This window comes from Myotis lucifugus, unplaced genomic scaffold (genome assembly GCF_000147115.1).
Source record: "Myotis lucifugus unplaced genomic scaffold, Myoluc2.0 scaffold_39, whole genome shotgun sequence".
NCBI lineage: Eukaryota > Metazoa > Chordata > Mammalia > Chiroptera > Vespertilionidae > Myotis > Myotis lucifugus.
Window position 1 is genome coordinate 7,024,214 of NW_005871087.1, and position 144,179 is coordinate 7,168,392.

Sequence of the window (144,179 nt, forward strand, 5' to 3'; positions counted from 1 at the left end):
GCATGACACTTTAGAGGTAATATGCTTCTGTCTATGCTACATTCTTTGGAGTTTAGTATACCACCCAGGATTAATAAACGCTAAATAATAATCATTTTTCATTTCACCGCCATACCCTTTATGGTGCCTCCTTTGGCACCCCCGGAGGTGTTAACCTGTAGCTTTGACAATGTTCCATTACACGCTGGCAGCAGCACCTTGCTGATTAAATCACACTCGAGAGAGAGAGTTAACTGCGAGGCTGTAAGTATTCCTGACAGGTTGTTCTTGCACGGGTTTGGTTTCTCTCGTATAAAGATTAAAAATCTTGTCACGGCTGGTAAAAAATGAAGTTACAGGAAAAACCACCAAGCATCCACAGCTCACAAAAGGCACTTCCCTAAAAATCAGAATTCACATGAGGGCACAGAATATATGATGTGCCGGCTCTTCCACAAAATACTGACTTCTGCGCATGGGCCACGAAGTTTCAATCACACTGTATGAATGCGCCCGCACGTGGTATTTTGTGGAAGAGACACACTAAAGGGGCCAAAGAGCCGCATGTGGCTCGCGAGCCGCGGTTTGCCGACCACTGCCCTAGCTGGTTTGGCTCAGTGGATAGAGCATCAGGATGCGAACTAAAGGGTTTAATTCCAGTCAAGGGCATGTGCCCGGGTTGCAGGCTTGATCCCCAGTTGGGGGGAGGCGGGGCTGATCAATGATTCTCTCTCATTGATGTTTCTATCTCTGTCTCCCTCTCCCTTCCTCTCTGAAATCAATAAAAAGACATAAAAAAAAAAGAAGAATATATGAAGATGCAACTGTGCAATGATGATCAGGTATTTCCTAGCAGTAACGGGTGGAATGATGGCAAATCCTTTTGTGGGTGTTTGTGCAGGGGGAGTGGCAGCTAATACGTGTAAACCTTTCTTTCATGATCAAAGAATTTCATGTTTATAACTTCACTGAGACAGATCCCACCTAGTAGTCCTATTTTTTCTATTTGCTCTGAAGATGATCTTTTTCCACCATGAAATCTATTTCTCTCTTTCCCATTGTCCTTAGTGCAACGGTTCTAAAATTATCTTTTTGCTCTCCTTTCAGATTCTTTGCTTAAACTGGACTTGTGCCCAAAGCAGCGGGAGATGCTGTCCTATACAGCCAGAACACTTTATAAGTACTGGCAGCGAAAGTTTATTACTTCATTCCCAAAACAGCACAGAGAGCCACTGCGGAGGTCTAGGGGGGAGGGCAGCCCGCACTGTACATCTGGGAGAAGGGCTGAGTCAGTCCCAGGCTGCCTTGCCGTTGTGGCTTCGAGCTGTGGGTGCTGATGAGCAGCATGGGCAGAGGGGATTTGGTTCTGTAAGTCAGGAGGAGAGATACCTGTCAATCAGGCAGACTGGGGCCAATCAGGAAGACTCCATGATTTGAACTCAGCGAGGTGATTTTGACATCTTGATAAACAATAGTCAATCAGTGTGACTGGTAAAACCATTTAACTTTAATCTATGTAAAGGTATATACGTCCTGGAAGCATATGTGGCCTTGCTTCTGTCACCCAGAAATAGCCATTATTATTAAGAGTTTGTTGGGTTTGCTTCAAGTCCTTCTATAAATGAAAGAGAGATAACATTTCAGATCAAGTTGAAGTTTTCTATTTCTCGTCCCTCATTCCTTTTCCCTTTCTCACCCCGAAGGTAATCACTATAATTTAGTGGGTATGTTTGGCTGAGTCCCAGGAGGAAACAAAATTTGTGGGGTATTCAATAGGAGTCACAGGTGTGGGCAGACTGTAGGGAAATCACAGTGAACACCAGTGTGCTAACACCTCTAGGCCTGAAGGGGAGACGGAAGGAAGCAGTTACCAATGGAGAGAATTGTGTAGATCAGGAGCTGTGCCCTTTGGTTGAGGGGTAAAACCTCCTTAAGGCAGTGCTGCAAGGAGGGGCAGGCAAGTAAACACCCCAACTTCATTTTCCTCCAGCCCTCTCATTACTTGTTAGTGTTTCTACGGGCCACACCCAACCAGGAGTAGGAGAACCCTGAAATGGTTCATACAGATCAGCCTCCCTGGGCAAGGAGAGAGTTTGGAGGTGGACCCAGAGGAGGCAAATGTTAAGACATCTGGGACAGTGTGTATCCTGAAACTATTATTTATACTTGTCCCTCTACATAGAGGAATAACAAATAGTATACAGCAAGGGTAAGCAAACTTTTTCTTTTTTTTTCTTTTTTAAATATATTTTTATTGATTTTTTACAGAGAGGGAGAGAGATAGAGAGTTAGAAACATCGATGAGAGAGAAACATCGACCAGCTGCCTCCTGCACATCTCCCACTGGGGATGTGTCCGCAACCCAGGTACATGCCCTTGTCCGGAATTGAACCTGGGACTTTTCAGTCCGCAGGCCGACGCTCTATCCACTGAGCCAAACCAGTTTCGGCGCAAACTTTTTCTATGAAGGGCTAGATAGTGAACATTTTAGATTTTGTGGGTCACATACAGTCTGTCATATATACATATAAATTAAATTTTACAAACTTTTAAAAATGTAAAAACCATTTTTAGCTCAAGGGATATATAAAAACAGGTCATGGGCTTGATTTAGCTGACCCCCTACCATATATTATCAGTTTTAAGTGTTTTACATTTTTTTTGCACGATTTATATCATACTCTAGTTCTTTTTAATGCTGTATAACAAATTACCACAAACTTACTGACCTACAAGACCACCCACTTTTGATTACTTAGGTATGAGCAATCCATATCTTAGTTAGTGTTACTGCCTTGGCTTTAATGGTAGAAATCTAGTTGTGTGTGTGTTTTTTTTAATATATTTTATTGATTTTTTACAGAGAGGGAGGGAGAGGGATAGAGAGTTAGAAACATTGATGAGAGAGAAACATCGACCAGCTGCCTCCTGCACACCTCCTACTGGGGATGTGCCTGCAACCAAGGTACATGCCCTTGACTGGAATCGAACCTGGGACCCTTCAGTCTGCAGGCCGATGCTCTATCCACTGAGCCAAACCGGTTTGGCTGTTTTGTTTTTTTTTGTCCATGGGACTTTCCAGTGGTCCTCAGATTATATCCAATAGGCAACAATTTACTGAACCCAGCCACAGACTGAATTTAGCTATTGTCCTGAATGAATGGGTTACATCATAAGAGGAAGAATATCTTCTATTCAAATGGGTAGCACTAACTGACTTGGAACAATATAATATGATCCTTGCCCTGGGGTGACTTACCGTCAGTGATGGGAAAGGCATTTTGTCATGCTCTGAATATGAATACAACAAATGATACCGGAGAAGCAGGAAGTGGAATGTCTTCTCTTTGGTTAGGATGACAGGGTACCTATAAGTCAGTGAGGACACACTGACTGAGACTGGATTACACACAGAAGGCATTTCTATCTGGTATAGCAGGAAGTTCAGAGGTAGGGTGTCTTCAGGGTAGGTTCATGTAACAGCTTGACTGGGTTACCAAGGACCCAGGTACTTTCTCTTTCTCCATTCTGCCATCCTCAATGTTGGTTTTTCCTCAAGTTTCAGCAAAATGGCTGGAGTAGTTCCAGGTATCATGTTCAGACAGAAAAAGTTCAGACATAAGGGACTGCTTCTCTTTTAGGAGAAAAGAAACTCTCTCCAAAACACACCTCGCCCCCAGTTGCATTCTTTTTATATCTTACTGGTCAGAATTGAATTGTATGCCAATTTCTGAACCAACCACTGCCAGAGGGAGTGATATCACCATTAGACCAATCAGGTTTATTTCTGGAACTGGGATGTCTCCTCCCCGCTCCTCCAGGCACTTGCCTGCTTGGGGAAGGGGTGGGTATCTGAACAAAATCAACTTTGTTAGGGAAAAAAAAGGGGTGGGGGGAATGAAGACTGGAGACCAAATAACAGTTTCCATTGCATCCTGACAGTCCACAGCCTTTCAAATAATCTTAAAAGGTATTCCCAGGAACATTAAATGTCATTTCTCTAAAACGATGTAAAGTTGAGGTACAATCATAAGGTTAGTGTAACTCTATGTTTTCAAGGCATTTCATTAACCAGTTTTTCACTTCCATGTTGTAGGTTTCTTTTCATGTTTTGGGAATCAATAAACCTTTCATCAGCTCTCAAATATTTCAAAGGCCCTGGACCCCAACACTGCGGGGCTGGAAGTAGAATAATGAAGCCACGACTCTTGTCATCTGGAGGTAAACATATATGGTCATTATCTACCCCTGGCATGACTTCAAGTCCATGAAGTAGGGCTGTTTTCTTGTCCAGGGGACTGAACCTTTTATTGTACATTTCATGATAAAGCTCAACATACTAAGTTCTTGAGATAACACTTCAAGTTTCACTGCAACCATATTGACAGCTTTGAAAAGTGGGAAGATGAGAACAAGAGAAGTAGATACCACAGAAGTAGGTGAGGAGAGCCTGGGGTAGAACATCCAAACCCAAATTCTCTTGGGTAGTTATTCTGTAGTGGGAGGCTTCATGTCAACATGCCTGAAAGGACATAGTGTGGCAAGGGGGAGTTTAAAAACATGTAATTAAAGGTCCTTTTATCTAAGGAGGCTGCCATCTTTCAAAGGAAGGATGGAGGTGGCGTTATGGTCTTGAATTTAAAACATCAGAGTATGATTTGGACCATTTAATGTCCAAATAGATTAAATTAAAGCTTTCTATATAGGCCTGTATGTAGCCAATAGGCTTGTTTCTGCTCTTAGAACCTTGTACAATAATGACTTAAAAAATACATTTTTATAGATTTCAGAGAGGAAGGAAGAGGGACAGAGATAGAAACATCAATGATAAGAGAGAAACATTGGTTGGCTGCCTCCTGCATGCCCCCCACTGGGGACCGAGCCCACAACCCGGGCATGTGCCCTGACTGGAAATTGAACCATGACCTCCTGGTTCATAGGTAGATGCTCAACCACTGAGCCATGCCGGCCAGGCTACTTTTTAACAATTAATAAGTTGTTTTTTTACTATTAACTAATCTTCAGACTTTTATCAAATTTCATCAATTGTCCTACTAATATTCCTTTTCTGGGCCAGGATCCAATCTAGGCTTACACATTGCATTTAACTGTTGTCTCTCTTTAATCTGGATAGTTCCTCAGTTATTGTCTTTCATCTTCAGTGTTTACCTTTTATGACCTGGAAACTTTTTGAAGAGTACTGGCCAGTTGTTTTATAGATATACTTAATTTGGGTTTGTTTAATATTTCTCCTGATTAAATTCAACTTACGCATTTTGGCAAGAATACTACAGAAGTGATGTTGTATTCTTCTCACTTCATCTTATCTGAAGGTACATAATGTCAATATGTCTCAATATGTCTCAATCACTGTTCATCAGGTGGTATTTGCTGGATTTCTCCACCGTAAAATTATTTTCTTTCTCTTTGTAATGAAAAATAGTATCTTGTGAAAAAGAGTATTCTTCGAGACTATGTAAATATCTTGCTTCTCATAATACTTTCTTGTCTGCAACAATTATTATTTTTTTTAAATAATATATTTTAAATAATATATTTTTTAAATTTATATATTTTATTGATTTTCCACAGAGAAGAAGGGAGAGGGATAGAGAGTTAGAAACATCGATGAGAGAGAAACATCAATCAGCTGCCTCCTGCACGCCCCCCCCATTGGGGATGTGCCCGCAACCAGGGTACATGCCCTTGACCGGAATCGAACCCGGGACCCTTGAGTCCGCAGGCTGACGCTCTATCCACTGAGCCAAACCAGTTCAGCTGCAACAATTATTGATATAGTATTTATCAAATAGTGGTTTTCTACATTTATTAATTGGAATTTTCTAAGAAAAAGCCTTTTCTCTTCTTCCATTATCCATTCATTCAATTGATTTATTCAGTTATTTATTTTTATCAGTATGGGCTCATGGATATTTGTTTTCTTTAGGTTATAATCCATTGCTATCATTATTTTGTTGCTCATATTGCCCCCAATGTAGCCATAGTCTCTTTAAGTAATCTCTCTAATTAAGAGTTAGCTTGAATCATTTTAGATGTTTAAATATGTATACATCTTTCTTGTGTATTGTCTGTTTATGTCTTTTTTCATTTTTTTTTCCTATTGGATTTTCACTCAATTTTTAAGAGTTCTTTATGTATAGGAATATCAGAGTTATTTGTGGTGTATGTCACAAACTTTTCTCCTAGTTTGTCAATTGTCTTTTGATTTTGTTTATGGTATTTTAATATACTTGTTAAATGTAAAATTTAATCTTTATTGCCTTTGGATTTTTGAGTCATGGAAAACTTTTACTACACTGAGGTTAAAGAGGAGTTCATTCATGTTTTCTTCCAGTAGTTGTATAGTTTCATATTTTACATTGAAATTCTTGTTACATTTGGAGTTTATTCTTATGTGTGGTGTGAAGTATGGATCTCATTTTACCTTTTTCCAAATGGCTACCCAGTTGTGCCGGCACCATTTATTAAAAATCCCATCTTTGCCCCAGTGATGTAACTAAGATGCCATCTTTGTCATATACTAAATCTCCTTATTCACTTGAATATATTTCTGAATTTTCTATTCTATTCCCCTGGTCTGTTAGTCTACCATGCACCAATACCATACTGTTTTAAGTATAAAGGCTTTTAAGTTTTAATGTCTGATGAGGCAACTTCTCTTCCTACATATTGTTATATGTATATTTTTTAAGTGAGCCTCATTACTTAATAGCCACAATCAATTTTATGAAAAAATAATACCTTTTTTTTATGGACTTCATGACAAAGGAAAACAGCAAGCCTCCTATTTCTCTCATTATCATCATCATGATAACATCTCCACCATCATAATGATATCTGTGTACCATCTATAATGTCTATATGCTAACCATTTTATCTGTGTTTTCTCATTTAATAAAGCATCAGTACTCAGGCAGACCTTGGGCGAAGTTGAAGACATGAATATACTGTATAAAGCATCTTTTCTCTCCTCAAGCTCAACTTCTCAGTCTTGGCACACAAGGAGTTTTTGGTTGTTGTTGTTGTTATTATTATTATTATTATTTGGTTTTGGTTATTTGAGGCTAACTCTCCTCTTTAGATCTGTGTTAGTGGGAGTTTAGAAGAGAATCCTTCATGAACAGAGAAATTAGAAATAGATGGTATCTCCAGTCCCATCATTAAATGCAGAAGTGGTGATTAAGGAGGGGATCACACCAATAGAGATGGAAACAAGTTTAGAAGTAATCTAGTCCAATTTCTTGGTTTTACAGAGGTAGAAATTGAGGGATCCTAATACCTTTGGATCCTCACCATGTTCAGAGCACTGTGCTAAGGATTCGATATAGTTTATCTCACTTAATACAACAACCTACAGAATAGTCAATAGCATTGCCTCCGTTCTATAGATAAGGAAACTGTGGCTCAGAGTGGTAGAATAACTTGTCCAAGGTGAGTAAGACAGCTGGCACAAGGCAGTTAGATTGATTGATTGATCGATTGATTTAAAAGTATGTTTTTATTGATTTCAGAGAGAGAAAGGGGAGGGGGGGGAGAGAGAGAGAGAGAGAGAGAGAGAGAGAGAGAGAGAGAGAATGTTTGATCAGCTGCCTCCTGCATGCCCCCTATTGGGGATGGAGCTGGCAACCCTGGTATGTGCACTGACCTGGAATAGAAGGGTGACCTCCTGGTTCATGGGTCAATGCTCAATCACTGAGCCATGAGCAGATTAACACTCCTCACCCTAGGTAGTAGTTACTTTTAGACACACCTGTCTCTCCCTCCCTAATCTGTAAACTCTTTGAGGGGAAGGATTATGCCTCCCATAGCCTTTATTTCTGTGGCCGCTAGACTAGTACCCTTCACAGAGATATCATCAAGTGCAAATAAACTGATCTGATACCTGGCTCCGAAAACAAACAAACAAACCCAAACAAAACAATGAAAAAGAAACCTGCTTTTTATTGCTCCCTCTGTACACATTTCTTAGGAACCTGAACTGACATGAAAGAGCACTTGGCTTTATATTTAACTCGCTAGCTGTTACAGCTTGAACATGTTGGTTTTTCTCTCCCAGAGCAGAGCGTTTCGGATCCATATGGTGAAATCTGCTGAGTGTAAAGGACAACACTGTGTCACAAAGTGAGTTCAAGTGGAAGAACATCTCCTCGCCCCGAGCCGTGGCTCCAGGCGGTTCCCCCTTCCCTTCTCGGGGCTTTGTATGTAAAAACTGATGCAGCAGTTTGTTTCCAAGCTGAGCTAGAATCAATTTAAAGCAGATTTTACATATTTATTTAAAAATGGCTTGTAATGTATTTTAGAGTCGGTATTGATTTCACTTGTCTTTGCGATTACATCTCTGACTGGTGTTTTTGTTATATTGCAATTGCACAGTAAAGTAATAGGTTCTGAGATTCTATCAGTGCCTACTCTTTTTATGTTGCAATTGCTTGGTAATAATATGATTGTATCTCGGCCCGATGTTTTAATACTCCTGCCTTCCAGATTGCTCTTACTGGGGAGGTATTTACCCCAGTGGTTTGCTGCGCCCTAATAAAAATAAACGAAGCAGGAAAACATGTGGTTGCGCACACTTCTTTGTGTCACACATGTCTGGGCTGACACTGTGGCTCAGATACCCTATATTCCAGTTATCTTTTGCTGCATAACAAACCACACCAAAATGTAATGGCATAAAACAACAGCTATTTTATTATGCTCGTGGATTTTATGGATCAGGGATTTACGCAGGGCAGAGTGAGGATTGCTCATGTCTATCCCCTCCGTGAGGTCTGGGGCCTCTGCTAGGAAGATTCAGATAACTGCGGGTGACGTTATTAGGTGGTTGCTGGAATTATCTGGAGGCTTCTTCAATCACATGTTTGGCTCCTGACCTGGGATGAACTAAAAACTGGGCTTTGCTGGGTCTGTCTGTTGGTGTGCCTGCCAGGTGGCCTCTTCATGTGGCTTGGGCTTCCTCACAGCATGGTTTCCTTAGGGTGGTTGCACCCATGGGCCTCCATGAATGAGTGTTGCAGTAAACAAGATAGGAGCTGCTTAACTTTTTCTGACCTAGCCTCAGAAGTCATGTAGTTATCTTGGTTACAAATGAGCGACTAAGACTGGTCCAGACTTAACTGGAGGGAAATTAAATCCCACTTCTCGATGGGAAGAGTATCAAAGAATTTGTTGCCATCTTTAAAATCTTTACAATGAATATTTTATCCTTTTGTCAAATCTGGTTTCTCATTTTTGAATTAAAAATAAATGGATTCATTGGTTAAAGGGCAAGTTTATTAAGCATCTATTAAAACACGCTGAGGCACGATAAGGAGTAAGGTAAAAGAAAAAAAAAGTTCTTTCTTACAAAGAAGCTTGCAATTTAATCAGAAAGGTGGTATGCAAATATATAAAAACCTGAATAACACATTTACAAAGTTAAGTATCAGAGAGTGCAAATCAATATGCCATGGAACTTGGCAGTACTAGTTGTGGAATTTTTATAATATGCAAATATTTTAGATCACATCCAAGGGAATATGTCTAATATATCTAGGCACAGTAGCAAATATCACCCAAGCAACCCTTACAAAACTCAAGAGTCTCTGAAAGGAGGAGTCAAATGAACACAGAATGTTAGAGTTGAAACTTTAGAGATTATTTATTCCAGTTCTTTCAATATGTAGATGGAAAACCCAAGGTCCAAATGTAAAATCACAGTCAGTTCAGGAAGAGGGAAAGAACGCTAGTTTTCTTTTAGCTGAGTCACCTTAAATATGTGAAACATAACTTCTATGGGTTTCAAGTGAAAGCTTAAGTTGTCAGTCTGGTTGTATCAGCCAGCTTAGGCTGTTATGCTTTAGTAACAAATCACCCCCAAATCTCAGTGATTTACAGCCACGGTTTATTTCTTGCTTATGCTACAGGTCCATGGTGGGTCCGGTGTGGCTCTCCTTGATGATGATCTGGGACCAGGCCCACAGAGCAGCCCCTATTTAGAACACTGGTGGTTGATTCAGAGGTAAAGACTTCATGGTGAAGTGAATACTGGCTCTTACAGCTTCAGCTTGGAAATCACAGGCTATGACTAACATCAAAGGAACAAAAAGTATGTTCTTTCCTGGGGGGTGGGCTTGCCTGCAGGAAGGGGCAGCAGGTATTTTGAAAGAGAATTCAGTTCATCACAGTGATGGGGCAAAAGCCTTCAGTGAACTGCAGAACTCCAGGGAATGCCACCTGCTCTTGATCTGCTCAAGGTCTACCCGCCAATCAATTGAGGCTGCAATTCAGGTGACTCAACACCCAGCCCACTGTTCTCTTTTCTGGAATGATTCCTCCCTTGAGACCTTTCCTTTTTACTACTCAACAAAACATTGACTTCAAAATTGTCAATCAGGAGAGTCCTTTCCCAGACAGAAGGGCTATTTTTCTAAGGAGGAACTCCCATTTTTTAAAGGTTGTTCTACACAGCTCTCGCAGCTTTCAGTTTGATTGATCTTTTTGCACTGCATGCTCCAAAGCCTGGCCACGTGTGTCTTAAATCAGCCATGTCAATCTTACGTGTTTTATCTGGGAAGAGGAGACTTTCATCCTGAACGTTTTTGTTTTGTTTTTCCTGACAGAATTTGTCCTTAGAAATATGTAAATTCCATTACTAGCTATATAACTTTCCCATAATCTCCTTATTCATCTCTAAATTATGCTTAGGGGAGGCAAGATGGATGATATATGCTTTTCAATGGTCTATGGAAGAGTTAGATGCAAATGTTTTAGAAACTGTTACTCTCAAGCTCTCCCTTTTCAACTAAGAAGGTCATCAAAACTTAAGCATGCCCACTCGCTGTAGAAGCTGATCTGCAGAATCAACGGGCTTGTTTGCCAGACTAAAAGAGCTGGGATGCTTTCATCCCCAGAGTTTTTTGTGTTTTTATTTTTGTAACCTTTCATGTAGTGTAACTGGATGCTCCCAGGTTTAATGTACTTTCACCAATGGATTTTTGAAGCCCGCCTCCACTTTGTTCTTTATGTAGAATTGCAGGGATGGCATTGACAAGCGCTTTCAGAGGGAAGGTAAATTGAGTTCTGTCTTTAGCTATGGATTGCTGAACAGGTTGCAATATAGTTGTTGTGCCACTAGACTGGTGGTGACCTTCGTGTAGGGATTTTTGTATATTTTACAAAGCAAACATAAATCCAATGAGCCTTAGTCATGGCTGAAAGCCAAACTGAGAAAAACCTTTGAAATCTAGATTAAAAAACCATTGCAGCATTCATTTCATATAGGTCAATGATTTATAAAAGTGAGGGGTATTAACTTCAAATAGCCCAGCTCTGTCCACCCCTGACACAGAAAAAAGGCAAGTTCTTGGGAAAATGCCACTGCTGTCTCAAGGTAAAAAGCGAAGAGTAAAGTAACAGAATATTTTCTGGTTGAAAAATAATAACAAGGTCCTTACTGACCCATTCAATCATTAGCTTCTATCTCAGTTCACACATTGAAATGCCTTCTCAAATGGTTATGCATTTGACTTGTGGGGAAGTAATAGCTTAAACTTTTAGAGTAAGCAAAATCCACCCACAGCAGCAAATTAACATACAATAACGTTAATAAGAGATGTTAACTGGCTAATTAACCATGCACCACAATAGTCTAAGTTCTCACACACCCAGAGGAATAGTCTGTAGGAGCCCAAGAAACCATTACTATAGCCATTTTCCTAAATACTTGCAGGAAAAGAAAGACCAAAATGTGCCACTGGTACTATCTAGAGTTCATATTTTAAAAAATCCTAGGAGACAAATATAAAATAAATGTTTGAATATTATAGCAAACATTAATTTGATTGTAAATTTGTGGGCATTATTCGAATATCACTGGCATCTTTGAGAATAAATTTTATATTTGATCTAAGTTCTCTAGGGTTATTTAGAATCTGTTTTATATTGCCTAGGAGACAAGGAACAAAAATGATGACAACTTCAATTCTTCCTGTAGTGCTTGTGAATGAGTGGTTGGTCTCCTGGCATGGAGACCATTGTCTTTCTGTTTTGTATATTCTTCACTCAGTCTATACTCAGCATATATTTCTAAGCTTATACTAGTGATGGGAAATTAGAAGACTACCTCTAAATTCTCTGCTTCTGGATCTAATTTATGTTATGCCCAGATTTCAGGATCCCCAAGAGACCACACCAGGGAGCCAGCCATGTCCGATGCAAAAGCAAAGAGTCTTTTATTCAAGCCCGGGCTTGGCTCCCCTACCCTCCTTACCGAGCAGCGGCAAGTGGCAGAGAGAGAGAGCTTTGTGGGTAGAGGGGTTTTATAGGGGGGTTGGAGTAAGGGGAGGAGAGAGGACTGTGGGCCCTGCCGATTGGCCAGGCGCAAGTCGGTGTCTTGTTACACAGGATGTGGTCGCATCTATGGCACGCACTTCCCTTGATTATCATTGGTTAGTTTAAAGAAATCCTAGGTGTGGCTAGCAGAGGCTTGGACTTCCGGGAAGAAGCTTCTTGCTGAGCACATGGCTGCTGCCCAAAAATGGAGGATTCGGGGCAAGATGGAGGGCATAGCCCTCGCCCTTTCAATTTACATAACACCCATCAAGAGAGCACTTTACCTTTACCTGCACATAAAATTATGCATGTATATACATTTATTTATGTATGCTTATGTATATATAATTTCTAACAACTGGACACTGCTGAAAGCATGAGAGTAAAACCTCAGGAGCTTCCCCAAATTCTGAAACCATGGAATGGGCTAAGGGCTATCTATGTAGAGCTGTTTTTCTAATGTGCTATTTCATCAGAATGCATCATAGTGTATAGGAGCAGGGCTTCCTGGAAATGAAATGGGACAAAATCCTGAGAAGCAGAATTTAAAATAAAGGATATAAAAAGAAGAGGCATAGTATGAACTGTTAGCTTTTGCTGTGGAACAAACACAAAATTCAGTGGCACAGTGATTGTTAGGGTTGCTCTGCGGAGCTCGGATGGGCTGGCCTGGTCTTGGCCCCGGGCTTCAGGTTCCATCCAGGTCTGTGTCCTGTGGTGCCCAATCTCCCGGGGCCAGCAGGCTGCCCAGGACTTGTTCTTCTCGTGGTGATAGCAGAAGCTTAAGGGCATAGCCCAGCTGCACCAGCCTCTGCTTACATCATGTTTGCTAACATCCCATTGGCCAAAGCAAGTCACGTGGCCACCTGCAAAGTCAGGACCAGGATCATATGAATATTTTGGCCACAAGTCATACATTTTGACTAAAACATCTCCCCCATTGCCACCCAAAACAAATAGAACCAGCCACTGAGCGGGCTGGGTTCTGCTGTTAACAAACTGCTGACTTTGCTGGAATCGTGAATGCTGCGGGGTAAACACAATCTGAGTCACCCAAGAACTCAGTCTGTCCACTTGAAGAATGGGCACGCCCTCATGCCTCTTCTGCAAGTTCTAACCTGATGGCATGAAGCCTTGGGCAAAGGTCATGGTTTATTCTTCATGAAGGCAGTGACCTTCCCTAAATCTAGACCAAAGCTTTTCAAATAAAATCACTCCAGCCAAGAGAAACACTGAGCCAAAGGAACAGCATCTTCTTTATCTCATTTCTCTAAAAACTTTGGCAACAGCTTTCCTCAAGCAAAGGCGGCATAGCTGTTGTCTGGGGTGGAGCATTGCTCTGCCGCTGAACAACGGGCGGCTCACCACCCTAGCAACTCGGGGTGGGGGTGGGGGTTGGGGGCTAACAAGACCAAGACATTTAGCAACTAATCATGGATCTCCAGGAAGGAGACAAAGCTACCTAGCAACTCTCCAAACAGAATTGCCTTCCACTCTGTGAAAGGAGCTTGATTAATGGATTCAGAGAGTTTGGTGGTAACCATTGACATCCAAGCCTAGAATACATGTGTAGGAATGTGAGGCTAGCAAAGTTATTTCAGGCTGGGCCTGGGGTTGAGCCACGGAGGAGGACACTCAAATCACAGTGACTGGTGTCTTACGTCTTTAAATGTGGATTCCCAGTGACTTCTAATTCAGCTGTGGTGAGACTCAATGAGAGGGCAGCAAACTGTAATGCAAGTGGTCATGTACAATTTTGGACATCTAGGCCATTAAAACCAGGGTGTTTGTGTTTGCTGGTTAATGCATCTCATTCTTAGTGATAAGATTTTTGGGAAAATTTAATCAAGTCTGAGGAATACAAAATCCATGTAAGTGAAATCGAGTCTTTCTGAAGACATATTTTCATTGAATTGTGTAGGACTACTGAGTCATCCTTTTCCATTGTAGGGTTATACATATGTTAGAGATCAGAGGCTTCTAGTGGACTTGCCCAGTTTATTTGGCTAGAGTAAAGATTTGTCTCTGATTTTATACCTGGTTTAGCAGAAAGAATGCCTCAGGAGATATTTAGCATTCACATTGACTTAGCTTCTGAGGCATTCCATTTTGTCTGCTTGTTCCAAGCACTGCTTCTGGACTTCCTAGACCTTATTATTTTGGGGCTACAATCTGGACTAATCGGCCACTATCCACTTTGATGCATTGGTTGGCTTTCTCGTTAGTGTCAAATATCTACCTCAGTCTTTGACTTACTGTTTTCTCCCATAAACAACCCCAAAGCACTCATAGCAGCTCTCCTGTTTGATTGCCCATAACTGGGCTTTCAACAATAAGGCCTATTTGGGGATGATTTGGGCTTGAAGATGGGTCTCAGAAACCTGTTTGCATTTTCCCCCTCTCTCAGGGCTGCAGGCAAATTAATAAATAGAGGGAAACTAACATTTCTCAAACATGTACTGGGGGCTCCGAGGCAACTGACTGAAACAACAAGTTGGTTAAAAACAAATATTCCTAATTATAGAAGTTTATCACATGTTGGTGATTTTTGTGCATTATGGTGGTAGTGTTGCCAACTTTAAAGTGACCTTAAATATTTGTATCTATTTATCAGAGATTTTAAGAGGTTTTAAACTATTTTTTTGAGGTTTTATTTATTTTTATTTTTTTAATCTTTAATTTCTTTATTGGTTAAGGTATTACAATGTGTCCTTATCCCCCCATTAACCCCCAACCTCCCTCCCCCCCCCACACACACTCATGTTCTCATCCCCCTGTTGTCCATGTCCATTGGTTTGGCTTATATGCATGCTTACAAGTCCTTTGGTTGATCTCTTCCCCTTACCCCCACCCTCCCCTACTTTCCCTCTGGGGATTGATAGTCTGATCGCTGTTTCTCTGTCTTTGGATCTGTCCCTGTTCATCAGTCTATGTTGTTCTCTATATTCCACAAATGAGTGAGATCATGCGGTATTTATCTTTCTCTGACTGGCTAATTTCACTTAGCATAATGCTCTCCAGTTCCATCCATGCTGTTGCAAATGTCAAGAGTTCCTTCTTTTTTTTACCGCAGCGTAGTATTCCATTGTGTAGATGTACCACAGTTTTTTAATCCACTCATCTGCTGATGGGCACTTAGGCTGTTTCCAAATCTTAGCTATGGTGAATTGTGCTGCTATGAACATAGGGGTGCATATATACTTTCTGATTGGTGTTTCTGGTCTCTTGGGATATATTCCTAGAAGTGGGATCACTGGGTCAAATGGGAGTTCCATTTTTAGTTTTTTGAGGAAACTCCATACTGTTCTCCACAGTGGCTGCACGAGTCTGCATTCCCACCAGCAGTGCAGAAGGGTTCCTTTTTCTCCACATCCTCTCTAACACTTGGTGTTTGTTGATTTGTTGATGATAGCCATTCTGGCAGGTGTGAGATGATACCGCATTGTTGTTTTGATTTGCATCTCTCGTATAATTAGTGACTGTGAGCATGTTTTCATATGTCTTTCGGCCTTCTGTATGTCCTCTTTCGGGTTTTAAACTATTTTTATGAACCCTTGGATGCTTACAAGAATGTCCAGTGTTTCTGTTCAGTTTTCACGTATTTGGAGTCAGTTTATTTATTTCTGGCCTATTAGGCCTGCTTTCCTTGTTTGCCAATCTTTCGTAAATTTAAGTTTTGTTCCAGCTCTGAGTTCTCCAGAAGCAAACTCTTCCAAATGGGTGCTTCCAACCACTAGTTCATGTATTGATACATTTTGGGTGTGCTAGTGCAGTTTTACAATTTAAAATCACAATTTTGGAGACCTATTCCTGCATCTTCTCTGTTATTTTGCCTTGTAAAATCCAAAGTGCATTTTTACCTATTGATGCCAACTTATTTAGATACATTTTTACCATTTTGGTTGTATATTTCTCTTACATAAAAGATCTTGAATAAAGAAAGCTCTATAGAAAAAGCAGGTTTTAAGGAATAACAAAGTTTGGTTGGATATGCCTGGAAACATTAGGTTTTTAATGTTATTTTATCATTGGAATCTGAAGAAATGCTTGTCTATGTAAGTCTTCCAATACTGATAGGCATTGTTAAGTGTTTAACCCTAAGTATAGTATGTTAGTCCATTTGTGCTGCTGTAACAGAATGCCACAGACCAGGTGGCTTCTAAAGAACAGAAATTTATTTCTCAGAGTTCTGGATGCTAGGAAGTCCAAGATCAAGGTGCTGGCAGATTTGGTGTCTGTGGAGGACCCACTTCCTGGTTCAGACATAACTGTCTTCTTGCTGTGTCCTCACATGGTGGGAAGGACAAGGGAACACGCTGGGGTCTCTTGCATGAGGGCTCCACCCTCATGACCTAACTCCCTTCCAAAGTCCCAACATCCAAAATACTATCATCACATTGGGCATTCGGACTTAACATATGGATTTTAGGGGGGGACACACAAACATTCTGTCTGTAGCATGCACTAATAGTGTCTTTTATAGTAAGTGACATTACTAATTTTATTTGAGCAATCCTTTGTATAAGCAAAGTTGCCATCACCAAATTATCATTGCAAATAGAAACTTAAAGACAAACACCCACCCACCCTGATTATCACTAGACTGTTTTACATCTTTTATCTCACAGCACCAACTATAGAAGGAACTATTGTGTCCATTTTACAGGTAAGAAAACTAAGGCTCAGAGAAGCTAAGTAACTTTTCAAATTCTCTGACTCAAATCAAGACTTAAAACAAGAGTAAGATTGAGTTCATTTGAATTCAAACACTATTTTTCAAATCTTTTGCACATCATAACAGCCTTCTTCATTTCAACAGGTTTTCACAACAGATTATGGGATCATCCCGCAAGACTGCCCCCAACTTCAAATGCCAATAGCAGGCAGTAGGTCCTGAGGTAACCCACAACTTCTGTCTGATTTGGCTGCAAATCAGAGGTTCCCACAATCGCCTCCTCAGATTCAATCATTCTCTAGAATAGCTCCCAGAACTCAGGGAAACACTTCCTTATGTTTATCAGTTCATTGTATAATAAAGGATATGATAAAGGATACAGATGGATGGCCAGATGAAGAGATAAATAAGGGGAAGCCCAGAAGGGTGCCAACTGCAGGAGCTTGTGTCCCTGTGGAGCTGGGGTGCACTGCCCTCCTGGCAGGCAGCCCAGAAGCTCTCTGAACCCAGTACTTTGGGAGTTTTTATGGAGGACTCATTATGTAAGCACGATCAATTATAAACTCAATTTCCAGCCCTTCTACCCTCTCTGGAGAATGGACAACAAAGGTCTATTGGGTATGTGAGGCACCTCCATGGTCTGCTACATGTACCTATGTCTGTAGGTTGCTCTGTGCATTAAAGAAAATACACACATATAACATCCTGTGTTATGCCCAGATTTCAGGATCCCCAAGAAACCACACCAGGGAGCCAGCCAGGTCCGATGCAAAAGCATAAGAGTCTTTATTCGAGCTAGCTCAGCTCCCCCACCTTGCCGACGCAGCGGCAGGAAGCATAGAGAGAGAACTCTGTGTGGGAGAGGTTTTATAGGGGGGTTGGAGTAAGGGGAGGAGAAAGGACTGTGGGCCCTGCCGATTGGCCAGGCGCAAGTCGGTGTCTTGTTACACAGGATATGGTCATATCTATGGCGACTTCCCTTGATTGTCATTGGTTAGTTTAAAGAAGTCCTGGGTGTGGCTAGCAGAGGCTTGGGCTTCTGGGAAGCCCGAGCACATGGCCAAGGTAAGTGGAGGGCATAGCCCTTACCCTGGGGCAAGATGGAGGGCGTAGCCCTCGCCCTTTCATCCTGAATTTTATAATTTCCTAGAGCTAGCATTAATAGGGGCTTTATTAGTTACTAACAGGTTTGATTCCTGAGAGAGGCAATAAGTTCGGGAAGACCAATACTGGGTAGATTTAAAAGACTGTATTAGAAGTTTAGCCATCATTTAAAATATATGGGCTCCTCACTCTAGCCAGTGTTTGGCTTAGAGGTTGGAGAGTCGACCCACAGACTGAAGGGTACCTGCAGATTCAATTCTAGTCAAGGTCGCCTTGTTTGCAGGCTCCATCCTGTACCCATGTGCGGGAGGCAACCAATCCATGTGTCTCTTTCACATCGATGTTCCTCTCTCTCTTGTCTCCCCCCCTCCCTTCCACTCACTCTCTCTAAATAAAAAAAAAAAAATGATTAATGGAAAAAATATCCTCAGGGGAGGATTAAACAAAAAAGTCTGATCTAAAATATGTGGGTTCCTTGACCTAATTTATATGGACTCTCCTCTCCTCAACTTCAACAGACATTTAGCAATCCTGATATCAAATCCAAGAATAAAGCAAATATTGGTAAGTTTACTTAAAGGGGAGAATGAGCCAGTTGTATTTATGTGCCTATAATGAGGAAAGAGAGGCAGCTGTATTCTAACTGAGGGTGTTATAAATTGAGAACTTGGGTGAGAAAGATACACACAGAGTAACTTATAGAATCCTGTCAGCAATGCTACTTTTGAAATAGCACTTACAAGCTCTCTGGCAAAACAAAAGTGAAACAACTGGAATCGCTCCAGCCTTAGGCTTGCAAAACCCCCAGTAAGTGAAGCCAATAAACAGATGCACATTCCTACCTTGAACCACACCCCCTCCCCCACACTCTTTCATGAATCCTACGCATCAGCACTCACAAAAATATTCAAACTTGGTTTACAAAATCAAGGCCTCAACCCACACTCACCACAGCCACGATCGCCTATCTCCTCTCCCTTGGCCATATCCCAGTACTGTACACTGACTCTCCTGCCCGCTTTGCATGCTTCGGGTGTCAGACCAGGACTCTCAGCAGAGTCATTCAAAAAGGATATCAAGCCCTAACCGGTTTGGCTCAGTGGAGAGAGCGTTGGCCTGCGGACTCAAGGGTCCCAGGTTCAATTCCGGTCAAGGGCATGTACCTTGGTTGCGGGCACATCCCCAGTGGGAAGTGTGCAGGAGGCAGCTGATCGATGTTTCTAACTCTCTATCCCTCTCCCTTCCTCTCTGTACAAAATCAATGAAATATATTAAAAAATAAAATAAAAATCATCATTCTCCCCTTTAAAAAAAAAAGGATATAAAATAGATGGAGCCTTGTGTCTCAGCATTAGTGACCTTTGTCTGCGTCTAGCTTTCTGTAGGAGTGTGGTTCAACCAGCTACGATGCCTATGGTGGAGTCATTTGTTCATTCCGTAAATATTTTGAATTCTAGTTTTTGCTAAGCACTGCACTAGGCACCAAGGATACTGTAGGGCACAGGGCCCAGTTCTTTCCCTTCAGGGTAGTCTGGAGAGAGATAAACAGGTAGACAGGAGTGTAGGGCACCATGGAAACACATAGGCGAGGGAGGGGGCAGGGCAGGGTCATGAAAGGCTCTTTGAGGAAGAGTGAATTAGCAGGGTGAAGGTGGAGAAGGTAGATGTGAAAGGAGTCGAGGAGAGAGCATGTGCAAAGTCCTGGGATTACAATTCCATATTAATTTGCCAAAAGGTGATTATAAGAGATTAACGAGAGTACTATATATCCATTGTATCCTGAATTCTTGTCCACAAACGGTCCATCAAGCTGCAGGAGTTGGAAAGAAGTCCTGCCTTGTTCGCGGGATGCTGAGACCAGGGTGAGTTCTATTGGGTCAGCAGAATATATTTGAAATTTGAATTTGACTGTCTGTAGGATGTATACATGGTTTGTAGTTTGCCCCAAACCCTGCCACTTTCTGGTGTTGTGAAGCAGTGTTCTCTTTGTGGAGAGGAGGGTGACAGGGATGCACGAGAGGGCATTTCTACCAGGAAGACCAAATAAGGCCATTCATCTGGTTTCCAGGCAGAACAATGCCTGGGGAAGCAAAGAGTTAGCATCACTGCAAGGCAATGAAGGGAAGAGGCACGTAGAACAAGCCCAGCCTCGGGCTGATGGGCCCTGGCAGACACTGCCCTCCAGCACCATGGGAAAGAGAAAAGAAAAAACAAAACAAAAGAAAACTACGAATAGTGCAGAAACCCAGTCACCAGAACTGGGTCCTTTGATCAGAAGGGAGACAAGGCAAGGCTCTCTGGATGTTGTGTTACTGGTCTGGTGGCCTTTAGATTCCTTTTATATAGAAGTTAACTTTGAGGAGTGACCAGGGCAAAGCTTGCTTTGGAGGAAGGAGTTAAGCTCCATCAGATTGATGATTAGAAGGATAATGCAGAGATCCAGGTGAGTCAACATGATCTGCCTATCTGCTGTCTTAAACAGCAGAGTCTGAATTTCGTTGGACGTGACTGGGTCTGGGTGCACCAGTGGCGACTCTTAGTCATTTCTACATTCCTTTCTTAGTTGCATCAGGCATCCTCTCTACATTCCTGTCCCTGGGCCCTTGGCCATTTGTTTTCCCCTGCTGCTATGGCAACTAGCTTCACTTAGGCACACCCCAGCAATGCCCTGCTTCCTGCCCCAGCTGTGCATACTTGCTTGCTGTTCTGGGCTTTCCCATGGCCCCTGAGATATGAATTGCTGTGGGATCTGAACTGGCAACATGCTACATGCCACCTAAACGTGTGGGGGCAGTTAATACTCTGTGAAATGAGTTTTAGTCAAGGTGAGATGGACACTAGCTGATAAATTCTTCTTCCTTCTTCCTTCTGAGACGTAATAGCTCATATGTCTCAGAAGATGGCTGTAGGAGATGGAACAAATAATTGCCCTTATTTGCAAGCAGTGGCCAATGCAGTGGCCTTCCTTCCCTGCCTCACTCAGCCTTTGCCTCAGGCTTCGCCCAGATTCAATCAATTTTAGAATTGTGCTGATGTCAGTAGCCTACAGGTCAGTAGCTGCACAGCCCAATATTAGCCAAGAACCACATGTGTCTGCAGAGCACTTGAAACATGGCTGGTTCTAATGAAAATGTTGTATAAAATATAAAATACACATTAGACTTTGAAGATGTGCTACAAAAAAGATGAAAATGCCTCATTAATTTTTTATACTTATTACATGAAGCAATGATAATATTTTGAGTTAAATAAAATGTACTATTCAAATTAATGTCACCTGGTTCATTTAAAAGTGTGGCTATTACATTTCCATTGGATATCATCTGTGTATAATTTGTGGAATCCATTTCTTTGCCCATTGAAAAGTTGAGAGCCACATCTGGCAGTCTCCCATTTTCTTTTGTTCTTTTGGAATAGCTCTTATTTTCTAGAATTTCTGAAAGGGTATCAATCAGTGATGTTTCAATAAGTGATAGTTCTAAACTAAGGGAGTGTTTTCATAGGGGTCAAAAGAAGCAATAGCTTGTATAATTTGTTTTATGTGAATATTAATATAACTATCAATATTTGTTAATACCTAATTTTATAGTATGTTAGATTTGTAATTTGAATTCTAAATGAAAAGGGCCTCTATTCAATGCCTTACTAGGCATAGTAGGATACTAGTAAGTGCAATAGGTGTTTAAAATACTAACAGTTTTATAGACGTTATCTTCTGGTATATTTTATTATTTGTATTTTCTATGCTATAATGGAATATAATGAGCTTAGTGCCTAAGGTTTGGATTTTGTGCTTTTTTTCCTTTTTGTTGCCCACTGCTATTATCAATTACATGTTGTGATTTGGAGGGCTAAATTAAATTTGCTGCAGGATTTGGCCCTGCTCCTTTTTCTGGAATTTCCTTGTGGCTTTCTTGCCCAGGGTATTTCATCATCAAACTGATTAAACTCTCATGCACATAATCTTACGTTTCATAATCTGACATTGGCTATGCACTCTATACAGTATGAGTCAAATAGCTGTGGATTCTATTCTGTTCTATAAAAAGAAAGGGTTTTGGCTTGGAGTCACATTCTTTCTTTTGGAATTTGGTTCTGGCTGGATTGAAATATTGTTAAAAAATAATTCGGTGAGAAATTGCTTGAGGGATAAGGATTGAGTGAATTCATACTTAAAAGAAATGTGACTTAAGAATGAGGGAATGGGGAGGGCAAGAAGTCAGCAGGGAATAGAGGGAACATATTTATCTGTCTATCTATCTATCTATCTATCTATCTATCTATCTATCTATCTATCTATTTGTTTTTACTTAATTCTTCATTGTTGAAAGTATTACATAAATCCCCTCCCCACCTCCCCTTTGACCCCTTTTGTTCCCCCGCCCCCCCCCCCCCCCACAGCTCCCTGCCCCCTGTCCCAGGCCTTCACCACCCTATTGTCTGTGTCCATGGGTTATACATACATGCATACAAGTTCTTTGGTTGATTTCTTCCCACCCACCCACCCACCCACCCCCACCTTCCCTCTGAAATTCCACAATCTGGAAGGAACAGATTTTAAACATTCAAAAGGAACAGTGTTTTAAAAACAACAAATCAAAATTATTTGCCATAACAACACTCTATCTAAATATAAGCTTTTTGGTTTTAGTTGTAAGTCACCATAATAGCAGAATATGTTACTTTGATTTTTGGTAATCAATTTATTGTTAAAGACCAGAAAACATACTATCCAGGATTTTGAAATATTGAAGGAGGACTATTTATTCCAAGATGATTGTAAAAATGACCTACACTATTCTCTCAACAGACACACTATTTGAGTGGGTCCCAGTAGCTAGATTATGAGGTGAATTTTACATGCCACCGATTTACTAATTTTCCTTCATGTCTAGCCTCTAAATTCTGTTTCTTTGAAATTTTGTGGGTTTTTTCTCCTCAAGTAAAAGAAACTAAATGTAGAGAAACAATTTCATCAAAAGCTTTATTTTGATGAGAAAATGAATGAAAAGTTAATTACATACATACTTTTTATCTGAATTGCTATGTTAGCATTAACTTCGTTCAAAAGCACAAGTAAGCAGAATGCTGGGACAGTCATAGTAAATCAGGTATTTCAAACCGAAGTCCCTAAACTGTTTAGCAGCCTTTCGGGACAGTTAGAGTTACAGGCAGAGGTTTACCTCTTGTTGCATTCATACCCCACAAGAATTTTTATCTATGCCAGAGAGGTTCACTTGCAAAGCTGATCTAAGCTCATTGAACCATTAGTGGCAATGGAGACAGCATTCCAAGGTTTGCGCCAACCTCCCACTGGACCAAGGCCCACTCCCACAGTCATGTCCAGTCTGGTTTTATGTTAAATAAACATCTTTTAAACATTACTGTTAACAGCTTTCACTGCTCATAAAATTAAGCTTATGTTACTCTGTTAACATTTTATGACCCAGAGAGGTAGGTTATCACAGGCAGACAAGTGTGAAAGAAAATGAACCGTAGCTTAGATTTTTTTTGGGGGGGCAACCAACTTCAAGTATAATTTTAACAGTAAATATCATTGTGGTAGTCACTTTTGGAAATTATAAGAAAATGACAGGGATGATATTCATGCTAAGCCTGGAAGGCAGGACTTGGCTGACCTGGGACTGATAAGTACCCACAAGGTTGGCTGTAGCCTGTGGCCAGCAAGGGCTGTATTTTATTCATTGTTATTCTTCCAGTCCGAGGATAGCCCTGACACGTGGCAAGTCCTTGGAAAATGTCTGTAGAATGAGAAGGGTGGAAGGCTAGAAGTTGTTTTAGTGGCACTGTCAGCCCAACCAAGAAAGTACTGGATGTATTATCCGGATGTGAGTCACGAAAGGAAGCAGGTGAACGCTGATGGGGTAATAATGGGAGATGGGAGCACAGGAGGTTTGCTGAGGTTTTCTAGTGCATTCTGCACCTTCAGGATTGCACGTGTGCTTTTCTGAGAAGCACAATAGAGGTGATTCATGGAAGAGGCAAATCAGATACAGGCATATCAGAACCCAGCAGGTTAAGGAAAACTTGGAGTCATACCTGTGTTCATGGTAAGCAGAAATCACATTTTTGAAGACTGCAAAAGGGACTAAGTAAGAAGAGCTAAGTAAGTAGAAAGCCATTGAAAACACTGGGAAAAAATGCTAAGTTCATTTATGAAGAAAATATTTAATACCAATTCTTAATAAGGGAATGAGAATTAAAGTAATAATTGCATTTGCAGTATTTATGATAATGTTTTCCTTTTTAATATTTTATTTATTTATTTACTTATTTATTTATTTTTTAATCCTCACCCAAGGACATGTTCATTGATTTTTTTTTGCAAAGAGGGTGAGGTGCTGGAGGCTAAGACCAGCAGGTCATAATTATGCAAGAAGTCCTTCAGAAGGCTGATGGACCTTGGGCTTTTAGCAAGGGCTAAAGGCTATGCACCGATTGTTCTGTTGAGACAATGGTGGCTGAAGGCAATTCCCCTAACCTGATAATCTTTTACTGTTTACCAAACTTTACCTTTGATATGTTTGTTTGCTTTGCTAAAGGGCAAATGTATGTTCTAGTAAATAAAAGCAAAGGGGACGGAAAAGTCAGAGAGCTTCTCCACTAGAGGGAAGTGATCCGCCTGGCTTTCCCCCATACCTTCCAAATTTATATTTCTTGTCTAGTCTCTTCATTTATGTCTCAGCCCCCTCTCCAGATTCCTGAGCCCTTGCTGTGAAAGACTGCGGCAGTAAGGGAGCAAGAGAGAGAGAGAGAGAAACATTGATGTGAAAGAAAAACATTGATTAGTTGCCTCCGGTGAACAGATTTATATCAGGGAAGATGGTTAAAGTATCATTATGCCCCTTGTAAGGGAGGCTTGCTTCCCATTTAGCACTGGTGGGAAGTGGTAGGCATTTGTCATATTTAGGTGCCTCTTTAGTCAAGGATGCCATCCGTTCTCATTTTTGATGGGGTACACCTTTGTTCCCTGCATTCCCAGACTATAATGGTTCTAAGAAGAGTTCTTCCAAGCTCCATTTCTTGCCAAAACTATTTCGAGGGCTGGCAGACACATGTGGGATCCCATCTTCCATGTCTGTCAGAAATTAAGAACTTGAGAGGATGGGGACAGTTCTGATTTTCTTTCTACCTGTTACCTCCCCTCCCCCACTTGCCGTCTCTGTCCAATTTTCTTCTCCTATGTCAGTACCACGGAGCAGATCATCAGCTTTGCTGGCCAACCAGCCATCCAGATAGGAAATAAAATGCCAATCTGTTTTTGTAGTTACCCCAATCTTTTTTTTTTTAAATTCTTACCTGAGGATATGTTTTTATTGATTTTTAGGGAGAGGGGGAGAGAGAGAGAGAGAGAGAGAGAGAGAGAGAGAGAGAGAGAGAGATGGAGAGAGAGATGTGAGAGAGAAATATTAATCGGTTGCCTCCTATATATGCCCCGACTGAGGATCAAACCTGCAACCTAGGTATGTTCCCTGACTGGTAATCAAAAATACAACCTTTTGGTGTATGGGACAACACTCCAACCAACTTAGCCACCCAGCCAGGTTAGTCACCCTAATCGTTACAAGTAATTACTCTTGGAGCCTCATTAGAGATGGTCAAGCTTGTCTTGGGAAGGGGAAGTGATCTTCTCTCTCTCTTTCTCTCTCTCTCTCCTGCACGGGAGCAGGGGGATAGACTCTTACCATGAATTGCTATTCTAAGGCTGGTGACCTTCTCCCCTCTCAGTTCTCTTTTATAGAGACTAGAGGCAGATCATGTGGTGGAGGTGGGTGGTGGTAAGACCCGTTCTATATTTTTGCTTCTCTCTGTAAGGTCTGTGGGAAGGAAGGTAGCCCCCATGTTGACTGCTTTGTGTACATAAAACATGGAGTACTTAGTACCTTCTGTCTTTAGCCCTGACTCTTAGCTGAAATATTACACCATGAGAAAAAATCCAAGTTGACATCTTGTTCCATATCCTTAGGCACCAGAACTTGCTCCTTGTGCTGGTTGTTCTCTGCCCAAGAGCTTCTTCCTCACCCTTCTCTGTTTGAATAGGCCCTGGGAAGCTGATTTCTGTGGACCCTGCCATCTTGGCTCCCTTGTCCTCTTGCTTCTGGTTAGCTTTGGCTAATGGAAGATACTGGTAGAAGATTGGAGAGTGGTAAAGAAGGAAGTTGGAACCCTGACCCCCTCCCCTCCGAACCCATGATCTTTTGTGGACAAAGTACCTACCTGGTGGCCCCTCTTCCTTAGCTCCAGCTATAACCATTCCCTCCACTTGCTCCTTCAGTTTAAGGCTGGTACAGCTTCCCACTCTTGCTAATGTCAGGGTACATTCCCATCCCATGCTGGGTCTCTAACCCCTTAAACCCCGTTTGCAACTCTGAAAAGAGTCCATTCACTAAAATAATTTTAGTTAAATTCTTTAAGTGGGCCATCTGTTTCCTGACAAATATGCTCCCTTTTTTCCATTAGCAAAATATCCTGAGGTCTTCCATGTCATTACATATATATTTCCTTAGATGAAGATGGATCATAATCTGATTAGGAGGAAACCTCAGACCTACCCAACTTGAGGGGCATTCTACAAAATAACTGGCTTGTACTCTTCAAAAATATCAAGGTCATGATATTTGAAGACAAAGGAAAACCAAGGAATTATTCCAGGTTAAAGAAAAATTTCAGAGACATAACTAGTAAATTCAAATCCTGGTCCTGGACCAGAAAGAAAAAGGGGTTTTACTTTATTTTTTAATTTAAATTTTATTACATTTATTGGGGGTGATATTGATTTTAAGATTATATAGGTTTAAAACATACAATTCTATAACACATCATCTGTATATGGTATTGTGTGTTCACCACCCAAAGTTAAGTCTCCTTCCATCACCATATATTTGACCCAGTTTACCCTTGTCTATCTCCTCTTCCCCCCTTTTCCCTCTGGCAATCACCATGCTGTTGTCTGTGTGCATGAGTTTTATATGTTTATTATGTTTTTTGTCTGTTGCTTTCAGTTTTATATCCCATGTAAAAGTGAAATCACATGGTTCTTGATGTTTTCTGTCTGACTTATTTCACTTAGCATGATATTCCCAAGATCCACCATGTAATTGCAAATAGCAGTATTTCATCTTTCTTATGGCTGAGCAGTATTCCATTGTGTATATATACCATATTTTCTTTATCCAATCATCATCGAAGGACACATAGGTTGTCTCCATGTCCTGGCCACTATGAATAATGCTGCAATGAACATAGGGGTTCATATATCTTTACAAATAAATATTTTCAAATATTTGGGGTAAGTCCCTAGAAGTGAATTGGGGTCATATAGTAGCTCTATTCTTAATTTTTTGAGGAAACTCCATACTGTTTTCTATAGGGGCTATACCAATTTATATTCCCACCAGCAGTGTATGAGAGTTCTTTTTCTCCCTAACCTTTTCAACACTTATTATTTCTTGTCTTGTTGAAAATAGCAATATAACAGGTGTGGTGTGGTACCTCATTATGGTTTTGATTTGCATTTCTTTAATAGCTAGTGAAGTCGAACATCTTTTCATATAGTGTATCTGTTATCCATTTGTATGTCTTTTTGGGTAAAGTGTCTATTCAGGTTCTCTGTCTGTTTTTAAGTTGGATTGTTTGGTTTTTTGTTGTTGAGTTGTATGAGTTCTTTATATATTTTGGATATTGGCCTCTTATCGAAGGTATTGTTTGTAAATATATTCCCCAATTTGGTTTAGTTGATGGTTTCTTTTGCGGTACAGAAGCTTTCTAGTTTGATATGGTCCCATTCATTTATTTTTTGCTTTTGTGTTATTTCCCTTCTTTGGGGTCAAATTCATAAAATAATATCTAAGATCAAGGTCCATAAGTTTAGTACCTATGTTTTCTTCTATGTATTTTATTGTTTTAGATCTTATTTTTAGGTCTTTAATCCACTTTGGGGTAATTTTTCTCTATGGTGACAAAGAGCAATCTAGTTTCATTCTTTCGCATGGGGCTTTCCAATTTTCCTAGTACCATTTTTTGAAGAGGTTTTCTTTTCTCCAGTATATGTTTTTGGCTCCTTTGTTGAAAATTATTTGCCCATATAATGTGGGTTTATTTCTGGCCTCTCAATTCTGTTCCATTGGTCTGTTTGTCTTTTTTTGGTCAATACCATGCTGTTTTGATTATCGTTGCTCTGTATTGAAAGTTGAAGTCAGGGAGTGTGATACCTCCAGCTTTGTTCTTTTTTCTCATTATTGCTTTGGCTGCTTGAAGCCTTTTGTGGTTCCACACAAATCTGATAATTTTTTGTTCTATTTCTTTAGAAAATGCCATTGGGATTTTGATGGGGATTGCATTAAATGTGTATATTGCATTGGGTAATATGGCCATTTTAACTAAGTAGATTCTTTTAATCTATGAATATGGAGTATCTTTCCATTTCTTTGTGAATTCTTCAAAGAAAGAGTGGTTTACAATTTTGTTCTAAATTTTATGGGCTTGTGTGTGTGCATCTGTGTATGAGAGAGAGAGAGAGAGAGAGAGAGAGAGAGAGAGAGAGAGAGAGGAAGCAGGTAAGAAGGAGGGAGGGAGGGAGGGAGAGAGAAAAAAAGAGAGAGGAAGTGAGAGAGAGAGAGGAGAAGAAGAAAGCAATTGTGATAAAATGTTGACATTTGGGGAATGTTGGAAAAAGGAACATAGGGATTTTTTTGTACTATTTTCATAAGTCAAATTATTTCCAAATAAAATGACTGTACAGCGTACATGACCTCTGCCTTGCTGCAGCTCTTTTATTTAGGTTGTGTCCCATTTATTTCCTAGCACAATAATCCTGCAGTAAATACTCTCGTAAATATATTTTTCTGCCAATATTTTTGTTGACTAGAGTTGAGGAAATAGAACTGTTGAATCTAAGGTCACACACATTTTACCTTTTGGTAGATTTTGCCAAGTTGCCAAGACTGTTTAGTAAACATCTACAATCTGTTATATATTATTGCAAAAATGTGAGAAAGTTTTTATTAAAATGTTAGACTGTAACCTGTACAAATGCAGTCTTTCGTTCGGATCAAATTTAAGTCATGTATGTTAACTGTTTCTCCTCAACCCCAAAGCCCCTTTGTCTCTAACAATTTCAAGGCCCTGCCTCTCTGTATCCTTCCTTTGCTGGGAATTTGTGACTCATCTTCTTTAATACTGTCTTTCTGAATTCCAGTTAGTCATAAAAGCTAGCTAATTTTAGTCAGGAGGGTAAAAGAGTGAAAATACTACTTTCAGAAATTAATTATACCTGATTTTTATATCAAGAATGACATCGCTTCCTTCCATGATTACATATAACCAAGAATGGACAGTTATACATTCTTTGAAAGATCAAGTGATCTGATATCAAGGTTGAATTTGGAAATATTATAAAAATGCTGTACAGTTTAAAGAATACATTTACACATTTGCTCTTTGGATACAATCACAATATTTAAAGCTGGAAAGAAAGGCCTGGGGTGGGGGGTGGGGGCAGGCTAGAAAAGGTCAATGGGGGAAAAAAGAGACATATGTAATACTTTCAACAATAAAGATTATATATAACGGGAAAAAAGAATGTACAAATAGGATATGGAAAAACCCCCCACAAATAACAAAACTTAATTGTCTCCAAACTTTTCAGTTTGCTTTATTTTTGCATTATAGCTTCTAATATATTTTGCATTATATACTTTTCATGAAAGTGAAAAATAAGATTGCCAAAAAAAAAAAAGTTATAGACTATTTGGTCCTCTCTCCTTTGGTAGTTGAAACTGCAATTGGCAGAATTTGATACATTGACTGAAATCACAGAGCTGTTAACTGGCAAAACAATGGCTAAGCACTGGATTTCTGACATTTTAAAGTGCTCTTTCCTGCTTCATATCTGTACTATCCTATATAATAAAAGCCTAATATGCAAATTGTCCCCTGGGGCGGTCGTTTGACTGGAGTTCAACTGCTTGCTATGATGTGCGCTGACCACCAGGGGCGGCGCAGAACATGGTAGACATCAATGACATGCTGCGACCTCTCGCCCACTACCTGGGGGCGGCGGTAATGGAGACAGAGGTGCGATGAGAATGTGGGGTGTCCACCGAGCTTGCTCTCACTCCACCTGCTACCCTCCCCCGGGACACCAGGGCTGGCATACCAGGGAATCCCCCACCCCCCTCTGTGCTCAGGTGCCAGGCGCCCACGAGGAACCTGCCCTGCACTCGTGTGGTGTCTTTTGGGTGAGCCAGGCTGCGGCCGCCGGGACCACAGGGGCTGGTGGGGCTCCCTGTGGGTTCGCATAGGAGCCAGTCTGTGAGGCTGCGCGCTGCCTGCCTGGTTTCTGTGTGGTGCCACTGGGTGGCCCAGAGGCCCACACTGTGCCCTGGCCTGCACCATCCGGCCATGCTCACTGCATCTCTGTGTGGGGACTTAGGTGGGCGGGGGCCTCAGGGGCCCAGGTGCTGCCCAGGGCCTAGAGGTCAGCTGGGACCTGCCCTTCCATGCCAGATACTCGTGCTTTGATTGCCAGCCAGGCCTAGGAACCACACCTGTGCACGAAGTTCGTGCACTGGGCCTCTAGTCTTAAATAAAGGTCTACAGAACAAGTCATACTATTAGTTAAGCTACAAGTTTGGATGTGGTGATTTAAGGTAGGATGCTTAGTATGAAAAAATTTATTTCAAATACACGTTGAAGAAAAATTTGCATAATATGTTCAGTGTAAATGATTTACACCAAGCTCCTAATCAGGAACTTTAACTGGTACATTGGGTTCTTCCTTTTGATTGCTGGGAACTGCATCAAAAGTACAATAATGCTGTATTGCAAATATATTAATCTCTAAGCTTTAAAAAGTTTTGCCCAAGTGATAATTTTAGCATGCTTCATATACACAATGTCATATATGACTATACTTGGAAATTACTAGAGTTTCCTGGATAATTTGTGAAGCTGGAGAGCTCGATGAATCAGTTTCTAATTCTTTTTATAGGGGCATAATTCAAACTAAGATGACATCATTTAGCTTTTATAATTGAAATAAATAATTCTTTGAGTGTTTATGCCATAATGAGGGAAGATAACGCATAATTCAAGTTTTAGCACTAACCCGTCTCACCCCTGCCAAGTCATTCACTTTTGCTTTAGAAATGTATTATTGCCCTAACTGGTTTGGCTCAGTGGATAGAGCGTCAGCCTGAAGACTGAAAGGTCCCAGGTTTGATTCTGGTCAAGGGCATGTACGTACCTTGGTTGTGAGCACATCCCCAGTAGGGGGTGTGCAGGAGGCAGCTGATTGATGTTTCTCTCTCATCAATGTTTCTAACTCTCTATCCCTCTCCCTTCCTTTCTGTAAAAAAAATCAATAAAATATATTAAGAGAGAGAAGTGTATTACTGTGCTCAGTTGGATGTGGATGTTTGCAACATTCTGGAGGCTCAGAAAGTTTCAAGTAGAATCTTCAAGTTTCAATGCCATTGGATCATAGCTGTGGCTTTTTTTATGACTCTGGTAGGATAACTTGCTGAGCATATAGAGATTTTAAAAAGTTTACATGGACATGGGAAGAAAATTTTGTAATAGGGCGGGGCTCACTGGGCCATGGGTCTGGTCATCAAGAGAAAGAAGATGGCCAGTTCCTATCTCAAAGAACCCTGGGATTTGGCCATGATTTGGATTCATTTGATTATCCAAGGGGATCCATCTGGTTAGTGGGTGGCAGCAGCAGGCGCTTTGATCAATTTGCATGGCTCCAAGTCTTCAGCTAGTGGTTGTGATCTACACAGAGTTGATAATCAATGACTGGGCAGATGGTCAGGCCCCAACTAAGTGGCTCTCAACCCCAACATACTCAGTTTCCTCTATTGAAGACAAATATTTTTGTTACACTCACTTGCTTGACATTCATTGATAAAATAATCTATTTTTAAAAAATTAGTATGCCCTTACTATTAATTAGAAAAGAAGTTTAAGAATAACAAATAAGATTTATTTTAATATATAATGCTGTGTACAGCAGCACTGAACAGTGCTTCTGGAAGTCGACTGTGCATACAAGCCTCCTGGGACTGGTAAAAAGCAGACTCAGGTGGGCCATGAGCGTTTGTATTTCTGACAAGGACACTTGGAGTAGCTTGGCCCGGGAAGTCAGAATGAAGAAACCAGAGGATTGCACTGAGAAAGAGAAAGCAACAAGTGTAGCCTGACACAGGTGTGTTAATTAGCAACTGAATTGCCAGGTGTTGCCACAGTAGTGTGATCTGTCAGGAAATTCATGAATAATGCTTGGTAAAATTCCATAAAAAACCAAGTCCACTTTTCCCTGGATTTGCACGGGAGTTGCATTCTTACAAAAAATACTGTGTTCTGGTGTAAAACGAAGTTCAGTTCTGGGCTCAGGTTAATTACGGGCAAATGTTCCACCTACAGGAACACCCAGTGAGAAACTTCAAGGAAGATGGGGCCACTCTGTCTGCAGAACTGCTGCAAGGATTGCAGGACACTTACTATCCTGACCACTACATAGCAATAGCACACCTGATCATTGTGACAACTCCACATTGCCTCCCCCTGACCGCCAAGTTCTCAAGCACTCTGGGGCATGGAGGGGATTCATGTAGAATCAAGACAGAGTGCTCATCTCAGCCTGCTAATTAGTAACCGTGCATGAAACCCATTGTAAGTAAGGGTTGGGGCTGCTTGGAGACAGATAAGCCTGGGCTCACTGATGTGTTGCCCTTTGTTTAGGTTAGAAATACTACTCCACACTGTGTTGGGGAAGGGGTGGGCTGGAATGGAGCATGCCTCTCAAATGTTAATGCGTCTACAAATCACCTAGAAAGTTTGTTAAAGTGAGCAGCTCTGGAGTTTGGCCTGAGACACTGCATTTCCAATAAACTCCTAGGGTGATGCTGCTGCTGCTGCTGCTGTGGACAGTTCGCTCCACAAACTCCAGAGACAGAGTACCTAACCCCCTAGGACTGGGCTGTAGGTTGAGAGCATCGCGCCTAATGCTGAGAGGCGCTGAGGGCAGCCAGGGGTGGTCACCGGTCACCCCGTGTTTCGTTAGCCTCCGTAAGAATGATTTTTTTCTGACTCCTTCTTACCTCTCAGATGGATGAAAACCAGCTGCTAAAGTAGAGCTAGCTTGTCTGCAGTGCGCTCGCTGGTCCTTATCTTCTCTAGAATGGGGAAGTAATAGGCAAACTTTTGTTTAAAGGTCATGTTAGGTCTTAATGGTACAGAATAAACGGTACAGACATTCTATTTATGTCATCAAAGGATTTAATTAGGCATAATGTGACATATTGTTAACAGATACTGGAAATCCAGTTTACTGACGATAACATCTACTTAAAAGAATTACTTACTGATGATTGAGAATTTTCTGTACAAATTTATTAAGGGGAAAATTGTTATTTGGTTCTACATTCAAGAAGGCAGATATATAACCCACATGCTATAAATTCTCTACTCGTGTCCAGAGTGTAGCAAGCAGGTATCTAGGGCACAGAATTTAAGGAAGTATCTGCTCTCAGGGTCAGGCCAGTGTATGGTTGGCCCCTGAGAGTGAGTACCCCCTTAAATTTTGTACCCCAGGCACCTTTCTTGCCTCACTCTAGTTCGGACCCTGCGAGTACCTGTGACAGACGTTGCTAGAAGATGATGCCTATGCCGAAAATTGGGTGATGGATTAGCACTTGCCTGAGTGAAGATTTCTTCCACATATCGTTGGTTGATTACCTGTTGTTGAGAACGCTGTTCCTATTTGTAAGTTTTGTGGTTTGCCACAATGAACTCCCTATAAAGCCATGCCAGGTCGTTTCTTAAAGACAGAGGGAAAAATCTCAGTAATTTCCTAATTAGATTTCTCATTCTCTGCTTCTAACATTTCTTCTTGGTCTTCTGACAAATATCAAAGAATTATAACGCTTGTATGTTTATTATTTTGAAAGCCTACCTGAGGGTGAGAATCTCTAGGTTTAGTGGAGATGGGCAAAACAAACTAGAAACAAAAAGTCAAAACCACACACACACACACACACACACACACCCCAACACCACTCCCCCACACGGCTTACAGTCATGATTAAGTCATGAAAATTTTGTTATTTTTGAAAGAGAAGAAGATCCCAAAGGCCAAAACCAACACTTGAAGTCTTTCTATTGGAAAAGGCAGTTTGGAATGCCACATAGCTAGGTTTCAATGGTTTTGTTTCAGCCCCACTGAATCAGCAGGATTGAGACCCAGAGTCCTAGGATGTGTCTGTTTCCAGGGCGTCTGAGAAGGCTCACATTGTCAAAACAAAGTTCCCCCTCCACACACACTATATGTTAACCTAAATATGTGTTACCAATTTTTCAAAATGTATTTATGAAAAATGATATTATAATGGCAATAACAAAAATAATACAAACATATCCCATGACCTTTATAAATAACTCACTTGTTTTCATTTTCCCTCTTTCGAGCTGGTCCCTCCCCAGGCTTCATGGGCGTGTGATCGTTGCAATGGCCCAGGATTCCACACTCAGAAAGGCCCCACAATTATGTAGCTGGATAGGTACACATTGGTGCATAATGTTACACTTCTGGCCGAAACCGGTTTGGCTCAGTGGATAGAGCGTTGGCCTGCGGACTGAAAGGTCCCAGGTTCGATTCCGGTCAAGGGCATGTACATTGGTTGCGGGCACACCCCCAGTAGGAGATGTGCAGGAGGCAGCTGGTCGATGTTTCTCTCTCATCGATGTTTCTAACTCTCTATCCCTCTCTCTTCCTCTCTGTAAAAAATCAATAAAATACATTTAAAAAAAAATGTTACACTTCTGAGTCCATTGCTGATTTGAAGTTGTGTCTTTTGGACTGAAAATTATAAGTGCCCTGGCCAGTGTGGCTCAGCTGATTGGAGCTTGTCCTGTACACTGAAAGGTGCAGGGTTCGATTCCCCGTCAGGGCACATACACAGGTTGTGGGTATGATCCCCTGTTGGGGTGGGTGTGGGAGGCAACTGACTGATGTTTCTCTCTAACATCTCTCTCTCTCTAAAACAATTAATTCTACTATAAGTTTATTTTTGTGCCACTTTGTGCTATTATAACATCTTCATGATGATTATGTAATATTTAATCAAGTATATCTATAATTAAACTAAAATTCCCATACATTATTTTTTTATATCTTTTAAAAAATATATTTTTTATTGTTGATAAAAAATCACATCTCTCCCATTCCCCCCCACCCCCTGCCTTTACCTCCTCCCAGCCCCTAACCAACCCTCCCAGGTCTTTACTACCCTATTTCCTGTGTCCATGGGCAATGTGTATAAGTATATAAGTTCTTTGGTTTATCTCTTCTCATTCCCCAAACCCCACACATACATTAATTTTTCACATTAGTTCTCATGTTTTTAGGAATATGTATTCTATAGCAATGAGAATCTTTCAAAAAGATTATCCAACTAGGTTTAAATTTTCCAAACAATCACATAATTAAGAAAAACAGAATTAATTAAATGAGCAATAATAACTTAAAGCACTATTTAAAGCAAATATATGGCTATTAATGCTCCATGGTGGTAGGAAACACCACTTATAAATTAAGATGTTAACTTTATTTTTAGGATCCACAGATAATTCAGGTATTGTATTAAAATTTCATGAATCCTGATATGACCAATGTAAAATTTGTGATACTTCAGAAAGGACATCAACAAAGGTTTCTCTTTGCTCTAGCCAAGAAAAAAAAATATTGCTAGGTAAGGAATTGTATAAGTAAGAGTGTAGGAAGAGATATTTATGCTTTTTTAATTACTTAAAAAAACTTCATAATTGTGTTTAAATGTAGCTTCTTGGATTGATTCCCTGATTTGCTAATTCAAATAATTCTGATCTATTCCTTAAAGTAGAGTCTTCTCCCCAGTACGATTGGTATGTCCAGTTTCGGTCAGTATATGGACATGACCAGGGCAAAGCCTCATTTCCTTGACAATAATGCACCATCATTACATTATTTCTCCCCATTCCAGCCAGGATTGCCCCTTGACTTTGTTCCAAATTTATGGCATTTTGCTTTTCCCTTGAAACCAGAGGCCATATTTTCAGGATAAATGAAAAAACTCAAGTGCTACTGAGACACGCTGAATGTGACCTTTATGAAACAAAAGTGTAGCCCAGGATTTAAAGGGCATGAAGGTTTTGACTGAGTGTTTCCTCCCGCGGGGAGGAAGGGGCGTGTGGAGGTCAGGGGTGTAGGCCTGGACTCTGTAATTGCCTGGGTTGTGAAGGTGGGGCTGCTGGGAGATCAGGGAACCTGCTCTAGGAAGATTTAAAAATTATGAAGTTTTGATGGAGATCCCAGGTATTTGACCTTCTGGACTGATCCTCTATGTCTAATTATTTTTTTCTTTTATATTCTCTGATGCCTTCTCTGGGGATATCTTTCAATTTTAGTTTTCAACCATTCTATTGAATTTTAAATTTTGGCAATCATATTTAAATTTCAAAGAACTTTACTTGTTTTACATCATTCTGGTTTTTTTCTTAATAAATAGATTCAATATTTTGTGAATTTTCTCTAATGCCATCAATTAGAGATTTTGAAGTTCTCTTATTTCCAACAGTTTCTTCTCTCTCTCTATTTTTTATTTTGAAAATGAACTTCTCTTTGTTCGTACTAGCCTTTCTTTTTCATGTGGCAAACTTTTACAAATATCTGGTGATTCCTGATTGTCTCTTTATATTTTGAAATGAGGTGCTGAGAGTCGATGGGGAGTTCTGTTGTAAGGTTGGGGACTGTTGATTGGTATCTTTAAGGACAGAGTGATTGCACAAGGAGCCAACCTGCACTGGGCCTCTAGGGGACGCCCAAATGTGAGAATGTGGAGGTCCTTTATCTTGGCCAAAGGAGAAGTTTCGGAGGATAGCGGATCCCTGTGAGAAACCTTCTGTGTGAAGTTTTGGTTTCTGACTCCTCCATATATTGACTGTTCTGGCTATTATGTATGCAAATAAATTTCCTCAAAATTTGGTGGCTTAACACAACAATAATCATCCGTGGTAGTGGCTCCGACTGGTGGTTTGGATTTAGGATTGGGCATAAACCGGGACTACAGAAGGCTTGACTGGAACTGGAGGGTCCACTTCCAAGGTGACTCGCTCACATGCCTAGAATATTGGTGCTGCTGATACTGTCCTCTCCACATGGGTCTCTCCAGAGGGTTGCTTGAGCATCCTCACAGCATGGCAGCTGGCTCTTCCAAGACAGCACAGTGGAAGCAGCTGCAAAGCCTTTTAAGACCTAGCCTTAGAAACCCACTTTTTGCCACTTCTACTTATTCTATTGGTCACATAGGGCCATCCTTTACTTAGTATGGGAGGTGACTACACAAATGAATTCCAGGAGGCAGGAATCATCGGAGGTCAAGTTGGAAGATGACTACCATACTGACCTCCAATTCATCTTCCTGCTTTCAGTTTTACATCTTACTCTCATTTCCTGTTGTAACTTAATTTCCACTTCTAGGCCCCTCTGGGGTTCTGTCAAGAAGTCTGGCAAATTTATGTCCTTGTTTTCATATCTGCCTCCAGGTCTACATTATACTATGCCTTGTTCTTAGGAGGAAGAAGAGAGAAATGTATTTGATCAATTTGTTATTTTTAACTTGAAGCTAAAAATTGCATTTTTAAAAAATGTAGCTCCCAGAATAAGGCATAATTTTATTTTATGGACCAACGAGGGGCCTGGTGCACGAATTCATGCACCAGTGGGGTCCCTCAGCCTGGCCTGAGGGATTGGGCCGAAATCGGCTCTCCGACATCCCCCGAGGGGTTCTGGATTGCGAGAAGGCGCAGGCCAGGCTGAGGGACCCCACTGGTGCACGATTGGGGCCGGGGAGGGACGCAGGAGGTTGGTCAGCCAGGGAGGAACCACAGGAGGGCTCCAGGGTGTGTCTGGCCCATCTCACTCAGTCCCGATCAGTCAGACCCCAGCAGCAAGCTAACCTACCTGTTGGAGCATCTGCCCCCTGGTGGTCAGTGCATGTCATTGCTACTGGTCGACCGGTTGACTATCTGCCCCCGTGGTCAGTGCACGTCATAGCGAGCAGTTGAATGGCCTTACCATATCATTAGCATATTACACTTTGATTGGTTGAACAGACAACTGGATGACTGAACACTTAGTTTATTAGGCTTTTATTAAATAGGATTTTATAATTATTTCTAAGAATGAATTGCTTTCCACTAATAACCAAGAACAACTAGTTAATCTAACTGATATGGAGAGATTTAAAAACAACAACCTTCAGCTCAGGCAGTGTGGCTTGAAGTTGAGGATCGACCTATAAACCAAGAAGTCATGGTTTGATTCCTGGTCAGAGCAAATGCCCAGGTTGCAGGTTTGATCCCCAGTGTGGGGCATGCAAGAGGCAGCTGATCAATGATTCTCTCTCATCATTGATATTTCTATCTCTCTATCCCTCTCCCTTCTCTGAAATCAATAAAAATATATTTTAAAAAATAAAAATAAATTTTAAAACCTTCTGTTTATCTGTAAAATGTAAGTAATACTATGTGCAGTATGCTGCTTGACACTTAAATTTTGTTAGTCTTCTTTTGGTATTAATGCAAAATTAGTTCTTTAATTTATAATGGTCGTCATGCTGTAAAGCTTACACTATATTTCAGAAGCAGGAGAAAAAGATGAGTTTGATGACTGGTGATCCTGTCACTTGTGTGGCTGAAGCAACTCTATAATGTACCTTTTTCTATCATTAAAAACATCTCCTTCCCTCACCAAATACAATTTTCTCATAAATATTTATAGCTCTCCATTTCCTGGGCTTTTTATTACAGAGGCCTTCATTTACCATCTTGCAGAGCTCTATCTAGCTTTTTGGGTAATAAAGGGCACACATATTTCTTTTGAAACCAGTAAGAAACCAAATTGGAAAGAGCCAAAATGATCTCATGATAGAGTTTTACATTTAAATTTCTTTTTGTTTTCCTTTAAAAAACCAAAATTCAAAATTCAACTACTAAACAATCATTTATGTTCATTGAAGAATAGGAAAACACACAAAAACAGAAATAAAAATAATAAACAAAAATCACCATAATTTTGCCACTTTCTTCTTGGTGTTTATGCCTTTTGATTTGTTATCTATACATACATGTTCATTATTCTTTTTTTTTTAAATTAAAACTTTATTGTTCAGATTATTACATTGGTTCCTCTTTTTTACATGTTCATTATTCTTTGTATGAATTTTGTCCCTTCATCGTTTATGACCATCTTTTCTAATTAAGAAATATAAGCCAGTTATTTGTAAATTTTACCTTCATAGGGCCAAAATTTAAAAAAATTTAAAAAGAAATATAAGTCTAAGTTATCAAATTTTTTAAAATCCTTACCCAAGCATATGTTTGTATTAATTTTAGAGCAAGAGGAAGGGCAAGAGAGAGGAAGAGAAGGGAGAGGATGAGAGAGAGAGAGGAACATCGATGTGTGAGAGAGACATTGATTGGTTGCTTCCCCCATTTGCCCTAACCAGGGATCAAACCTGAAACCTTTTTTTGCTGCACAGGACAATACTCCAACCAACTGACCCACCTGGCCAAGGCCTAACTAATCAATTTTAATGTTAGCATACTATTCCATTTTATAAATATAATAATGTATTTAACCAATTATCTATCAATGGATATTTAGTTTTCTATAAAATCTTCATTATAATAAACAACACTCTAAAGAATATTCGAATATATATATGTGTGTTTATATATTTTTCTATGTGTCTACACACACACACACACACACACACACACATAAAGTACTTTGACTATTTCTGAGGGGTAGATCCTTTAAAGTAGAATTTTGAAGTTACAGGATATGCACATTTCATATTGTCAGGTTGACCTTCAGAAGGGTGAAGATTTTTATACAACCACAAACATGTATTTTTGAATCTCCAGTTCTCCACACCCTCTACAGCACCAGTATTAATCATTTCTTTAATATTTGCCAATGACAAGTGTTCCATTTCCACCTCCAGACGCACTCTCCACCCTTCTCCACCCTGCTCTTTGGTGCATCAGCAGGCTCCTTGCCCTCTGGCTTCCTCACGGGGCAGCCAATGGAACCATTGGCAGATGAGCAGACAGGAGCAGAGTGAGGACAATGCATTTATTCTTCCACTCCCTCTCTGACAGGTCAGTGGTGGGTGAGCTGCATCCTTCTACCAAAGGCCACAGCCGCTGTCTGGTAGTCTCTACTCCTTCAGTGTTCCAGGAATTGCTACTCACTTGCTTCTGACCTAGGATGGGAAGTGGCCCTCTCCGGGGCTGTTGCTAGCCCTGGGCACTTCACCATTGCTGATTGGTTTCCCTTAGCACTGTCCACTTTTTAAAAAAAATATATTTTTATTGATTTTTTACACTGCTTGAGTGTGCCTTGTGTTCTTCTAGGATGCTGGCTGATAGATGTGAAAAATGGTATCTCATTTAAAAATACTTTTATTGATTTCAGAGAACAAGGGAGAAGGAGAGAGAGAGAGAGAGAGAAACATCAATGATGAGAGAGAATCATTGATCGGCTGCCTCCTGCACACCCCCACTGGGTATCGAACCCGCAACCCGGGCATGTGCCCTTGTCTGGTATGCAACCCGGGACCCTTCATTCCATAGGCTGACGATCTATCCTCTGAGCCAAGCCAGCTAGGGCCAGTATCTCATTTTGTATGCTAACCTTTTGCATCATATATGACAATTTTACTCCTCCCCCTAGTTTATCATTTAACCGGGTCTTCAGCATTTTTGTAGTTCAGTGTTAAACAGCTTTATGCAGTCAGATTTATTGACTTTTTCCTTATGTCATGTTTAGAATGTTCTTCCTCACCTTGACTTTGCAAACCTCTACCCAAATTTCCTTCTTTTCTGTTTACAATTACATTTTTTAAAATCCTCACCTGAGGATATTTTCCATTGATTTTTAGAGAGAGTGGAAGAGAGGGGGAAAGACAGAGAGAAATATCTATGTGAGAGAAACACATCAATTGGTTGCCTCCTTGTACGCTCCCCGACCAGGGCCCGGGCTAGGGAGGAGCCTGCAACCGTGGTAGGTGCCCTCGACTGGAATCGAACCCGGTACCCTTAGGTCTGCAGGCCGGCGCTCTATCCACTGAGCCAAACCAGCTAGGGCTGTAATTATTTTTAATTTTTGAATCTTAACTTCATCTAGAGTTTATTCTGATTGAAAGTATAAATTATGGATAGCATTTTTATTTCTTCTTTAACCACAGATTTTTCTCCAGTTTTCCCAAGAACACTTACTGAATATGTACCATCTCCCCACTGATTGATTTGAAGATTTCCCTTTATCATCATTAACCTCTTATTTGTTCTGTTTTGTTGATTTATATGTCTATTCTGGCTCCCTTCTCAAGCCTCTTTTATTTTTTTAACTTTAAAATATACTTTAAAATAGAGTAGAATAAGTTTTACCTCATTACTGTTCTTTTTTCAGAAAATTTCTGGATATTCATTTTTCATGTTTATTCTTCTAAACAAAGTAGTCATCTTTTCCAAGGTCTCTCTGGTCCAAAAGTGTGTTAGACTTTGGCATTGTACTATATTCAGATATTATTTTGTAGAGAATGGACACCTTTTGAATTTTGGGTCTTCCAATCCAGAAAAATGGTTGGTATATATTTACTTTTTAGTCTTTTAATGTCTCAGTATAGTTTCTTTGCACATCTTGTACAATTCTAATATTAAAAAAAATTGTCATTGCTTCTGTGGAATTCTTATTTTTGTTGTGAAAAGGTATGGTGAGGAGGAGACAGCATTTTTCCATGAGTTTTGAAAAAATCACTAGCAAATTTAAACTCAAATTTATTATAAGCCACTTTGTAAGCATTTCATTTTTCCCCTAATATCTGTACTCACAGGAACTGAACTAGTAATTTGACATTAATGTGCAATTATGTGTTATACAGTGTAATTGTTAATTCATGAATATATAATGGGCTTCCACTTCTAAGACCACACAGTACCTTAATATTTATACTTTAAATCTTACTAAACATTAGCGGTATTCCACAATAACCTTCTGAGGGAAGAAATTTATATTTTCAAATTAATTATCTATAAAAATAAAAACTCCACATATATACATTTCAACAGAACAATACCATTGCTTAAAAAAACAACAAAAACGTATACAGATTAATAGCCCTAAATTTTTCAAAGCTCTCATGAAAAGTGAACAATTTTTACTGCAATAAGATGAATACTAACATTAACTCTAGAGAACTTAAGTAAAAGATATATAACAAAAGATACTGCATTGTTCCATGCATTGAAAGGTAACTGGTTCTTTCCCAGTCAGCGCACATGCCCAGGTTGTGGGTTCGGTTCCTGGTTGGAGTGCTTATGGGAGCAACCGATCAATGTTTCTCTCTCTCATTGATGTTTCACTCCCTTCCTCTCTTTCTAAAAAAATAAATAAAAACATATAAAAAGGAAAGAAGGACTTAAAATCAACCAAAAACTTGTATGCATATATGCATAACTCATGGACACAGACAATAGGGGGTGAAGGCCTGGGGCAGGGTGCAGGGGTAGGCTAGAAGGGTCAGTGGGGGGGGGGGGGGAAGAGGACATATGTAATACTTTCAGCAATAAATATTTAAAAAATGAAATAAGTAAACCATAAAACTAAAGAATACCTCTAATTCACTTTCAAAATGAGTTTAGCATTGTAGAAAATTAATAGTGTTACAACGTCTTTATAGATACCCCAAACTAAATTTCTATGCAGTTTGTTAGTTTTCTACAGTGCATTGTTTTGAATTCTTGAATTTAGTTGATGGACTTAAAAAAATAAACTTTGTGTTTTAGAGCTGTGTCAAGTTTGCAGCAAAATTGAGGGGAAAACATAGAGATTTCCCATATCTCCCCTACCCCCACACATGAGTAGCCTCCTCCATTATCAAAATCCCCTGCTAGTTACCAATTTGTTACCAGTTAACCTACATTGACACCACATTATTGCCCAAAGTCCATAGTTTACAAGAGGGTTCACTCTTGGTATTGTACATTTTGAGTTTGGACAAATGTATAAATAACAGGTGTCCATCACTGTAGTATTATATAGTTTCACTGCCCTCCAAATTCTCAGTGTCCGGCCTATTCCTATCTTCTTACCCCAACCCCTGGCAATCCTTGACCTTTTTTCTGTCTACATAGTTTTGCTTTTTCCAGAATGTCATATAGTTGGAAACATACAGTAGGAGACCTTTAGACTTACTTTTTCCCACTTAGGAGCATGCATTTAAGTTTCTCTCATGTAATTATTCGCATTTCCTTGATGACAAATAATGTCATCTTTTCATATGCTTATTTGCTATGTGCATATCTTCTTTGGTGAGTTGTCAGCTCAATGATTTTTCTTTTTCTTTTTATTATTATTCATGTTTCAATTGAGGATATAGCTGTAGGACAGAACATGCATAGTGTATTTAGCAAATTGGTAAACTGAGATGGGGAAGGTTAAGGGGCTTATATTATTATATGTTTGGTCACTGCCTTAGTTCATGTTCTCCAGTTGTAGGAGTCCTCTTGCCAGTGTCATCTCTCTAAATCATTTATCTTGGTCCCTTGTGCAGTGACTTCTTTGAAGACAACTCAGAGCACGTCCCTCTTGATTAAAGGTTTCAAAGATAAATGAGAATCTTCTAGGCTTCTTAGGCCTACAGAGTGAGCTTACAATGTCTATGTTTGCATACAGTATCCCCAAGTCTGCCCCTTTTGTAGCCTGAGGCTTTAGTCAACCTAACTTTTCCTTTTTTATCTTCATGTTTTGTTCACATTGTCCTGCTCTCCTCGCTACCTTTTAAAACCCTACCCAAACTCTTAGCAGAGGTGCAGACACATAATTTCATTATGATTTTATTGAATTTTCTCATCTGAAATAAACACTTTATTTTCATTGTAATTTCTTGGCACCTCTTTTATATATGGAATCATTTTTGGTGCACATACTTTAGTAGTCATTCCATTTAATATACACCCTGATGGCAGGTAGAATGTTTTGTTTATTCTTGCATGCCGTGTTGTGCCTAGCATAGTTTAGTTATTACACGTAGTGATTTGTAGAACTGAGTGATGGTTTCTTTTTTAAAAAAATATATTTTTATTGACTTCAGAGAGGAAGGGAGAGGGAGAGAGAGATAGAAACATTGGTGATGAGAAAGAATCATTGATTGGCTGCCTCCTGCACACCCCCTACTGGGGATTGAGCCTGCAACCCAGGCATGTGCCCCCGACCAGAATGGAACCTGGGACCCTTCAGTCCACAGGCCAACGCTCTATCCACTGAGCCAAACCACCTAGGGGTGAGTGATGGTTTCTAATGCCAAGACTCCATGTACAGAGTTGACATTAGCTGTAGTTGGACTATTTTATAATTGAATATGTACAAATAAAGTTGTAGGTTCCACTATTAATTTTATTTGAAAGAAGAGCAAAACAGACATTTTTTTACAACTATTTCAACTAATGTAATTTACAACTAATGTAATTCTCCCTCTCCATGATCCTTTAATTAACCACATTAAATGTTCTTTGAAAAACATGAAATATGGAAAGGAAATTAATCCTGGTTTTTATTTGAGCAGAATAGAAAACACTATATATTATAGGTGTCATCTTTACTCTCTCTGAGTATGGCTGTTATTTAATTTTTAAACAGTTTATTCTTTTAATGTCAATTTAATGTCAATTTAGGAATAGTTTAGCTGTTATAAGTAGAGTAGGAAATTTTGCAAGTTTAAATATAGTGAAGACATTTATCATGCATATTTCTGTGAATAGTTGTAATGGGAAGTTGTCAATGGCCTAATTTTTTAAATTGAAATATAATTGGCATACAACATCATGATTCAAAATGTGTATACATTGCAAAGTGATCACCACAGTAACTGTAGCCACCATCTGTCACTATACAAAGTTACCAAATTTTTTTTCTTGTGATGAGAACTTTTAAGATTTACTTTATTAGCAACTTTCATATTTGCAATACAGTTATATTATTGACTATAGTCACCATACTGTACATTATCCCACTATGACTTATTTATTTTCCAACTGGAAGGTTGTATATTTTTATCTCTTTCACTCATTTCAGCTCCTGCCCCTCCCCAACTCTCCTCCTCTGGCAACTACCCCTCTGTTCTCTATATCTATGAATTTCATTTTGTTTGTTCATTTATTTTGGTATCTTTTAGGTTCTACATATACTTGGTTGGGAAGTTTTTTCTTTCAGCACTTTGACTATGTCATGTCACTCCCTTCTGGCCTTCAAAATTTCTGCTGAGATATCTGCTTATAGTCTTAGAGGGGTTACCTTATACATAATAAGTTGTTTTTCTCCGGATGCTTTTAAGATTCTATTTACCTTTAACTTTAAAAAAAACTTAAATTTATTGGGGTGACATTGGTTAATTATCTTTAACTTTTCACCTTTTAATTATAATGTGTGTTGCCATGGGTTCAACTTGTTTGGAATCCTCTGAGCTTCTTGGATCTGGATGTTTTCTCTGCTAGCTTAGAAAAATTTTCATCCACGAGAATTTTTACACCCGGGCTTGATTCAATTCTAGTATTTTTAAGAGGCTCACCTTTAAACATTATTTCCCTACAATCATTCACCCAAGATTTTATATAAACAACTTTCTCTTAACCCTTATACTTATCAGTTTATATAATGTTCAATTAAATTACACAATTACAATAACAAGTCCTTTGGCATTCATAATTTGGGTGAAAACTTAAACTGATTCTTTTAAAAAATGTAACTTAATTTGTGTAATCCCTGTCATTAAGTAGGGTGTGTGTGTGTGTACCGGTCTTGGGGGTCAACATACCATTGGCATCCACCAGTATGCTTTCTGGAAGGATTGGGAGAGCATCAGGTATTCTGTGATTGGGTATATGAGTAAAAGATAGTTGTAAGGGCTTCTTCCATACTTGAACTTTCTATATTCATGGTTTCCGTCTTCTGGTACAGAGGATGGTGAATGATTATTGGAACCATTATTGCATTAAGGAATGCCCACTAAAGTGTTTTCATCAAATAGTAATGTTTTGTAGAGGAAGATAGGAGTCCTCCTTGCATTCAATGAGGAAAGGCATATAAAGTGGTCAGCAAGTGTATGGCGCATGACAGATGTCTGATCATTATTGAATCTCAGTCCACATTCTCCTCTGAAGTCTACTGAGAGAGTGAAAGTAGCCTCAGGAGCTGTCTTTAAGCTGGTCTATGATGGGAATGGGAAACATGTTTCAGTCCTTAGGAATATTTGGATCCTTTGGTTATTTAGGGACAAACATAACTTGCATCTTTTTCTGAGATAGAGAGACAGAGTTGGGAATTGTCAAAAAAGAGTGTCCACTATACTTGTAGTCCTGACTTTTGTCCTAGCTGAAAACTGGGGAGGTGGGACGATTCTTTCTGCATCTCAGAGAAAGGCCCAAGGAGACCTTTATCCATTACTGTGGCTTGAGGGCCAACAGCTGCCACCAGGAAAATATTTCCTGACCCAGAAAACATGTAGTTCCATGTGTTAGATATCTGATTTAGCTCCTACACAACCAGGCAATGACATCAGTTCCTTTATGTCTCTCTGGCTTGGAGATCCCAAGGGAGGGGGCTCCCTGAGATCCTTTCAGAGAGTTCATAAAGTCAAAACTATTTTCATAATTATACTAAGATGTTATTTGCCATTTTGCTCTCATTTTCTCATGGGTATGCAATGGAGTTTTTGTAGAGACTAAATAATGTGTAATATTGCAACAGTGAAATAGGATAATGTAATAGACATCTGTTAAGACAAATATTAAAGAAATTTGCAAAAATGTAGAATAAAGCTATTCTCCCACTAATTTTTTTTTTGTTTAGGAAAATATTGTTATTTTAAAAAAACCAAGCTATTTATGATAACATGTGAGTTTTTTACTGTTATTTATAAATAAATCAATGAATATTACAACATTTTCTGTCTTGATTTCAAATATAGTAAATATTATTAAATATCGCCTATATGAACAAAAAGCATTTCAGGATCCTTGATAATTTTTAAAGTGCAAAGAGGTCCTGAGATCAAATACTTGAGAACCAATGATGTACCAGGGGAGAGGTACAGCCTTAGGAAATGGTGCCAGCCAAGAGGTATAGAATTTCTAATTATTAGTATTTAACAGATTATATTATTATGGACACCTTATTCCAAACACTTTGAAGTAGAATAAATAAACTCTAAGAGCACTTAAAAGTTTTGCCTCAAACCTTTGAAGCAAAACCACACACAAGATTAATGACAAGGAAAATAACAGACAACTAAACAATCTATGGAAACACCGTAGAATTCTAGCAGGAGAGGAATTTATGTGAGTTGAGTAAACTATCATGCCTGTGTAATGGCACAGTCTTTTTTTATTTAAAAAAATTTAAAGTATAGCTGGCATACAACAGTATATTAGTTTCAGGTGTAAAACATAGTGATCCAACATTTATATACCTTATGATGTGATCACCACACTAAATCTAGTATCCATCTGTCACTCTGCCAGGTTATTATAATGTTGTTAACTATGTCTCTGTGTAGTCCCCTAAATCTCTGTGTCTTGCTCTTTTTACAACTGCAAATTTGTGCCTCTTATTTTCCTTCACCTTTTTCTATCCATCTCCCCCTGCTCTCCCCTCTGGCAACCATCAGCAGGACAAACTGATGGCCTCTCTGCTTTCACTATGACACAGTCTTTTAAAATAAATGCAAAAACTCTGAATTTAACTAGCAAGCTTTGAAAGTTTCTAAAAATGTCCCGTTTTATTTTCTATATTAAAAAGGGCCCTGGCTGGTGTTGTCTGGTGGTTAGAGCGTTGGCTGGCATGGACGGAGGGGTGTGAGGTTCCATTCCCAGTCAAGGGCAGGTACCTGGTTTGCAAGTTTGATCCCTGACCCTGGTCAGGGCCCGTGTGAGAGGCAACAAATCGATGTGTCTTCTCTCACATCCATGCCTCTCTCTCTCTCTCTCTCTCTCTCTCTCTCTCTCTCTCTCTCTCTTTCTTTTTTACCTCCCTCCTCCCTTTCACTCTCTCTAAAAAGCAATGGAAAAAAAAATCCTTGGGTGAGGATTAACAAGAAAAAAAAGGGACATTTTCTGAAATTGCATACTCTCTGAATTAATGAATACTTTGCTAATATCCTTTATTAAGGTTTTTCCTTATCACATTTCCTGACAGGTATAATGCATTGTTTTAACTGATATGAGGAAGATATAGCTGCTCATATACCAAGCCAATGTAGTAATCATTAAAAAAATACTTGGATTCTCAAAATAGCGAGGATAATTTTATATGCAGAATGACAGTGTGTTTAACTACAGACTTTAAGGAGTGTGCATTCTATGCCATGATTCATCTTTGTGAGTCATGATTAGCAACATGACCTATTTGTACATGTTTAGTTTTTGAGGATTGGGTAACAATAGGCAATATATGCCAGTGGTATCATTAAGATTCAAGAGCCGTTACAAAGGTGGGTCTTTGAAATAACATTTCATTAATTGCCCACGCATTTTTCAATCAGTAACTCACCCCTAATTATTCTGAAAGTTCGTCCTTGAGTGTGCATTTCTTAAAATAACATTTATCATTTTTTTTTCATATTGTAAAAGAAATATGCATTCATTGTAGAAAATATAGTAAGTGTGGAGATGCTAAAAAATTAAATAAGAACCACAAGCAGGTCTTTCTCATGAAGATCACCCTATTAACATTTTGGTACATATTCTTCTAGTCTTTTTTGACATGTAAATGTATGCATATTTTTTCTTTTGAAAAATGGGACCATACTGTGCATACTGTTTTGCAAATTGCTTTTCCCCCCTCCAACGGTATTTTATTAACATTTTTCTTTCAAGTATGCACTTCATTAGTACTCACATTATCTCAAATTCTTCAGATATTTTTATTGACATTATCTTACATTATGAGACTGTGTCACATTGTCTTGAAGGTTAGATTACATCAGAAATGGACTCTGGCTAAACACCAGAGCAAGGGAGTTGATGGGAAACACTGGTAGCTCTGAAAATGGGGGGAGATGTGCCAACCAGACTCAGAACATGGAAAATAAAGGCCAACTATAATGAAGCACAGTTGTACTGAAATTTGTGCCCATTTACAAATTAGGCTTACCTGCTTGACTCTGTAGAATCCATGTCATTCACTTGGATTAGAACTAAGAGGACGGGATAGGGGCTGTCTCCAAAATGGTAAAGAACGAACCACTCAGACACTGAGACAAATGGGAAGAATTCATGTAGCTCCAAACTAGAGGGGTTATTATCTTATGAGACCAGCAGAGTAAAGATCCCTCAGCTTGCTGCACTGTGAATTAGATGTAAGACAGATAGGTTTTCATTTCTCACTTATTGCTGTTTATGGAGCACACACGTTATTGGTGTTTGCTTGAGTGATGCGAGTGACCACAGTGGGCTGGCTGCCTGACAAGGCTTGTGAAAATTAGCTGGAAACAGGGGCTGGGCCACCTGAATATAAAATGCTTGGAGTCTGTGGCAACTTGGATGAGCAGATGTGAGGACAACCAGGACGTGAAGCTATAAGAGGAAATGTTGAAATATTTACGAATTCATTTATAAATAACAATAATAAACGCATCATGTTACATCAGTGGAACCCAGTAAATATTAAAATTTAAGGCTGTTCTTTCTACTACATCATAGTGGCAAATCGAGCCCTTTCATCCTCCCTTCACCCCTCCCCTAAATTGCTAAGTCTGAGACCATGTGTTAGTTTGACTGATAGAACAGCTTGAAAGTAGGCCATTTGAAGCATAAGATGCATTCTTGGGGATAGGCGAGAAAATATGCCCATTCTGAAAAGCCTTCTTCTACTAAAGTCATTGCATAATGGCAGTCGGCAGCATATAAAAATGACAGGGAGAAGAAATAGTGCTTCGAGAATAGAATTTCTCTTAGCTTTCTTCAGAGTTTGGAGTTCTTCCAGAGAAATGTACTCTTGGTTGGTTCAGTAAAACTGGATCTCCAACAACTGTTGTAATTGAGAGAGTCTGTCCTCCATACAGCACTGGACTCTTAGTGGTGACAAAAATAGTAGTCTCTGTCCTCCTCCACTCCCTTTCCCCATCCTGTTCCTCCCTCCCCCCCCCCCCATAAAAAAAGAGCTCTTAGTGATGCTTAATCCTTAAAGCGGGAGCTTGCCAAGAAAATTAGTGCCCTAGTGTGTGCAACTGTTTTTTTTGAATCATTGTGTTTTCTCAGAAAATAAGGATTTTAAAGAGTTGGCAATAAGGAGAGGTCAAGAAATGGGCAGTAAATGGAGAAAGTAAAAGGAGGGGACTCACATCTATTGAGAACCCACTAGCTCCACTTACTGCATACATATTTTCTTCGTTAATTCTCCCAACCACTCTGTAAGTAGGTGTATTTCCCTCTTAAAGAGGGGTTAACTGAAACTCAGGGAGGATAAGAGATTTGCCCAAGACCACACATGCCAAATAGAAGAAACCAGGTGAAAATTGAGGTTTCTTCTACGTCAAGCTGTTTTTACCATAATACGTGAGGCCCGGAAAAGGAAACAAGTGAAGGACATGGCCTTGATGGGGACAGGAGAGAAGCAGCAGCAAGACTATTTTATGACACTTGTGACATTTGTTGTTGTTGACATCTGTATTTGTAGTTGGGCAGACAAAATTTAACTATACATGACTGATTATTAACTGAATTTGTTTAAAAACATGGTCATTCACCACGAATTAACATGAGAGCTCTGTCTGCGCTCACATATCCAAGCTCTTTACATTATCCGAGCATTTTTGTGATAATTCATTCTAATATCTGATACGTTTTGCAAATGGCCTTATCTACCACCTATATATCTATCCTATCATCTATCTGTCTTAGAAGTGATCTGCCACACTCCCATGTCACTGAGATAAGAAGGCAAAGCCATTAAATGGCCCTGCAGTCCCCACATAACCCCCCTGCCCTCCATCCCTTTCTCCCCACAGCTGCACCACTGTGTCCTCACCCCTCCGCTGTAACCACGGGCCCTGGATGTCCTCAGACAGGCCAGGCACTCTCCGGCCTGGGAGCCTCTGCGAGGCTGCTCCTACTGCATGGAGTGTGCTGCCTGCACAGGACCTGTGGCTAACTCCTTCGTCTCCTTCAACTCTGCTTATATGCCACCTCTCATCATCCCTGACCACCCCATAATGATGCGAACCACTCCTCCCCACCATACTCCTGCCTGCCCATCCCCCTAGCTGCTCTCTGTTTTCTTTCTTCTGCAGCACATGTTAGTGCTGACACCCTAGGTTTGCGTGGTTAGTTATCATCTGTCTCCTCCCACTAGAAAGCAAACTCCACAGGGCTGGGGTCTCTTTGTGGTAGATGCCCAGCACCCCAAAGGGTGCCTGGCACAAAGCAAGCATTTAGTAAGTATGTATCAAATAAATAGGGCTGGGGACTACTTAATGAGGGGCTGAGATGAGGACATTTGAACGAGTTGTGAATGATAAGAGGCCTCCTTTGCAAAGAACTAGGGTCAGACTGTTTCAAGCAGATTCTTAAAAATAAGAGTTGATAGAAAAGCTCTTCTAAGCACTTTTCAAACATTATTTCATTTACTCCTCTAGCAACCCTATGGTGTAGATACAGGTATTAGTCCCGTTCTACAGATGAGAAAATGAGGCCCAGGGAAATTAAGGAAGTCACCCAAAGTCACAGAACCAGTATCTAAACACAGAAAACCAGGCCATATGGGGCAGAGCCTGCACACTTAACAACAATTATGCTTCACTGCCTTTCAAGGCATAGCTAGTGCAAAGCCCTGAGGCGGAAACAAACTTGGAATTTTTGGAAGGACAGCAAGTTTGTGGCTGGTGTTTATTTAGGAACGAGAAATAGATGAACGGAGTGAGTTCAGAGAGGTGAAGACGGGAATGAAGAAGGGCCACTGGTTGAAGTACAGAGTGAGGTAAAGATTGTTCTTATTGCTGCAGGCTTTAATAGTGCAGTGATGTGAACTGATTTAGGTTTTAAAAAATTGCTCTGGATTCTGACTGGAGAAAGATCTGTGTCAGGGTGAAGAAGACGATAAATTAAAAAAAAAATCCTCAGAACAATTCTGCTTCCCCTAGATATATTTTTTAAAAAGCGTATTAGTTTATAAATGCCTTTTTGAAACTCTTGGATTCCTTGTTATAGTAGCTAATGGGATATCTTTACATTTTTATTATATTACTTTTTCCACAGTGAGCTTTAACTTCTGAAAATGCAGATGATGCCACATTAGAACTTTTGAGAAGACAAATGTAGAGGCATCACACTCACTGATGTCAAGCTACAGCCAATCCATAATATCCCCGCTCATTTCCAAAATGCAGTCATATTTTAAAAACAGCTTTATTGAGGCATAGACTTCACCCAGTTCGGGTAATTCAATGATTTTTAGTATATGTACTGGGTCGTGCAGCCATCACCACATTCTCGTTTTGGAACATTTCCATCACCCCAATAAGAAACTTCATGCCCATTTACAGTCTTCTTCAGCTCTAGGCAGTCAGATGTCTACTTCCTGTCTCTCTGAACGTGCCTTTTCTGGGCATTTCATATAAATGGAATCATACAGAATGTGATCTTTCATGACTGGTTTCTTTCACTTAGCGTCATGTTTTTGAGGTCTTCACTCACACTTTTAGTATGTATCATACCTCATTGCCTTTTGTTGCTGAAGAGTATTCCATTGTATGGATATATACTGCATTTTGTTCATTATTCACCAGTTGATGGACATATGGGTGATTTCCACTTTTGGCTGTTATAAATAACACTGCTTTAGATATTCTTGTCCAAGTCTTTGTATGGGCATTTCATTTTTGTTGGGTGGAGATTCCTTTTGGGAGAAGTGGAATCGCTGGGTCTTTTGATAAATCTATGTTTAACATTAACTTTCAAAGTCTTGAAATCATTCCAGAGTGACCTACATCATGATTTCACCTTGATAAATTATCATCCCCTAATAATCTTGATCATTTTGCTATTAAACATGAATGTGTAAACCTAGATTTAGTTCTATACTGGAAATTTTAACTTACTTAATAAGGAATGTCTTTGCATTTTATCATGTTTCATATATTGAGAAATACTTTCTCCATGCTCATAGATTATTTTCTTGGTGCTTAATTTGTGATTTGATTAAAAATGTCTTTGAAATGAAGATGTTCTCTAAATTATTGTTTTAGACTGTAACATATGGAGCTATTTCTGTCTTTAAACTATTCTTCGGTGGAACAGGAGGCTTGAAAAATCACAGAGTGAATATTTTTCTTCTTTGTTATTTTAGCTGCTGACATTTTTAAATTCATTTAGCTGTGGTCTTATATTTTTAAAGTTAATGAATTGGATTTCAGGTTTGGTTAACAGTAATTTAAGATGACAAATCATTAGTGAAGCTAATTTTAAATGGAAAACTCACCTTAATATTCAGGCTGGTAATAAAAATCAAATTATAGGTCCATGTGCTGTGCAGACTGTGAGCTAGTTGGTGTGTATGTAGCTTTTTGAACAAAGCAGCATAATAGCAAGGTTGATAGATGACAATCCTGCACGTGGCATTATTTCCAGGAGGTTGAAGTATGATATTTAGGTTCATTTCTAGTCATGATTTTATTTAGCTAAGTCACATAGGATGTAAAGCACTTTGCTTCACAGCCTCTCAAGCAGTGTTTCTCTAAATATATCCACTATATTTATCCCATTTATCTCAAACCCATATGAGAAATTTAGTAATTGCCATGTTTATTAAAATACAAAATACAATAGGAATGATGCTCTAGGAATGCTCCTGGGCCTTTATTTTGGTAAGCAAGTGCATATATTTATTTTGGGTATATGACTGGAGCAAATTGCTGGAGCATGAGGAGTGCTGTGGTCAACTTTGAATGAGGGCAAACCATTTCTCAAAGTGGTTAAACCTCTTCATATTCCCACCACCAGTGTTTGAGGGTGTCTGTTGCTCTATCTTATTTTATTTTTTTAAATATATTTTTATTGATTTCAGAGAGGAGGAGAGAGGGAGAGAGAGATAGAAACATCAATAATAAGAGAGAATCATTGATCGGCTGCCTCCTGCATGCCCCCTACTGGGGATTGAGCCAGCAACCTGGGCATATGCCCTTGACCAGAATCAAACCTGGGACCCTTCAGTCTGCAGGCTGACGCTCTATCCACTGAGCCAAACCGGCTAGGGCAGTGGTCGGCAAACTGCGGCCCCTTGAGTGTGGCTCTTCCACAAAATACCACGTGTGGGCGCGCACGTACAGTGCAATTGAAACTTCGTGGCCACACTCAAGGGGCCAAAGAGCCACATTTGGCTCGTGAGCCGCAGTTTGCTGACCACTGGGCTAGGGCGTCTATCTTATTTTAATAGGTAGAACTGGAGACAACCTGGGTCCATCAGTAAAACTGGTGACTAAGTGGTATATGCAATCCATATTTGTGTGTGTTTAACTTTTTATTTTCCCCTCCCAACAATATGGCTTAGATCTCTTTCCATTCTAGAACATTAGAATTCCCTCATTCTTTGAAATTGCTGATTAGTATTCAATAGAATGGGTATGCTATGGATTATCCATTCTATTAATGGACCTGTAGATTGTTGTAATTTTCTATGGTGTAACCAATTTGAAACCATATACATCTATATACATCTCTCCTTGTGCATTCTTTCAAGTTTTCTCTAAACTGGATTTTAATAGGAGGAATTGGTCAAAGGGTGTGCACATATAAAATTTTTGTTAAAACTGTCTAATTCTCTAAAAATACTTTTCCAATTGGCATGTTCACTAAGAATTTATAAAAAATTTATTTCTACCCTCTCATCAACACTTCATATTTTAGACACCATGGAAGATGCTAAAAATGAATGCTTACTGCTCTCATGGAATTCATATCGAATGTGATGAAGTGTAGAAGGCAATACAAATAATGCCTTCAAGCTAGTTGAACTTGTAGAAGTAACAGCTTGTGGTGCTCCTTAGTTGAGATAGGTGTTATCCTGTCTCCAGGATGCCTTAGTGAATTCTTCCCAGCCAAAAGTGCAGGCTCAGAAACCCAATTTGTGGGCCCTCATAGTGGATTCATTTTTCAGGAATAGATTCTCAAGAACCAAATTCACAGAACCTGAAGTACAAAACCAACTTATTAATACACAGGAAGATTAGAAGTACCAAAGGGTCCAGACATGCCCTTCCGCTGTCACTTTCTGTTCATGGCTACTCCACACAGAAAGCCAAAGTATCCTTTGAATGCCAACTGGCCTAGTTTTTAGAAAAAAATACCCACATGGCAGTCTATTTCACATGTAGTCTCTGTGAAGCCTCTCAATTGGGAAAACCAGTTTATAATCTCGATCAATGAGGACAGAATGAGAAAGAGTGGAGTTATCACAGAAATCGCCACCTCCATAATATGGGGTGTACCTGCCCTTGGTCAGACAGATGTCTCTTGGGCAAAGACATTGTCTCTTTTGACCCAGCTGGCATGTCAGTATTTGCCTGTAGCGTTCTCTCTTTTCTGGGCTTTCAAGGATGGTCAATCCTCCACCTGACAGGTACATTATATTCCACTACAATCAAGTATTATTCTCTAGAAGCAATCCATGTTCTTTAATTCTAATAATAAAATCAATAATTACAGTCAGTAATGTTTATTTAGGACTTAAGATGTGCCAGGCACAGTTCCAAGTGCTTTAAATACACTGACTCAGTTAATCCTCTTTAAAGTGTCTTTCTCTATCTCTATTTCTGTCCATCGTGTGTTAGTTTGATAGCTTATCTACCTGAGAGAGCAAACTCATTTATTTTATTTACATGTTCTTGGAGTGACCCTCAATATAGATGCAACATGTGGAAATACAATTAAAATACAGCAGGAATTCTAGGTAGAAGATGTTCTTTTTCATTATGTCAATAAGGGAAATTCATGAAGGAAGAGTAAGGGCTTTAAAACATGAGTAGAACTTTTATTGGTAGAGATAGGAGAAAATTCCAGGCTTTAAAAAAAATAAATGACAGTTTTCTTGCTTAAAAGGTCGGGTTTCACTTACCTGAGAAGTTTGCTTAAGTGAAAAATCTGACTTATTAATATTGCCTGATAAAAATGATGTATTTTACAAAGAACTTGTTATTGAGGATGGGGTGGGGAGAGAATATGGATATTTTCCTATAAAATTTTTATTGTCTGATTAAACTAAATGGACATAATACAAAATGTCATTGGCCCTGTGAGCCTCTCCTATCTAATTGTGTTTCTCACACACTTGTACAATTTATATCTTAATGAAAATGAGGCCCAAGAGATACTCTTAAATCCAGGAGGGGAAATTGGAATGCAGTGTTCTTGATTGCAGCATTTGTTATTTTCCTGGGAAAAAGCATCAGTGGCCACTTATAAATTGTGAGTCTGACCTACATTGCAGAGCTAGCAAATTTCCTTAGGAACCTGATCAATAACACCATTGAAAGAGGACATTGCTAATAGCCTTCCCTTAGAAAAAGCTAAGGTTGACAGTCAAGAAAACAATTTGTTCAATTTCATTTACTCTTCTGGAGTTTCCATCAGGTAAAATTGATCCCTATTTCATAGTCATGAAAACATTTTATTTAAAATAACAATGTTGATGTTCATTGCACTTTTAATATAAAAAATGATACATAGGGTAATTATGGTAACAGCCTACTTGTGTCTGACTCTCCTCCCAACTTCCATTCCAGTACCTTGAAAAAATGCAGAGAGAAGACCCAAATAGTAATAAAGGAGGAAACCAAAGGAAGATAGCAAGTCAAATTTTGCATGAAATTTTTACTATAATTGATGGCGATAAGTTGAGTCTTATTATTGGACTGCATACCACCTGCCCACATTTTACATCAGAACTCTATAATCTCAAAGATGAGAGGAAGAGACAGAAAGTCAACCCTTTATTTATTTATTCATCTTATAAGCTTTTAAACTTATCTCCTTTGTAGTTTTTTTAAAAAAATTTATCCTTATTGTGGAAAGTATTACAGATGTCCCCTTTCTAAGGCAGTCGTCCTTGAACTCAGGATTTCTCAACCTTGGCACTATTGATATCTGGGACCAGATAATTCTTTGTTGTGGGGGTCTGTTCTGTGTATTGAATATTTAGCAGCATCCTGGTCTCTACCCTCTGTCAGTGATGGCGAAACTTTTGAGCTCGGCGTGTCAGCATTTTGAAAAACCCTAACTTAACTCTGGTGCCGTGTCACATATAGAAATTTTTTGATATTTGCAACCATAGTAAAACAAAGACTTATATTTTTGATATTTATTTTATATATTTAAATGCCATTTAACAAAGAAAAATCAACCAAAAATATGAGTTCGCGTGTCACCTCTGACATGCGTGTCATAGGTTCGCCATCACTGCTCTAGATGCAAGTAGCACTCTACCCTTATCCTTAGTTGTGAACAGCAAAGTATGCTAAATTCCTTGAAGGGCAAAACGAACTTGAGAACCACGATCTAAATAACTAGAGCAGCCAGGGCCTGGAGCTTCCTCTCTGTCTCACCTTTTTTTGTCACCATTAGATCCTCTCTTTTCACTTATAATGACAGGAAGTCAGAAGGAACAGATTGTAGTGCTCTGAAGTCTGAGGCACTTTGTTGTTAAATTTTTTTTTTAAGTTCATTTGGACCCAAGTTTGATGGTGTTAGAAGTTAAAGTGATGGTTACCTTATAAGAAGGAGATATTAACAGGGAGGGGACACAAAGAAGACTTCTCCGGTGATAAAAACATTCCATATCGTCATCTACATGGTGGTTATACATCTGTTTAAATTCCTTGAGCCCAACTGTTAAGCTGGAGACACTTACTTCAGTTATATCCCAATTAACAACAACAGAAAAGAAAGGCCCAGAAGAAAGAAAATCCAACATGGGGCATAGCCAAAGGAAAAGGGTAAGGGACCTTCTCTTGGAAGATTGGTAGGGAGAACGTACCTGTGAAAATTGAAAGACCTGAACATTTTATTTTATTTATTTATTTTTAAAAATCCACTTGATTTTTATTTACTTATTTATTTTTTAAAATATGTTTTATTGATTTTTTACAGAGAGGAAGGGAGAGAGATAGAGAGTTAGAAACATCAATGAGAGAGAAACATCGATCAGCTGCCTCCTGCACACCTCCTACTGGGGATGTGCCCGCAACCAAGGTACATGCCCTTGACCGGAATCGAACCTGGGACCTTTCAGTCCGCAGGCCAGTGTTCTATCCACTGAGCCAAACCGGCTAGGGCAAGACCTGAACATTTTAGAATGCGCGTGCTGGCATCATAGAGCTCAGTTTGGGAAGGCAAACAGATTCTCCAGTGGCCCTCCATAATCCCTGGGAAGCAAAGGGGAAATTAAAAGCTGAGGCTGTTAATTCAATCTATAGCCATAATCCTGGAGAAATATTAGCAAACTGCAAGGAAAAGGATTGGCTTTGAAAAGGCAGTAGACGGCCCATCCTAGCTGTGCCAACAGAAACAGACTCACAGGCTCATTAGAAAGCCCAGAAGGAAAAGCTCTGCATCAGCCACTCGCCCGCCTCCTTGAATGCAGGCATTGTACTAGCCAGTACCCTCTGCGCCTCTCCTTCTACTGCACAGGTACTAATTTTTTAAGGCAGAGAGTTCTCTGCTCCCCATGACCTTAGTGACACCAATTCTTCTACCTCTAAATCTAGAGCACAATATAGACAATGCTGGGGCGGGAGTAGAGTGCAAGCAGCTAGCAATGGCTCATTGTTTTTGGAGAATACACAAGTGAGGCATTGTATCCCGAGTAGTAACAGTGAGCAAGAAGTATGCACTGAGTCAGGCTCAACACGTGGTCAGTGTAGCAGTGGTAGATCTGACACCTCAAATCATGTTATAGTGTGCACACTACATTTCTTGACAGTTCCCCTAGCCCCACTTCTGGCCAGGTTTCCACCTCTATTGCTCTCTCTAGTGTTGGAGCTGCAGCTGCTGTGTAAAGCAGCAGTATGCCCACAGTGGTCAGTGTATCTGCCAGTTCACCAATTCCAGCGGGTCCATATTTTGAATGTGATCATTCTGTCCAGAGCGGCCAATGTGTTTGAAATGGTTAGTGTGTTGGGTGTAATGAATCTGCTAGATCTCCAGTGTGTCCATAGTGGTCAATTTGTCCTTGCCAACAGGGCTGCACTGTTTGTTTGCATTTCTCTGGCATCTTCTCTAGGCCTAGGTGAACTCTACTATGTTTAGGAGGCAAAGTGACCTGAGGACACACTTGGCTGGGTCTGGGCATGTGCGTGGAGCTTCTGCATGCCACGCTGGGGCATGAGTTTCCACAGTTCTAGCACTGTTCCCTTGGCTTGGCTGTCAGGATCTTAAATACCTACCTCCTCTTGCAACAAAGAAGGAGCCACTCCTGATTTGCCCCATCCTAGTTCTAACAGCTCCCCACCAGATACCCAATCAGACTGCAGGTCGCACCTTGTCCAACCTCCAGCCTGGGAGCCAGGGGACATTTCCCCTGAGCCCTCTCCCAGTCTCTAATCTCACCCAGGACTGCCAGGGACTAAGAGGTCCACCCATCAGTAACCTCAGTATACATGTCTTTCATCTCCTGGCTTTGTGTAGTAAGAGCTATTAGTCGTTGGCTCACTTGTTTATTAGCATTCAATCAAAAACATTTATTTAGCATCTACTGTATTCCAGGCATTACTTTATACGTGAGGGCTATAGCAATATGTGAGACAGGCAAGATCCTTCTTCTCTTGGAGCTTATTTTCTAATGTAGAGAAAAGACTAAGTGAATAAACAATCAAACAAGTATACATAGATTAGATAGTGATAAGTGCTAAAACAGAAATAAAACCAGGATATGTGATATTGACTGAGCTGGGCGTGGGGAGTAGTGAGAAGGTGTAGTTGTTTGCCCATGCGAACAAGATTGCCAAAGAATAGGAAATGGCTCTCATTTCCGCCTTGTTCCTTCCTAAACAAACCACTTCCCATGTCCATGTGTGTCAGGGAAGGCTGAGTGGCCCAGCTGCAGTGCTTGGCTCTGATTCCTATCACCCAACCATGGTAACACCATCCCCTTGCCAATGATTGGTCTCAGGATCTGGGCCTCAGCCAATCAGAGCGTAGGATTTTCTTGTCAATAGGCATTGGTTCAGAAATGCGCATAAGTTCAATTGGAGCTCACATGGTGTGTAGGGGAGTTTTCTGAAAATGTCTGAGAAGTTTTCTGTTTTTAAAGGAAAAGATGGCCTTACTAGATGACAGCAAGATAGCAAGCAGGTGCAGTTGTTCTTGGCAGCTGGCCTATGACCATGGAGGAAATATCCCTTAGATTAGAGGAAAGCTGGTGCTCCGCAAAGCCAAGTATAGAGAAGGAAATGATCTACTTCTTGAGGCTGTCAGTGAACCCCTAAGCCAGCAGCTCATCTTGAAGGCCTGATCTTCAGCACTCAGCATTCCTGTGCAGGCCACAGCTGCCGTGTGCTTACGCACAGAGCAGGCCAGAGATCCCCCAGGATCATCCCTCAGCCAGTGGAGTGTGGGAGGTAATGGCTAACCACCTCAGCTCTCCTGTCCATTGCCTGAGACAATAATGAGCATCCTGCATGGCAGAGAAGTCCTCTCCAAGTCGGGAACATTTACACTGAGCTGTGAATGTCATCAAGAAGCCGTTTGCGGGAAGAACGTTCACAGCTGAGGCACTCAGTTGGCAGAGACCCTAATGGGGGATTTGTTTTGGCATATTCCAGAGTCAGAAAAAAGCAGGGCACGTATGGCCGGGCCCTGGCTAGCTGACAGCTGGATTTCTAGAATCAGAGAATCTGGCTTATGTCCTCCTCCCCGTCTTGCTTGCAGTTTGGTCTTGAGCAAGTTATTTAACCCCTTTGACTCTTTGTTTCCTCATCTTTAAATGGGCTTGATAATAGCCCTCAAGACAGGGTTGTTATGAGAGTCAAATGAGCTCATGGATGTGAAATGTTTATCACAGTCCCTGGCCCAGAGTAGTTATTCTCTCATCTAGATTAGGTTTGCTTGCCTAATGTTTGATTTGCCGTGGGTTTTATGTCTTTTGGGGGTCATTGTCAGCATGAGCAGAATAAAATCACATCCACTCGAACCGTGGGACGACAGAGTGCCAACCACTGCTGGCACACCCCGAGGAACCATAGATAAGCTTGTTTTTTATAGAGAGATTACCTGGATCCATTTAGAACTCTAGCTTCCCCAGAGTTTATCTCCTTGCCAGAAAATCTGGAAGCATGTTTTAAAAGCTTGCAGAATGTTAGATAAGCGCATTATCGGAGCCGAGAACACGTTGCCTCTCCTGTAGCAGCGTTTGTTGCAAACTACCCAAGAGATAATCTGTCAAAATCCACAGATTGTGGCCCACAGTAAACTCTTTGGCCGATTTTTTCACCAAATAAATTCAAAAGCCTACTACAGACGTGTTAGCAAGAAAAACTGGAAGTGCTAACAGGGTTCCAATGGAACACAGGTAATTAGTTACCTGATGGACCCTGACACATGTATGGTGGGCTGCTTTGCAAGGCTGACTCTGGACCAGGCTGTCTAACAGGTATTATCACTCCAGGGGAGACCCTGCAGTGGTAGGCAGAGGGCCATCAAAAGTCTACTGCTTCTTTAGGCCATGTTCAGCTTCCATGCAAACTACTGCAAAACTGTGTATGTTCATTTCACAGATAATTATGTGCAGTGATTCAAGAGCTTACCTGCAAGAGAGACAAATTCCACCCAGAATGCTTTTAAGCAGTGTGCTCTCATGCATGAGTCCACAGAGAAAGCCATTTGACTTAATAATGTGTATTCACTTACAACAACAAAGACCAAGACAATTGTTTTAACTCACCTGTCAGTGGTGATATTTCCTTTGGAGCTCCCTGAGAGAGAAGTCTAATAAAATAATAGAAACTGCTAAGTAATATTTATCTAGGGCAGATAATATTTGTCTGACCTCTAAAAAGCTCTTAAAGTAACCAAACCTCTCCACATTTCATCAAAAGCTATTGAGGGACCATTTCTATCTACTATCATAAACTAATCTATAATAATAAAAGCATAATATTCTAATTAGACCGGACATCCTTCCGGACGTCCTTCCTTCCTGACAAAGCCACAGCGGGTGGGGGCTGTGGCAGAGGCGGTGGGCAGGGGCCGGGGCCAAGGCCCTTGCACAAATTCCGTGCATCGGGCCTCTAGTTTACTATAATTATGTGTTATTCAAAATGAAATGTAGAGATAGAAGATTCTATCATCCCTAGCTCTGCCACCTACTCATTCTTTGACCTTATTAATAATAATAGTAACAATGACAGTTAATACTTGAGACCGCTTAGCAGGTCCCAAGCACTTTGCTTAGTGCCTAATTTATACCCATCTCATTTAATATTTGCAGAAAGCCTTTGGGAGGGAGATGTGTTACCATTACATCCTTTTTAGAGTTGAGAAAGAGAGGCTTTAAAAGGTCAATACGCTTGCTCAAGATCACACCCTTAGCAGATGAGTCAGTTGCATTTTCAACTTGAGCTGCCTGGCCTGGAGGATCATGGATTCTGTGTATGTCTGCCTCCTCTGGGGCCTAGTTTCCACATCTATATTTGTCTTCCTCTCCTCGGTAACTGGGGAGTCCAGGGCTTGGCCCACACTGAGTTTTCAGACTTGGCGTGGGAGTGAGCAGGGCTGGCTCACAGCTGAGGGCATGGAGCAGAGTGTCCCTGAAACCAGGTGGCAGGCCAGGGGAGGGCAGGGCAGGAAGCAAGGGGACATCTGAAATGCCCACTCCCAGTCTAGCGATGCGAAGTGACGGATCAGCAACAGAGAACCCGAAAGACTGAGCAAGCGAGTGTGGGAGGCAGACTGGAAACATTGCCAGAGTCTGGGGAGACTTAAGTCACGGAACTTATTTGAGGGTGTGCAGGGCAAAGGGTGCCAACTGTGAAAATAGGGGATCACCCTATCTCTCTTACACGGACCTGGGAATAGTAAGGGACTAGTCTATGTGCAAGCACTTTGCAAACTCTAAAGTGAAAATATTTTTTTAAATATATTTTTTATTGATTTCAGAGAGGAAGGGAGAGGGAAAGAGAGATAGAAACATCAATGATGAGAGAGAATCATTGATTGGCTGCCTCCTGCACGCCCCACACTGGCTCTGACCGGGAATCGAACTGTGACCTCCTGGTCCCTAGGTCGTCACTCAGCCACTGAGCCATGCCAGCTGGGCTAACGTGAGAATTTTTATTGCAAAGTGCTGTCTGTGTTTGTGTAGGCAAGATAAAGTGACTCTGTGAACGAGAGCAGCCTGGGCTATGGATTTCTGCCCGAGGACACCTCAGTTGGATTTAGGACTAGGAAGAAAGTAGGAAGATTGTTTTGGCAAAGGAAGAGAGAAGATAACTTTCCAGCTTTGTCTTGTGTTCCGAGGGGACAATATTCAAATTCACCAAGAAGAGAACCAAAAACATTGCAAAATAATGCTCTGAGCTTAAGGTTTCTCGGTCATGCTATGTGGTATGTCGACAGACTGGATACAGGATTTAACACAGGTGGTGGGTTTTGTTTTGTAGCTGCATGTCAGCATCAGTTAGTGGCAAAGGGAGCCTCCAGGGTCTGTGAGTGCTGTCACTCCCCGGAGCGGAAGGGCACATGACGAGGGAGCTGCACTCAGGTGCAGTCAAGGACAGACCTGGGGAGAATTTAACACCTCTGACCTGTGGAGCAGTGGCTGGAGATGCACAGGGTGGGTCATGGGGTCACGCAGAACCACTATTGGGTTTCATTTCCACTCTGGCAGCCCAGGGAGCTGGAGTGAGCAGCACTGGGAGGCAGCTGGTTTCACACAGCAGCCACAGGGAATGCATCCAGCAGGGTGGTAAGGCTTGTGCCCTGATTTGGCGGGCAGCAGGACCAAGACGGGGGTGGGCAGAGCACAGCTGTTACCTGGCATCAGGCCTGACAAACAAGCCAGAAGCAGAAAGCTGGAGGCTTTGCAGCTTCACCAATGCTGGGAAGAAACTGTGTAGACATTTCTCTGCTGGGGGTGACCTTGGCCCCACTGCATACCATTGACTTCAGGCCGAACAGTACAGACATTGACATCAAGCAGCTCTCTGTGGTGTAATCTGACAGGAGGATTCCAGGGAAATCAGGAGAAACAGGTGAACCCAGCCTTGGTTTATGGAGGAGACACTAAGCAAGAGAAAGCTGCATCTTCCTCTAGGACACTGTTCTCAACCTGTGGGTCGCGACCCCTTTGGGGGTCGAACGACCCTTTCACAGGGGTCGCCTAAGACCATCGGAAGACACATATATAATTACATATTGTTTTTGTAATTAATCACTATGCTTTAATTATGTTTAATTTGTAACAATGAAAATACATCCTGCATATCAGATAATTACATTATGATTCATAACAGTAGCAAAATTACAGTTATGAAATAGCAATGAAAATAATTTTATGGTTGGGGGTCACCACAACATGAGGAACTGTATTAAAGGGTCGTGGCATTAGGAAGGTTGAGAACCACTGCTCTAGGATGAATGAGTAGGGAAAAACCAGAAGAACTAATGGAAAGAAAAGGGAGAACATACTCTTTAGGATGTAGGGAAAAAAAAAAAGAAAAAGTTAAAAATAATGACAAATGGAGAGTTTTGGAGCAGAGGATAGTGATTCAACACAGACAACTGAGGTTTCTAAAATGCAGACCAGAGCAAAAGGATGAAAATTACATTCAAATGTATAATAAAAGGAAACTAGCCTGAGCTATGGGAGACCTGATTATGCATGTACTAGTAGAAATGGCTAATGCAGCATCTATATTAATGAAAGATATCCAGACACATCCTGGTAATATTTAAAATTTGAAATACTGCCATAGCATCAAGGGAGAATATCAGGTAGCATATAAGGAAGGGGGGGGCATATTTCCCTTTGATATACTCTCTATAAGATAAAAGGTTAGAAGAGCGTAGATGATAGGAATAGATGGGGCAAAGATTTGGTACATGAATTTTATTCCAGCAATATATATTAAAATCTATATTTTATTCCCATATATATTCTATTTCTGGAAAGATAAGCCAAGCAGCTGACAAAGAAAATTCCTTGAAAAAACAAAACAAAACAAAACAAAAAAACTCAAAAGTGAACTCTTGATGACCTAAGGACACAGAATTCCGTGATGAAGAAACTCATTGTACAGAAAAAAATTGCACTAAGCCCAATATATACATACATTAAATTCAAAGAATTGTAAATTATTTAGGTTCCAAACCAACGGAAAATGTCAGGATCAAAATTCAAAAGGAACACACCGAATAATAAATTTTGCAGAGTAGTTATGCATGTTTGTACTTGACACATAGTAATCACACTTTATAAACATTTGCTTAATGAGTATAGGACCCCTACCATGTATGTAAAAATAAGCTGGAGAACTGGGGATGGCCCATACCTAGAGGAAGCTGAGTCATTTCTTCCTTCTGCTGGGTAAATAGGAAAACTTTCTGTTCCCTTTATGACTATGAGACAACCTTTTTTTTGTTATTTCAAAGTGAAAGTTAAATTCATTATTTTTATGTAATTATTATAATTATAATCTGAAAGGGGTTTGGTCAGATTTTCAGAACAAATAATTGAGGTCATGAATGTGATGGGCATTCTGAAAATAGACAGGTGCCTTTGACCATGTAACAAAAAATATCCCCATGTCCATGGGTCTATAGGGAGAATACTAGTATGTCTTTCCCGGTTCCTAACTGTCAGCCATGAACTCTCTCTCAATAATACCACATTTCCTCCCACCTCCATATTAGTGTGACTCACACTACCTTAATTTTTCATTTTATTCTCCTGGATTTATATGATTCATTAAGTTAGGTGGGGTTTTTTGTTGTTGTTGTTTTAAATTTACTTATTGAGAATTGATTACAAGCTTATTCATAACCATGATTCTTTTAAGATGACTACTTAACAATGAACCAAAATGTTGGCTGTTTCCCCCATAGAAACCATCTGCTTTGAGATTGGGGGGACTTTGTTGAACAATACATAGTGGATTTGTGCTCTGAACAATACCAAAGGGCTGAGGAGAAGTAGCAAGGGCACTTTGCATAGTTTGTCCCAGAAGGTCTTAAATGAGTGAGATCTGTTATGGATTAGGAGTTAAGACCTAAAATGGCCCAGCATATTCAAGATAGAGAAGTTTATTCTGGATTTGACTGATTCCAGAATAAACTTATCACAAATTCCAGTGACTGTAGAATTTTTACCCTTGGCCTTATCATTATTCATACATGTTAGATCATCTTTTTGATAATGAGGTTGTTCCCTAACTTGGGGATTGTGTCTAGAGAAAGTCTGTATCTTTGTTCTGGGAAATACGTTTCAGGAAGTATTAAGGATGCAAGATATGTCTCCCTCCTGAATTTGACCTTGGCTCAGAATAAAAGTGTCAGTGGGTTGGGGATTTCCTGGGAATCTGTTTGCCCTGCTCTGAATGTGTCAAGGACATACAGCCCTGTTCTTTGTCCTCTATTGTGTATTGTATCCAGAGAACATTTAATTCTCTGTTTGAAGGAAGCTAAGTGTAGATTGTCTAGTATGTGACTTATTAGGGGTGAATATTAGACCACTTTTCTTGAAGATAAACATATGCTAGGAAATGCAAACTCATTTTAATACTAGTATTGATACCATTGTGAGTAGCTAGTTACTAATAATAGGAATGGAGCCAAGGAGGAAGTCAGACATTACAGGCATGTCATCTTGGTCAGCTTCACCAGGAAGCTCCAACTTTGCACTCCCCAGGGAACCACCAGCCTATTCCCCACAAAACACTGGGGGGAAGAGTCCAATAAAGGGGAAAGAGACGCATGCCCAGTAAAGTTGGGGTGACATAGGAAAGGTATTTGTCTGTCAATCACACCTGGGAACAAAGATCATTGGCCAGAATGGGCATGGCCACTGCAAGCGAGCAAAAATTTGGGAAAACAGAATCTCCTAAACAAAGGAGTTGTCTTTCTTGTTCTCTTGGCTCTCTTGGTGCGCTTGGCTCGTGACTCTTGTGGCTCATGGCTTTTCTTGCTTTTGCTTGTATGGCCCACAGCCACGTGGACCCCACACACAATAGACTGATGGGCAACAGCTAGCCTGATGCTGTACTGGACCCAGCTCCAATATGGAATGGACACTCTGGACACTGATTCTGATTTTGCTCTGCAGAAACCCCAGATACGCTTCTTCTATGACTGGACAGAGGGAAATGGAACTTTGGAAACTCAGGGATGTAACTCATAGAAATAAAATCACTAATTTTCCTGTGCGAGTCTCAGAAAATTCTTTTTCTTGGAATGTTGCAAGGAATCCACCCCCAGCTGCAGCCAGGGGAGATGAGGCCCTCTCCCGTCTGTTAACAGTATAACATCAGTAGAACTACAAATTGGCCGAAAAAAAATATATACATAGTTTCAAAGCCAAGTAAAAATATTTCCCATTTCTTTATATATAATGCACATATAATATGTTAATATATTACATATTCTTTTTTATGTTTTTCTGAATAATTTTTGACTTTATATATTACTATTACTTAATAGATAAAATACATACAAAGGCATGCAGAATAATCCTCTAAAATATTTTAAATGCAGAGTTTTTTTTTGCTAGCAGCTGTGTAATTTCCACAATTACCTGATTTTTATATTTTTAATGCTACTATTATTCAAGAATTTGTAGAACGTTTTCATCAACATATATGTACATGTACTATATGTAGAGATATAGTGTGTATACATATAAACTATATATCTTTGAAATATCCTGGTATGATTCCATTACATTTGTATTCAAAGGACTTAATTTATCATGTATTTCCAGTCCTACTGTCAGTAAAGACTTCATGCAATTGTAGGGCTGCTAAAAGGAAGAACATTAGTTTAGGCCAGTGGTTTTCAAATTCATTTATTCATTTGTTTGTTTATTTGTTCATTCACTCAGTAGAAAGGAGAAGATATATTTAATATATATTACAATTTATATAATAAGTATATTAAGGCATGGCTGGTGTGCTCAATGGTTAAAGCATTTGCCCATGCACCAAAAGGTCACAGGCTCAATTCCTGGTCTAGGGCTATACCTGGGTGGCAGGTTCGACCCCCAACAAGTGTGGAAGACAACCAATCAATGTGTTTCTCTCTCTCTTTCTCTCCCTCTTTTTTTCTCTCTCCCTTCCTCTGACCCTCCCAGAATACTCTCTAAAAAAAAAATTAATGGCAAAAATATCCCTGGGAGAGGATTAACAAAAATAAATAAATTAAATTAAAAAATTATATACATATATACAGAGACAAACATCCATATGTACACACACACACACACACACACACACACACACAATAAATCTTCCAGCTCATTTGTGGTGCTTCTGATCTACATGAGGGTGCTTGGTGGTGGGTGGGCATGTAGGGGATAGGAGATTTATATTAAAAGGGGAAGGGAGAGAAGATTCAATGCAGGGAGGTGAGGTGAGTGTGGGGAAGAGTGCCTGAGGGAGTAGTTTCTGTGTGGAGGAGGGACTTAGGGAGAGATGAGAAAGCCTTGGCATGGTTTCCTGGGTACAGGAGACACTGAGTTTGAAGAAAGGATTTTAGAAAGTGTTGCTGGGGTCTGTGTTGGATATTCTTGACATTCTTGCAGATATACCATCAGGGTTGGAATTTCTCTTTACTTTTGGCCACTGGGCGGTGCTTCCTGGAATGAGAGCCTGAACGTAGACTGAATGTGTGTTAGGTGCTGACGATAGAACGGTGGGCACAAAACACACCCCCTTTGCTTTCAAGAAACTTACACACTAGTAGAGTAGATGGCATGAGTCAAATAACCACCAAAGTATCATCCATTCATTCATTTTTTTATTTTTTTTTTTTAGCACCTACAATGTGCCAGGCACTTCTTAGGTTCTTGGGATTTTGATTCCTCAGTAAGACAAACAGATAATATTCCTGCCTATGGTGGGTTTATTATGTGCCAATCTGAGCTAGGACTGCATTCCTGAGGATTTCCTTCTCTAAAAGGTTCTGGCTCAGGGATGGCCACAAGAAAAGTGTGCAAAAACCTGGAAGGTAGAGCAAAGCTGCAGCCATTAGTCTCTGAAGGCCAGCGTAGGCCCCTGGCTTTGCTGTAGCTCACGCACATTGGAGCTGATCCGTTGGATCACCTTCTGAATGTGCTGAAGGTGACCTTAGAGTCCTGAAGAATCTCCTTTTCCCGCTTCTCCGGGGCCTGGGCCCAGCATAGTGCGGCTCCAGGGCAAAGGGCCAGCTCCTCCTGTGGATTCCGGATTCCATGCAGCACTGAGGTGGGAGTCACCTGCAGTCAGCTGTCCTTGTGAGCGCCACTTCGTCCCTGCTCCATGCACAGCACAGCCGGGTTTCCTTCCTGACTGTCAGAGTGGGTGACTCATGGCAACTTCAGACACAATGCCAGGAGCAGAGGCAACAGCCTGCATAGTCGCCCCACCTGCTCCGACAGCGGTGTGATCACTCCTTCTGGGATGAATCCCTGTTTCCTGTCTCTCACAGTCATTCTGCTGCTCTGATTGAACCCCGATGGCTGCTCTGCCCTTGTGCAGTTTACATTCCAGATGGACAGTAAACAGCTTAATAAAGAAGTGAATTGTAAAGTGTGTTTAAGAGTAAAAGGTGATGGAAAGAATATTAGAGAAGAAAATTAGAGAAGGAAGAAGTAAGAGGAATCTAGGGTGCCATGGGGGGTGGTGAGGAGGCAGGTGCTCTATTCAATAGGGCAGTCATGAGGGGGCTTATTGGGAAAGTAGGGTTTGAACAAAGACTTGAAGGAGGTAAGGAGCTAGTCAAAGGAAAAGCTTCAAGGGTGGAGGGAACATAGAACACCCCCCCCCCCAAGGCAGGAGAATGCCTGGAGTGTCCCAAGAGGTCCACGAAACCAGTGTGACAGGAGAGGAGAGGAGAGGAGAGAGCATGGGGGAGGGCAGGAGGAGATGGGCCTGGAACTGGAACAGAGGTTGGCAAACACTGGCCTGTGGGCCAAATCCAGCCCCTCTGCCTGTTTCTGTACATCAAGTCTTATTGGCACTCAGCCCTACTTGTTCATTTACATTTCGTCTAAGGCTGCTCTTGGGCTACCGCAGCAGTGTTGAATACTTGTGACAGAGACCATATGGCCTTCACAGCCTGAAATATTTACTAAAAAAGTTTGCTGACCTCTGCGGTTTTGGCTTTTACTCTGAATAAAGTGGGAACCACATGAGGGTTTTGAGCAGAGGAGAACCAGGCTCCGATTTATCTTATAGAAGAATTATTCCTGCTGCTGTGCGGAGAGCAGATTGCAGGGATCAAGGGTAGAAGCAGGATGACACAGCAGGAAGCTATTGCAACCATCCAAGCAGGCAGTGATGGTGGCTTGGACCAGAGGGGCAGCAGGGGACGTGGTGAGAGGTGGGTGGATTCTGATTCTCTTTTGAAGGTTGAGCCAAACTGACAGACTGGATTTGGGGTGTGGGAACATGAAGGAGTCAACAATTGTATAATTATAACCATCTCAAATGCTGGTATAAAAGGATTCCTCGGAGGTGCCTCAGGGACCAGTGGTGATGGGAGCAATGCCAATCTTCCCACCCGATTGGAGCTTTTCTGCTTTGAATATTGTATGTATTGGACTTTCTACTAATTCAGTTGTTCTCAGCTTTGCCTGCCCATTAGAATCGTCTGGGGAGCGTTACAAAGTATTGATGCCTCCCCCCCCCAAATTCTTATTTAATTGGTTTGGGTTTTGACCTGAGCATTAGGATTCATAAAAGCTCCCCAGATGATGCTTCCGTCAGCCAAAGTTGAGAACCACAGCTCTAATATTTTCTTCGAACAGACTTCCTATGCCTTTTGAATGATGGCAAAGGGCTGGTTTGAGATCTAGAAGTGTGTGGTAGAATTGTCTTTTTAATTTTTATCTTCCCAGCACTCAGCATCGTCATAATGCCTTCTTAATTTCCTTTGAAGGAATTTCTTCTCCCCTTTGTTCACAGCCTTGGTAGTAGTGGTGCCCATCCCTCCACCATGAAGGTGAACCTCCTGGATCTCTTCTCTCCCTTCCCTGGGTGCAGTCCAATGGCAGCTGTGTGACTTCAGCTATTCCTTGGACACACTGATATCTGAGATGGTTGCAGGTGTGACTTGTTGCAGCAATGGCCAAAATGGTAGCATGTTCCTGTCCAGGATTTTCCACCATGAAGTAATTGCTGAGTCCTGCTCTTGGCTTTTTAGCCCTCAAAGCTCCCTTGGTTATTTCAATTCATTCCCAAACCCGATACCACTGCCTCCTGTTGTTTTACCCTTCTTCTCCTCACCCTGTATTATGTCAATAAATTCCCTATTGCTTCAGGCAGCTTTATCTTGTAACCAAGAGCCGTACTGATACAGAATGTCTGGGTGGCATTCTTTGCTCTATTTGTATCATGACATTATTCTAGTTTATTTCTTTGGCAACTATGCACTGTGATTTCATTGTTGGAAAAGAGCAAACAATAAGAATAACAATCTATTGAACTGCACTTATTCAGTAGGGAACAGACAGATAAGAGTTGTTGCCAGATTGTTTGGAGGTTATAACAATGATTTATAAGATTAGCATAGCTATCAATAATAACAACAATTTATTAATCATCTACTTCTCGGAAGTACAAAATTTGATTTGACATTTTTGCAGAATACTGTTGAAAATGCAGTATATGTAAAATCTTCACTGGTGACCTAACAAGACCTCAGTCTTGGAGCATGTACTGGATATCCAATAGAAGAGGAATTTGTGTCATTTTGGGTCCTAATGGAAGCAGACACCAAGGCAGAATTAGAAATGCAGGATAGCCCAGCCGGTGTGGCTCAGTGGTTGAGTGTTAACTCATGCACCAAGAGGTCACTGGTTCAATTCCTGGTCAGAGCACATGCCTGGGTTGTGGGCTTGATCTTAGCTGAGGGTCATGCAGGTGGCAGTCAATCAATGTTCTCTCTCATTGATGTTTCTATCTCTCTCTCCATTTCCCTTCCTCTCTCTGAAAAATCAACAAAAACATATTTAAAAAAAGAAGTGAAAGATATTTAGTGTTGGGAAATATTTGTGAAAGTAAAGGGGGGAGGTCACAGAAGCAGTTAGAGAGACACTTCAGACCATGCTGCAGGTCTGACACTTGTTAAAGATCTGTGAGGAAGGAGGATCCCTAGGAGGAAACTCAGGTTGCAATGCAGCTCTGAGGAAGTCTCGACCAGGCTGATGGGGAGCATCAGAGCAAGGATCACCAGTTAGTGGAGTCTTGTGTTGGCTTAGAACCCCTGGCTAAAGTAATCCTGTGGCGTTCAGTCCTTGGCTGGGAGCAACCTGGGAAGAGAGTGGCCTTGGTGTGAAGGCTGGAACAGATTTCAAAGAGGCAGCTGCTGAAGGTGGTCAGCTAACCACTTTCCCTGCAACAAGTTCTCTCTTGAAAGATTTGAGTAGAATATTTCCCTAGAGGTCACAGAAGGACATAGGAGACAAGGAAGCAGGATTTGGCCTTTCAAAAATCAAGGTGAACCTCCCCAACCTCCCCTGACCATTATTCAAGACCACAGAGAGTATGAGAAGTGAATATGTGAGGGGAGGGGATATTTTGATGTTTTTTTGTGTGTGTGCTTTAGCAGGAAATCTTTTGATGTGTTATTTGAGGTGGGTGAGTCATTATAAATAAGATAATTCCCTTCCCCTATGGAGAAGGTGGGCTGCTGAGGAGAACAGGCATTCTGTTCCAACAATTGGGCCCTTCCAAAATATAGATTTTGGGATATTCAGATCCCCTCCCTTCTTGCCTGCTCAAGCTATGTTCTTTCTGTTTTTTCTTCTCTCATGCACCGTCTATTGTTCTTTCCCTACTAAATCCTTCCTATTAGTATATAAACATGTGTGTTATTTTTTAATTCCCCTTGTACTAAATTCCTTACCAACCACTCCTATTATTCTGCACCCATTCAAAGCCAAGCAAACTAGCTTTCTCCTGTTCCTTTATACCCATTCATTCTTCAGTTTATCTGACTTCCCTCTCACTGCTCCTTAGAAACTGCATTTGTCAAGGACAGCAGTGACTTCCGTGGAGCAAACTCAATGGCCTATTCTCTGTTATTGCCTCGTGTGACCTCAGTGGCACCCATCACTGAGGACACTCTTTTTGAAATATCTTTCTTGGTTTTCCACTCTCCTGGTTTTCTTTCTGTCTTGCTACTCTTCAATGTCATTAGCTGACTCCCCCTCCTCACCCAAATCTAAACTTTCAACTTTCCCTGGTTTTGGTCTGAACTGAGTACCCTTTGTTCCCCCCCCCCTCTCCTCCACTGTTTCTTGGTCAGGGTGCTATGGCAATTTTTACAAGGCAGTTCTTTACTGTGTGGGATGTTCTTTGCATTGAAGTACTTTTAAATCCCAGGTACTAGTCTCCAGGAACTTAAATCCCACCTCACCTTCAGGTTTTTCCTAAGTTCCCTGGCAGGTGACTCTGGAAGGAGGAGTTTGTGCAAAGGTGTCATTAAGAAAGAGCTCCCAGGAGAAATGAAAAGAGTATGGGGCGGTAGGGCAGGCACAGAGAGGCACAATACAGTGATGTTTCAGGCCAACTTGCAGCCTCAGACTGATCCCCAGAGAAGCTCGGGGCATAAATCGCATCTCAAGGTTTGAGACAAGGGAGCTAGGTGTTTGTATTCTTAATTCCATTAATCATGGGTAAGAACTGCTCTGTGTGTGTGTGTGTGTGTGTGTGTGCGCGCGCACATGCTTGTGCATTTGTGTACCAGGGTGTTGGGTGTGAGTGATTCAGATATGAACTCCTGAGTATTTTCAACTCTCTGTGTTTGCAGTCAAAGCAGTCCAATAGCTCAAAAGAAATCACTGAAAATGTTGCACCTGCAGGCCCTTAGATGCTCAGAACTGGTAAGGAGAATTCCAAGGGACATGAATGGAGTACAAACAGCATCTGTTACAATGGTCTGTAATGGGAACTTGTGAAGAACAGGATGGGTGGGGGTTGTGTGTAAGGAAGAGGAGAAAGAAGGCTGGGTGTAACTGCTCAGACCTCTGACTCACAGTCCTGAGAGAAGTCTCTTTCAGGTCTGTTTTCTGGGAAGTCCTCAGGTGAGTGGCTGCGAGAGGGCTTTATAAGAGTTACAATGTGAGTTCATGGGGGTTGTACTGGCACAACCTGCTTCAATTGTACTGCAGCAATTCCTGCTTCTTCCTCTGGGTCCAGGAATCCATTTCCAGGATGAGCTATCCAGTTTGCTTGTACTCATAGACCTGCCTTCCAAATGCCCTTCACTGCACATGTCTTGTCTCTGCCCAGCACTGCTATAAGCCTCCTCTGAACATAACAAGATCCCTTGTGGAGGGGAGTGTGGGTGATCCCCGCTATCAACAATGAATAGGAATGTCTGTTTTGCTGTGTCTTTCAAATTGAGGTTTTATAATTAACAAATCACTAATTGGATCATTTAAAAGTTAGGAAACTGTTTAATAAATGATTATACTTGTAAGTTTTAAAAAAGCATTTCATACAGAGTACATGTAAGTACACTACAGTCTAGGAATAGAGGAAACTAGGTGCTTTATTACATAAAAATATTGAAAAGTAGCGTGAGAAGAATATTATTCACTTCTAATACCTACAGACAACTGATTTAAACATTTTGATTTCTTTCTTTAAAATGTTTTTCCATTTATATTTTTTTCATATAATGCTCTTCCAATCTAATGTTATAATAAAAGCCCTTGCATATGCCATTGAATATTCTTGGAAAACATTATTTGAAATTGCTGCATAATATGCACATATCTTACTTTGCTCAACACTTTTCCAATGATTGAATCTTGAAGGTTTTAGTGATTTTTTAAAAAAATAAGTATCACTGCAATGAATAAAATTATAAAGCGTATGTGTGTCTATGTGTGCGTGTGTTTTGGATAACTCTCCAAAATACCTTAGCGTATGTTGTGATTTTCAAGTCTGTTTAAATTTCTTTGAATACTCCTTTCTTCACTCGATGGTCCTTAATTCCCCTCCTCTTGAGTCTGAGATGAACTTCGTGACCTACTTCTAATGAAAAAAGTATGGCAGATGTGATGGTTGTGACTTTGGAGACCACGTCGTGAAAGACTTGCGACTTGCTCCTTGCTTTCTCTTGGAACACCTGCTCTGGGGAAGCTAGCTGACATGTGAGGATGGTCAAACAGCCCTATGGAGAGGTCCAGGTGGCAATCTCTGCTAACAGCCTTCTCCAGAGCCTTCATCCAACGCCCAGAGAAGTGAACCATTTTGGAAGCAAATCGTATAACCCAGACAAGTCTTTAATAAAGTTTAGACGACTGCAGCCTGAGCCAACATGTTGACTACAACCTCAGGAGAGACCCCGAACTACTGCTACCCAGCTAGGCTGCTCCTGCATTCCTAACCCACAAACATTGTAAGATAAAATTGTCTGCTGTTTTTGGGTCATTTTTAATGCAACAGTAGATAACTAATAATATGGCTCTTGATATGTTCAAATTGCTTTTTCAAAAGGTTATATGAATTTATTCACTCATCAAAAATAGATAAGAATGGTTGTTTTACTATGCCCTTTTCAGTTGAATTTTTATGACTAAAGAAAGGAATCTTTACTAATGCAGATATACATTATTTTAAGTTCTAGATTCTTTCATTCTGGTTAGTGTAAAATTAGAGTCCAAATAATTACAATGTCACTTAATAAAACCTTAAAGTAAAGAAACCATTAAAACAAGGACTTTAGAAAATGCAATACACTGATTTATGGCATTGCCCTTTATTGAGAAAGAATACAAAAGGGTAGAAAACGGACACATACCATTATCATAATATTTAAACTAATTTTATAATAGTCTTTATCTTGTCATTATAAAATTGAGCATCTGTCTAAAATATGTTTACGAAGAATGACAAAAAGATTTCTTGTAATTTTGAGAGTTTTTCTCTAATAGATTTAAGTACTGTTGACGTGAAACCTTAAGACTATTAATGTGTGTGTTGTTGTTTTTTTAATTTGTGAGAGATATAGGAAGGGAGGAAGAGAAACATTGATGTGAGAGAGAAACATCAATCAATTGCCTCTCATATGCGCCCTGACAAGGGATAGAATCCGCAACCTGTGTATGTGCCTTGATTGGGAATTGAACCCACTACCTTTTGGTGTACAGGACAATGCTCCAACTAACCGAGCCACACTTTACCCAGGGCAAGACTATTAATGTTTCTTATTGGCAACTACATTTGCTAGAATTTTTGAGCAAGAGAACATATTTTATTTAGAGTTGTTTATTTCTTAAGACGGTGGCTTTGCTCCTCAGCCTTGTGGTAAATAAGCATTAATTGACCGTGACCTCACTAATCTGGTTACAGTGATCTCAAGAGGCTTTTAAATTTGAGTAAGTATTTGTAAGCTTTTCCTTCTTATGTAAGTCATACAGGTAAAAATAATTATTGTGATATTATAGTAGCATCAGCCCTCAAACACAAAATGATATATCAATTTTTCCCTGCACTCTTTTGATAAATTAAAGATAGGAAGGAGGGGTTCTTATGTTAAAATGCAGATAAAGCTTCGAATGAAATGTAATGTTTGTAGGTTTTCGAATAGCCTCATATATGAGAATATGCACAGTATAATCAACTACCTTATTAGTTCTGTGTTTTCAAAAGCGCATCCATTTCTTTTCATCATTATTTTGAATTTGTAGAGCTCTTTAAATGCTTTGAAGCCACTTCTATGAATGAAATTGGAGAGAACAATTGCCTGTTCAATCACAGAAGCCTAAAGCTGCATGTAATATTGTTCCACTCACAGTACATGCCTAGTTGCTAATTGAATGTGTGGTGACATATGCATGGGATAGCAAGATATACAGCATAAAAGGAAAAACACACAACTGGAATGATAAACAACTTATGATACTTATTAGCATTAACATTTTAATTTAAAACTCCTGGAAAACAATGATGTAATTTGTATTTCCTGGATTTACTCTTATGTCAAGTGGTAATCAGGGAACTTCTGGAGAGGTCTTTGATTTGCATTGATTTTTCTGGTTTTTAAGTAAATAAAATCCTCGAACTTTGACCTCCTCCACTATATGATTTTCATTATAAATGTACACGCAGAAGGGTAATACCTTATAAAGTTATATCCATGAAAGCACTGAGGTGGCTGCTTTCTTATTTAAAAACTAGAGGCCCAATACATGAAATTCGTGCAAGGGTAGGCCTTCCTTCCCCTGGCTGCCGGCACCAGGGACCTGGCCTGGGCCTCCTTCTGTGGGGCTATTGTAGGGCGATGGTGGCTCCGGCCCGCCCCCCCCCCCCTCAATCGCATCCACCCACCTTGGCTGGCCTGGAGCCAGTGTGTGTCATAACATGGTCATCATGGTCTACTGTTTAGCTGTTTGGTCCATTTGCATATTATGCTTTTGTTATTATAGATATTTAAAATATGTTTCATATAAATGTGTATTTAAAAAAATACAATTTTTTTCAATGTATTTTATTTTTCATTATTTTCTAACTTCATTTCTATCTTTTTTAAAGTCTTTATTGTTGAAAGTACTACATACGTCTTCCCCTCTCCCCCCCCCCCCCCAATTGGCCCCTTCTAGCCCGCCCCTGCTGTATCATTATTCTGTAGTTCGGGAAGATGGTACACAAACAGGTTTGTATTTGCTTACTTGAACAAGCCACCTCCAATTCTTCTTGGAATAAAGCATCAACAAACAAATGCCAGCTTAAACAAAGATTGGCAATTTTACCATCTTCTCACAGCATAGCAACATTGGTGTTATTTTACTGTTTGTTTTTATGCGGATCTGTGACTCATGAAAAATGATAAGAAACTCTCAAACTTATAATAGTCAGGAAAAATGTGTTCCTTGTCCTCGGGTCCTCTCAAACCTTGATTGTAGAAATAAATTTGCTTCATCAAGTTTATTTCTGAGATCATAGGAGAGTGTACAAAGTAGGGGGCAGCACCTGCATTTGGCAGAAGCACTGATCCTTTTGAACTATGAGGGAAGAAAATCATTTCAATGCACTCTCCTCCCTGAATACATCCTTAACCATGGCATCCCATAAAAACACTGCTGTCAAAAGTACAGTGTTTTGGCTACAGGGAACGCTGCTGCATGATGTATAGGAAAATTGTTAAGAGAGTAAATCCTACAAGTTCTCATCACAAGGACATTTGTTTTTTTCCTTGTTTTTGCTTTCTATTTTTATTGCATCTATAGGAGTTGATGGATGCTAACTATACTTACTGTGGTAATCATTTCACAATAGCTGTGAGTCAAACCTTTATGCCATATGCCTTAGACTTATACAGTGACGTATGGGAGCTATATATCAGTAGAACTGGGGGGAAAAGTCACTGCCACTGTTCATTGGTTGGTCTCTTCTCGCAGTGTTGGCTTTGAACCATCTCCCCTGCCTCTCTCTTGTTGCCTGCACACCTGGATGTTGCCTCCCTGGTGTGTGGCTTGGGCTAGACAGTTCTACACGGCCATCCTGACACCTCTGTGGCGCATCACTAATACCTGATGGGCATCTGGCATCACTAATACCTGGGCATCTGGCATCCACCCTCCCTCCTGGCTGGGTCCTCGGTGCTCTGGGACCTCATTCATCCAGAAGTGGGAATTGGAGACTGTTCCTCCTACACATAATAATCTAGGAAATAGAGCAGCAAGTTGCCAGGCAGTGCCCGTCTAACGAATGCCCTTTCACACAATCATATGTTTAAGATTACATAAAAAGAGACAAATCATGTGTTTGAAAAATTAGCTGCAAGTGTACTGCTTTCCTACAAAAAAGGTTCTCCTATCATTTTGGATGGGTTTGGAAATATAATCAAAACACGCCACCATGAAAACTACCTGCATTTCTTGTAGCCAGTGTTCACACGAGTTTTAATTCCATTTTTGTAAGAAAACAAAACAGAAGCCAGCACAATAGTCTTGTGTGTGTGGGTCAGTTTCTAAACAACTCTCAACAAATCTAGTGTCTGAGATACCAAGTAATCTTTTTAGACCTTGTGTCTAGTATTGCCAACTCCTCCAGGCCATGTTGCATTTCTGCCAGGGAGTCATTGAATAGGTGCAAATTTGATGATAAGACGCTTCTCCTTACAAATAAAGCAAATCTGCAACAATAAGAATGTCCCCTTTAAACTCATGGGAGCCGCCCTGACCAGTCCAGTCCAAAACCCCTGTGTGTGTTCTCTCTCCCTCGAATTCTCCACTGGTCTGCTTCTTGATCTCTAATTTCCCCCCACAACCCACCTCAGTCGTCTCCCCTGTGAAATCTTTCATCTTCCTCTCTCAAGTTGAGCCAATCCTACTTCATCCCATGACTGTATGTTGCATGTAACACTATTTCTCACTGGTTTATAAGTGTTTATCCTTCTGGTCCAGTCTTTTCTCTACTTGAGGGCAGAGCCTTCCTTATCTCTTTTGTGACCCCTCCACCTGGGTGCTCACAAAATGGGTGTGGGATGAATGAATGATGCTGAGGAGCAATGGAAAGCCAGCCCGAGCAGTTGATTTGAAATACTAAGGCATGATATGGCCATCACCCCCTCTGACACAAATTGCTTTGTCTGCCCTTAAAAATATTAACTTGAGTCTGTGGAAGTTTGGACCCTACACAGCCCTGGTGTGGGAAAGCACATTTGACAGCGTCTCAGTAATATTCCCTCGCTCCAGCTGGCTAAAGAAATGCTAAGTCAATGCTTTTCTCTACGAAACCAATACGTTTTTATTTGGGTTGTCATTTATCAACCTCTGAATAACTTGTTATAGGTTGAGTGATGGAGTTGAGAGAGGGATTTCTCTGAGACAGGCTGGCTGGCTGCCCGGGCAGGCTTTCTCCTGAGGGCCATTGTCCCAGCAGGGCTGCCCTATTCCAGGTCTGCTTCTTTGCCGTGCGCAACCTTGATGTTTCATTCAGCAAAGGAAGGACCATAGAACCAAACCCACGAGACTGATTTATAGTCATCGAGATCCTGGTCTATTCATTGACAATGAAAAAATGTAACTGGCAAGCAGGTGAGAAATTCATAGAAGCTGGGTAGGATGTCCTCACCACTTTAGGGAAACGAGTAAGAGAAACTAATGTTTAAAACACAAGTTGTGTCGTGGATCCAAATGAAGAGAACGGGGACGCATGTCATTGAGCCAGGCATGTCTCATGGCCTCGAGCTGCCGAGCAGACTGGGGATTTGTATTCAGAGGCCCTGGACGGGGGACCCACTAAAAAGTCTTTGTATTTTGACTTACAAGACCCCAGTGCAGTCAATTCCTGCTAGCAACAGGATTTCTTCAGACAGGGCAAAATAAAACTGTCAGGTCTCAAATTTTCATATTAGCATTACAAAGCGGTAAGACTCCAGTCACACTGTACAGCCTGGACACCTTGATTGGACACCAGTACATTCAAATCCCCGCAGCCCTACATTTCCTTGAATTAATTTCTACACTTAGCTAATCTCATCCATTATGTATTAACTCTTATTAATTTCATTCTTAGAAAATGTTTACATTATTTATAGTTTTTAGGGGATCTGGGCTTTGCTTCTAATGTTGATAACACAGTTTGGGGGCATGTGGTTCACTGCTACACTCCCTGTAAATACTAATTGACAATTATTCGTTAAGCAGTCCTTTTCAGACCACAGTCCTCATGCATTAGTGTGTCATAAAATCAAATTAGTGAGTTCTGACCTGTGGCTTAAAAAGGAAATAGAATAGAAAATATTAGAATGCATGGCACATAGAAAGGTGAAATATTGCTTTATATGTATTCTGTGTCCTAGGTTGTGATGTAAATTTTTTTTTCTGACTCTGGGTCAGGATCTATATCTATATCTATATCTCATTCTTAGAACTCAGAGCTTCGTCCTCTGCTTTAAGGAGCAAGATGTTCTTTGTGTCAGAAGGTATCAGAAAATTTATTTAAATAAAACCTTTGCAAGGAAGAGCCCTGGTGTTGAGGGGACAGTATGCACTCTGTGTCAGGGGTCTGCAGACTTGTCCCGTGGTGGGAAGTGTGTGACAGGATCAATGGTTAAAGAGGTACAAGGCATGTACCAAATGCAAGAAGAGAAATCGGCTGGTAGAAAAGACAGGGAAGTGATGGACATTGGGGGTCATTACTGCTCGTTGCTTAAGTCTTTCTCTGGACTGGAGCTTGGAGTCCTATCCGAGCACAGCTGTGCCAGATTGACGATTTCCATGTAGACAAGGTCACAGTGATTTCTGCTCAGACTCAGCCACTCTGGACAAAGGAGGAGACTGTCATATGAAATTCTAATTTCCTTGGGAAATTGCTTTCATAAGCACAGAAATGCAGCATATATCTGGGTACTCAAAGATAAGTGTTTGGCAAACTGTTTGAGGCACAAATACATTTTAATTTCTTTTCTCTGGAGTCCAATTTGTTTTATCCAGCGCATGTGTTCATGGACATGTGGTGCTGAATACTTGAAAATGTCAGACTGAATTTTTCATCCATCCATCCATCCATCCATCCATCCATCCATCCATCCATCCATCCATCCATCTATTTGTGCATCCATCTGTCCATCCAGCCACCCGTTCTTGAGCACCTCTGTACTCTGTGCAAGCAGTGTGCCCTCACATGCTGTATTTTCAATACCAGGAAATCTTGGCTGGAAATTTAAAAGTTATTTGATGTAGCTCTTATCAGAGGAATGCATCTTCTCTATAAATCTCACAGCAGGTGATAATTCAAGCTCCTGCAATCATGGGACTACACCCCTCTGGCTGAGAAAGTCCTTCCTTGTGTTACAGTGAAACCTGTTTTTCTCTAACGCCCCTCAGAAGCTTCTTATCTGATCCTCAAACAGCTAAACCTACCGGAGAGCCACCTGCTGCCTACTTGCCCATTCTAATTCCTGAGCCAATTCCTTAATCGATACATTTCTGAGCTAATCTTAATCAAGCCTGGTGGCACATTAGGATTTGCATTGCCATCAGAGGATGGGATCAAGGCCATGTCTGAGGTCTCTAGGTCTCAGGTGTGTCCTTATTCCAAACGACACCTTATAAGCTCCTGCTCTGGTGCCCAGGCCTGTGCCTTTCCTTCTTTCTGGTTTTGGGTGGTCACTATAGGAGCCCTCTGGGATTGATAGCCTACCCTGAATCTTATCGTAAGTGGTGTCTTGACAACCTTCCAGACTTTTCCTGCCTCTCTATCCCCAGCAATTGAATGGCTGGGGTTTGACCGGAATGGTCCTCCCCTGGCACTATGATGCCCACATCTGCCAGTGCAGATGGAACCCTTGGAAATGATGCCATCCAAAATTGAGGCTAAGCTGGCCACGTACCTTTGAGGATTCTAATCTAGATTCTTGGCTTGTTTCCTCAAGGCCAGTCCTCATGCCAGATGAGTCCCACAACACTGGCACTCTCTTCTTCTAGATGTCCCTGCCCAGTCTTATCTTTGCGGCTCCAGCCCGCCTCTCGGTGAGTCTTTCCAAGTTATGCATATTGGTTCTAATTCTAGCCCATGGAGCCATGTATATGATAGCTCTTCATATATTTGAAGAAGTTTACTGTTTCATTTTTCTATTGCTGTATAACAAACCACCCTAACACTCGGGCCCAGCATAATAACAATAATATTTTTGCTAATGATCTTGCAATTTGGCAAAACTCAGTGGGGGAAAGCTCATTTTTGCTCCATGAGGCGTTAGCCGGGGTAGCTTGATGAGGAAAGGATACACTTCCAAATGGTTCACTTACATGGGCTGGCAGGGAGTTCGGCTGGAACTGTTGGCTGGGTGCCTCCATTCTGCTGCTGTGGGCCTGCCTTTTTAGCTGCTTGAAATCCCTTATAACAAGGTGGCTGGGTTCTAAGAGAGAGGAAAAGGAAGTTGTCAGTTTTCTTAAAAACTGGGAACTGGCACTGTACCACTTTCCCTGTATTCTCTTGGTCAGAGTAGGGTCACAGATTCAGACCAGGTACAGGGTTGGGAACTGTAACACTTCTTGTGGAGGAAATGGACAAAGATTTTGCAGCTGTCTATAACCTGCCACAGTTACTATAGTCACATCTTCCCTATCCTCTTTGCATTACCCCTTCAGTCCTCTCTTCTCTAGACTAAAAAGCCTAAGCCATCAATCTGAGTTTTATCGATATGTAAACATTTACTTTTAAATAATAATTATGGTCATGTCAGGAATCAAGATAGTTGCCGATGATGTTGAAATGATTCAGACATGGTCCCTGTCCTTAAGAAAACCATAGATCAGATCATACCTTTTTTTTCCTTCTCTGATCTAGTTTTACTCATTTCCCCTTCCACACAAGCATCTCACTAAAAACTTAACGCAATATTTTAATGTAAGCCTATTGTGGAGAATAGTACATGATTTTCACCTTCTTTGTATTAAAGTTTATATCTTTCTTGATGCAACCCAAGGTCATGCTAACTTCTTTAAGAGTTAGATTTCATTGTTAATTGACACTAAACTTATTAATTATAACCCCAAAGCTGCTTTTTCTAATGTCCTGTTGGTGTGGCATCCTGTACTTGGAGAGTGGTGTTTTAGACACAATTCAGCTACTTAATAGCTGTCCTTGTAAAGTTTCACCTTATTAGATCTAAACAACTGCTGTAGCCTGTCAAGATAGTTTAGATTCTCATCTCTTGTCCAACATACACGTTTGGTCTACATGAAGTTGATGGCTATGCCCTTAGGTATTCAGGAAAATAATTGATAAAAATGTTAAACAAATTGAATATAGAACCCTTTGATCTGCCACTAGAAATCTAGGATGATGCAGGTATGGTCACTCAATTTTCTATTTGTCCTTGCACCTAACCCATAAACTTCATTTGACCCAACAACATGTCATGAAAAAATCTCTTGTTATCTTCAAATTTGACATAAATGGAATCATGTAACATTCACTGTTTTGTACATAATGTTCTTTCACTAAACTGTTTTAGAAATTCATTCATGATTGTTGTATAGATCTCTAGTTTCTTCATTTCTAATACTGAGTACTATTCTGGTATATAAACATACCATTATTTGTTTAGCCATTATCCAGTTGGTTTGGGTTGTTTCCAGTTCTGAGTCATTATGAATAGGGCTGCTATGAATATTTTTGTACAGGGTTTTTTATGGACATATGGTTCCATTTCTCAGACAAACACCTCAGGGTGCAATGGCTGGATCATATGGCAAGGATATGACTAACATTTTAAGAAACTGCTAAACCGTTTCCAAAGTGTTTATGATTTTAAAATACATTTTAGGTTTGTGTAGTTCTGGACTTCTGATTTGTAGAAAGCAGACCACAAGACTTGATTAAGAATGCAATATACACGTTAGGCTTACAATGACATTTCCTGTGAAAATGTGGACTTTGCGATTACAGATGGCTAGCTTAGCCATCAACACCGTTCCCCCCATAATTATGCTATAAATTAGGGGTGACCCCTGAGTCTCTTTTAGTAAGAATTCAGTATCTGGAAGGTGAACTTGAAATTCTCCAAGGTGTTCTTAAGTGGTGCCTAAAGGAAAAACATGCTGTAATGTCACATAAGTTAATAATTTTAAGGAGCCCATAGGCCTGGCAGTGGAATTAAATGCTTAACAATAATTCAAAAATGGCTTATAGAAACTTAAAAATGTGAATCATTTAGTGGGGCTGAAATTATGCTCCTGACATATATGTGTGACACATGAGAGCACTTACCTGGGAATTTATTACCAGCTTCTGAGCAAACAAAGCCTGACCTACATTTGACTAAAGTCAGCTGTCTTTAGTTAATCCTATGGGCTCCTTTTTATTAATGTCACAATTGCTAATGTGGTATAACGTTGTCATTACTGAATAGCAAGCAGGATGAGCTGCAGCTGTTATTTCTCTTTCTGAACCTACCGAGTCATTAAATCTGAGTTTGGGGGAATACAAGTTGTAAAGATTATTCAAATTCTGATTGAGAAATAGGACTACTGGGAAATTGTAGGTACATAGAGTAAAACTTTGAATCAATCAAGTTTCCTTTTGTGTGTGTGTGTGTGAAGCTTGAATGTTCAAAATTGCTCCTTACATTTAATTTAAAATCAACTGTCAAGGAAATAGAAGGTGAATGTAAAAAAAATAAAAGAACAATAAGAATTACATACTAAGTAATTTTTATGATGGGAAATAATGTATTGGTACTAGGAAAATATAAGGAAGATAACTTTCCTTCAAAAGGTGATTAACATTTTGCTTTAAGAGTCCTAATCTTAACTTAGGAAGGGGTATGCTTTTGTTCTAACAAGCCAGAGAAGAATTGATTTATCTTTAACATCTCAGGGAAAATTTGTTGCATTGTTTGTAAGCATTCCTTGCAAAAGTTTCTTTTTTTTTTTTTTTTGGAATTCTTACTTTGCCTTTGGTCATGATTAGGACTTGTAAAGGTTATGTCACTGTAGTTCCCAAACTGAGCCAAGTTACCTTAGGGTGCCTCCAAACATGTTCAGTTTTTGAGGGAAGTATAGCGATATTCAATTTTCATAGTATATCACATAAGCTACTATCCCAAGATAGTTTAGGGTTTCTTTAATACAATGGCACTACATTCCTCTCAGTGGTATCATATAATTGCAAAGGTTTTTTTTTTTTTTTTTTTTTTTTTTTACAACTGCTGCCATAAATAGCAATTACTACATGAAAAGCAAAATGGAATGGGGGATGGGGCGGCAGTGTCCAATCTGATTAGAGTTTGAGAAGTTGTGCAGTGCCCAGTAAACGCACACATCCCAATTAGTAAGCACTTGTGCTTATTTTAGGATGAAGTAAAAACACACTTCCTTTCAGTGTATGTGTATTACTTTTTCAAAGGGTGACTAAGTTGTTAGGACAAAAAACGAAAAATCTTACCGAGCGTTATGCTTAGTAAATAGAACACTTGGTTATTTCTTTTGGGCTAGGACACTGTGAAAAGATGACAAAGCCACTAAGGATCCCTTGATTTGGGGAACCCCTGGTATAATCTGATGATCTTTTAAAGTGATTTCTGACCTGTTTTGTGAATTCAATTACTGTGTTTTTGACGTTATTTTAAAATGTGGCATTTCTGAAGCTCATTTCTTCTAGATTAGCGGTTCTCAACCTGTGGGTCGAGATCCCTTTGGGGGTCGAACGACCCTTTCACAGGGGTCGCCTAAGACCATCGGAAAACACATATATAATTACATATTGTTTTTGTGTTTAATCACTATTCTTTAATTATGTTCAATTTGTAACAATGAAAATACATCCTGCATATCAGATATTTACATTACGATTCATAACAGTAGCAAAACTACAGTTATGAAGTAGCAACGAAAATAATTTTATGGTTTGGGGGTCACCACAACATGAGGAACTGTATTAAAGGGTCTCGGCATTAGGAAGGTTGAGAACCACTGTTCTAGATGATAATTTGGAAAGCAGGCTTCTGCAACGACTTTCTTGACTCCAAGCAAAAAATTTAAGTTGGAAAGCTGTCTTTTGCCTCATACCCCAAAGGCATAGAGGCCCCTGGACATCTGGACTGCCTGCTCGTACTACTCAGCGTGGTCTGTGGACCAGCAGCTCTCTAGAAATGCAGACTCTCAGGCCCCACCCCGCACCTGCTAAATCAGAACCTGCATGGTACCCAGACCTCCAGGGGACCCATATGCACCTCACAGTTTGAGAAGCACTGCTCTTTTCAGTCTTCCTAGATCAGTGATGGCAAACCTTTTGAGCTCGGAGTGTCAGCATTTTGAAAAACCCTAACTTAACTCTGGTGCTGTGTCACATATAGAAATTTTTTGATATATGCAACCATAGTAAAACAAAGACGTATATATATATATATATTTTTTTTTTAAATTTTGTTTTATTGCTTAAAGTATTACAAAGAGTATTACATATGTCATCTTTTTCCCCCCCTTGACCTTCTCCCGGCCTCCCCTGCCCTCCAGTGTCTTGTGTCCATTGGTTATGCTTATATGCATGCATACAAGTCCTTCGGTTGATCTCTTTACCCCCCCACCTTCCACCCCCCAACCCTCCCCAGCCTTCCTGCTGTAGTTTGACAGTCTGTTCGATGCTGCTCTGCCTCTGTAAGGACTTATATTTTTGATATTTATTTTATATATTTAAATGCCATTTAACAAAGAAAAATCAACCAAAAAAATGAGTTCGCGTGTCACCTCTGACACGCATGTCATAGGTTCGCCATCACTGTCCTAGATGGACCTCCCCTCCCCCCTTCCCTTCACAGGTGTCTTCAAAACCTACTTTCTCTGTGCCCTATATTTTGGGACTCTTTTCATGCCCCCCACCCCCAAATAAGAAGTCATCTAATCTACTGTCAGCATAAACAGGCTGGTTTCTAGTTTTTGCCATTGCTTCTAATCAAGCGGGCTCTGAAAAAAATCCCCGCAGAAGTATCTCAAAACCTGCCCGAGGAAGATTTTCTAAAAGTACAGACTTGGAAAAACTGTCCTGTTGGATTGCTACTTTTGTCTTGTAAACGTCTTCAACATTACTCAGTGCAGCCAACTCACCTTACAGTTGCCTTCCAGGTTATGCTCTGGGAAGCCAGGCTCAGGGTATACTCCAAAGTGGGTTTTCCTGGTATGGAGCAGAAGGCGGGGCTCTCAGACCTGAGAGACGGAAAAATGGGATGTTAAAAGCGGCAAGAACCTGTTCGCACAACCCAGAGAGGGGCCCGTGCGGCATTGCTCTGGTTTCCTGTCTTAGGCAACTTAAAGGGAAATTGTCACAGTGTCCAGAGCCCTTGATGTCCTGCAGAGGAAGGAGGAGGATGTCCTCAAGTTCCTTGCAGCAAGCACCCACGTAGGTGGCACCCACGTTGACCTCCAAATGGCCAAGTGATGGCATCGACATCATAAATCTGAAGAGAACCCGGGAGAAGCTTCTGCGGGCAGCTCATGTCATTGTTGCCGTTGAAAACCCTGCTGATGTCGGTGTTACATCCTCCAGGGATACCGGCCAGCGAGCTCCCAGCGCTGGCTCCCTCACTCCTGGTGGCTCCTGATCCCAGGGCCGGCAGGCCGCCTCGCACAGGTGGCTTATGCAAACCTGCCTACCACCACTCTGCGGAACTCAGACTCTGCTCTGTGCTCTGGGGACGATTCCCTCCCGTGCAACCCTTCTGGGCAACCCCAGGAAGCTCACGCAGGGGTTCAGGTGGCGGACGCTGGCCCGGGAGGTCCTGCGCATGTGCAGCACCACCCCGCGAACTCTCGTGGGGAGGTCGGCCCCCTCCCCCCAATCTCCACTCCCACGGAGACCCTGAAAAGGCTGTGCCCAGGGAGGAATTGCAGAGTGTCAGGAATTCCCAACTCACTGCTACGCAACCTGAGGGCGCAGGCGGGTCTGAAGGGGCCGCAGGTGCCTCCCTGCCCAGCGTGGCCCTGCGGGCGGCTGGGCGCGCAGCCACCCTGGGACCTGGTCCCCGCCGCCCCGCGCAGGCCGCTGACCAGGTAAGTGGTCTAAAGCTGCTCTTTCAGACTGTTAAACAGACCATGGAAATAAGGTCGACGGAAAATGTCTAAAAAGAGTGGGACAGGGTCCACGTGACAGCCAGTCAGTCAGGCCCTGGGGCAGTGCCTGCTCCATAGACCTGTGTCCCTAAGAGCGGGACTAGGTGCACCCTGGGGGTCTGATTCCAGTCCTGCTTTTCCCAGCAGTGAAAGGGGTAAGAGCAAACATTTATGGAATTATTAATATGTATCAGGCGCTGTTCTCCGGCCACCACATGTGTGTCATTGTTCCTGTGTGTCATTGTTCCACGTGTTCCAGGTTTTTATATTTACACCATGAGATAGATGGGGTTACTGTCCTCATTGTGCACCTGAGCAAACGGAAGGCGAGAAGACAATGTGACTTAGGCCCAAAGATCTTTCATTTGTTGGGTGTTGGATCTCGGTGTGACCCTAGACTAGACTTTTCCAGCACTGCTGTGTCTCGGGTGTGATGTGAGGTTGTGTCAGTGGAGCGAGCTAGAAGGTCATCGCCGTGGGAAGAGGCTCTCGGTGGTTCTGGCAGCTCTGTTTGTTTTCTCCTACTCCTGCCTCCCTCAGGCAGGGGTTCCAGTATGAGGGGATGTCAGGGGGTGCTCTGCCCCAGCTGTGCACCCAAGTGGCAGTCCCTGAGCAAATGTGCAGCCCCAGCCTGGGCCCAGGGACCACCTTGCTCTGGCCGTCCTGACATGTGTATGGCATGTTCCATGCCCTGTGCTCACAGTGGCACTCTGACTCTTTCTGCCAACTCCTGCCCCCGAGGTTGGCTTCCTGTGGACACCGTGCCCTCCAGGCCTTGTACCTGCAGCAGCACCCGACTTCCTCTGCAGGCCCTCTGCAGGCCCACTTGCCAGCCATAGCTCTCCGATGCCCAGGAGAGTGGCCAATGCTTGCCCAGCAACTCTGGCCCAGCCATGGCCCAGGCAAGACAGTGACATTTTTCACCTCACTTCTTCCATGAGGTCTGAGCTTTAGCCTGGGGATCGGACCCTTGTTTCAAGTTCGTCTTTCCTTGGACAGTCTTCCTTTTTTTCAAGGGTATCCTTTAGAGTTCTCTTTACATCTTTGTAGGAGTTTAGTAATTACATCTCCTGTCAAAGTTTAGTAATTCTTTATATTAAACTTCTGCTTATTTACTGTCTCCTGACTTCCTAATTGGGTCCAGATTGATACAGTCACCTCCCTTCTCCCTCCCAGAATAATCCCTTCAACTGTCTACTTTGCTTTACTTCAGCGGTTCTCAACCTGTGGGTTGCGACCTCTTTAGGGGTCGAATGACCCTTTCACAGGGGTCGCCTAAGACCATCAGAAAGCACATATATAATTACATATTGATTTTGTGATTAGTCACTATGCTTTAATTATGTTCAATTTGTAACAATGAAATTGGGGGTCACCACAACATGAGGAACTGTATTAAAGGGTCGCGGCATTAGGAAGGTTGAGAACCACTGCTTTACTTAAACAAAGGTGTTCTTTTCAATTGTTCCATTTCTTTGAGCTCAGGAGCAAAGTGATCTCTAATAACTGATTGATTCCAAAACACATTCATTCATAAGGACTTTTTCTGAGGGTATATTCTGTGCAAGGGGCTGGGGCTCATGAGGTGGATTAAGGTACCATCTTTGCCTTGATCTCACAGCCTTGTAGCAAAGGCAGTGTTTGAACAGACAAGTTAGAATACAATGTGGTCACTATTATAGTTGAGAAATGAGCACAACTCTCTGGGAACATGATGACAGAATGACTCATTCTGTCTGAGGGAGTCTGTGCAACCCTGTTTGAACCAGATCTGAAAGAGTTTACTGAACTCTAAAGTGTGTGAAAATTTGTTTACATAGATTACTGTATGGCTTTATAAGGGTTGTGGAGATAACTGTAGTCTGAGTTTCTAAACTTTATTGGAGAGGGAGAATGTTAAGATGCTAGTACAGCTAACACATAAAGAAGGGTGGGAAAATGTCATCACTGTACTGGGAGTCAGAGACCAGGGCCGGACACAGTCCTGGCTTTGTCATCAACACACTGGGGGATGCTGGACACATAGGAAACTTTGTGGAACTAAACTTCTCCATCTATAGCATCAGGCCATTAGATTTCATAGTCTGGGATGTCTCATCTGACTCTAAATGGTATATAATTTGATAGAATACATTGAAATAGCAAATGCAAGTTAATGAAACCAATAGAAAATTTTAATCAGAAAGCATTCTAAATTGGAATTTTTAAAGAGAAAGGTAAGGTAATGTTTGGATTTAATAATAGAAGACATCATGGAGGAGATATCATAGTATTATTAACTTATTTATCTTCAAGAATCTTTATAATCATAAAGTGTTGGCTCTGTAATGGATACTTTATATTTTCTGAGCAAAAGTCAGGTCTGCTCACAGCACTGATGGTTTGACACATCTTTAATTACACTGATGGCTATAGATAGATGTTGCTAGGGATCAAATGGTAAAAGGGCAAATCATCTAATCTCACTTTCTGAACATTTTACAGAGGCTAAAGAGAGAACCTGATAAATAAATTCCGCAATGAATAGCATGGGTGAGGAGGAAACTATCCAGATTGTTTGTATATTAATTTATCAGTATGGTGTTTTTAGCATTGAAATTATTTTAAGATATTTAACACCAGACATGGCAAATAGGCTTTTCAACAGATTCTAGTTATTCTGTCTGTAATAGCTTATGACTGGGAGATGGGCTTTGGAGTGAGTTTGTCTTGACCAAAATTATAGTTCTAGCTAGAATTTGATAGCTTTCAAAAGTTACTTAAGTTTTCTGAATCTTAAGTTTACAGGTCTGCAAAATTAGGAAGGTAATAATGGTATTTACATTGTAGTATTAAGAAGGGTGATATACACTGAGTGGCCAGATTATTATGACCGGCCAATTATGACCACCCCATCAGTACTTCGTTGGACCACCTTTTCCCTTCAATACTGTGGTGATTCTTCTTGGCATTGACTCCATGAGATGTTGAAAGGTGATGTGAGGAATCTGACACCATGCCTGATGAATAGCACTGTCCAGTTCTGTGAGATTTGATGGTTGTGGAACCAGCTGCCTGATGGCTCTTTTAACTTCGTCCCACAAATGCTCAATTGGCTTGAGATCTGGTGATTGTGGGGGCCACCTAAGCAAGGTAAAGTCTCCCTCATGTTCTTGAAAGCACTCCTGCACAATACGAGCACCATGGCATGGCACATTGTCTTGTTGGAAGAAGCCATCTCCATTGGGATACGCCATCAACATGATAGGATGAACTTGATCAGCAACGATACTAAGGTATGTTGTGCTATTCAGACGTTTATAATCATCTGGCCCTCTAGCAACTTCAGTGCGAAATTATAGCTAATTTGCCTACAAACGTCGGGTGTCATAATAATCTGGCTACTCAGTATATGTCATAAATCGCCACAATGGCTGGCAAAAAGGAAGTAGCCAATAAAAATTATGTTTTATGGTCACTAGAGCAAATATATCAGGAAAATAATATAGAAGGCCAGATGCCAAAAGGATGGCTATGAGTATTGGATTAGGAACTTAGTAATTGAGTGTCCTTGGGTTAGTCGATTATGATCTTCAAATCCTGAGTTTTTTATTTATAAAATTGAACTTATTGTTTCTGTTTCATTCTCTTTGATTGTTGTAAGAATCAAATGAGATTCTGCATGCCATGAGCTAAAGGTAGGGATTGCTGTGAGTCAGGATCATCTTTCTCCCTAAAGTTCTTCATTCTTTCCTCTACCATCGTACCATATAATGGGAGCTTTCAGCAAGACGCAGTAAAGATAGAAACTTGTTTAGCATAATGGTACCTCTTTTCCATAGTGTATTCTGTTGACTCTCATTCCTAGGATCTAAAAAATACCTGGCATACAGTAGGTGCTAAAAAAATCCATTAGTTGAACATATAAGTTAAACTTTGAAAGGGATCAGCATTAGCAAGGAAATGCTATTGCTACTATTTTTTGGTTGTTTCACTTAAAAGATTTTAAAGAACCTAAAATCTCCTCCAGGGTAGGACTTCGAATGCTTGAGTGTAATCTCCTTCATCTACTCACCTCGAGGAACCTGGAATCTCATAGCTTCTAGAAGGCTCTGACTGTCTCCTTTCAGGATAGAGCTGATTGATATCTGGCTAGGATAAAAAATAGGGGAAAAAGACCCAAGACGTTATCACCAGTAGAATGGATCCACAGCAGTAGAATATCTCCAAATAAACTGTTATATACTTATACAATGGAATATAAGACAACACAGATGAATTTTACAATCACAATGACAAATGAAAGAAGCAATAGTATACAAACTGTAGACTGTTTGATTGCACTTATAAGAAGTTCATGAACAGGCAAAACTAATCTATCATGATTCAATTGACTAAGAGGGGGCATGAGAATGTTGGAAATATTCTATATTACATATGTAAAAATGTATCCCCCTTTTTATAGTTAATAAAATTCAATGAAAATGTTTTTAAAATCTCTGGTTATAGCCATAAAAAAGGACTGAGGAGGAGGTCTTGGGGAAAAAGAAGAGGGTAGCTGTAAAGGTTCATTTATAGTAGACTTCAGCATGGACCCATTAGCTTTCAGCTCTGAGGGTAGGTGAGATAATCCAGCATGAAACTTCTCATTATGATTTCACCTACATATTCTCTATCATGGGCTCTTAACTCTAGTGCCCAAAGAAAACTCAGGAGATTCAACATTGCTCAAGAGTCGAGATTTTAGTGGCAAAACCAAGTGTAGGAAATGCTGAGCTCTGTAATTAAAAAAAACAACAACAACCCAGCATAAACAGTGATACAAGTTGCATGCAAAATTTAGCTGTGTGATAATAAAAAAAAACGATGAGGCCAACTGTCCTCTGAATTTTTTTTTTTTTTAAAAAACAGGACGGCATACGTTTTTCATGCACAGTGGTCATAGAGGCTTTGATGACATAAACTAATCAAAAAGCTCTCACCACCTAACCCCCTTCATGTACAAATCCGTATTTCCCTCTCAGTTAAAGCGCTATGTCTTTCTCAAGTGTCGTGTTCTCCTGAACTCTGTGGAGGGAAGGTCGTGGGAATAGGGTCAGCTGGCAGGAGACATGGCATTCTGAGGCTTGTGTAGCCATTTAATTAGGTAAATAACAGCCAGTGCCAATAGACTGCTGCTAGGATGATTTGCATTCTCCATAAATAATGGGGCAGATATTTATCCTTTGTGGAAAGAGGTTAATTTCCTCCCTTCTGGCTCAAATTCCCTCTGAGTTTTCAGGATGATCAAGTGCGTAGACATAAATTTTGTGTGATTTGTTTTATTTTTAAAGATGTGAGGGAGTGTGTGTGTGTGGCTGAAAAGCCAATTCCGAATGTGAAGTCCTCTCCTCTCCTACTCATGAAGCCTGCATTTCCATGAGCGTTCGTGGCTGGCATTTTGAAGAGCATTTTGCAGTTCTTTATTGAAGACTCAAGGTTGTCTTAAAGAGTTGGCTTGAAAAGCACAGCTTGTTTTCTTACTTCAACAGGACAAAATAGCTCATCTAGTTTGCAATCTGCAGCCATCCAGAATTGGGTAGCATTGCAGTAAGGGGTGGCTTAGTTTCTGTCTTTTATAGTCCTTGTGGATTTCCTCATTGGTTGCCCTGTTTTATCTGACCATTCTTAAGTATAAGCCCTGTTCCTCCTACCCGCTGTCCAGATTTCTGCTTCCTGTGCTTTCAAGTGGAACTATATTATTAAGACTTAGCTAGTTCTTCTGGCTTTAGGTGTCCCGAGTCGGTATCTCATAGGTGATTACAAACGGATCACCATGTCAACAAACAAATATGTGTTTGCCACTGTGAGGTCCAGTGAGATGGTAAAGCCAAAGTGGGGAAGAATGTGTTACGGTTTTAAGAGATAGCTCCAGATTCTTTGATCTTCCTTTAGTCAAGAAGTTCAGTGTGTCTCTTCACCCAGAATCTTGTCTGGTCAATCATTGCTTTGACCACTAGAGTATGGCAGAAATGATGTTATGTGGCCTTTTAGATTAGCTCATAAAAGGCCATGTACTTTCATGGAACATTTTGTCCCAGGTGTTTCCTCATGGGATGCGGTCTCTCGGGACCCAGTTGCCAGGCTTCATGGAGAAACCACGTGTGTGCTTTAGTCAGTAGTCCTGCTATGTCCAGATTTTGAGTCCTTCAAGCCAGGCCTGTGAGTGAAGAAGTCTCAAGATAATCCCAGTGCCCAACTGTCTGAAACAACCCCATACAACCCCATCCCTTCCACTGCTGTCCCAGCACAGGACCCAGACATCGTGAGCAAAGGTGAGCCTTTCCCATGGCTGCCCTGTCTGAATTTCTGGCTCTCAGAATCATGAGATATGAAAAAATGATAACTGCCTTACACCTCTCCGTTTGGATGGTTTGTTATGCAGCAATGGATCACTGGAGTAGAATGCCTTGCTCTCCTTTTGGATTTTGTGCTTCTCTTTGTCGGACGGGGTCCTGAGAAGTGCTGTTGATGCCTCTGGGCGCATTCAGACTCAGACCTGCCCCTTCATCCTGCAGCTCAGGTTTCCTTACTGGACAAAGCCTTTAGTTATTGGTTTCCTTCTTCAGTCACATGAAAGCCGAGAAACCTCCCCACATTCAGATGCCCATTAGTCCTGTCCTACTTCTCCAGACTTCTTTCTCCTAATATTCTTCAGCACTCCTGTGCCCACAAGCCTCTGGTGGGTACAGTCCATCAATTTTCCAAATGAAGCCAGACAATTATTAGTCCTAGTTATTCTTAATCTATTGATGACCTGCTGACTTTCATTTAAATTAAAAAAGGGCTGATGTTTATTGATTAGAGATGAAATGAATAGGTAACAGAGAGGGGACTAAATATTTCTGTTGTGATATACACCTGTTACCCAAATACCTGATGCCATCCACACCCTCTCCACCGAAGACCTCACCAGTTTGTAGGTGAGGCCTTGGGAGAAAAATATCCTTGGGAGAAAACAATCCTTTGCTTTCTCTTCTTATATTCAATTTTAAAATGGGTTGAAACAAGGGAAATTAAATGTTTCTTATCTTGGCAATCCCACTTGGAAGTAATATCAATAGCCTAACCTAGAAAAGAAGGAGAAATAAAACATTTCAAAGATTTCCAGTGAATACAAAGAAGTGTGGATAACACTAATCATCTTTCTTATGACATCACCCCAGTCATCACAGTTCTGTGGATAATGGAGCAGTGTAGTTGGAGGGTTGACATCTGAGTTTTAAATCATATTCACGTTGGCCTGAAAATTGAATCACAAGTATCTGAGGTAGATGGGGCATTAGGAATTTCAGTCTACTTTCTTCAGTCATGGATAAATAAGCTGAGGTTCAGGATTTAAGAAAATCTCTAACATTAATAAAAGTCTGTAAGACTGAAGTATAAGTTGTGTAAAATAACACTGGTGGAAAAGTTGGACTTCTGTGTAGGATATCAAGACATTTTGGTAAATGAATAAATTTAAGAGTATCTAAAAGATATAAATCAGATGTTCGGGTTCCAATTTCTCCATGTAGTACTATAATTTTAGAATCTTATTCCTGCATCTTCCAATACGCAACTCAGAGAATTGTAGTAAGAATTAATTGGGCCCTTACTGGTTTGGCTCAGTGGATAGAGCATCAGCCTGCGGACTGAAGGGTCACAGGTTTGATTCCGGTCAAGGGCATGTACCCTGGTTGCAGGCACATCCCCAGTGGGGGGTGTGCAGGAGGAAACTGATTGATGTTTCTCTCTCATCGATGTTCCTAACTCTCTATCCCTCTCCCTTCCTCTCTGTGAAAAATCAATAAAATACATATTAAAAAAAAGAATTAATTGGGATATTGAGGCAGAGCCTGGAACTCAGCAAACTTTCTATCCACTCTCATACATTTATAACAACCCTTGAAGTTTGGTGGGTTATGTATCTGGTTCTAGCCAATGAAATGTGAAAGTATTGTGTGCCACTTCTGGAACAAAGCATTAGAAAGTTGAAATGGTTTACTCATCTCTTTCTTTCCCTGCTGTGACAACTGAGAAGGTAGCATATTACTGATTGCATAGCTATAAGATGATAGCACTTCAGTCAGCCTGGGTTCCTGGGTGACTGGGTGGAACAGAGCTTCAGCTATTATAATTAGACTAGAGGCGCAGTGCACGAAATTTGTGCACAGGAAGGGTCCCTAGACCTGGCCTGTGATCAGGGCCGATCAGGTTCCCCGCCTCCCTGCCTCCTCCTTCCCTTGTTTCCTCAGCACCCCACCACCGCCGCTGGTTGCCTGCCATGTTCAGCGCTGCCCCTTGGTGGTCAGCACATGTCATAGTGAGTGATCAATCTCCTGTTCTCTTGGTTGAACTCCCGAACACTTTGCATGTTAGCCTTTTATATAGATAGGTGGCATTAATGAGAAATAAACTTTTGTAATGTCAAGCCACTGAGGATTTGGATGGCTTGTTACTGCAGCATAAGCTTAGGCTATTGTAAATAATGTAGGTATTATAGAAAGGGCGTTATTATAATAAAAACATAAAATATTTAGTATTGTCTTAATGGTTCGGCAAAAGACAATAAGAATAGTGATCTTAGAGGCCAGCAGAATGGCAATCCATATTATGTCTTGGCAAAATGTTTGGCAATGCTCTCATTTGCCATAGGTGGAGAAGCAGATAATATTTTAATGAACTTATAGTTCACCGAGAAAGGCTGGAAAATAGAATATTTTCTGAAAATATGCTTCACAAAGACCAATGGATGAAAATGTCAGTCTATGAAATTTTGGGGTATCAACTAGAAAGAAGTCTACTAAATTTTTAGAAGATTAAAAAAAGCAAGAAAAGAAACCACAAGCCTTGGTCAGTCTATATACTTGAGCAACTGTATACCCTATTGATCTCTATTAGATGTGAAATGTATACAAGAGATGAACTTTTCTGTGTTAAGCCATTGAGATTGGGAATTATTTTTTTTTACTGCAGTGGAAGCCTTATCTATAGTGACTAATACTGTATAACACAGCTTCAGTACATTGCTCAGTAGCATAGAATGAGCATTCAATAAGTGTTATCCTATACTTCATTATTGTTTCTTCTTGTTTTTGCCATAATTGTTAAAAGTGTGTGATTGTGGTAGATGGAGTTTACATCAATCTGCTGGAGAAAGAGGATAATGCTGTGGTCATCAGAGTAAAGAGTAGTATTAACTTTGATTAACACAAGGCTTGTAAAGTGAAATATAAGTAAGAGAAAGAGAGGCAGTGTAAATAAATGAGGTGAGCTGGAAATTGGGAGAACATGAGCACTGTGCTAATAAAGGGTGTAGTCTCTCTAGCTCCAGCTAATACAGATCTAGTCTTTTTCAAGAGAGGCTATAAAATAAAAGTTTTACATGAATTTTCCAAAAGTTTAAAGTGTTGGCAGTTAACTTAAATATTTAGAAAATACTAGGTGGGCCAGGCACCTAGTGCCTAGGAACTGTAGGCTGGCCCTAGGAACTGTAATGCCTGATAGCCAACAATGCCCCTGAGAGAAAATTCCATCTCATTCAATAGATATAATTTGCAGAATCATAAATGTTCAAGGTTACTGTTGCTTGGATTCACCTTCCACCCACCTGAAACTTATACTCCCATTGCAACATCTCTGCCAAATTGTCTTCCAGCTAAGGCCTGAATACCTCTGGAAGTAGGTGGCTCACTTCTTTATGAGGTGTAGCCCATTGCATCTTTGGTATCCTCAAATTGTTAGAAAGCTCCTTGTATATTTGAGGTGAACTCTGCCTTTATATAGTTCCTCCTGAACTTTGCTCCACCCCCCACCCCCTTCCTTCCCTGTGGCTTTCCTGTGGGCTTATACTCTATAACCAGTTTTTTGAAGCTGGTGATCACTACGTCTGATGACACTGCAGTAGACATCTTATCGTTCTTATTCTTATTTTCTTCCTCTCACTGCTCCTCTTCCTCACCCCACTCCCATTCATTTTCTGGCAATGGCACCTTCCTTTGATTATTCTGTGTATAACAGACTCCAACATAATATCCTGTTCCCTGCCTCCTGCCGCTCCCTCAGCCCAACCAGGCTATAGAGGACCCAGAGCTGGCCAATCATAATACCCCATCACCAGGCCTTGGGAATTGGTGCAGTGATGAGTATGTACCCCACAATGGACAACATTGAGTCTTTTAATGTAGGGCACTGGGAGAGAAAATACTCTGTCCTCTGGGGTCTTCAGGCCTATGACTGACGGTAATCATTTCCTTCCACACCTAAACCATGCTTCATGGAGAACATTCAGAGGGTAGCCAAGCAGAAAACAGAGAGAGAAAGAAACAGAGAGTGAGAACAACTTGATTCTTCGTGACCTCTTCATCATTGCATCCTTGCATTTCTTAGTTATGAAAAAAATTAGTTGCACTAGTTTGAGATAGAAGGATCCTGATTGATTTCCTAAACTGTGTTGGAGATCATGTGTACAACAGTCCACACATGATACTATAGTTTCACCTCCCCTTTGAATTCTTATATCTTTTTGTACATCATTATTCAGAGCAATTAAAAAATATTTTTAGTGAAGTCATCTGCAGTTACATGTGTCTTAATTTCAGATTTCCAATAAGTTTAAATTATAATGCATTTTAGATATGACACACTTATTTTAGCTGAGTATTTTTGTATTCTGTTTTTCAAAATTTTTGTTGCAACTATTTTTAAAATTTATTATATAAACTATACACAGAATTGATTCCACTTTTTAGTGAGCTGTTACTGTTTTGACAGTAACAGCAAAAAGATGTGAGAGCACTGATTGAAATATTCCCTATCTCATATGTCATTAAGCAGGCTGCATCATGAACTACTAATCCACATTCCCAATATTATCGTCACTTGCTTGCAAGCAATTACAGGCACTTATACTTTTTTTTTTTTAGGTTACTCCCATCCTCACAAATTGTGACCAGGAACAGAATTCTGTAGCAGTTTGCCTTATTGCTATTTCAAAGCAGGTCTTTGTGGTTAAGTACAATTTTCTACAGCAATCACACATGCAGGGTAGTCCAATGGGCTGTGTCAGCCACTTGTAAGGAGTGTGACAGTCGTGGAAGTTTAATACGTTTTTCCACCTTGAATAGTCACTGACTGTCATTCATGCTTTGAGGGCATTGTTAGGTTTCAAGCATGACCCATCACAATATTTCTGCCTGTACAAGGGATGGTGCCATTACTATGGTTACCTTCTGGCTGAGCGGCCCCACAGAGTTCTCAGCATTCTTCATTACACACCAGCCCGAGTGCTTCTACTTGGAAATTCTGAACACACTGGAAATACATTGGGAATAATAAGTACAGCGAGGGAAAGAGATACAGAAAATTAAGGCGGTGAAGGATTAACCTCACCCCCAGGTAAAACATCCCAGCTCTCCAGGCTGAGCGGGTTCGCTTCCTCCCTTTGGCTCACATGCACATGGAATGTCTCATGGCACGAAAGCTTTCCATACATCAAAATGGGTTGAAAATGGGATTTTTTTGGAATGATGTTCCTTCTGAGAGCAATTTTCCAAAGCTGTAATTCTTATTAAGTTAGGGATACAGCAGTTAGAAAGTCCCTAATGCCCAACTGCTTGGGGTTCTCTCTAATTCAAGCTGTCAGTCACCAACTCTGTGTGGTGATGAATGAAGAGAAAGATTATTTTTTATTCACATCTTACATATGTCCTATTTCATTTTTTTTAATGCTGAGGATGGAACAATGTTAAGATTTATTTCCTTGTTTTGTTGCTGCGAATTTATTAAAGCTATTCTATTATTTGATGAAATTACTTTTGAGGGGAAGCAAATACCTACTAGTATATCTTACTCTAATTTTTACCAGATGTTGGCAAGAATGTTATAAAAAAACAACCGGTTTCATTGAGAATGTAACCATAGTATACCATATACCATGTCATACACACATATAAGGCTGTTTGTAATAGCTGATAATAAACTTATTTTTTCAAATGCACTGCTTAAATTTCAAGTCCACGTTTTTGGCTTTGTACTTTTTATTAACAAAGGTATTTTTTTTTTTAAAAAAAAGATTGCTCGTCACTAGTCACTATGAAAACTGGCATTGCCAAAGACCTTGCAAGCAGACAGCCACAAGGAGGAGCTCAAGCATCAAATTAAAAATTAACACAGACCATTAAGTGTGGCGCATACTGCTTCTGGCAGTGCATCGGGCAATACTTATTCTCATAAGGAGGCGGGGTGATTTGTGGGCCGTTTGCCCAGATTAATATCACGCTGGGGCATTTATGTGGCTAGGGGGGCATGTATCAGAATATTTAAATCCATGTGATAATATAGACATAATCTATTCACCCGACAACCACATGGATCTTTAAAAAAAATGCGGATGAGATCATGCCACTCCCCGGCTTAAAGTCTCCCAATGGCTTCTTTTCACTTTGAGAATTGACTGCCCAGTCTTTTTTTTTTTTTTTTTAATATTTTATTGATTTTTTACAGAGAGGAAGGGAGAGGGATAGAGAGTTAGAAACATCGATGAGAGAGAAACATCGATCAGCTGCCTCCTGCACACTCCCCACTGGGGATGTGCCCGCAACCAAGGTACATGCCCTTGACCGGAATCGAACCCGGGACCCTTGAGTTCACAGGCCGATGCTCTATCCACTGAGCCAAACCAGTTAGGGCGACTGCCCAGTCTTTACCACGGTCCGGCCCGCGAAGCCTTGCGCGGTCTGGTTCCCATGACCCTTTCTGACTTTATCTCATGCCTTTCCCCCCACAGACTTGCAGAGTAGCCACACTGACCTGACAGGTTCTCCTTTTCTGCTGTAGGGACTTCACACTTCTGGTTTCCTCTGTTCTCGCAGAACTTTGCATGCCTGCCTCCTCATCTTTTGGAATTTGGCTTCAAAGTCACCTTCTAGAGCTTTGTTTCCTGACACCTACTGAGTGAAGATTAGCCGGCCCGCCCTCCTCCCATGATTTTCCATCCTCATTCTTTCTTAGCATTCATCACAAGCTGTAATTCTTCGAGTTATTTATGTATTTCCCATTTATTCCTTGGCTTCTATATTTGAATGAATATTAGAGAAGGAACTTTTGTCTACTTGGTCACTGTGGAACCCACAGTGCTATAGCACAATTTCTGGCACGAAGTATGTGTACAATAAACATTTGTTGAATGAATGTATTTTTATAATTGGAACTTATGGAACATGATTGGGTCCAGAGTGGCTCTGAAATAATGGCTGTGGAAACAGTTTTTAAAATTTAGCCTCCCACCTCAGTGACCTTTGCTCATAGTTGGTCGGGCTACTTGCTGACTCACCAACAGTACACATGCTGTTCCTACGGTCCCCAAGGAGAGGCAGCAGATACCACACATTGAAATCTAAAGAGCCACCAGGGTGGATTCCTAGCAGCATTGCTGGATGAACACAATTAAATTTAAGCAAAATATGCTGCCGTCTTCTACTGCGACCTGTGTTATTTAACTTGTGAGGATGTGAGCTTGTTTCTGAAGAACAGTGTCTTCCGCCCATGGATGGGAACTCAACATCTGTGTGTGTCACCAGGGGCATGGTTTGGGAGGTGCTGGAAGGACTGGCTCTCCATGACCCCTGTGTTAGACGCAGGAGGGTAGTTGGCTTGTTCGGAGCTGTACTTCTGTACAGAAGCCTTTGAGAAAGCCCTGGTGTCTTCCTGCCTCCAGGGGCCCATCTTTGAGTACAAGCAAGCAGGCCCCTTGGAGATGGCATCTCGTATTTATGGGAGCACTCACAGAAAATGTCTGCCTTTCCTCAAACCATATCCTAAAACTCATTAAGCTTGAGTGTCTGATGAGTTTATGATTTCACTAGGTATAATATATTTCAGTTTCTATTTGGCTTTGGTAAATTGTCTCTAATTCTTTCAGAATTGACCAGTCATTATTCACCCTTTCTTATTTTCTCCTTCTTCCCAGGAAACTTTTTCAAAGTAATACATTTATTCACCAAAAAAATAAACACTTGCTTTCTGGAAATGTACTTCTAGAAGCCCCTCCCTAAGGAATATATAAGGTGTACAGTGTGTTAGTTTGATACATTTGTGTATTGTGATTTGATTGCCATTGAAGCGATATTTATCATCTATAATTATAGTACAATATTATTATTTATATTCATTATACTGTGCATTAGATCTCTATGGCTGTCCTGTATCATTAGCTTTCCCTTCAAATGGGGAGAATTGGCCACTGGCAGCTCCAGGCTTCCACTTTACCAGCTTGGCAACCATAGAGGGTAGAGCGCGCCTCCTTCCCTTCATCCCAGCAAGTGTGCTGCAGCTGGCGCTGCCCTGGCTTGGGACACATGAGCTTCCTGAACGATCACAGAGGCCGGGGTGATGAAAGCTCTCACGTGGCTACCTAGCAGCAGGCTGTTCGGAACACTTGAAACCCATAGTCTGAAATTGGAGAAGAATGATTTTTCAAAGGAAAATTGGAGGGATACAAGGAAGTGGGAAGGGAAGTTAGGAAAGCTAAACAATAGTTGTCCACAACAGTATGCCCGAGCTGCTGGGAAGAATGTGGAAAAGCAATTATTTGTACTCATTTAATATTGTCTTGATCACCTGTAAGCCACTGAATGATGCAAAGTCAAAGACAAGGGCAAAAAACAGGGCTTTAAGATAGAAATATAATATATGACAGACAGGTATATGAAAAATTATAATCAGGGGAAAAAATGATAAATGCCATGACCTAGGCATAAATCTAGAGCTTAGAAAAACCAGCAAGGATAGTGAGCAACTCAGAAAATATAAGAGAAGAATTCCGGCATTCTTGGCTTCCATCCAGTAGAGACAAACCCTTCAACCTTCAGTGTGCACACGAGTCACCCGGGGATCTGGTTGAAATGCAGATTCTGATTCAGTAGGTCTGGGAGGAGCCCAGGAGTTTGCATTTCTGATGAGCTCCTAGGTCAGCAGTTCTCAACCTGTGGGTCGCGACCCCTTTGGCAGTCGAACGACCCTTTCACAGGGGTCGCCTAAGACCATCCTGCATATCAGATATTTACATTACGATTCATAACAGTAGCAACATTACAGTTATGAAGTAGCAACGAAAATAATTTTATGGTTGGGTCACAACATGAGGAACTGTATTTAAAGGGCCAGAAGGTTGAGAACCACTGTGACCTAGGTGTTTCTGATGCTGCTGTTCAGTGACCTTACACTGAGTAGCAAAGCAATAGAGGGTTAGGTCACTGCACAGCTGTCCCGATCTCCTTTCCTGAGGAAGAGGTATTAGCAGCCACCTCCCAAGACATTTGGGTAGTAGTCTCCAGCCCCCAGAGCAGCAGCATAGGGTCGGAGAAAGCCTGTTGCAAGGGTCTCTGCTAACCGACGAGGCCTGGGTTGCATGACCCTGGAATGCTAATGTGGGCAGTTTTTCCTTGTGCTGCTGCAGCACCAGCAAAAGCACATTATGCTGCTAAATGAATTATACACAGTGAGATAATCACAGGCCTCCACTGCCAACGGGCAGCTCCCACTGAAATGAATTTGAAGAGGGAGGGTCTTTAAAAAAAATAGCCAAACTGTAGGATAATGTGTTTCCAGAAATATTTTCAAAATAAGCCATAAAAGGATGTTTGGAGAAAGCTAATGTTTAAGTGTCTCTCCCTCCCCCCCTCTTGTCATGGAGACGCCTGGGAAGAAGAACACTGTTCCTTCTCCTTCTACAGCTCTCCCCCAGGCTGTGTTCGGAAAATATTGATTTGTCTCCTTGTTTTGTTAAGCAGCAAATCCAACAAGTTTTAACTTGCTTACTTCAATTTTCATAGCTTGGTCATAATCAGACCCAGCTTAGAGGGGGAAACCCAATTGTATCGAACTAAATTGGATCCTTTTTTAATGTTAGGAACATATAAATGGTGATATTCCTCAAAATATTCAAGGACTGACCAAATGATTGAGCCCAGAACTAAAAGGATGAACAAAACAAACAAAATCATGGAGAATAACCGTGGGAATTCAGGACATACTGCGACTTAGGACCTGGCTATTTTTCAGGAAGTCATTGCTTGTTTTGACTTTGAAGTCATTAGTTAGAAATTAGAATTTATTGCATGGAGCAATATGTGTAAGAAGAAATTGTTCAGTAGTATTTTAGGATGTTCTCTCTAGTATGTAGTAGTTTTGGAAGGTATTCAAGGTATGCACAATCACTAAATCAACTGTTTTCCATTTTTCACCTCACTTAACTTCAATGACAAATATAATGCAATCAGCACAATACACATTAGACTGTTCCAACAAACACAACATTCTCAGCTGTAACTCACCTGATCTGTCCTCAGACCTGGTTATTTTTTTCAGTAGGAGGTGGGAGGCAGACAGGGCTATTCCGTAGCTGGGAGCTTCGTTATGCACCTATGCCTGTTTGTTCCTGACACTGGAGTGTAGCGAGAAGGCAGAGTGACTTTGGGAAAAGGAAAGCGATTTTGTAACTCAAAGGCTCCATTTTCCAAGCCTTGAACTTTTGTTTATGTTGGGTTGATATTGATGGGGTCATCTCTTTTCCACTTGATCTTTCCTATTCAATAAAAATGCAAAATTATCTCTGTTTATGTCTAATAAATGTAATATGCAAATAGTTTGCAAATAAGGTTAAGAAAATGAGATGGCATCTGGTCTTTATAACTAGACTGGTAACCCTTCTCCAGGAGGCCTGCCTTGACCACCCTATGTAATACCTCCGCTGTGGCCCCCTGTCCCTCCTTCTACCCTCCTCCCGCCCTCCCCATCCCACTACAGCCCGATCTTTCTACTCTGAGCTGTTTTTTTCATAGCATTTCTTATATTCTCAGGTAATTGATTGTTTCTTTGTTTCTATGTTCATTGACTATATCCATGATCTAGAATATCAGATCTAAAGAGCAGTGATCTTTGCATAGTTCATGGATGTATCCTGCATGCCTGGATTAGTAGCTGCTTGGCCCTTTCTAGGTTTTCAATAAAGGAATGAATCAGTATATATTTTTTTAGCATTTAGAATAAGTTCATTCCCATTTTCTTAGATCAGGTTGACATTAAAATAGGAATATAGCCATCTACTTATATCATGCTTCAAACACATGAAGATGTGGAATACTATCTCATACTTTTTTTCCCCCCACTGATGAAAAAACTTGTTTTCTTGTCATGAAACAAAAGAAACTACTAGATATGGCATTGATGAAAGTTCATTTAGTAATAATAAAAATTTCACTTCCACATAGATCAATTAGCTTTTCCCAAAGTTTTCAGTGAAACCATGGTTTCTCAACCTTGGCACAACTAACATTTTAGACTGGATGATAGTTTGTTATGGGAGGTTGTCCTGTGCATTGTTAGATGTTTAGCAGCATCCTTGGCCTCAGTGCACTAAGGACCAGTGTCACCCACCTTTCCAATCTCTCCTGATTAGCCATATCATACTCCCATTCCATCCCCGCCCCCACTTCCAGTCATGATCGGCTATTTGAAACAAGTCTTTTGCTTCCCCTTATTTTGCCATGTGTATGACAATTTCATTGAGTGTTCATAATGACTCTTGAAGATAAGAATTACTTTTCCTAATCTTACCGATGAAATCGATCAGTTCATTGATGTTGGAAGTTCAGTTGGAATCCCAGGTCTGTCTGTCTCTATTTAGTAGAGCTATGATTTTCAAATGTTTCTCTAACTGAACTCTTTTTTATTTTTCAAGTTAACTCTTAACCTGAAGTCCTTTAGTCACAGAACATCTTGGGCTATAAGTAAGGGAACCCTGATTCAAATAATGAGGAGAATTAAAAATCTCACCTAACCCGAAATCCACTAATGGCATGGGCTTGGGCTCCAGCATGGTGTCTTGGGCTCCAGCACCACATTGGCACGGCTCTCTTGGCACTGCCCTTCTCTGCGTGATGCTTTAATCCTCAGGCGGGGAGCAGGATGACGGCCACGGTTCCTGTCATCCCATCTGGACTGGAAGACCTACAGAGTTGGCATTGGGGTTACTTAACCTTATGAGGGGAGAACATTTCTGAAAAGGTTCCTCAGCAGACTTCATCCTGTCTCTTATTACCTACACCTGGATCCCATGCCAGCTTTCAACAAATCCTTGGCAAGGGGCCATCATATTTGGCAATGTAAAGCAAGATTTACTCCAGAGCTGAGGACTCCCCTTTCCACCTGTGGTAGTAACATTCTAAGACAAGATTCCCACCTCCTGATGTACATGTCTTGTACGATCTCCTACCTGTGGCTGTGCCTAAAACCTGTGAATATGATAGGATACTCATTTCCTTGAGGAGATTGTGTTCTATGGCAAACGGTGGTGGAATAATCACTCCTGTGACCATGTTATTTTATATGAGACTCTGTTATAGCAGACTAGAGAGATACTGGAAGTATGAGAGAGATTTAGCACCAGCGAGATTCTGAGCTACTAGCTCTGAAGATGGAGGGGCCATCTGGCAAGGAGCTGAGGACGGCTTGTAGGAACGGAGAGCAGTCCCTGACAGACACGAGCAACCACAGGAGGTAAGTTCTTCCAACAGTCTGAGTGAGCGTGGCAGCAGATTCTTCCACAGCATCTCCAGAAAGGCATGTAGTGTGACTGACACCCATTTCATCCTGTGAAACCCTGAGCAAAGAACCCAGCACACCATGCCCAGACTTCTGACCTGCTATAGAACTTTGAGCTAATACTTTATTTTAAGCCAGTTTAAGCTAATTATACTTTATTTTAAGCCACTTTGAGCTAATTATACTTTATTTTAAGCCACTAAAGTATAATTTATTAGGCAGCAATACAAAGCTAAAACAAAAGACAGAAGAAACTACATTCTACCAATGGCCTGAATGGACATGGAGGACAGCAGTGTATGTCCCTCAGATGGCATCTCAGTCCCAGCTGATACCTTGAGTCAGCCTGGGAGGCCCTGAGCAGGCACCCCAGTTCCTCTGTGCCCAGGCTTCTGACCCACAGAAATTGTGAGATGATAAGTTGGTGTTGTTTCAAGTTGCTAAGTTTTTGGTAGCTCTTATGAAACAATATATAACTAATACCCATTCGCTACCCCTTCACCCCAGGTTGCATTGGAGGTAGACAGCTGTAAACACTGGGCTCTGTAAAAACAAAGTAGAGGTTATAGGTTGAATATAAAATAGATCACAGCAATATTTTATTTGCATAATTTTATATTCTAAATTCACAAATATAATAAAGTTAATAAAGGAAAATCATAGTACGTTCTAAAGAATATATGAAATTGAGGGCTATGAATGACAATTACGCATCCAATTTGTTTCCCAATTTTCTTTTGGTTGCACACATCAAGACAATCCTGACTCAGGCATATTTAGTAATCAAGTGGCCAATTTAATAATTTTATGTACTGTAGACATGTTTAGGCTTGAATGAAAAATAGACCCCTGCAGAGCTCTGTAATCACTGATGCAGTTAAAGGAAGTCCAATTAAACACAAAGAAACGATAGAATTTTTATACCAGGATTTGTATAAAATCACATTTTTGTGGTTGCACAATGGATGCAGTCTCTAGAGTGGTTCAATTTGGTATGACATTTAAGTGTGCATGTTGATTTTATTACAGTATTTAAAGTAGATGAGCATGTCTACACATACACATAAGTAAAAATGAAATTTGAATCCAGGTTTTATGGACACTGAAGCATCTTTGTAGTCCCTTAGGGTTCCATAGGAAATAATCTGAAAACTCTTGATCAGACCCCATGATGCCATGTTGACAACTGCTGGTCCTTCTGTAGAGCTGACTCTATCATCTCGGAATTCTAACCTTCCTCCCGGAGAGAGAGGATATGAAAGATCACGTGGCATGTTTTAGAACTGGGCCTACAGGTGGCTCATATCAGTTCTGTTTCACATTGGGTTAGTCAGGGCCCAGCCAACGGACACAGCTAACTGCTGTATGGGAGAACTATGGTATGGGTGAGTGTTAATCTCAGCTACAGTCATTCGGAATCATGCTCCTGTCCTACCCCATTTGCTTATTACTGGATTGTTCAAGATAAAGCTGGTCTCTTCTTTAATTATAAAAGTAAGAGCTAATATTTATAGAATGCTTTCTATGTGTCAGGCCATCTTCAAAGCACCTTACATGGATTATTACAATCTTTACAAGAAACCTAATGAGGAAGGTGTTACTCTCATTATAGACAGGGAAATTGAAGCACAGAGAGGTTAAATAGTGTTAGAGAAATTATGGATTTTTAAGGCCATCGGATCACATCTCTTTCAGAGAATTGGGGGAGTCTCTCTGGCGTGATTTTTGCTTGTAAACTTTTGGAGAAAGTTATTTCTTTACTTTTCTATATTAAAGACTCTTAATTAGGTTTGGCTTACCTTATTTCCAAGTTAGTTTAACAGGAAGAGTAATGTTAATGCTTTCTGGCCAAATAGACATATATCTTTACAAGATGTTTTCTGTTAGTTTCTTTAGTGATGCTCATAATATTGATAATATTATTTTCAAGGGAGTGATGGGCTAAACAAACATGATTCTTGCTGTAGACCCGTTGCACTCTTTGTATGACATTTTTTTAAATACTTATATGAAGTCATTTCTTCATAAGAACATCTTGTTGTGTCACCAAAGAGAAGGATCATTTGTAAATTTTTTGGGAAAAGTGCTTATTTTCAAATTGTTTTTTTGGGCACTGTTCAGTTTAGGTGAAAATGCTATGAGAAATAGCTCTCTTAAAAAACTCATCTTTGAGTTTATTTATTTAGTAACATAATCCAGCATGTGTCACATTCATTTACTGCTACTTACATATGAGGTATCTTAAAGAGGGCTGGAAAACTATTCACTGACTATTCACTTTTCAGATTGTTAAAATAATGAGGCTCTAAAACAGAAATTGGTCCTTTTGCAGTTCCATACTACCTCCTAAATCGTGGCTGATAGTCCCTGTTCTTGTACAGGTGGGAAACTTTCTGATAGTCAGTCATGGATTTCTATCAGGGGTCATAAAAAGGCAGCCTGAGACTCTGCAAGACCCAAGAATTTACAAAGTGTTTCACAAATTTTCAATGTGAAGACCTTGAGGTGGGGCATTCCTGCTGCACTTGACCCTCGACCCATTACTCTGTTTTTTATTACCTAACTGATATATGTATACAATGGACTCAGCCCCTGAAGAATATACAGAGGTGTTTTTCAGTTCTAGAAGTTATCTCCCTAATTTGCTCTTTTTCTAAGTATGAGTGCCTCTATGACTAGCTCATCAACTGGGCACATTTTGGGATTTCTCAAAACTCAATCCCACTAGGCAAGACCTAATCATGTTTTCTTTAATGGGTCTAACTTTTGTTACAAGGCATTTTAAAGAATTGAGGATTTAGCTGCTGGAGTGAGAGCCTATTAACAACAATCAAGATTTGGGTTGCAAATATGGGCTAGGGTTTTAGGAACTGTGGAATGCATGGCCATAGATGCTACTCAAAATACTTATGTAACGGCTCGGCTGGTGTGGCTCAGTGGTTGAATGTTGACCTATGTACTAGGAGGTCACGGTTCGATTCCCGGTCAGGGCACAGGCACGGTTGCAGGCCTGATCCCCAATAGGGGATGTCCAGGCAATCAATGTTTCTCTCTCATCATTGATGTTTCTATCTCTCTCTCCCTCTACCTTCCTCTCTGAAATCAGTAAAAATATATTTTTAAAAAACTGCTTGCACTTAAAAGTAGAAAAAAAGTTTAAAAATGTGTAACTTCTGACTTGATGCATGAATTTTTAATTTCTTTTTTAATTTTTCTTATTTTTTTGTATTTTAGAAAAATGTGATTATTTGTTTATATATGTTATTTATGTTAACATGTAATGAGTTTATTATTGTAATTTAAAATAAAATAATAGATAATTTTTAAAAAGTTCTCAGTTTTGCCCTAACCGGTTTGGCTCAGTGGATAGAGCACGGCCTGCGGACTGAAGGGTCCCAGGTTCGATTCCGGTCAAGGGCATGTACCTTGGTTGCGGGCATATCCCCAGTGGGGGGTGTGCAGGAGGCAGCTGATTGATGTTTTTCTCTCATTGATGTTTCTAACTCTCTATCCCTCTCCCTTCTTCTCTGTAAAAAAAATCAATAAAATATATTTTTAAAAAAAGTTCTAAGTTTTTACTTCTGATATAGTAAACATCTATAGATGCAACTCACATAAACAAAGCTCCTTAAGGTGCTCAATAATTTTTAAAAATATAAAGGAATTCCAAGACCCCCCACCCCCAAATTGAAAACTACCTAGAGTAATCCTACTTTCAAGAGATAAACATATTTGTGATTGCTTAGGTATGTTCCTTTTTTCCCTAGACAGGTAAAAGCAAAAGCATATTGACACACAATACATACACGTATTTTTACCCTCACCAATACAAATATACAGCTGATTTTAAATGTTTTATATTTCTTGTTATATATATTTGGTATGTTTCATAGGAATTCTTCAAGAAGCTCAGACTCTTGTATGAGAGGAAAACATGTAAGAATCACAGAGAGGAGAAAATGTGGGGCTGGGACAGAACAGAGAGGCATGCACATAAAGAAATACCTTGAGATTGTTTTTTTCTATGACTTAAGTCATTAAAAGAATATAGTATAGATGCATGAATTTTTGATCACTGTGTGCCTGGGGGAAGGGTTCTGGGTTAAGATACTGCTAATTATTTTTCTTTGTTAAATGGCATTTAAATATATAAAATAAATATCAAAATATAGGTCTTTGTTTTACTATGGTTGCAAATATCAAAAAAAATTTCTATATGTGACATGGCACCAGAGTTAAGTTAGGGTTTTTCAAAATGCTGACACGCCGAGCTCAAAAGGTTCGCCATCACTGGTATAGATGCATGAATTTTTGATCATTGTGTGCCTGGGGAAAGGGTTCTCGGTTAAGATACTGCTAATTATTTATTTTGAAATACATAGCACACTTCCATCACTCTAATCCTATATAGTAAAAGCCTAGGTGGCGTCGCATGACGTTGTCACAGGATGGCCACCACAAGATGGCTATCACAACATGGCTGCCACAAGATGGTCACCACAAGATGGCCGGCAGGGGGAGGGCAGTTGGGGGCAACCAGGCCTGCAGGGGAAAGCAATTGGGGGGGACCAGGCCTGCAGGGGAGGGGAGTTAGGGGTGAAACAGGCCAGCAGGGGAGGGCAGTTAGGGGCGACCAGGCCAGCAGGGGAGGGCAGTTAGGGGCGACCAGGCTGGCAGGGAAGTTGGGGCAACCAGACCAGTAGGGAAGGAAGTTGGGGGCCATCAAGCTGGCAGGGGAGGCAGTTGGGGGCTAGTCTCGCTACAGGGGCGGGCAGTTGGGGCTAGGTCAGGCCTACAGGGTAGAGCAGTTGGGGGCAACAAGGCCAGCAGGGGAGGGCTGTTGGAGGCCATCAGGCTGGCAGGGGAGGGCAGTTGGGGGCAACAAGGCCAGCAGGGGAGGGCAGTTGGGGGTGACCAGGCCTGCAGGGGAGCAGTTAGGGGGTGATCAGGCTGGCAGGCAGAAGTGGTTAGGGGCAATCAGGCAGGCAGGCAGGCAGGTGAGTGGTTAGGAGCTAGCAGTCCCAGAGGGATCGGGCCTAAACCAGCAGTTGGACATCTCCCAAGGGGTCCCAGATTGGAGAGGGTGCAGGCCGGGCTGAGGGACAAACCCTCCCCCCCCACCCCTGTGCACCAATTTCATGTACTGGGGTTCTAGTTTTTATATAAGTCCCAATGTCTAGAGCAGTGGTTCTCAACCTTCTAGCCCTTTAAATACAGTTCCTCATGTTGTGACTCAACTATAAAATTATTTTCGTTGCTACTGTTATGAATCATAATGTAAATATCTGATATGCAGGATGGTCTTAGGCGACCCCTGTGAAAGGGTCGTTCGACTGCCAAAGGGGTCGCGACCCACAGGTTGAGAACAGCTGGTCTAAAGAAAAAACCCTCTATGAGGAAAAAACCCTCTAGTGATTGACTACCAATACAGTACACACTAGCCACATGTGTAATGAGCACCTGAACCATGGCTAGTCCACATTGAGACGTACTATAAATGTAAAATACACATCACATTTCAGAGACGTAGTATGAAAAATAGAGTATAAAATAGCTTGTTAGGCACATTCTCTACCTTTCCCCTGCGCTCAGTACTCTTCCCCCTGCTTGGGGCTCTCACTCTCCCTGCAGTTTTCCTATTAGTCTCATTACAGGTTTTGTAAGACATGATTAACGACTTCCAGTTTCCAGTAAACCACCTCACCCAGTTTGCAATGGATTGCATACACCCGGCCTCCCCTTGCACCTCGTCTGACCGGTTACTCTGACCTGCACAGGAGATATAAATATCCCGCTCTCCCCACTCTTGCTCACTGACACTGATATACTGGTCTCAGCCCACTGTGAGAGAATGTAATAACATTTCTTAAACTCTCACAACGTCTCTTGGCCTGGCTCCTGTCTGTGTGGACCTAACATAGCTTCTTGATAATTTTTGTATGAGTTACATGTTGAAATAATATTTTGGATATAATCAGTTAAATAAAGTATATTATTAAAGTTAATCCATCTGTTTCTGTTTCCATTTTTGAATGTGGCTATTAGAAAATTTAAAATTATCTGTGTAGCTTGCATTTCTGACTTGCATTATATTTTTATTGGACAAAGTCGTTCTAAAGAATTAGTAAAGACTGCAATAGCTGCCCTAGCCGGTTTGGCTCAGTGGATAGAGCGTTGGCCTGCGGACTCAAGGGTCCTGGGTTCGATTCCAGTCAAGGGCATGTACCTTGGTTGCGGGCACATCCCCAGTAGGGAGTGTGCAGGAGGCAGCTGATCGGTGTTTCTCTCTCATCGATGTTTCTGGCTCTCTATCCCTCTCCCTTCCTCTCTGTAAAAAATCAATAAAATATATTTAAAAAAAAGACTGCAATTACCCTAATACATATTAGTGTTTAGCACATATCACAACTGAGCAATATTAGTATTTACTGGTCTTGGTAGACCTAAGTATATTTGTCATAAAGCAGTCATAATGAAAATGCCAATAAATCCTCATTGAATCAGGACACTTATTTCTTGCTTGAGTTCACCCATTCATCTTTCAACTCATACTTAAAAAGCTCCCCCAAATAGACTTGGATGTACATGCTCTGGTTTCTGAAATAGTCTCATTGCTTTTAGTGGATTATAATTGAGAAGCAGGGGGCACATTGTTAGTTTTGACAGCTAGGAATGCAAGAGACTTTCTAGTTTAGATTTAACATTCCATCTGCTGTGTTTTTCAAGTAGAAGAGCTGACGCTCAGTGAAGAGGGACCTATGGAATGGGGTGGTGGTGGATGTTTTATCCTGGCTTCCTTTAAAAAAACTTATGAGCTGAAAGAACAGACATAATAAACAACATCACTGTGCATTAGCAACTTTACAGAGAGTAACAGATGAAAACACTTCTGTTGAGTATCACTCAGTCTTAGCCACTCATATTTGCTCACTGCTCTGCCTCAACTACTAGGGAAAGGCATCTATTTAAAGCTACAGATTCCACTTATGACTCAAAGAGACCAGTTTCCTATGGATTGCTAGAACAAATCAAAAGCTGAAGCATGCTTCCTTGGATAAAATTGAGTACATTTCCAATTGCCAGGTCTCTGTGGAGTTCATAGGTGGAAGGGATTTACAAATGGGGGCTCAAAGGACTTCTTTCTCTTGCTATCATTTAAGCACACTGATGACTTCTAAGTTCAGGCACCTAGTAACAGTGTCCTGAATACTGGACTGAGGATTATAACAACTGCTTTTGACCGTATTTCAATATAGCAGTATATAGCAGACTGTATTGCAATGCCTGTAACCGCTATGGCAGAGACTATTAGCTATATAACAAAATTTGTTCTTTCTTTCATTGTAATAGAATTGTAGTTGAGATGTGGTTGGTCAGTTAGAGACTAGTTTTTTCCTTGAAGTTATTTGTATGGCTATGCGGTTAATTTCTGTGCAATGGAATGTGAGAGGATATGAGGTTTACCAGTTTTGGGCTAAGCCCTTAAGTTGGTGAATATGTTTCTACACAGTCTTTCCCCTTTCTGTGGACTAGAAAGGCAATGAGCAGGCTGACCTTGGCACTTATAGATGTGGAGCCTCTATCAGTTGCATCTGTGAATGATCATGTAGAAGAGATATACCTGCTGCCTAGGCTGTTCTGTGAGAGAGGAATAAAATTTCACATGTTTGAACTGTTGCATTTTGTGATTTGTCTGTCTCAGATGATTGACCTAACTTAACAAATGTAAACTATATTAGTTGTTATATTGATAATTATCTGATTTGAAAATAAGGAAATGCTACAAATCACAGATGAGATAACTTTCTTTTTTTTTAGATATACTTTTATCTGCAATAGTCATAATCTTATTTCTTTATTTGCATTTCACTTAGTCTTCAGAACCGGGAAGGGATCGTTTAGTACAAATCCCTTATTTTGCAGATGAGGAAATACTCTTAACTTGGCTGCCTTATGTTTCATGGGTAGGGAGTTGCAGGAATTGGAGTAGAATTCAAGTTTCCTGTTTTTTATTCTAATATCTTTCCAATATATCTAAGAGTGTAAATAATTTTTATCTAACATGGCAACTCTGACTGATCGATAGTGCCTGTGCAGACCATTGTTTTCAGAAGGATAAAGTCACTGTCTGGGAGAGAGTGGAGACAATTATGCATTGCATTGCCAGTTTTGCATTACTCAATGCAGCTTCGCACCAAGATAACTTCTATGATATATCTTCGCAGTATTGAAAAAGTGATGGCTTTATTTATCTTTTGAATAGTGACAGTGTGAATGGAAAATTCTGACAGTGTCATCACTAACGGAACATTCCATCGGAATAGGAAGCACAAAGGACCAGGTGTCTGGAAATCTAGGTTTTAGTCTTAGTTTTTTTTTTTACTTACTTGACCTTGGGTGGGGCACTTAACATACAAACTTCAATTTGCTCATCTGAAAGATAATGCTGTGAAGCAAGATTCTATTCCAAGTTCACGTTTTTGTTATTCTATAAGAATATTTAATCGATAGCATTTTGTAAACATAGCTTTCATAAATATATCTATCATCTCTATCATCTAATCATCTATCATGACCTTCAAGAGACACATTTAATCAAATTCACTAAAAATATTCAAGTCTTAATAATTTATGGTTAATTATCATAAGAATATGTATCTGTATGGAGCTTTTATTTATGTTTTCGCATTTGATCTCCATAATTATGAACTTGGCACATCTTTCTTATATCATGTCATGGTGTGAAAAGGGGCTTCTTTTACCGATAATAAAGCTGTGGCTTGGGAAGAATAAGTGACAAAGTCCTAAATTACATAACAAGGAAGTGAAGAAATTAGAAGTGGATTTCAGACCACATACACATTTTCTCTAGATCACACTTCCTTTGTAATCCTTCAGAATTAGAAACAGTTGTAGGTTGCTTTGAAATTTTTTTAATGGAGACTACTGTTGTGTAGGATTCAGATTCCAGATGCTTTGAGTTTTACTTAGTGATTTTTTTTGTGTGTGTGGTTGACATAGATAATAGAGATCATCAGTGTCCCCTTCTTTTTTTTTTCCAGGAGAGGAATACATTTTGCCCCATCTTATCAGAGGTTTCTCTTGGTCCTGCTTCTCTGTGTGTTCATTCTTGGCTCACATGAACCCATCCTGTTGAGTCATGGCAGGTCTTTGCCAAGCTTTCAACCTAGCTTCTGTGTGACCCTTGGATAGGTAACAACTCAGAGTGGCCCATCAGTGAGACCAAGATGCTCCAAAGAAGAGCATGGAACATCTGTACCAAATCAAAGTAATTGGTGCCAAAACGCACTCCACATGAATTCCACTTTTCTTTCTGGGTTATGCTTTCATCAGGCAGGATTTAACAGCTAAGCTGTTGAATTGTGTGGTGAGCTTTGTACAACTGGTATCTTTTACTATTGAAGAATGTTCAGATTACTTTACAAGACACTTATGAGTAGAGTCTCTGTCATGGCAAATGATTTAGAAAATTACTTTGAGAATTCTATCATCTTCCATTTAAAAGGAAGTATCTGGTTTATTTGATAACTCTCATGAAGTTCTTTTGAATTAGGTGGAGAAATATGAACTCAGTTTCAGGATAGGTGGATTCTGACCCGATTAAAAAAAGTTAACTAATTGTATCAACCAGATTACTAATGCTTGTCTAACTTGAGACTTGTGTTAAACATTTTAATTACAATTTGAATGAAAGACCCATGAAATTTGCTTAACAACTTTGAATGTCACAAAAAATTAGAAGAACAGATAATATATTAAACAATAAGCTGGTCATCAAAAACTATATTAATAGTCTACAATGATGACCTGAAACTAAAAAGATAGAATTCCTTAATTTAAGCCTGAAAAACAGAATCCTTCATGAATGTTCATAAGAGGAAGACTTAGTAGCACTTTATGTGCAAAAGATTTCAGTTGATTACAAGCTGCAACTAAGCCAACAATATAAATGCAGCTGCTGGGGAGGTTAATGTACTATGAGGGCAGTGTGAAGAGAATAGGATGTTGGATTTATGGTGACAGTGGCTTCATTGTAATAGGCACTGGTCAGAACTCATCAGGAATATTGTGTTATTTTTGGTGCCATATTTTAAGCGGATATTGTCAGATGAAGAAAATTTGATGCTGAAAAATGATGATTTCTGTTCCTTTAATGATGTGAGAGGATGCAGCCATAAAGTTAAAGTTAATTTATACTCACACCAGTTTTTGGTCATTTCTTGGTGTATGCTCTATGCCTTCTGGGCTCTAATATCAAAAGTAAGTGCTGTAAACTTGAAAACAATGGCTAAATTAATACATTTATTATGTTAAAATCTGTTTGTCTTGTACTGTGCTTGAAAGGGAAGTCTAACCACAGCATATCTAATTTTACAACTTCTATCAAATTGATGGTGTATGCCATTACTCCCTTTTGGGGTATACACAGATCAGTATACACAGGTCAGTATTTAATATGCATCTAAAATAATCTACAATTAAAAATGTGCCAAGGGGAAATAGAACTTTAATAAGTGAGCCAGCTTGAAGCTAGTACTCAAGATAAATAAAATCACAAGAAAATCTGGTTTTGTGAACAGTTTAATGTGTACAGTCAGTCAATAAGGGGTACATTCATGACCTCAAATGTGTTTTCAAGGTCACGATCATAAACTAAAAGCAGTGAGCACAAAGCAATAGGACTTTCATAAACATAAGACAACTTCAAGTGAATGTCATCTTCCTTAAAATAATTGCCTCAGGAGGAACTCAGAATTGTGACACGGGTACCACTGAGCATATTTTGTGACTGGTCTCTGAGGTGCTCTCTTCTGAGCATTGCCTCCCCCACCCTTCATTGTTTAAAATAATCTCCACTGACAAAGTTTTATCCTTTGCACGTGGGCTTATCTTTTGGCAAGAGCATGCTGTTAATCAGGACCAAGTTCATAAGCTTGTAAGCCTCTTGAGGGCCTTCATCTTATCTTCTGGTGCCCTTTACATTTTGGTATCCTTGGAGTGGTGCCTGGAAAAGCATGCCCCCCCCCCCCCCCCACACACACAAGCTTGTGATACTGTTAGCAATGTGTGAAGTCATGCATTGGATTGGCTTCATGATGTGACCGGTAAGACTGCACGGTGAGGTGACGTGGCAGGAGAAAGACAGGTGCAGATACCAGCTTCTGTTCTCTCCAGCTCTGTGATGTAGGACCTTTCCGCATTTTGAGTTCTATAACCTGTGTGAGCCTCAGCTTTTCCCATCTGGAACATGGCGCTAATAACACCCACCTCATGCAGCAGCTGTAAAGGATCACAGTAGGCAATGTGTGTAAAATAGTTTGTGTAGTGAATGGCATATTGTAAGAGCTTCGTCATTGGTATTTACTGTTATTTGTTCTGATGATGGTTCACAAACAGGATTTATAAAATATTCTGGGACAAAGCTATAGCACAGGCATAATAGCCGTAGAGAAGACGCATTTTAAAAATTGAGATGTAATTGATGTATAACATTGTTTTAGTTTCAAGTGTACAACAAAATGATTCAATATTTATATATTTTGAGAAATATCACCACAATAAGTTCAGTTAACATTCCTTACCACACATAGTTACAATTTTTTCTTATGATGAGAACTTTTAAGAACTGTTTTTCTTAGCAACTTTCAAATACACAATAGAGTGTTGTTAACTGTTGTCATCATGCTGTACATTGCATCCTCAGGAACTATGTACCTTTTGACCACCTTCACCTATTTCACCCACCCTCTTCCCCTGCCTCAGACAATCACCAATCTGGTCTCTGCATCTGTGAGTTTGTTTTCATTTTTTTTAGATGCCACATATAAGTGAGATCATATAGTATTTATCTTTCATTGTCTGACATTTCACTTAGCATAATTCCCCCAAGGTTCATCTATGTTATCACAACTGGCAGAATTTCCTTCTTTTTTTTATGGCTGGATAACATCACACACACACACACACACACACACACACACACACACACACAGTTTCTTTCAAAAATGAGGGAAGACTCATTTTTATGTGTAGCTTTTCAAATCAGTTTTACTAAGTTGGAGTCATCCCTGTGAGGCCTTCTGGGTGCTCTTTAAAGGAGCAATGGTTTAATTGATTATATTTTGGAATCAGCTTCTTAAAAAATTAGCTTCATTCTCTTTTAGCAACAGCATCATGTTTTCCAGGTGATTTATTTTAAGTCTTAAATAAGCAAGAGGCATACATCTCCTGCTGAAGGAAGAATGTTTAGAAAAATTTCTGAAAACTTCTCTTTATCCTAATATACTGTGATAAGTTGTGTAGTTTATTGTGACTAATTCAAGTTTGTTGGCTAGACATTGATTTTTCCTCTGTCATCTGTTGTTTCGGGAAAGCCCTATTGTGTGCAAAGTATGACCATTGTGTTTTTAGAAACATTGCAATGCCCTCGATTAGTGATGGTTTTGGCAGCCTTCTCTGACTCCTGGTCACCTCTCATGTACTCGAGATGTTGGTTTTGATATGTGGGTGCAGTTCTGCAATTGCGAATAGTAAATATTCTCATCGCTACTCTGAGTTTAGTCTTCTAAACTTCGTAAACTTTTTCCTGATGAAATGTTAGGCCAGAGAATTAGGAGTGAAGGAAGAAAAGGTATGATAAGGTGGAGGAGAGGAGAGGAAACACTGAGCTTTATTAAGTTTCATCAGTAAAAACCTCTAAGTTCCTACTGAGTAGTTATAGGGAAAATAGAATGTGGCTGACTCTGAAGGAGAATTCTAGAGGTGAAGCTAAAATCCAGGAGCTTTCTATAGCGGCAAATGTAAAGGAGGAGACATGGTCATATATCTTGGAGGCAGGGTGATGCAGTACAGCATGCCACCAAGACTCACTTGATAAATGACGTTTATATGCCAGACATACTCCCATAGGCTTAGCAAAGTCCTAATCTTTCTTTTTCCTGCTGTAGCCATTTCCTCCGATTGGAGAAAGCATTTCGGAACACAAATGAGCAAGTGATAGATTTTTATGCAGGCTACCCCTCCTTATATGTAAAAGTAAGTCATTTGCAAGCCGCACATGTTATTTCTTGTAACAGATGACTTGTGACAGTCTCACAGTGGAAGGCAGTATCATGGTTGACATCTGCTGGTGTGATGTTAGACATGTCTGTGCTCAGAATAGCGAGACTAAGGATTCATTCTTCTTGCTAGCTGTGTGATGTTGAAAAGGATCAGTTAAGCTCTCCGGGTCATAGTTTGTACCTTTTAAAGTAGAGGCAGTTATAATTTTCAGCCATTTTACAGAGTCATTGATAAAATACAATATATGTGAAAGCACTTTATAAACTCTAAAGCAAAGACATCAAAACTAGTTAGTCCAGAGGGACCAATAAATCCGTGCAGAATCCTGAATATCTTGTGTGTCCAAATTTGCCAGATATTTGCTGACTCTTCAGCATGCTGCATACTATAAACATTGCCTAAGATGCATTCCTAAGTGTAATAACGAAATGTTTCTTGCAGTAACTCTGGACATATTTCCCCTTTCTTCCTCATTACTTTCTAAAAATAAGCCTTCCATTTTTCATTCTTTTTGCAATGTGACCATTAGAGCAAAGGAAGAGAGATAAGCATATATGGAATAGTTTTGAGAATAAAAACTTCTGGGTTAGGGGAAAGACTTGCATAGGAATAATGTATGAGAAATATGGGAGCATCATTTAGTCTTTGCCTTGTAGAATTAACGCATGCTCAACAAACCAAACCAAACCAAACCAAGCCAAACTTCAGTGCGTGGTGGAGAGAACATTAGATATATTGGTATTTAGATCTAGTTGCGGATACTGGACTGAACTGGCTACAATCTCTCCTTCAGAACTGAAGGATTTATTCCCTTGGTTGCTGGGAGGGTTGTCTGCTGAGAGGTCTCCTTAGCCTTCTTTGAGAATTGCCTCCACTGAAGAGCACCACCTTGCCAGAGGGTGCCTGCTTCCCAGGACAGCCCGTATTCAGTGACCGATAAATTCAGGAATATAAAGATCTGGTTCCCTCCTGAGGGCATGCGCAGGGTCCTCCCAGCCCCAGAGCTCCCTATGGGCTCAGGGCCTAGTCATGAATGCATTGCAGTCCAACTTCTCCCACTGTTTCATCCTCCTTCCTTCTTTGCTCCTACAGGTGTCACTCCTGAGAGTGCTCCTTACAAATATCCTGCTCAAATATCTTGAACCCAACATGCATCAGAGGTTCTGACCTCTCAGGTTGTTCTGAAGGTTTTTAGGCAATTGAACTTAGCTTTTGATTGAACCTGTAAGAGTTTGGAAAAGGAACTTAGTGTCATACAGATTTGGTACCGTAGTTTCAGAGGTTCATGCTTAAGTCCAATCAAAAGGGTGGTATGAATTAACTAGTGTGTTATAGGATTGTCAACTTTCTTGTGAACTTGGTTTATTAAAAAATTTTGGGTTTTTGGTCTGATTATGGGAGAAAAAGTACAAAAATTGTTTAAAAACCAACCCTAGACCCTAAAAAATGGATCAATTAAACCAGCTTAGGACATTGAGATTGTAATTACTTTGCATTTAAATCATTCAACAATTAATTATTGAGGGCTTATTATGCTATAAGAGAGAGAGCAATATATAAGGTATTGTTGCTGTCCTCTCATCTTGTGAGATAATACATGTATTTATTACATAATTAAGGTTAGTTGTGAGGGGCCAAGTGTAGATGCCTATAGAAAATATACTATAATGGAGATATTAATGGGAGTGAGTCATTGCTCAGTTATAGAAATCAAGGATTAATCTGTTGACCCTGAGCTGGGGACTAACTTATATAGGTGATAAGACAAGGAATTTATTTGAGGAAGGAGACAATGGGCGCAGGGGTCCTCAAACTACGGCCCGCGGGCCACATGCGGCCCACCGAAAACATTTATCTGGCCCGCCGGGTGTTTTTGCCGCTGCTGTGTGCATAGGAATTTGTTCATAGTTTTTTTTTAAACTATAGTCCAGCCCTCCAACGGTCTGAGGGACAGTGAACTGGCCCCCTGTTTAAAAAGTTTGAGGACCTCTGGCTTAGAGGATAATCAAGATTGCATAAAACTTCATAAATCATACTCTACTTGCTCCATACTCACCTGGGACTTAAAGACATTATCCCCTTACTCAAATAGATAGTGTGTGAACAAGATTTACAATCCAGGTCTTCTATCTCCTAATCTGATTCTCTTTCCTGTTTACCTTGGTGACAGTGGTAGATTGAGTTATTCATACTACTTTCCCACTCCTTGGTAGAGTTTTATATACCAACTAGAGGCCTGGTGCACAGATTCGTGCACTGGTGGGGTCCGTCTCACAATCTGGGACCCCGCGGGGGATGTTGGAGAGCCAGTTTCAGCCTGATCCCTGCAAACCAGGCCGAGGGAACCTACCAGTGCATGAATCTATGTACCAGGCTTCTAGTATGCATATAAGATCTTTGGTTAATCTCTTCCCTCCCTCCCCCGCCCCCCTTCCCTCTAAGATTCATCAGTCTGTTCCATGTTTCCATGCCTGTGCTTTGAGCGTCTTCCCCTGGTGGTCATTGTGCATCATAGCTACGGGCCAGTCAGCTGGTCACTTAGGCTTTTATATATATAGATATTCTTGTTATCACTTCTTGTATTTCCCTGACCCTTGACTTTGGGCTTAGCCATGTAACTTGTTTTGACCAATGGACTTCCTTGCAAGGTTGGGCTTACCTTCTTGAGCTTCTTAGATTTCCATGAAAATAACATACCTTCAGCATAGGCTCTAGAATGAGGCAGGTAGTCCTGACACCCGGACATTCATCTGAAATGTCTTGTGACTAGTTGGCTATTTGGAGCTGCAGTTTTTCTAACGACTTCTGAAATGTGTAATTATTGAGTCACCAGAGTGAATGTGATCATCACAGGAAGCAATGTATTCATTATAAGAAATTTCACAATAAAATGTATAGGCAGGTTTTAGCTTTGTTTAAATTACTGTGTCATCATTGCATTGGCAAATGAAAATACTAGATTCAGATTGGTGGACAACCAGAGACAGTTTGAGTGAATGAGTGAAGTAATGTTTATTTCAAGGATAGAGAAGGAAGTCCATGTAGTTAGGATACTTAGCAGAAAGATCAGCTACGTTATCCATAAGTTATAAGCTTCTGGACACCAAGCGCCTTACCAGAAGAGCACAGTTGCACATGATAACACCCGGGTTAGTGAAGGTTATACCAGAACTGGGAGCTAAAGTGCCTGCCTCTGAGCCTCCTAGAGCTGGAGCAATCATGCATGAAAACTGCTCTGCATACATGCTGGGTACCACCTCACAGAAGGAGGAGCACCTCAGACATCTTAGTGATACTGGTACAGTGCATTTAGAAAATACCAGTTATTTTTCTGTTTCTGCTAATTTTCTCTGGAACTTATCGTCTATTAGAAGAATGATTTTTGGATGTGCCAGGTTACTTGAGTTCAGCTCAGGCTGGGAGAATTGTGCTTATTTCAGGGATTGTTTGCCCTCAAAGCTCATGTACCATCCAGCCTCTTAGTGCGTCTCAGATTCAAATAGATTCTGCAATACTAGTACTATCGAGAATATCCATTGGAGGACACTAGAACACAACAAATAGATGAGAATGTAGGAATACATAAGTAACTTAAAGTAAATCCTCGCAGAAAATCGGACAATTTACTCTCCAAAATTAAATCTAATTGCTTCCCGCCTATAAAAAATATGACTGGTTATCAATATTTCCACTGGAAAACAAATTTTATCACTGTGCTCCTGTCTTAGAAAGTTGTAATTTTAGAAAGGTGATGGATGGCTTCCACAGGAGGTAAATGGGTAAGTTATTTTAATAACCTGCATGCTTATATAGGAATTTGCTTGGAAATTCTGCTTAATTGCCTAGCCTTAATCAAATCTTCATTGACAGAGAAATAAAGTGCTTTGCAGGTTGTTAACTGGGTTTGTCTGACAGTTCCTTTGAAAACAGAGAGCTTTATGACTCAAGGAAAAAACCCCCAAACTCAGGGGTTCTCTTTACTGTAAAAGGCGGTTATTTCAGGCAAATTAATTTAGGCAAAAGCCCCGATGACAGAAAATCCTTAATATCCTCAGAGAAGGTTTGTACACTTTGTCATAATATGTTTTCAAATGTTTGAACATTCTGTTAATAATTTTAATGATCAAATTATAGTTATTTATAAGCTGTGAATATCATTTAAATGCTTGGGCCTTGAGTTTAGAATAAAATGAGGCTTGTGTTTTAGATTTGTTCCCATTTCTGAGATTTCCCCCAACATTAACTGTAAATAACACATAATTTGCATTGGAAACAGTGATGCCTAGAGTTCAACAATTTATTAAGCATGTTTGTGCTTAAAAACTGTCACCAAAATTATATATTTTTGTTGAAAAAAATAAGCTCTCAGAGATAAACTTATGTTGGTAATAATGTCAGCAGTAAGTATTTATTTCCACCTTATACACAGGGGGGCACTCTGGGTTCTATTTGGAAAGGAAGAAGATGAAAAATTGTGGGACAGACTTCCTTCTGGAAGTCTCCCCTTGACTCAGAACACTTAATTGGGAGTGGGAATGACAGAGCAGCAAACTCCAGCGTAGGATACTATTAATTTCAATTCACCTCGCCTTTTGCAGCCTCGGTGGTCAGGCAGTGAAAGCCATCCCTGATGTTAGTGAACCAATAAAGGTGTTAAATCAGGCATATTGAAGCTTGTAGGTTGTAGTTCTAGTGAGATACAAAAGTCACCGAAACCACTGAGAATCCATGCGGTGAGTTTAAATCCCCTAAGTGGGGTTCCTAGTCTCTTGTGAAATATTTTCCATATCATTTCATTGTTTTGAGCCAGAGCTCAGTTAAAAATCTCTTTAAGAGTGACTAATATCTGTTTTAAGCTGCTTACATGTTTTGGGAGTGGAGGTGTAAATGACTAAATGACATACGGGTTCAACAAAAGTATTCTGCAAAATACACTTGATTCAGAAACATGGAATAATTACATTCTTGATGTTCATAATAATCCTATATAATAAAAGTCCAGCAACCAAACGGCAGAATGACCAGAACAACCGGTTGACCAGTTGCTATGATGTGCACTGACCACTAGGGGGCAGATGCTCAATGCAGGAACTACCCCCTGGTGGCCAGTGCGCTCCCACAGTGCGCCCCTTGGCTGACCAGGATGAGCGCCTGCTGATCTCCGCAGGCCATGTCCTCCACCAGTGCATGAATCCCATGCACTGGGCCTCTAGTTTAATATATTTCACTGCATAACATTAACTTGGTTTTTTGTTTTTTGTTTTTTTTGCACTAAAAATGATTGTGTGGAAGAGGTCTGTGAGGCACTTAATCTTTACGTCTGTGCCTCTTGCTTATTTTGACATTGCACTTTTCTTCCTCCCTGTCTTAGCAGGACATCAGTGAGACCTTCAAATTGGCTAATTTGATAACAACCTAATAAAGGTTTTACGGAAACAGTGTAGTACCTGAGGCTAGCAATCGGGGACTCCATGTCCACTTCTGGTCAAGAAGGGCAGGGAGTGGTGCCTGGAACCAGAGCAGGATGCTCTAAGAAGAGGGCTACCCCAGGAGCTCAGCCTCAGCTAGAGAAGTCAGGGTGTCCCCGCAATCTGGGAGAGTGGGAGCCAGGGGCAGAAATACCTGACTTTACTGTCGCCCTCTTCCAGTCTCCTGCCGATGTCCCCCACCTGGCTAAAGCTATCTGGATCAGATGCTGTAGGTCAAGGGAGTCCTTTGATGAAGAAGTCTGTGCAGGTCACAGAGCCATGGAGAAGGGCAGGGCGTAGGGAGGACCAGAGGGGCAAACAGAAGATTCCTCATTCCCCTGCCAACCGCACCCCCCCCCCGCCCCCCTTCCAGGAATGAAATCACTGCAGAGCCATATGCTGCTGATGGGATTGTGGCTTCGGAAACCCATCTCTCTACAATCTGCCAGGTACTCATTCCTGCTCATTGTGGCCAGACATGTGACCAGCAATATTAAATAAGCTTTCTGACATCCTCCCTCCTTACATTTACTAAAGAATAGTGAATTAAAATAAACAGAAGATGGCAGCTAATCTACTAAACCTTGCCCTTTATTTTAATGAAGCAGTCTTACCAATGTTGTTTTCAAATCTTGACACTGATGAATGTTCCCAAGTTTTTAGATGACAGTTACTATTGCTGTTAAAAAAAGAAAAATATTTTAAAATATTAATAGGTGACAGACATATTAAACAGAGAAATCTTTATTTCCTTTTCATGCTAGAAAAGGGGCAAGTTAAAAAAACAAGCAGATATATAAGTAAATATATTTTCCTTACCATTTTTGGAGGATATTTGAATTTATTTTGATTTATCCTTCTTTATATTTTATATTACAATCACGTACATTTCCACTTTCTTGGTTTTATTTGTTTGTGAACCATCTATTTTCTTGTGCTTTTCAATGATGTGATGATAATAATAATACCAATGGTAAATATTAGTACTGTATTAAGTGGTTAACATGTATTCTTTTTTTTCTTTAAAAATATTTTTATTTATTTCAGAGAGGAAGGGAGAGGGAGAGAGATAGAAACATCAATGATGAGAATCATTGATTGATTGGCTGCCTCCTGCACTCCCCTACTGGGGATTGAGCCTGCAACTCAGGCATGTGCCCTTGACCAGAATTGAACCCAATATCCTTGAGTCCACAGGCCAATGCTCTATCCACTGAGCCAAACTGGCTGGGGCAACATGTATTCTTTAATTCTTACTATAATGGTAAGAACACACCCAATTATTATTAATATTATTTAAATGTTGGGCAAATTAAATCTTAGGGATGAACACAGTCTCCATAGTGGGTTTTTATTTTCATTGTGGTAAAAACAGGTAACATGATATCTAAGCTCTTAAGAAATGTCTAAGTGTATAGTACAACATTGTGTACAGCACAATCAGATCTCTACAACCTTTTTAAGTTATACCCCTTGAACAGCAACTTCCTCCCTCTAGCCCCTGACAACCACCATTCTACTTTCTGTTTCAACACTTTCAAATGAGTTTTCTTTAATTTTTAATCTGCTTTTCAAATCCTATATAATAAAACCCTAATATGCAAATTGACCAAGCGGTAGAACGACCGGTTGTTATGACTTTCAAATGCAGGAGCTGCCCCCTGGTGGTCAGTGTGCTCTCAAAGGGGGAGCACTGCTCAGCCAGAAGCTGGGCTCATGGCTGGTGAGCACAGTGGTGGTGGTGGGAGCCTCTCCTGCTTCTGCTGCAGGTGGGTGGTAAGGAGCCAGGGGTCCCGGACAGCAAGAGCCCTGGACTGCGAGAGGGATGTCTGACTGCCAGCTTAGGCCCGATCCCTGGGGGTATCGGGCCTAAGCCGATAGGCAGACATCCCCCGAGGGGTCCCGGACTGCGAAAGGGCACAGGCTGGGCTGAGGGAACCCCCCTACCCCAGTGCATGAATCTGTGCACCAGGCCTCTAGTCCAGGGGTCCTCAAACTTTTTAAAAAAGGAGTCAGTTCACTGTCCCTCAGACCGTTGGAGGGCCGGACTATAGTTTAAAAAAAAACTATGAACAAATTCCTATGCACACAGCGGCAGCAAAAACACCCGGCGGACCGGATAAATGTTTTCGGCGGGCCGCATGTGGCCCACGGGCCGTAGTTTGAGGACCCCTGCTCTAGTCTATAATAAGCCTTGTAGGCTCTAAAGTACATCCTAAAATGTTTGAATACTGTTCTAACATTTAATTGTAAACCGTTCTCTGCATGAATCATATGACTGTATTAATCAGCTTTAAAAAGTGAAATAGTTCGAGCATTCAGAAAATATGGCAAACACCCACATATCCACCATCTGGCTTTATCAAATCTTCACGTTTCACCATATTTTGCTCAGATTCTTTTTTTTTCCCCTTTAACAGAATAGAAGATCCTAGATATCATTGAAACCCTCAGTTCTCCTTGCTTCTTTCTCTAGAAGTAAATACTCTTTGAATTTAGTGTTTATGAGTCACGCGTGTTTCAAAGTTTAACCGAAGCCAGCTTTCTGGGCAGTTGCATAGGGCCCTGTTTAGAAGGCCTGCGCTTGGTGTGAGGCTCTGCTGTGAATAATTTTTGAACAAGGCAAGTGGCCCCTGTTTGCCAGACTTGAGATTCTTTCGGTGGTGGGTCACAACACGTAGACATGTGGATAGATGACAGGCAGAGCTCTTTGTTACTTATAGCTGCAAATGAGAGTAGGCTGCCACCCAGGGCCACACCGAGGGTTGCCCCCAGGACAGAGTAACAGCAAGCTGGACCTGTTTAATGTAACGGCTTATGAAAGGCAAGCCAGTGGGGTTAGCTAACTTTCCTGGGGTCCCTGTGGGTTGGTTACTTTGAGTAATTTCACAGGCTCCAGGGGGGAGGGGCTGTCCTCAGTTGTCTGGTACCTGGCCCCAGAGTGTCGGGTACTGATAAGGGAGGCAGTTGGCGTGTGTACATAGTGGCTCTTGAGAGTGAGAGTCTGACAAGGGAAGTGGTTGGAGTGGGGGGTTAGCACACTGCTGGTGAAGGGAAATGGAGGTTTTTCAGCCATGACTTCAAAACTGGGTCTTGGTGTCTAGGGAAGATCATTTAAAATGTATCTTTTGTGTATTTTTTTTTTATTCAGTAATTCTCTGGGTTTTCAATCTGTATAAGAATTATGAGTAATTGACCTATTTGTTCCCTGGGGAGTCTTATAAAACTGATTTTTGTATCACTTCTAATTAACCAAAAGACTAATAAAAATGTGCTTATAAAAAACCCAACAACACAACTGGGTCGACAGCACTTGTGAAATATTATTACAGCTCTGAATTTTCGTTTTTTACTAAGTCCTACAACTTATGGAGCCAGTCCTGATTTAAGCTATATATTTATCCATAAGCATCATATAACACTATTTTGCATGCATTTAAAATTTCCTGGAGCATTAGGTTGTTTCAATTTTTTTTGGCTATTATAAATGATGCTGTAATAAAATTCTTGAAGATATCTTTCTAGATACATGTGTTTCTTTAGGGATTACAACTATGAAGGCAATTGCTTGGCACAGAGTATGCACATATTTAATATTTATGATCTGATGTCCCTGTAATCCTCACATTTATTTTAATCTTGGTCTTACAGTTAAATACATTTAATGTACAGTATCAGTCATTTCACTGTGGTTTTCCCAGTCCTCTCTCAGTTGGCTGGAATTTGTTACCTAGATATTTCCTCCTGAAGGGCTCATGAGAAAAATATTCCTGAGTTATAATATGTGCAACACTGTTTTTCTGTAGTCTCTATTCAAGGACAGCTTGGCTGGCTATAAAATCTTTTGCTCATACTCTGCCCCTTGAGGATCTTATAGGGAATGCTCTACTTTCTTGGTTTTGAATGATGTGGAAAAATCTGATCCAGGAGAATTTTTTCCCTTATGAGTTTTAACTGATTTGCTGGACAAATGCAGTAATTTCATTTAATTAAAAAATTGATTGAATTTATTGGGGTGACATTGGTTAATAAAATTATATAGATTTCCAGTACCTATATAATTTCAGTGTACAATTCTAAAATATATCATCTGTCTGTTGTATTGTGTGTTCATCACCCCAAGTCAAGTTTTCTTCCATTACCATTTATCTCCCCTTTACCCTCTTCTACCTCCCCCCACTCCCCTTTGCCTCTGGTAATCACCATATTATTGTACATGAGGTTTTTCTTTTTTTTTTCTTATGCCCTTCACAGTTATCACCCAGTCCTCCTCTCTGACAGCTCACAGCCTGTTCTCTTGTGTCTATGAGTCTGTTTCTATTTTGTTTATTTATTTTGTTCATTAGATTCCACATATAAGTGAAATCATTTGGTATTTATCTTTTCCTCCATATATATACATACTTATGTATACATTAATATATATATATATATATATATATATATATATATATCTCTGATGGAAAACATACAAGCTATCTCATTATTATAAGGAAACTTGACTTATATGCACACATTTTTTTAGATGATAAGCAGCCTGTGGAATCTCAGTACTATCAGAGAGAGCCAGTGGCATCCAGGATAGAACTAATCTGTGTATCAAAGAAACATCCAGCATATATTTTTATAATAATATGATTTGATCTGAGAACATTCATCAGTCATTGGTACATACTTTCCTGGTAGTTATTTTTAAATTCTCACAGGCATCGACTGTTTTGACACAGATTTATTAACAAAGCCCAAATAGTAGCATAAAAAGTACCAAATATATCTTGGCCCTAAAAATCAATCATCCAACCTATGTAATACTTTCAACAATAAAGATTGAAAGAAAAAAAATCAATCATCAAGGGTTTATTTGATTAATACAAGTCCGGCATTGGGTCAGGTGGCAATAGCAGAGAGATGTGGTCTTGCTCACAAGGAGTTTGTAGGCCAGCCTAGGGTTTCTCACACAGGGTCACTACTCTTTGGGGGTTGTGAAATCAATTTAATTGATCACCAGTAGATTAAAAATAACTGAAAAGAAAATATCACAGTGCGTTTTAAGTAATAACACCAAATATCATTTTAAGTGACACACACACACACACACACACACAAATATTTTGATTACTGAGTTTGCTGTCAAAAAAGTTTGAAAAACATTTACTTGTAGTTAGAAAAACAATACAAGTACATCAGGAAAAATTGGCCACTAAGAATCATGCCTTACTTTGCTAGAGGTGCCATTTCAAAGTACCACAAGCAGAATGGCTTAAAAAAACAATAGAACTTTATTGTCTCACAGTTTTAGAGTCCAGAAGTCCAGATCAAGGTGTTGGCAAGGTTGGTTCCTTTTTCAGGGCTTTGAGGGAGAGTCTGTTCCATGCCTCCCCCCTAGCTTCTGTGATTTGCTTGCAACCTGTGGTGTTCCTTGGCTTGCAGACACATTGCCTCAGTCACCGCTTTCATCCTCACATGGTATTCTTCCTGTGCACATGTCTGTCTCTGTGTCCTAACTTCCTCTTTTTATAAGGACACCAGTCATATTGGAAGGCCCACCCTCATAACCTTGTTTTAACTTGATTACCTCTATAAAGATCTTATTTCCAAATATGGTCACATTTTGAGGTATTTGGGGTTCGGGCTTTAGTGTACCTTTATGGGGTGATACAGTTCAATCCATAATAATCATAGTGCCAATAATTTAAAACATATATGCCTTATTAGTCTTTACAACCACTCTGAGAAGTAAATTTATAATGTCAATTTTATAGAATAACAGAGGTTCAGAGAGAATCGCTGTTACATTTTGGGTCTGTTTTACTCCAAAGCCTGTCATCTTTCCACTCTGCTTGTTGATTTTTTGGAGGCTTGAGCTGGCAGGGCTCTTGCAGGCCATCTGGTAAAACCCCCTTTTCCCATGTATAGTGGGCCAAGAGATTAAAAATGATACAATTTATTAAATTCTGTTGTCTTTTCCACATTTCTGAGAAGCAATCAAATTAATCTATGGAGAATGACCATATTTTTACTTTGGGAAACTCTGGTATGGTCCACAAATATTCCTTCTTCCCCATCATCCCCCCAAAGTTGGGAAAACTTGGGAACATTTGGGTCATATGTAGAGGTAGACACTAAAATACAGAGATGCTAAGACTCTTGCCCATGGTCTCCCACCTTGATATGAACTCCAAGGGCAATATTAATGATAGAGAGAGAGAAAAAAGGAAGAAAAAGAGGAAGCAGAAGGATGAAAATGAATCCAGCCTGCCTATTTGCAAGCTTCAGCCAAAAGATAACATGAGCTAAGTGTATATTTGTCTCTTTTCCAAAGATAAATGTGAAATATATTTTTATTAAATTTTTATTATGGTACATATATATTTTCTCTTTGATTGGTTCAAAGAGCAGAGCATTGGTAGTTCTTTGCATAAAATATATCTGAAATCTGAGAAGTTTTGCTAGTGTATGACAAACAAAAAGTATTTTGATCATGAATCCTGTTTCTCGTTGCCAATTAAAAAGGGAAATGAAGGAAGAAATATGGTCTGATAGCAAATCAATGTGGTTGTAGGAAGGGGCTGGGTTCTAGCTTTGCATTTATTAGCAGTTTGAACTTGGGCAAATTACTAACTTCCTTGAAATTTTTTTTATTTAGATATTTGGGATTATCATGATACAATCTATTGCAGAGAGATGTGAATTAGATTTAACAAGAAAACATACATAAAATTGGCTAGCATAGAGCCCAGAGCACAGCAGACTTACTTAACACATGCATTTTGTTATTAATTCAGTCTGGCTTTCCACTTGATTGTTCAATTCTCAGTGACTGCCACCATTCACTCAACAGATGTTTGCCGAGCTCCTGTTTTAGGCAGGGCACTACTTTTGGGACTCCATATTTAGCGGGGACAGAGACAGGCAAGGTTCATGTTCTCTCATCACATACATTCTAGTCGGGAAAACAGACAATAAGCAACTGGATAAATAAAGAATAAGAGCTATCAGGTAGTAGTGAGGGATTTGTAACACATTACAATAAGAGAGCTGATAAAAGTTCCTGGCAGCTTTTTAATTTGGGATGCTCAGAGAAGGCATTTTTTGAGGAGGAGACAGGTAAGCAAAAATTGGAGTGACAAGAAGGAGCTACTGATGTACAGACTAAGGGTGTAAGCAATCTAGGCAGAGGAGAGAGTTAGCAAAAGGCATGAGGGTGGGAGTGATCTGAGATGATTAGTGTGAAGAGCAGAATAGAAGGAAAGCCAGTGGGGCTGGAGCATCAGAGGAGAAGAGAGTGATGTGGGGGTTGGACTAGGGAGGTGGTGGGAAAGATGGAGAGTAGCACATGGATTTGCAGTGTGTTTGGGGATTAACTGGGTATAGGGAAAAATGGGAATCAGATTTTTTTATTTGAGCCACCAGGAGTAAGTTGGTGTCATTTGCTGAGATGAGGCAATCCAGGGAATAAGCAGGCTTTGAAGAAAAGTTAAGCATCATGCAATATTTGAGATGCTTAGTTGATATCAAGTAGGATTTTTAGTAGGAGGTCCATATATCACAGGATAGGATATGGATGTAGATTTTGCAGTTATCAAAATATAGGTGGTCTTTAAAGTCATAAGGATGACCTCTTAGCCCAGAACAAAATCTTCTCAAAGCTGTGACCAGGTAGCCACCTTTGATATCCCATGTTCCCTCACTTTACACCCATTATCACATCAGGACTCTCAGCCAATGAAGACATTAACTTAAACACAAGGAAAATTCCAAGTGGTTCAGATTCTGTCTTTTTTCCTAACAGAATCTCTACTTCTATTTTTTGCCTTGAAACAATATGAAACTTTCATGAAAATATTCAATTAATCACTTTCTAGGCAGATGCAAATGTATATTATCTTACTTATCTTTCAGAACAGACTAATAAAAATAAAATTTATCTCTTCATCAAGAATTATGGTTAGTGCCAAGTTATCAATATTGACCTCACTATAGAACTAAATTTAATTATCTGGTCGCATATTTAGCTTTGATTTGCATGCACCACTCCAAGTGATGCCAAGAGCAATGGTATGTGTCAATTTAAGACAAATTAGAGCCATAAAGTCTAACCTGCTGCTACAGTTTTTTCTATTTATGAGTTAGGTTCCATTTCACATGTTTTATGTCTAGTTTTATAGCAACACACTCATCACCAGCACCTCTGGGCACAAAACACCACTTAGGAAAACAACAGATTGGCAAAAATCAGGCTCCATGGCTAACCCCCATCGCCCTTTCTCAGGCACAAGATCCAGACAATAGATGAATCTCCCTCTGTGAGCCCTAAGGGCCTATGTACTTGGATTCTTAATGAACTAAGGCAGAAAGAAAGTGTTTGATTCATGGACCTTATAAACCTGAACTTGTTTGTGTTCAAAATTAGGGTCCCTTGGAACTTGTCTAATCTTAATAATCAATGTAAGTTGTATGAAGTGAAATAAGAGTCAATTTGCCTCTGTGTGTTAAATATGAGTAACTGAGTTAAATAGCACTTACCATATACCAGATGCTGTTCTGTTCTAAGCACTTTACATAAAGTAACTCATTTAATCTTTATAATATTACGGTGAAGTAGGCCATCCCATGATCCCCCATTTTATAGATGAGGAAACTGAGGTACAGAGAAGTTGAGTGACTTGCAAGATCTTGCAGCAGGTGAGTTGGGTGCCCCAGGAACCTGATTCTGGCATGGAGATTTGCTTTCAGAAAATGCATTCGGGAGTGCTCCCAGAGTCAACACCCAGGAGGCAGAGAAGGAAGCAGGATTGGGCAGATGGGAAAGTGCAATTGGCTGTGATGCGGTCTCAATGCGGCTTCTGTCAACCCCATGGGGAGTTGTGGAGTAAAGACAGCCCTGCATCGTTTTCCAGAATTGGGATGAGGGACGTGGACCTTTCCTCTACATCATGCAGGTTGTCCCTACAAAGGGGTTGTGACCCTGGATGTAAGTCAGGTTGCTTCAGTAGAAGACTTCTTGGAGAGCAGTCTGCTGGTAACGCTCCCAAGAGCCGGGGGAATGAACCCTTCAGTTCTGAAGGGGCATCTGGGTGGCATATCACAGAATCTGCTGTATGAGTGGAGCTGGAATTCAAAGCTAGGATCTCTGGCCTCAGAGTTTAGTTTTTCAGCCATTAGATTGCATTGGAGAAGGCAAATCATATTGAGTACTACTGACACACTTGGTTGGGTGGTTGGAAATGCTTCTGGAAGATTAAAGTAGGATCGGACTAAATGATTCTTACGTGGTATATTTTTCACTGAAATAACTGCTAAGACAGTAAACTGAACTATTAAGTATAAGTTAAGGTTCTTTAGGATGTATGCAACTCTGGCTGGAATGGACTCTGGCTGGGTTCGACAGCAATAGCAGCAGCAGAAAGATAATGGGGGTGTCTCACAGTCAAAAGAAGACCTGACCAGCAAAGCCTTGGGAAGAGCAGGGGTGCAGCCGGACCTCAGGCAGCTGGAGCCAGGGACTTACTTGAATGATGCTAAGTTCCTATTTCTGCTTCTTACTTCAGCTCCTTACTCCCCACAGGCTCATCTCATGTAATGAGAAACCGGAAGATTCAGAGCAACAAGAGAGAGACTGCTCTCAAGCTTTTTTGTTCTTTTATTAGCTCAGTTTGCCTAGCCAGCTGCTCCTGGAGCCAGTTGTTGAGGTGACCTTCTATGGAGAGAGTAGCTCTGTGTTTTATTATGCTGATGGGGAGAGAGACAGTTCCTAGGAGAGGGGTGCTAAGTTGATAACCCCAAAACCACAGAGATGATCAGCGTAATGTGTATGAAACACTACTTTTAAGTAGCCCCAGGGAAGCATTGAGCCCTGAACTGTACCAACTCTCTACAGATGACATGAATAAGGCAAAAGATCAAGGCTTTCTCTCTCTGTGCTTTTATGGGTCTGTGATTTGTTGGGTGGCTGCCTCAATGACCAGCTCTGTATTTGTTGGGTGGCTGCCTCAATGACCAGCTCTATCTACATATTAGAGGGCTATTATGTGGAAGATTGTGATCCTCATTCTCTATCGTCTCCTCTGTCAGACAAGAAGAAATAAGTGTGTACAGTCTTGGGGGCTTAATGCAGCCAGAAGCCAGCACTACAGATGAGAGTTGCTAATGTATCAGGAGGGGCTATGAAGAGTCTTTGGAATCTCCATATCATAAACTGGTATTCTGGCTTATTTAAAAAAATGTTAGCAAGATAGAAGGATAATAGTTTGTTCTACAGGGCAGTTGGCCACTAGATTAATAAATGATGTGATAAGGAATATAGAACATCGTTTGAATTTTTTGCATGTGTTGGAAGCTTTACATACATATGAAATAATTTTCTGACCAGTTTGATACAAGTCAGGATGAACATGATACAGAGCTCAGTACCAACTGCTGAATTTTCACCATCTTTCCCAGCTTCTTGATTTTTATTTTTTTGTGGTCGTCAGTCCAAACTTAATGGATGTTTGTCTGTTTGGGAGATACCACTATTGATGTGTTTCATACTGAAGTTCTCTAGGTCCCATTTAGCATTTTGATATGTCTGGCTGCTCAGGTAACTCCTTCTGCTGAAATCTGAGCCTCTATCTGATTGATGTTCTTAAGTTTGAAAACATTTCCATTTTTCACTCTCTTTGTCTTGTCACACTAACTCTGTGCCAGGGGCTGAGACATGGCTGGTGGAATGGCGCAGCCATTAGCATAAGCCAGAGAGTTAAGGTCTAGGGCAGTTTACATGGGTTTTGTTTGTTTATTTATTTTTGTCTTTAGTTTCGGCACCTGCACAATCACAGAGTACATTTTAACATTCCCCCAAAAGTGCTTCTATCTGCCTACACTTCTGTTTGCCCACCACTCTTTTCTCCCTCCCCAGTAAGTCACCATTCTTCTGTAGACAACCCTGGGCCAATTCGATTCACCAGAGAACTTTCTCTTTCCCTTTTCCTACTTAACGGTTATCCTGATTTTTAAAAAATCCTCACCCGAAGATATGTTCATTGATTTCTAGAGAGAGGAAGGGAGTGAAAGACAGAGAGAAACACCCATCAGCTGCCTCCCATATGTGCTACAACCGGGGATCCAACCCACAACCTAGGCATATGCTCTAATGGGGAATCAAACCCACATCCTGTTAGTGTATAGGATGATGTCCAACCAACTGAGCCACCCAGCCAAGGTTATCCTAATTTTTATAACAGAGGAAACGAGGTTTAAAAGAAGTGAGCAATTAATAAGTGGCAGAACAAGGATTTGGTGACAAATATACAAGTCCTAAGACTTGCACTATGAAAGTAACTTTCTCAAAATATTTGAGACAAACACCTCAACATTTCTTAAAACCTACATTGTTTAAATATCGGCACACTTCAAAAAAGAGTAAGAAAATAGCCTGTCATGTTATCAGAAACAAGGATAGTTTTCATCTTGATTTATTTTTGTTCTCTCCCTTTTCTTTGCATGGATTCTGTAACAACCTCGTGCCGCACCGCCCCCTCCCCCTCCCCCGCTGCCTTCCCCTTCCCCACCACCCAACAGAGTTACAGACTGGCATTTGAGACTGGTATTTTTGAAAGTCTTCCAGAATTATAAACTCATTCTCTAGGAGTTAATTGCCAATGGGTACCTTTGTGACTCTTAATATTTTGTGCATCAGAATTACCTCTGAGGCTTTCAAAACATGTATGCTCCAGTATCATCTAGAACCCACTGAATCAGGGGCCCCAGGGATCCTACTAGGCCATATATATATTTTTTGTTGTTGTTGATCGTCACCTGAGGATGTTTTTTCCATTAAAAAAATTTTTTTAGAGAGAGTGGAAGGGAGGGAGGTGGGGGGGGAGAGAGAGAGAGGAGAGAGAGAGGTGAGAGAGACACATTGATTGGTTGCACATGCCCCAACTAAGGCTGGGGATCGAACTCTGCAACTGAGATATGTGTCCTTGACCAGGAATCGAACCTGCTACCTTTCAGTGCATGGGCTGATGCTCTAACCACTGAGAACACCAGCCAGAGCTAGACCACCTTTATTTTAAAACTTTTCTCAGTGATTCTGAAAAGTATCTGTTATCCTTTAGAACTATTGGTGTAATTTTCTTTAACAACTGTTCTCCACCTCCCTCCACCCCCCGAGATACTTGGCAAGCCATTGGCAATTTGAGGTTGGTTAATTGTGACTTCGGGACTGATGCTGGCAGGGCATGGATGAGAAGTTGTCAGAGGTACAGATGCTGCTTCTCTCATCTTCTCTCTAGTCCTTCTTCTCTGCGGCACTTTCAGATTTTTAAGAAGATGTCAGATGTTTCCTTTGGCAAAAGCTCCCTTCTGTGGAAGGGTCTGTTTTGTAGAACTTGGGCATCCAGATAAGTATTAGAAGAGAACACAAAAATAGTGACTGTGTTTCTATAAACAGTAATTATTTTCCTGGTCCTTTTGCATGTGCACAGAAATTAACAGCTCAATCCTGGTGAGATGGCAGAACTAGTAGGAAGTAAAGGCACGGTAGCAAGAGAAACAGGCCATATTATAGCCCATAACTGAATTTTAGGGTGTGTTTGTGTGTTAGTAGGTGTGCATCTGCAAGTGTTTATAGATATGCACTTTTAAGCTTTCCCAGGGGAACCTGATGAATAAGAAGAGCTGCATTTAAGAACCACCGAGGCAGACATTTGTGTCTGCTGGAAAGTATGGGGAAGCAAGACAGGAGAGTCCTGACACTCCTTTTAGAATCCGGGCTTCATTTTAGAACACTGGGGAGATGTTAAGAATTTTAGCAATGAAATCAGGAGAAAGATCATTTTGTTTGCTCTGGAGAAAACATGCTGGGTAAGGACATGCGTTGAAGAAGGACTCTAGTTAGGAGGCGAATGCAGTGGCTTGGGCTAGGATGGAGGCAGGTGAGATGGGGAGAAGTGGACAGAGCAGAGAAGGAATTTAGAATGACACGTAGGTTTCTGGCTGGGACAACTAGAATGCCATTCCGCAATTGAGGGAACCCAGAAGGAAGAATGGATTTCAGGTGGAGGGAAGAAGACCATCAGTTGGGGACATGTGGAGCTTAAGAAGTCTATGGGATATGAAGGCACAAGTTCAAGTTGGCAGTGAGAGACCTGGGCCTGATGCTTTGGAGAAAGGTCTGGGGTAAAAATAGAAATTGGGGAATTATCAATCCTGGGAAGAATTGACTTTTCCTGGAGGAGAATGTGTGGAAGGAGAAGAGAGATGATTTGTGACAGAGCTCTGACAATAAACATTTAAGTTGAAAGTAGAAAAAGAGAGCATTGTAAGGCAAAGGTTTCAGAAACAGGGAAGAAATCTGAGGACTGTTGTGTTGAGTAAAGGGAAGAGAATTTTCAAGACAATATGCACTGTGTCATTGGGGATGAGTTTCTGTGGTGGGGGTGGGCTTGGGGAGGCAGAACTCACATTAGTTGAGGAGTAATTGGAAGAGGAGGAGTGAAGGAGAAAGCTAATAATAGAGACTTGATGGGCCTCTCTAGATCTCGGTTTCTTTCTGTTATTGAAGGATGGAAGAAATGATTAAACTTTCTAATAACTTCAATACTCCGTGATTAGATGTTTTAAAGTCACACTTAAGCAGGGATGAAATTACAGGGCACTCTCAGGTCAGTGTGCATATTTTTTACAGAAGGCAAATTTTATCAACCCCAATTCAGATTCATAATCTTATGTAAATTGGATACCTTGAATTTGTATGCTAAAGCTGAAGGTCTGGTGATTTCCATGTTGTTTTCCCTGCATGCATCATGTTCAATTTCACAGTAAGTATCTTAGTTTTTTGTGATGAAATCACAAAATTTTCATCAGTGGAAAAATCACATCAGATAAGCCTCAAGTCTTTCTTAACTTTCCTCAAAGTGAATCCAGATTGGAGCTATAAAATAACTTTGAATACAGTCCTAGTAGAAATTCATGGTTTATAGCATTAAACCATTGGAGCCAACTTCTTAGGGGTAATTTTATCCAGTTTTAAGTTCTGGAGTTGCTTAACTATCCAGCTTAATGCTTTTCCAAAATGATATATTTCCTCCTAATTCTAAATGATTAATTACATTCCCTTCCTTTCCTTAGCTAGAAATCATCTTATAAAAATTGTTTTGTTAATATCCCATTTTAACATTGTACTTTTGTTTGTTTGTTTCTGTACATATGATATTGGGATAAACATCTCCAGGCCTTTCTGTGTGGTATATGTCCTCTAGTTTCCTAGTTAATCGGAGAACAGGCATAAATTCAGAGTATATTTGCAGTGGTTTGTGGGGAGCAATGAAATGTTAAAGTATCATTTTCTTTGTTACTGACCTTGTCCAGTGAAAATGGAGGAAACCACTGTATACATATCAGAGATTCCCTGGTGGTCAAATAAAGCTTAACTGAACACTTAGTAGCATATCCTTTGGACTGTTGGGTTAGAAGATTTAGACATTGACATCTATCAGTTATTTTTAATTGAAGAAGTTTCCAAAGCTTATTAACACTGAAATCTGTTATGCCCACCTTTATAAAACCTTGAACTCTGACAGTTTTCCAATATTCGTTCACTGAAAAGATATAAGAACAGAAAAATAAAAGATGAGCTTTTGATTACTTTTTATGATGTGAGACTCCCTTGAGGTCCTTCCCTGAACTTGAATGGAAGGAGCAGGGGTGACAGGAAGTCACTTGGCTGGTGAACCTACACTGGGTATTTAACCAGCTCTTGGGACATAGGCTGATAACATCAGCGGCAGGATCTACTCTATGAATCTCCATTCATCAGCAGCCTCTACAATGTTTTAATAAACCCGAGCATTTGTTCACCCAGATAGAGTTATTTTCTGGTTTGTTGTCTGAAAAAGCAGGGTTGAACAGAAGTGAGAAAATTTCAGATTCAGGAAATATACCAGGAAAGACAACTTTCCAGTTTGGGAAAATCTTTCAACTTGGGCCCATTGTATAATGGGCTTCTGTGATAATGGGTTCGGGGTTTGAATGTGCATGCCAAACTGAAGTTGAAATTGAATTGAATTTGGTGAAATTTGGAAGGAAGTTGGCTCTCTGAATTATGATTTTTTTAAAAAAATTTTATTGATTGATTTTTTAGAAAGAGAAAGCATGGAGGAAGGGAGGGAGGGGGAGAGAGAGAGACAGAGAGAGAAAGAGAAATAGAGAGAGAGAGAGATTGATTTGTTGCTATTTATGAATTCACTAGAGGCCTGTTGCATGAAAAGATTCGTGCAATAGGCTTTCCCTTCCCCTGGCTGCCGGCACTGGTTTTCCTCCGGCACCTGGGACCCAGACCTTCGCTCCGGCCGGAGCAGCCTTCAAGCCTTCGCTGCTCCAGCTGGCGGCACCTGGGACCCAGACCTTCCCGCCTGGCCGCCCCAGGTCACAGATAGCAGGCCCGGATGGCTGGAGCCACCTTCAAGCCTTCGCTGCCCCGCCTGGCCGCCCCAGGTCACAGATAGCAGGCCCGGATGGCGGCAGGGCAGGTGGGATGGCCCTGACCCGCCCTGCCTACAGTATGCAAATTAGCTGCCATCTTTGTTGGTGGTTATTTTGCATATCATGCTGATTAGCTTATGGGAGGCATAGCGAAGGTACGGTCAATTACCATGTTTGTCTATTATTAGATAGGAAGGAGGACTGGTTGATTCTTGTATGTGCCCTGACTGAGGATCAACTGGCAACCTTAGCATATCAGGACGATGCTCTAATCAACTGAACTACCTGGCCAGGGCTGAGATAGAGATTAAGCTCACATGTCTTTTCCTTTGGAAATATTTTCTCTGAAACTTCTACCTTGTGTTCTCCTCCTGCCTAGCCTGGTCCCATGATCTAGGTTCGATAACTTTCATTTTTATTTATTTTATTTTTTTAAATGTTTTTTTTTGTTTTGTGTTTTTTTAAAAAAAATATATTTTATTGATTTTTTACAGAGAGAGGAAGGGAGAGAGATAGAGAGTTAGAAACATCGATGAGAGAGAAACATCGATCAGCTGCCTCCTGCACATCTCCTACTGGGGACTGGAATCGAACCCGGGACCCTTCAGTCTGCAGGCCGACGCTCTATCCACTGAGCCAAACCAGCTAGGGTGATAACTTTAATTTTTAAATACTTAGCACACCATATGATAATTGTTGGCTTATGTGGCGATCTCCACTGTAATTTGATTTCCTGAGGAAGAAGCAGTGGAGGTGGCCGCTGAATACCACTCTAAAAATACAGTCTGTTGATTTATATCAGCTTCTGTCCCTCTCATGTTAGTGGTGATTTTTAAAACACTATGATCCTTGAGTCAGCATGTGTTGGTGATTACTAATGAACACTTCAGTTTTTAAAGGTCTCTATAAACATCTCATTATTTGGGGAGGCAGAGCTGCTTAAACTTGTACTAACAAACACCCATGGCCAGTGTGGGATTAGGATAGGGACCAGATGTACATTACACCTGAGAACAGAATCCACGGATTCAGGGTGAGGCAGACTGGCATGAAGTGGGAGGGGCAGTATAGGAGCTGAAGTAAAGTCACCTACAGTGAAAACGGAGGCACTGAAATAGGAAATAAAACTTTCCCTGGTATTGACATGGGCAAATTCATCCAAAAGATAAAAGGCAAATGACTCTGAGGGGATGATTTGAAGTCACCACCAGATAAGCAGTTTGTTAAGTGGTTTTGCCAGAGTGAATGCTACTTTCTGCTATTTGCACTGGATTAGTAGTCAGGGTTTTATGAAGATCTGGTTAAGTCGATTCAATGAATCCAGATAGAGGAAATGTGTTTCCTTTTGTCCTGGGGAAGAATGTAGGTTCTTTCTGCCGGATCATGTCCCATGCATGCCATTAGTTACTCTGGTAAATATTTTGTGGCTGTGGCCAAGAAACAACACACATTATAAACTAGTGAATCTTTAAAAAGTGTGGCAGCTCATTAACAGTGTGTTCATAGCTTGTGTGTATTATCATTGCTCAAGAGGAAATATTCCCATTTCAAAAATAAGTTGCTATTTAACAAAGGAATAATTGTAAATAGTTCCAAGGAGCATTCTTTAAAAAAACAACAACTTTCAGATCTATTGAGCAAAACTGAACCTCAGCTGGGAAGTTTTGCCGTGCTTTAGATGTGTGGCCACTTGGAGGAGCTGTTGAAGGCTGGTTCACGTTCAACAGGCAATTCCTAGAGATCATTGCACTTGGTCTTAAAATTAACAAGCCAGAGTTAAGTCTGCCATGGTTAACGTTAACTGGTATTGGACGTAAAAGGTAGTATAGAGGATTTCACTTACAAAAAGATACTGCACATTTATTGTGACATCCTAAGACATTAATTTTTGAAGTCTATTCATTCTAGGCAGATATTTATAATTCCTTTTATTCCTAATTTCAAATATTTACTTTTTTTCTTCTTGCCCTGACACCCTTCTTGCCTTCTTCTTTCATTAATTCAGTATCTGAATCCTGAGCTAGGAATTTAGTATAAATAAATATTTAAGGTCAGGAATCTAATTTAATAAGACATGTTATTTGTAAAGGATTGAGACGTGAATGTGAGCTGTTGGGTTCCTTGTCTCCAGAAGTTGATGAATGAAGGGTGGGGTAAGCAAAGGGAAGCGAAGTTTATTATAGCGAAAGTAACAAAGCTCTCGGCATGTGAGAGGGGCCCAGAAAAGGGTTGCCTCAGAAGCTCACTAGTCTAGGGGTTTAAATTTCCTGCACTTGTCTTCTATTGGCTTTTTAAAAAAAATACACCGGCCAATCTCCTTTTCCCCTCATCTTCCCTTTCAGTTCCCACTCTTAGGTTCAGGGGGAAGTGCAGCTCTCCGCCTATCTTGCTCACATCCTGACCATCTGCCTCATCTCCTCTTAATCTACCATCTTCCCTTACCCTAAACTGCCTGATCCCATCTAACTCCCCAGGATCAGTATTGTAAGCAGAACAGAAATTTATCTTTAGCTGCAGGTCAAAAAAATTGAAGGGCAATGGACAGAAATTTGTTTGAGTAGACAGTTTATTTTACAAGAAATAAATGGCAAATTGA